Source organism: Tachypleus tridentatus, chromosome 13 (assembly GCF_004210375.1).
Source record: "Tachypleus tridentatus isolate NWPU-2018 chromosome 13, ASM421037v1, whole genome shotgun sequence".
Taxonomy (NCBI): Eukaryota; Metazoa; Arthropoda; class Merostomata; order Xiphosura; family Limulidae; genus Tachypleus; species Tachypleus tridentatus.
This window is the reverse complement of record NC_134837.1, coordinates 57742068-57886246: the sequence shown is the minus strand read 5'-3', so window position 1 is coordinate 57886246 and position 144179 is coordinate 57742068. Positions and strand designations below refer to the sequence as shown.

The 144179-nt window shown below is 33.5% G+C and overlaps 1 protein-coding gene, 1 non-coding gene and 1 pseudogene across 8 annotated transcripts; 2 read left to right on the top strand and 1 right to left on the bottom strand.

Moving 5' to 3' along the window:
• Nucleotides 1-29904: 29904 nt before the first annotated feature.
• TRNAT-UGU (transfer RNA threonine (anticodon UGU)) lies at nucleotides 29905-29977 on the bottom strand. Its single transcript has one exon. It is a non-coding gene; the product is annotated as a tRNA-Thr (tRNA).
• Nucleotides 29978-60763: 30786 nt separating this feature from the next.
• Nucleotides 60764-118897, top strand: LOC143240530 (phosphorylase b kinase gamma catalytic chain, skeletal muscle/heart isoform-like). 6 transcript variants are annotated; one of them, XM_076483110.1, is made up of 14 exons: nucleotides 60764-60838; nucleotides 66306-66478; nucleotides 68595-68773; nucleotides 80010-80064; nucleotides 81124-81189; nucleotides 82542-82614; nucleotides 83157-83247; nucleotides 88615-88705; nucleotides 91830-91859; nucleotides 102734-102857; nucleotides 112114-112194; nucleotides 112789-112830; nucleotides 113408-113524; nucleotides 114262-118897. In XM_076483110.1, exons 2-14 carry the CDS (start codon nucleotides 66381-66383, stop codon nucleotides 114403-114405), a joined length of 1191 nt encoding a protein of 396 aa, XP_076339225.1. In that variant the 5' UTR covers nucleotides 60764-60838; nucleotides 66306-66380; the 3' UTR covers nucleotides 114406-118897. The 6 variants fall into 6 exon arrangements, with proteins under 6 accessions (XP_076339225.1, XP_076339228.1, XP_076339229.1 ...); XM_076483113.1 differs by having other exon boundaries at nucleotides 60789-60834; XM_076483114.1 differs by lacking the exon at nucleotides 60764-60838 and adding an exon at nucleotides 60868-61159.
• Nucleotides 118898-131232: 12335 nt separating this feature from the next.
• On the top strand, nucleotides 131233-132909 carry LOC143237507 (adult-specific rigid cuticular protein 15.7-like; annotated as a pseudogene). The gene is made up of 3 exons (XR_013020116.1): nucleotides 131233-131300; nucleotides 131737-131829; nucleotides 132085-132909. The product of XR_013020116.1 is annotated as an adult-specific rigid cuticular protein 15.7-like (transcript).
• The last annotated feature ends 11270 nt before the right edge of the window (nucleotides 132910-144179 follow it).

Here is a 144179-nt window from a genome sequence, read left to right as displayed (position 1 = left end):
CAATAATATCTTTTAACGATTTTGCTCTGGAGTCTATTTTTTTTCTCTTTTACCACTTATTTTATATATTCGAGGATCTAACACACAGTTAAAATTCTCTATTAGAATAATTTCATTTGTTGTATATAAGTATTGTTTAAGGTTCTTATAGAAAATTACTCTAATTGTATGGTCTGCTAGTGCATATACCTTGATTAGTTTTATTTTCTGTCTATTGTGTTCTATGTCTATATATATATTATTCTACCATAGTGATCATATCTTACTGCTTTAACTTTACCTGTGTAGTTTTTATTTATTATAATGCCTGCACCTGCTTCTTTAGGTTTTCCCAATGACCAGTACGATAAGACATTATGTTTCTTATTGAATTGTCGAATCTGTTGTATGTTATTGAAATGACATTCTTGTACCACAAGAATGTCAGCTCTATTTTTATTCATCATATCTATTACGAACTGTTGTTTTGTGGTTTTTAGAAAACCTTGAGTGTTTATAGTGATTATTTTAAGTTGCATTGTACGTATATATATAATTTATAATGAAACATGGAGTGAGCAGTAGATTAAAGAGAGTAGGATATTAGAGATACTTACAATTAAAACTTTGACAATGAGGCTCTTACGACTACATAAGGAATTATCTCCTTACGTTTCTCCTGCATTTCTTAGTGCTCTTCTTGGTCGATGTTGCTAACCTTGATCTTTTTGTCCTATTTTCTTCTTCCATTCCGTCCTCGCTGTCCGAAGATGACTCTGACAGTAGAAGGTCTTTGTCCAGTAGTTCGATCCCTGGTCTGCATTGTTTGTACTTTTCCTTTGTGTTTTTTGGCTGTTGGTGTTCTTTGTTCTTCTTCTTGAGAATCAGCCATTGTTTCCCTGTGTACACTTCGGTTGCTGTTTTCTTCTCATTAGCTTTCTTTTTCCCGTTTGTAGTTTCTTGTTTCTGTTCAAAGATATTTCCGGTTTCTTTTCTACTTCAGTTGTTTCTTGTTTCTCTTCTACTTCAGTTGTTTCCTGTTTCTTTTCTACATTTTCTGTGCCTTCTTTGTTTTCTTCTGCTGTCTTTACAACATTTTCTGTCTCTTCATCCACCTCCATGTTAGGCCTGGCATGGCCAAGCGCGTAAGGCGTGCAACTCGTAATCCGAGGGTCGATTATTACCTTATAATCGGGTAATAAGCCAAAATGGTTTCAATTTGAAAGTATTAAGAGGAAAACTTGAAATAGCACTGTTTCCATGCGTGTGCAGGTCCTAAAAATCTGGGAAAAAAATAAAAACGTTTTTTAAAGGATGAGGCTATCCTGAATATACTAACATACTTAACGTGAACATTATGACATTAATATAACTTTTATAAATACAAAGTAGTTTGTAATTTTAATTTTGCAAGATATAAAAAGTCAAAGTATGGACTCGTCTAAATCATAACATTGATTCCACCATAATATGAAAATATTCATTATGTTGTTCTACCATATAAATTAAATGTAAAACATTAGAAATAATGCAGGACTGTCTGAAGCCAAAACTTGTAGACTGTCAAGATGATCAGCTTTAATGAGAGGGAAAAAAGTACTAAGATCCAATAGCGACGACGTATCATATAACATCAGTTCTGCCATTTTGATATTTTATTCAGCAATACTCTAATATTTAGTATAAAAGACAGCTTCATGGTCCACCAGTTGCGACATTATATTCTCCCACTCAACAATCTATGACTGACGTATTTAAACATGGATTGGGCAAAATAATGGAAACACCTACTATCTTCTATATTTTATTATATGAATTTGGTCTTCTTTGGATAGAGAGTACAACATTTATTTATGCGACGTGAAGTAGACAAAACAAGGAGTTGGGCATCAGACACCAGTATTATTGACTGTTGAAGTGATGTTCGTGTTGAAAATACATTTTGAAGCTTGGTTAAGAACTGACCATAAGGCCAACAACAATTAAACCTGGTGACTGAGGTGGTTAAATTAGGTACAGAAATTCTTCCTTATGTTTCTTAAACGAAATATTACCCACTTCAGTACTATGCAAAATATACTGTCTTACTAAAAGCTGGCCCGGCATGGCCAGGTAGGTTCAGGTGTGCGCGGGTTCGCATCCCCGTCGCACCAAACATGCTCGCTCTTTCAGCCGTGGGGGCGTTATAAAGTAACGGTCAATCCCACTGTTCTTTGGTAAAAGAGTAGCCCAAGAGTTAGCGGTGGGTGGTGATGACTAGCTGCCTTCCCTCTAGTCTTACACTGCTAAGTTAGGGACGGCTAGCCCAGATAGCCCTCGAGTAGCTTTGCGTGAAATTAAAAAAACAAACTTACCAAAAGCATCTCTGTTTCAGAATAAAGTGTTTATGGTAAGGTTTATGCAATAATTTGTTGCCACTTTAACTTTCAGTGAGATCATAGATCTTAAAATATTCCAACCAAAAACTATACATACCATGGAACAGAAAGCACTGAATCCGTTTATTTTACATTATTAAGCAGATGTGTTTCTGGGCAACAAAAGCATATAGCATAATTGGACTATAGCTCTATTTTGAAATAACTTATTTTATTTAAGCATAAAGGGTTATCTGCGCTGTGACTATTTTAAACGTCAAACTTTAGTTGTTGTTGTTTTTTTGCGTTATAAGCTTAAGTTCACTGTTAAACCGTCGGAGGCCACTTAGAAAAAGTGAAACTTGTCTGAAACTTAACAATCACAATATGTAAGATCAAAAGAGACACGGCTCGGCATGGCCAAGCGTGTTAAGGCGTGCGACTCGTAATCTGAGGGTGGCGGGTTCGCATCACCGTCGCGCCAAACATACTCGCTCTTTCAGTAGTGGGGGCGTTATATGTTACGGTCAATCCCAGTATTCGTTGGTAAAAGAGTAGCCCAAGAGTTGGCGGTGGGTGGTGATCACTAGCTGCCTTTCCTCTAGTCTTACACTACTAAATTAGGAACGGCTAATACAGATAGCCCTCGAGTAGCTTTGTGCGAAATTCCAAAAAAGAAAACAAACAATTTATTAAACGTAATGGAGCTTATTTATTTTTTCTTAGTATAAAAAGTTTCAGATTGTTATGGTATTATTTAATGGCGTCACATAGATATCTACATATCTTTCACACTTTTATTACATATTTTTTCCATACAATACCTTTCTAACAACTGTATTGTATGGCATAAATTGTTGAAATACACAGTTCTGTTTTCAGCATCTACAGGCATGAGATGTTCTTACAACATTTATTGTAAGAAGCTTCAACAATGTGTAATAAGGACTAAGTAGAACATTCGTTTAGAACCCATTACTCTCTTTCCAAGTTGTCTTGCAATAATTATGAAAGCGAACCTTTACTGTTTAATTCATTTCCTGAGAACATGCACTGGGCATTTTAACGACACGTATGATTTACTTGGAATTCAGGACATCTGTTTTAAAGCATTGCCAGTATTTTAGTTTAGGTAACAAGCGACAAAAGCTAAGGTTGTCAAAATTACCAGTATACAGTCATGCAGTTACACGTGTAGTAATTTTGAGTTTAAAATAAGTTATGGGCTAGCAGAAAGTGTATCTTGAGTTGTTGATCTGTATGCCAAATCTATTTTGTTACTAACAAACCATGCTTGTTTTAATATGACAATTTGAATGTGATATTTCACCAGGAAAACAACTAATGGTGTTTTAAAATACTACAAGAGCTTTAAATAAACCGGATTTCTGCCCTTTCATTAATTTTGTATTTGTTTTCCACCTGTTTGTAAACTATGACTGCTTTACGTAGGTCTTGCGTTGTACTTGTAGGTGTGACGAACTCCTGCCTTGTGTTAACAGGGTGATTCTTCGTTTTCTTTTGTAATTCTTTCCCTAAACCAGTATTTCAAATACTCCATTATTTTTTGTTGGGAAAGGTAAAAGGTATTAACATATTGAATGTGAAAAATAGATGGCATATTCAGAATAGTCGTGTTCTTTACTTTTTTGATGTGTAGAAATCCGTTTTAGCGTAGATCAAGTCACGAAATCTCCTTGCAATTCAACACTGCACTAAAGGCAATATCCTTTAAACCTGGTACATTATAACCCTTTTATTATTCATGATTTACGAAGCTCAATTAATTATTTATCTACGATGTTTACACAGAACCACATAAGCACTTGATATATACACAACAAACCGTTTAACTTCTGGATTTGGTTTTCAACTTTTTCTCTGATGATTATTTAATCTGGACGTTGGTTTTCCAGCTATCTGTCAATAGAACTTTCTCATTAAACTATATCTTTGAAGAAAGACCCTCATTAACTTTTTAACTGAAGTAAGTGAAAATCTAATTTGCCGATTATATAAATAGATATTTATTAATCTTCTTTTGTCTTTTCTAGCTCACAGGTATATTAGAAGTAGTTACTTTAGCTCTCCTTTATTTCAGCACTTTTAAACGCACTGTAATCTATATTGTCTATATTAATATTTATACATACTGAATTTTAATATAGATCAACTAACTCCATAAATTTCATCATTCTGGCTGAAGATCGTGAGAAAAAAAAACGACAACAAACAATAGGCGTCTCTTCTTACTATGCCATCCGATCGAAATAACAGCAGTGCTGCCAGAGGTAGCGGAAGAACCAACCCAAACGTTAGTACTATCGCTATAACAAGAAGTGTAAGTTCTAGTGATTCTCAAGAACTGGTAAGAATAGTATTACATTAACCCTTAAACAGCGGAAATATTGTAGGAGGCAAAATCGACTGATGATGGCCGCCGTTTAAGAGTTAATAAAAATATCTTATTTTAGGTTTGATGTGAATAAAAAATAACGTTTTGCATAATAACTATATATTCATAAAATAATCGATAAGATATTTCACGAAGTAAGGGACTGATAAAATAGACAGGTAGATACTAAACAATAATATTGAATAAAAATATATAACCGTTTGTTAAAATCTCGTATGTTAAAAAAAAAATGTTACAAAGGAAAAAGAAAGAAAAGGCAGTTCACAACAATACCAATTCGAGGCCAAGGATTACATTATTTTATGATTGTATTACCATTTTGTTTCTCGAAAGTGTTGTTTGTTTGTAAATATAAACGAATATGTTCTTTGGGAATATGTTAAAATTTGTGAAATACATGTCGAAGCCAAATTATTTCGGTCTTTTATCTTTTGTAGTTTTCTTGTAGAAAACAAGAAAGTAAGCAATGTTAGACCGTCTTCGAACAAATAGCTTAATATAACTGCGAAATAATAAGACAAATTTATAAGCATAACAAAGCTAGAAATGTTTTTAACCGACTAACCTTCATCATCGGTTTATCTTGTACTGTAAGCAGTTTTAGTGTGTCAAATTTTTTTATATGTGAAGTTTCTAGAACACTGTTAAAGAATCTGACTTTTGTTTCATACTCGCTTGAAACATTTGGATTTATTCAGTGTAGTCTTATTTCTTTACAAGGTCTTTTAAAACATATATATATATGTGGGGAATATCAGTGTCGGTATCGAACTGTGTTAGATACGAGATACATGTTAATTAATTCGTGTACGTATAATTAAATAAATTAAGAACATTCTGCCCGAATTTAGGAAGTATTCTGGGAAATAATATTTTCATCAACGAGAATGTGCCATAATCATTAAATGCTAGTTTTAACATACACTTATGTTTGACCGTAGACTAGCTCAAAAAGTGTGTTTCATTAAGTTCTAACTCCACAAACCCCTGTTTCAGTATATTTTAACAACACAAAACCGCGTTTCATTATAGTCATCCACGAGTCTATTTCCTATATTGGTGCCCCACAGATCTGTGTTTCCTTAGTGTCTGTTTTTATAGATATATGCTTCATAACGTCTGTCTTCAAAGCCTTGCGTTTTGTTACTGTACTTATAAAGCCCTTTGTTTCACAAGAGTTCAATTATACGGACCTGCAATTCTTTAGACCTATCTCTATAGACTTGTGTTTGACAACCCAGAATTTAACTATACAGACCAATCTATTAAATCACGTTTCATGTCTGTCAAAATAGACTATCAAACGCTATGTTTCACTACTTTATCCCCAATGACTTGCATTATGCTTGAATCTACCTCCACAGACCAGTGTTTCACTAGTGTAGCTTCACAAACGTGTTTCATTTGAGTGTAGCTTTACAGCATGGGTTCCACCACAATCTAGTTCCTTAGATCTTTATTTTACTTGAATCTACCTCCACAGACCAGTGTTTCACTACTGTAGCTGTTACTGAAGAGTAACATTCCTATTGATTCGAGTGTGGCGTCATAATTTATGAGTATTATTTCTTGGCACTTGTGTATAATGTTAAAATAATAAATAACACACACAATGTAAGAATAGGTATGCAATGAAAAACGTATTAAAATCAATATATAACCACTAAAAAGTCGTCTCGACATGTTTCGATGTTGTAACATCATTTTCAGAAATGTGTTGCAAGACGTAATGTATCTTATTGAATTTTTTTTTTCCTTTTGTTAAATAGATCATTTGACCTACATTGAAGTTTACAATATTATGTGAATATTTCAGAAAAGGCCACTTCACATTTTTACGTAAATATTCACCGGACCTTTTTCTGTAGTTAATAATACGTGATCTTCTTTGTGTTTAATTATTTCCAACATTCTCGAATATTATTGGCTATAATATCTTTTGGCTAAGTCAATATAATAGCCTCCCACACACAATACCGTATGTTATGTTTCATGCACATGTATTACTATGGTTGAATTATTTTTTTTTGCCTTTTTACATATGATATTTTAAATTACGTTTAGTCTATTCCATATAGATATTACCACATTCACATTATATTTTATAGATTCCTGTTTTTTTTTTCTATTAAGTGTATGTTATATTTTGTATTACCTAAAGTTTGCATTATCTTATTAATCGGTTTAAATATAGGATGTAAATTTTGTCGTTTTCTAAACACCTTAAATAAATTGTTAGTTAAACCTGGAATATATAACAACATTAAAGCTTCCTTTCTCATTTTTTCATAACTAAGTTTTAAAGTATGTGTGTGTTTTTTATAGCAAAGCTACATCGGACTATCTGCTGCGTCCACCGAGGGGAATCGAACACCTGATTCTAGCCTTGTAAATCCGAAGATTTATCGCTGTACTAGAGGGGGACAGTTTTAAAATAATAGTTCGATCAGTCGTACCACATTAGTGACTCTACTAATAGCTCTATCTATAATATTGTGTTAATTCCTATTTGAGTTACTGCAAATTTCATTATCAAGAACTTATTAGATAAAATGTTCTTGTTTAAGTTTAAAACGCAGATGTCTTTTGTGATCAACTATGACATGATTCTCGGTGTAGAAGCATAATAACAGAAAAGGGTTTTCAAAAATAGATGTTTCTAGATTACCTTTAAATTCCTTTTTACCAATAGATCTAAGAAAGACAAGCTATTATTTTTACCAGTTTCAAAAGTAAATTGTATGGATGGTTCTATACTATTAAAATAGCATGTAAACTCAATTAATGCCTTATTACCATATTTCCACACCAATAATGTGTTATCTATATATTTTATCTAAATATCAGGTTTACATTTTACACCATTTGTGGTTTTAGTTTCAAATACACCCATGTAAAAGTTACACAACAACGGTGAAAGTGGCGATCCCATAGCTAACCATTAATTTTGTTTATAACCATTAGTGTTAACTTGAGAAATATATCTTTCATACATACCATTGTTAAATTAAGTGTAATTTCAGCTGCTGGAATTTTATTTCATAATAATTTATTCTCAGACCACTTGGAACTTTTGTAAACAGCGATATCACATCAAAAGCTACAAATCGTCTTTATTTAATTTTACATTTTTAATTTTCTCTAGAAACTCTAAAACATTGTTTAATGTATAGTTGGTTTCACTTCTCCAAAACGAATTGTTTTGAGAAATATGTTTGTTATTAATTTTACGTATATTTGGTAGTGCATAAAATCTGGTAGTAATAAATCTAGCTGGAATTAACCTTCTCTTCTCTCTCAACATCTGTTGAAGTCAAACATTTTTAACACTTGTTTTTACTAATTCATAATACTTATTTAAAGGGTAATGCTTAAGTTGTTCGCATGTACCCTTCTCCAATAGGTTTTCAACTCCTTTAACATAGCCATATTTGAGTTTTGCAATTTGACCTCCTTTATCTGTTTTACAAATAACACTATGTTTATTTTCTCTTACTGACTTTGTGGCCTACAAGTTGATGAAATTCAGTTCTAATTATGTTTTTTTTGTAAAGTTATTACTTACTTTATCCAAGTGAGTTTCTATATGTGTTATAAATTCTTCCTTTTGAATACTCGATAGCTTACAAGCAAACCCTAAACCTCTAACTGATTATTAATAAGAAGTACATCTGACGTATTCGCAATCTTAAGATTCTAAAAAAAAACGTTTATGAAATATAGGTAAGTTATCTAATTTATTTAGCTTCTTTCTTTTTATTTATCAAACTTTTATATTTGATTTAATTCAAACTTATACTTATCGATGTATCTCATTGTCTAGTTCAAAGTACAAATTTTCCCATTCCATCCAGAGTTCTTCATATATTTTTTTGTGCTTTTAAAATGTAGTTGGTATATTTTAATTATTGCTCGACTGTAAGACATCGTTTGTTTCGAATGGTAACGTGCAATATCCGTTTTAATTTTTTCACACAATAGTCCATTTTTTTACCTTTTACATTACATTTCACTTATGTAAATTATAGAATAACTTTCTTCCTTTACATCTCATCAGAAATTTTAATTGAAATGTCCACTTTTTAATACACTCCTTTGTCTTGCAAACGTCTTTGCTGTAGTTCCAGTTTATAATCCAATGAGTATTATTTCTTAGCACTTGAGTATAATGTTAAAATAATAAATAACACACAATGTTAAAATAGGTACAACTTAAACATATTTTAATTAAGGTCATTATATGACCACTAAAAAGTTGACTCATGTTTACAAGTTGCAACGTCATCTTCAGGAGTGAGTTGCAAGACATATTGTCTTATTGATACTTGGTATTATAATCAATAATATTCAAGAATCCTTGAAAATAATTAAAATATCACGTATTATTCAATAAAGGTTAAGGTCCGGCGAATATGTATATAAAAATGTGGAGTGACCTTCTCTAAATGCCCCCCAGTGGCTCAGCGGTATGTCTGCTGACTTACACGCTAAAATCCAGGTTTCGATGGCCGTGGTGGGCAGAGCACAGATAGCCCATTGTGTAGCTTTGTGCTTAATTCAAAACAACAACAAACTTCTGTAAATATTCACGTAGGATTGTGAACCTGCACATAAGTCATACATATGACCTATTCAACTACATAAAAAGAAGTATGAATAAGACACGATCATGTCTTGCAACTCACTCCTGAAGATAATGTCGAAACACACAAGACAACGTTTTAGGGGTTATATACTGACTTAAATAAAACGTTTTTCATTGTGTACCTGTTTGAACGTTCTGTGTTACATTTTGTTATTATAATTTACATGCTAAGTTTGGACTAAGAATATAATGAATTATATTAATTCTATGTATTTTGTGTGACAGAAGAAATAACCATCTGTCGCAAATGTAGTAAACCACAAAATTAAACAGGTAAGTTTAAAATTACCCAATATATTTAATTTTTTGATAGTGCAAGTTCTGTCCTGTCATCTAACTGGTAAATATTATGACGCGCCACCTGATTTACGAAGCTACGAAATAGCAGAGTTTAGATAATAAACTGCTTAAAGAAAAAAAGAAGTCTCTGAGAGCAGTACTTCATTGTTAAAATTAATTTACAAACAAATGATTATCGATATCTTTGTTAAAGCTTTATGTATCGGTATGTGCATATATAAATAATTTTAATCAGTAAATATAAATTAAGAATACTGTCATTGCTTCGGTGACATGTTCCATATTCTATTCATCATGTTGTGTGATTAATTTGTACCATAGAAATGAATTTGTGTTTCAGATGATGTTAATTTTGTGTCTACATCACAGGTATAAACGAGCTTAGCGCCAACTGGTGTACGAAGATGGAAACATTATTGTAGATAGTGGACCGCAAATTACAACAAAACCAACAGAAGACATATATATACAAAAACAACGGCTCTTTCGGGTTGACAAATTTTTTTATGTAGAGGATCGAACAACGTTTCGACCTTCTTCGGTCATTTTTACATATATATTTTTCTCTACATGTGGGTTTTTTCGTTATCACCAACAGAAGACAGTTGCACGGAGAAATTTGAAAACGCAAACGTGAGTAATTCCGCCTTAAATGTTAACGGTTATACTATTCACAGGTTTTAAAATTATAGGAAATGTAAATTTGGGGGAATACGTTTTACATTACTACGAGAATTATTACATATACATATAATAAAAATAAATTATTGAAATTAAGCTTCCGTTGGGTCAATTGCATGAAATAAAATACATTGTTTTTATTTTCAATAAAATATTTAGTATTATTACTTGTATAACGCCTGCAGGTTAGACGTTTTAGTGTCACGTGTTTGTAGTGTCGTAAGGGGAGATAGACAATTACATTGATGAGAATCTTTTACCTCGATGCTATTTATAATATAAAAGGCGAGGCTAAACCGTAATAAATTGTTAGGCAATGGAGCGACACTTCCCCCCCCCCCCCGCAGCAGGTCTGCAGGTTTGCAACGCTAAAAATCGGATTTCGATATCCAAAGTAGGTAGAGCACAGATATCCTACTGTGTAGCTTTGAGATTAACAAAAACCAACCTAAACTGAGGACACTAGAAAATGATATTTTTTTCTATTGACGTTTCAATAAAATATTTAATAATTTATATTCGTTGATCTTAAGGTTTAACTTCCTGTTTATTGTTGTTTGTTTTTCACCGATTGTTTCATGAAAATTATTTAAATAGTTAGCTGTATCAATACCTTTCGTGAAAATCTTAAGGGTTGATTTGATAATTGTTTTTTTAAATTTTTGTCCCAGTTTCGCGAGGAGAGCTGAATAATTCATATTAATCACTTTAAACGTGTCTGCCACAACTCGATAAAAACGTTTAGTTTGTTTGTTCTTTGTCCCCACAATATCCCAGCTGTTTACTTATAATGTCAAAGTTCAAAGTCAATCAATGCATGATAACTAAGTAATCATTCGCTCCTTCTTTGTGGGTATTTGGGTATGTTAAATTTTAAATACCCAGGAGGGTCAAATGCATAAGACCTCTTCCTCCGTCCTTATCTTTCATGTCGGCTACTACTATGTTGTTGTAGTTCTTTTGGGACAGAGTAACTCGCAGTACCAGGCCCTTTTCAGTGCAACGTCCATGTATTGTTTTTATTTGCCCTTTTTTATTTTTTTTATTTTTTCATTTTATTTTACTTTATTTTATGTATATATATTTAACGGACAAAGAGAAAGAAGGAAAAAGGAAAAAAAAAACTTTAATAATAATACGCACAAAGAAAAAAACTATGAATATTATACTAGTTTTAAGCGTCTAGTGCATGGTGGCCAGCTTGATTTATATTTCTTAACTATATATTCATTGGAAAGAGGTACTTAGGACTGTGTTCATCACGTACGTAGATCACACAATAAATCATTTTTATGCCAATTTTTATTAAAATAATTTAGTGCATTATGCAAGAGTTTTTCAGATACTGTCTCTATGTTTTCATGCTTGTGCATGAATGTGGATGAAGTACTATAAGCTGAAGTTAAGATTGAATTTTATATTTTTTGTATTTTGTGTAATTGTTTTTGTGTTATGTTTATCAAGGCTGGACATGCGTATTCTATTATAGGTCTAATGTATGTTTTGTAAATTTTTATTATATTATCAGGTGATGTGCCTTGATTTTTACCTGACAGACTTCTTGCATAATTTGCTCTTTTCCAGATTCTAGTCAGGATATTGTTAGTAAGCTGTATCTACGTTAATTTGGTATCGTAAGTTAATCCTAAAAATTTAGCCGAGGTAGCAGTCTGTAAAAGTGATCCGTTAATGTATAACTTTGGTGGATCTTTTTTTCAGTTTATTTAATCTGGTGAATAGTATTACTTGGGTTTTCGGAATATTTATTTTTATTCTATATTTCTGATAGTATTCTTCTAAGTTATTCAGGACTAACTGGTTGAAGGTTTCTTGCTGCTATTGAAGGAGTGGAGGCACTTTTCCAGACCACTACATCGTTAGCAAATTGTGATGCTAAACCTAAATTTAGATCCGACAGTGGCATATTATTCACATACATGATAAATAAGACAGAGGTAACTACCCCTCCCTGTGGGACTCCTGCCTCAGGTGAAAAGGACCCTTTGTGGGCCCCATTCACATCTACTTTACACGTTCTATTGTCCAGAAAGTTAGATAGCCAGCGAATAATTCCTTGGGGTAAATCCATTTCCGTTAACCGGTGGCGTAATCCGTTATGCCACACCGTGTCAAATGCTTTCTCAATGTCGAGAAAGCAAGCTGCAGTGCATTTGTTTTTGTTAAAGCTGTCTGTAATTGTTTCTGTTAATCAGAGTAGGTGGTCTGTAGTTTGTCTTTATTTTCTATATCCGTTTTGAATTTGATTCTAAGTATATAGATAGTCGATTACTAATTATTCTTTCTAAAATTTTGCTGTTGAAACTAGTTAAGCTAATCGGACGATAATTGTTTGGTTTATTTGCTGGCTTTCCTTCTTTCTGGAACATTAAAATTACTGCTTCCTTCCAAGAAACAGGGATATATCCAGTTGTAAATGATAAGTTAAATAAAGTTGTTAGGTGTTCATATAATTTCTGAGTACCATTTTTTAGGAGGATGGCTTGTATACCATCTTCTCCAGGAGCTTTGTTTTGGTGCTTTTGATGGCTATTAATACTTCTATTACTGTTATATCTTTTATCAGTTAATGAGTGCTCCAGTCTATTGTTTTATCTGATTCTATTAATGTGTTTACTGGAAATATTGGCATGTATATGGTTTTGTTATGTTCAATGAAGTTATTGACTTTATTGTAGAAGTATCTGTTCATGTTTGGTTCATGATGTGTTTTGTAGGTGGTCTTTAAATATCTCTGCTTTTTCAGGGTAAGCTGTTTTGCCATGTGATTCGAGTGGTTGTTACTCTTTGTCTGTTTTTCCTGTGTTGGTGTATCATTTCAAGTGTGTCAAGAATTGTTTTGGATCTGTTTTATGATTTAATTATGAGCAGAAATTGTCCCAACTGTCTTGTTTTTGTTGTTGAATTTGATGTCTTATTTTATTTTTTATAGTGTTTATTTGTGTTTTTAATGTCGGATTTCGATTTTGTATGTACTGTTTGCGTAGTTTTCTTCTTTCTTTTACTAGTTGTATCATTTCTTGATGTGGTTGCCACGTGTGTTGTTGTAGAGTGTTTTTGTTTCGGTATTGAGCTGTTGGCTGCATGTTTTAGGCACTCAGAGATTATATGACTATATGCATCTACAGTAATGTGAAAAAGTTAGGACACCCTACGAAAGCCTGTGTATTTTTGTAACATTTTTGTTATATATATTTATTTAATCTCAATTTTAACAATACTGAGAGATTATAGGAATATAACTAAACAATTAAAACTGAAGAAAAGACTTTTCAAGATCTTCTGTAAATGTAATTCTACAAAAATGCATATTTTAACTGAGGAAAAAGTTAGGACACCCCCACATTTATTCCCACTTAAAATGGCTCAACTCACACACAGGTGTATCATACCAGGTGCACATGATTAGAAGATCGTTACTCAGCATTTTGAATGAGGCTTGCCCTATTTAAACCTCAGACATTTAGTTTGGTGTGCTCCTGACTGTTGAAGTGAAAGTGAGCACCATGGTGAGAGCAAAAGAGCTGTCTGAGGCCTTCAGAAAGAAAATTGAAGCAGCTTATGAGTCTGGTAAGGGATTTAAAAAGATCTCAAAAGAGTTTGAAATTAGCCATTCCACTGTCCGGAAAATAGTCAACAAGTGGAGGGCTTTCAAAACAACTGCCAACATGCCCAGGTCTGGTCGTCCAAGCAAGTTCACCCTGAGAGCAGACCGCAAGATTCTAAAAGAGGTCTTCAAAAACCCTAACATGTCATCACGGGACCTACAACAGACTCTGGCTACTGTTGATGTGAAAGTGCATGCCTCTACAATCAGAAAGAGACTGCGCACGTTTAACTTGCATGGGAGGTGTGCAAGGAGGAAACCTTTGCTCTCTTAGAGAAACATCAAGGCCAGACTGAAGTGTGCCAGATAGAATGTAGACAAAGACCAGGACTTCTGGAATAATGTTCTTTGGACAGATGAGTCCAAAATTGAACACCAGAACAGAGGACATGTTTGGCGTAAACCAAATACAGCATTCCAGGAAAAGAAGCTCATACCAACTGTGAAGTATGGAAATGGAAGTGTCATGGATTAGGACTGCTTTGCTGCAGCAGGACCTGGATAGCTCACAATCATAGAATCCACCATGAATTCTACTGTGTATCACGTGAGACCATCTGTACGAAAATTAAAACTGAAGCGGAACTGGACCCTGCAACACGGCAATGACCCAAAACATACCAGTAAATCCACCAAGGACTGGCTGAAAACTAAGAAATGGAGAGTCCTGGAATGGCCGAGTCAAAGCCCAGATCTTAATCCCATTAAGATGCTGTGAGGTGACCTGAAACGGACTGTACATGCAAGAAACCCCTCAAACATCTCACAGATGAAAGAATTCTGCATTGAAGAGTGGGACAAACTTTCTTCAGACCGATGTCAGAGACTGGTAAATGGCTACAAAAAGCATCTCACTGCAGTTATTTCAGCCAAAGGGGGTAACACTAGCTATTACGGGGTAGGATGTCCTAACTTTTTCCTCAGTGATCAAGCATAGAGAAAAACAGTTATGTGTAGTCATCATCTGGATACTAGTCATAAATCTGGTAGTCACTGGGTTTGTACTTGTTTTGGTCGAAATGAAAAAGGAACATATTTTGATTCATTAGGACTACCTCTGTATAATTTCACGTTAGAACATTCATCAAGATGAATAGTCGAACATGTACTGCAAGGACCATATTCGTCTGTGTGAGGACAATATTGTATATATTATACTTATTATCGTTGTTGACATGTGTCGAAACGAAAACTCCTATCTGAATTTAGATTCCGCAAAGAATATAATGATATGTTTGTTTATGGTTTTGATGTGAAACGTTTTCACAATTAGCTAATATCCAGAAATAACACCATATTGCCTGGCTATCCGGATAGTTGTGTTAAAGAAGTGTGGATGGATGCATAATTCATTTAAGGGCTCATAAACAATAGTAAAATCTGCACATCACACAGGAAATTGACATCACACTATGACACATAAAGACAACAGTTGGGAGAAAGAGATATATTATTAAACATAGGTCATAGTTCCAAACATTGTCACCAGGGATGCGTTGTTAGGCTGTTGTGACAGCTGGATATGATGAACAAAGTAGAGACGTGTTTTTAAGACTAATACAACACATGTATCATCATGTCGATAATTAATCAATTAAATTGTCCTAAAAAGGACGCTAAACATTAGTTTATAATAAGTTTGTTATAAAAATTATGCTTAACACTAATTTATATATAATTAATTTATTTATTTATAATTAAATCATCATGAAAACAGTGAATGCCGATTCATTAGTTAAGTAATAAATAAATCACTCTATCATGAAGTAGAGAATGGGAGTATAGGTCGCCATGACTCATACAATACATGTCTCATCATCTCGATAATTAATCATTAATTCAGTTATATTAAAAATTATCATAAAAAGGACGCTTATTAACTAATCCATTAGTTAATTACATTTCTTGTCTTAAAAAGACTATATCTTAATCAAATGATTCAAGATTTTCAGTGACATAATAAAATGTCAAAAACAATATTTAACGTATCACAATTATAAACATTTACCACGCACACAATACATGATGTATGTTTAAATCGCCCTAAAATGAGCGATATCATACAATAATTGAAACATATACTTTATACAGCAATTTACATCGCCAATAAAATGTTTATTATGAAATAACACTTAACTTGTAAAAAGAGTAATTTACACGTGTTACTTGATCTTTTGTTTTAGAAAGTCTTAAAAGAAACATTAAATTTTCTTACCATTTACATGTCCTAAAAGGACGGTATCTTAATTAAAACTTATTATTTTAATTATCAATCAATGTTTAGAGATTTTCAGTATTACGATAAAATGTGAAAAATAGTATTTAACGTAGCATGATCAAAATTATAGTTGTTTTAACATGCCCATAATTCACATCTGTAGGTTTAAATCGCCCTAAAAAGAGCAATATCATGCAATAATTAAGCCTTTTACTTTTTACAAGTTACATTGTCAATGAAATGTTTATTATGCAATAACACTTTTACTAATTTGTGACAAAATAATTTATTCGTGTTTTACAAAGGTTCACTTTCACATATAGTTAATCACTTATCATCGTAGAATTTCGACAAGTATACAGTACGTGTTATCAACATATACATTTCATTATGCTAAAATTAATTATCTCTAATAAATATAATAAGTGATTGACTTACTGTATTCGTTCGTTTTCTCTCTAGTCATCAATTACCAGTAAATGTACACAAACTTATGAAAGTATGGAATGTATTTCTAAGCTGTCTATATATTATTCCAGACAATGTTCTGTAGGACACTGTAGAATCAATAATCATTCCTACAGCTAAATGAAGGAGTTACTGATTACTAATATTTAAGATACTTCAGCTTTCATCAAACTGTCTGTCATGAAACACACAAATTTCTACATATAATTTCTAAGTTCATAAAATAGTTATTTGCGACAACATGTGATCAAATGTAAAGCTTGGATGTCTTGGAAGGTGGTCACACATACACTGTAGGGCTGCGAGATATTTCAATCAATGACATTTACTCATTTGTTACATTTAAAAGAAAATTATTTGTTCCTTTCTCCATTTTTCAAAATTTTATGTATTTTCAAACTTAGTTAGTCTGAGACTATGTAAGTACTGTATTGTAATGTAATAGTTGAGAAGAATAAAGAATGACAGTGTTTAATATTCTAGGCCACAGATTATTATATACTATAGTGGAAAACAATGAAAAAACACAATGAAGATTATACTTAAACGTGCGCCAATTATATTTATGGAAACTTTTAAAATAAAATAAAAGTTGTTGTTTTCTACGTATTTATAATATATTTAATGTTTTTTTTACTTGAAAACTTTTATTAATATAAAAATCAGTTATAATACATTATTGCTATCTATGTATTTACAATATATTTGAAATAGATGGTTCACCGTAAATATATAATGACAAATATAAGTTAAATACAATTTTTGTATTTAATTAAACTGTACGTTTCTAAAATACAATTAGCAATGATGAGACATTATTGCCATCTATGTAAGTTCGTTTCATAGTCATACAAAATTCTAACTATGTATTCTCAATATCTGAGAGATTTGTGTACAGTTATATTTTATTGTGGCCAACATACTATTAGGCTGTACCACTAATACTATTAGTCAGCTTAGAACAAAATGAAAGAATGATTCTACTTCAATATGGAGATTTTGTTATCATTTTAATTATTTCATGTTTAAAAATATGTATCTTAGAGGAAGATTTCAAATCATCGACAGTGGCCGGTTTTAGTTTATCTTACAACATCGTTAAGTTTATTTTATGTCACGTTTTAAATCAAAAACAAGACAAAAAGTTTGCTTGTGTAAACAATTCAATCAGGATTTATTACACATAAAATACGCTAATTGTCTAAAATATCATGGTGAAGATTAATCACCATGTTAATTATACAAATAAAACACTCTTTCACCTTTATGTCATTTCTCTATTAATTTAATTTTGATGGAATTAAAAAAATAAAGGTTTGACTTACTATTTCTGTTAAAATTGCACGAAACACCGAAACAAATGCGCATCGTGTGGGTGTTTTGTTATAGCAAAGCCACATTGGGCTATTTGCTGAGACCACTGAAAGGAATCGAACCCGCTGACTGTTGCGTTGTAAATCCGTAGTCTTTCTGTTGTACCAGTGAGGGATACGAATATGTTGATCCATACAATATTGAACTTATGGCAAACATGATCACGTGGTCACTAATCCTAGGAGCAAAGTTTAAAGATATCACTGTCTCAATAATGTAATCAATAGTTAAAAAGAATAGGCTGTCACTATATTAGGAGATTGCCACACATTATTCTTTAAAAAAAATAGTTTATTAATACTTAAAATAGCAAAACTTACCACTTTCTTTAGATTCCTCACTTTAAATTATACAATACAAATAAAACACACGAAACTTTGCAGCCATAATTCTATGTTATTGAAAACCATTAAACATACTCTCACTTTCAGCCGTGGGGGCGTTCTAATATGACGGTGATTCGAACTCGCAACTCTCGGATTACGAGTCGAGTGCCTTAATAACTTGGCCATGCCGGGCCTGCGCAAGTGGGAACGAGCAGTTTAGTTTTTAAATGTTTTGTATAGTTTACAAAATTGATTATTTTCCTTTTATGTTTAATTTATGGTTAACTACTTGAACAAGTATATACGATAGGTATTATTACATTGATGTGTATATATATTATATAAACTAAGGAATTTTCTTAAATAGCATATTAGTATATCTTGAATATTTGTTCATGAATGTTTCAGTAAGCTTGTTAAATATGTGATTTCAAAAACATATAATAGCCATTGTACATTGGGTTATGATGAAACATGAGATTTCTGTACCAAATAGAGATTTGTTAGAAACCAATATTCGTGTGTAATTTGACTCCAAACTACTAAGCTTGACAGTTATTTATAAACTAAGAAATTTTCGTTAATATTATCATGGTATATTTTTAAGATTTGTTAACAAATGTTTCATTATGTGTGTCCGAGATTTTACTTACATATACTAAAGATATTATATTAGTCTATGATGAGAAGTAAGTTTCAAAAAAGATAAGTAAGAGAGCTCTAGGAATTTTTATACATTTGATAAAATTAAAATAATAGAGATAAAAGAAACGCTTAAAGACCAGAAATCCATACACTCGTCTCGATACAACTGTAATTAATATTTGAACAGGATCTGGCCCACATCACGGTGACTATGCATTGTAACAGATTTACTAATGTATATTTATTTTATTATCAATGTTTGTTTCAGTTAAATATATATATTTAGAAAGGTACGTAAGTTATATTGCGAAATTCCCACCTATTCTCAAAATTTTTAGAAGATCCTCGAGTGTAAGAAGCAACAATGTAAGTTCTACGAAAGCAAAAGCGCATCTTCAAATAATGTTGACAACTGAACTTCCGAGAACGTCGCCTTAAAGTTCATAAATCGATGCGCGTAGAGGCAGTTTTATGTTGCTGGTTTCTAACAGTTAGTATACTATAAACCTCGGAAGCTATAACTGCGATAAACGCTTATCAGTCGGGGAATTATAGATATATGACCAGGAACGTTTGTAAATTTCAAACATTAAGAGACGTTTAAATTCAGAGAATTAATTTCATACGTTAGTATTTCTACGAGGAGAGTAGATATCTTTATTGGTGAAAAGTCAGTTTGTAAATGGCGTGAAGCCAGCCAATAGTTGTATGTCGAGAGTTATGGGACTATTTAGGTTATACCGGAAACTCATCATCCCACTGTTTAGGAGCATTGTTTAAACTGTCTGAATCTATAAAATCTTTCCCTTCAGACACTGGATCCACCTCTTTCTTTATTCCAGTAGCAGTTGCTTTAGAAGAATAAATAATTATTACACTTTGCACAACAGCTGGTAATTCATCCGTGATCCGTTCACGTGCGGTAGCTGGTAGTTTAGATACGTTTCTACAAAACGGAACCACGTGATCTTGTGCATGGCAAATACAATATTGCAGTAGTGTGCTATCTTGATACAGATGATCCTCATTAAGACAAAGGTTGTGGATACAACGTAGTTGACCGTGCTTCACACGCACAAACACAGACCTACCTAATTGTTTAAGAGCTTCAACACAATGGGCCTAGCGCATTAAGGCGTGCGCTTCGTAATCTGAGGGTCGCGGGTTCGCGCCCGAGTCGCTCCAAACATGCTCGCCCTCCCAGCCGTGGGGTCGTTATTATGTGACGGTCAATCCCACTTTTCGTTGGTAAAAGAGTAGCCCAAGAGTTGGCGGTGGGTGGTGATGACTAGCTGCCTTCCCTCTAGTCTTACACTGCTAAATTAGGGACGGCTAGCACAGATAGCCTTCGAGTAACTTTGTGCGAAATTCCAAAACAAACAAGTTTCAACACAAAAAGCGAAGAAGTAGGGGTGCCTGTAAACACAACCCAAACATGTTTTGTACCAATATAAACGCCATCAACATATGGATGTCACCATTATCAAGAACTAAACCTGCATCCGGTGTTAAAACAAACGTCACTTCACATACACCTGGACGACACACTACAGATGGAATAGAAGTCTCTCCATATTATGCATATACAGCCTGTAACACGACTGCATCACTTATATTGTCTGTATCCATAAATATCGTACCCTTCATGATATCAGTTACTTTGTCTTCTTTCGATGACCCTACTCGTAGAGGGCAAGACATTGTGAAACACCAAATGTTGTTCAAAAAAAAAAAGTTCAAAGATTAATATGAAGCAAGCGTAAAACAACTTTAAAAAAAGAGAGAAAGAAAGACTATGGCTAAATCCAATCAAAATCTGTGACAGTAATATTGGTTTAAAAGTTGTTAAAGCCATAAAACAAAAGATACATTAGTGTTTAAACAACTGACTAAGGGCGCTTATAAACTAAGGTTTATTTTCACCCAGAAGTACGTGTTAACAAGAAATTGAAAAGTAAAAGAAAAAAAAAGAAGGCCACCATTACTGAAGACAAGCAGAAACCAAATCACGGGGTATTGTTATGAATGGGACGCAAGTATGTGTTCTTGATTTGAAACATGCATAGATGTGTGAATCAAAGGAGGTTAATCACGTGAAAACGCAAAGAATCACATGTATGGCTTTAGGCATTCGTTGTTTAATCGATGAGGTGAATTAAAGTATGTTTGTTTTTGAAATTTTGCGCAAAGCTACTCGAGGGCTATCTGCGCTAGCCGTCCCTAATTTAGCAGTGTAAGACTAGAGGGAAGGCAGCTAGTCATCACCACCCGCCGCCAACTCTTGGGCTACTATTTTACTAACGAAATGTGGGATTGATCGTCACATTATAACACCCCCACGGCTGAAAGGGCGAACATGTTTAGTGCGACCGTGATTCGAACCCGCGACCCTCGGATTACGAGTCGAACGCCTTAACACACTTGGCTATGTCGGGCCGAATTAAAGTAGCATAGTCAAGATCCGAGGTAACAGCAACCGCGGTAAAATTTCAAAATTTATGTTTTATAAAACGTTTGACCATGTGACAAACTTTAAATCAAACGGCCCTTTTCAGGGTGAGCCAAGCTCAGTTGATTTCGTGCCCAGTTGGAAATAGATTATTATAGCCAAATTCTACCAGTTCGTGTTTTTTTTAACTCACAACATTGATTCATGTAGATGAGTTCGAGCGATTCGTGTTATTCATTTGGTTTTTCAACAAAAAATAGTTCCTAATTCTAATGATAAATTTACGGATCGCTGTGGGTTATATTTGCTGATAAATACTGCACAATAAAGCATGACTCTTGTTTGTTTTGTCAAGACATATTCACCAATGAATTGTAGAGTGCATTACACACCTCCGTTAAGGAACGGGAGCTATGTGAACGAGCCCCGTGAACATTATTATATTTTAAATACAAACCTGAAAACATTACAGTAAAGTGAAACGCACATTAAGAAAAAGGCATATTTGATCATTTGCAAAATTAATCTAGAAAATATTGCATTTTAGTTGCTTTTATAATTTTACATAAAAAATAAACATGAAAAACAAGAAATAAAATACTTATATAATTTTATTTTTACTTGCGTTCGGTTTTGAAAGAGGGTAAGCCCTAATTTTGTATACTTTTCATACCGCTATAAATTAATAATTTTTATTTAATTAAATAATGCCCCAAACAATATAGAGTAATAACAAGCAAAACGTTGATCAATTGCATTACCTTTCAAAAAATTTCTGGCTTTCTAATTTTGCGATAAGAGTCGTTACAAATTCAATCAAGCTGGACGTTGGTTTCCTCCAACACAATGTTGATACTGTGAATGAAACTGACATTTAACTTTTCAGAACATAATGTTATACAATACTTCATATGATAGATGAAGGCCTTGAGTTTCTGTTGGTTAGAGGTAATATATAATTAAACAAAAGATCGAACTATTATCGAATTATGATGGAGAGGCTGTAATAGGTGGGTGTAATAGTAGGGGTGTGATTTTCTATTCGATAATTCTGTAACCAAACAAAGCTGAAGACTATAATAAATATAGTGTTTCTGAGTAATGACGATTTTATATAGAATAATTTACTTTTAATTTTGTACTTTTCTGAGGGTTGGTAAATAAAGTAGGGATGATTACATGCTAAGAACAAAATATGTCACGTTAGGGAACTTTCTGGATTTTGTTTTAATTTTGCCTTGTAGAATTACGAACTTACAAATTATATATTATTAAACTATGGTTTTTTAGTTAATATGTTATGCTATTGTAACTGTTATAACATAAACAAAAGGTAGTTTAATAAAATTGTGAATGTAAGACACTAAATCTTTGTGTCATATGTAGTAAACGACACCCAAGACAATATGATTAATTCATTTACAATTAAATTGTTATAAAAAGACCACTTAACGCCAATTCATTAATTAATTATTTCATATTTAAAAGAACGCTTAACATTAATTCATCAGTTAATAAAGTTTCCTGTTCTAAAGGGGCTATATTACAATCAAGTTATTAAAGATTCAAAAGTAATATTTAGCATAACACAATTATATAGACTAGCCGATTACCCGTGGTGCAATTGTTCACTAATGGTGCCAACAATTAGTAGCGACGACAGTTCATGGTGGCTGTAAATGATTTACAACCTTGTATAGTAATCTCTGTTATATTATTTATTTATTGTCCAAAGATAAAGACATATCAAAGACAAGTGACATTATTCAGCTATTAATGAACAACGTGCTACTTTATGGTAATACCTACAGCTTCAAGAGCTTGGACCTTACCTCACACCTATCATTTGGTGGTGTTCACGTTTTGTTTTCTTGTTTTTGAAGTCCTGGAATATACTTTGTCCAGAATATGATTTTTCTCAAGGAAGGATATAAGTTGGAAGGGTATAGTAAACCGCATAAAGATGAAGACAATATAAACTCAATAAATAAAGTAAAGAATATCCAAAATGCTAATTTTCTTACATTGTTTGTTTTACCTTCCATTTTATGTTACTTAACAATGATTTGAGGGGCAAGTGTATTGATGACATTATCTGGACTTGCAACAGGCTATGGCCAATTTCCGTCCTTCCCTGCCACACTTGTAGGTAAATTAACCTTTATGTTTTATCAACAATTACACTGATCATATGTTTTGTACGATACAAAACGAAACTACAAAATAAATAAATGTGAATAAATAGGCCGGGTCGAGTATTCTGAGAAACATCGTATTCAGTAGAATGTAAAACTCAGTCGTTTTTCGAACCTCAAAACGCATCACCAAAGAATCGGAAATGGCGTTTCTTGACGTCATAGGTAATACAAAACTGTTTCTGACGCTGTTCATCGCTTTGTAGTTCTGTAACTCGTGAAAAACAAGTAGATCAGTATTTGACTTATTCATATCTCCACTCTCAGTGTTTGTAAACAAATAGCATCGCTTCAAGAACATTTTTCCAAGTTGTTTTCAATTTCTGGCCACAAATGACAGTTTTTCGCTTGAATACTCGGTAGATACTTCAAAACTGATAATACAGAACTGTTTCTGACGCTATTCATCGCTTTATAACTCAAACGTCAAATCTGCGTGTAAGCTCTTCACCTTTGATTTGCTCCACCACGCACAGCAAATCAGGCTGTCCGATTTTTTTTTAATGTACTTTCCAAATGGAGAAAAGTAAAGTTTTCCGTGACTGAAAATAGAGACGAAACGGTAAAATCATGAATGACCCTTATTTCTACAAATCTACAAGCACACAGGAAAAAAAAAATTCCAGAAGTTGAAGTTGCACATCGCGTGATAAAAAATATCCAGTATCAAACATATCGGCAAGAGTTTAATTGTTGTATGATTTACCACGCTCACAATACATGTCTGTATGTTTAAATCGCCCTAAAAAGAGCGATATAATAAAATAATTAAAAGTTGTACTTTTTACAACAGTTTACATTGTTAATAAAACCTTTATTATGCTAAACCTTCTTCAGCTCCAGCGTTGTAAAATTTCGGGATTTGGTGAGAAAAATATACGTTCAAATACCTTCTTTGCTTTGGGTTTTTTTTACTTGGTATCACGCTATCTAAATATTATATGGTATCTGAATGTTGTAATGACATGTTCAATAGCACATGACGACGACAATAAAGCAGATGTGTGACAAACTTAAAGTATCAGGTACTCATGATTAATACTTGGTCTTGTAGAGACACCTAAAGTTTAAAAATACAATTCATTTTTGGAACTTTATAATTACTCATGAAATACAAATACATAATTTTTATTAGTAAGTAACACTCTTTAAAATGTTTAGTTGTACTATTAGATAAAATTCGGAACAGCAACAAGAATGGAGCTTTCTCCTGAGGCATCTAATGGGAGTTTGATCATAAGTAAATAGTTGTCAAAATTTCCCTTTTTCTTAATTGTGACATATTCATCAAAACAAATTGTGGTGTCACTATAGTTTGCAATCTTATTTTGTAATTCTACATTGGTGACATTTTTCGCTAGCAAAATGAAGATGCTGATTCAAAATTATATTATTGTGTAAACAGGGTGTAGTATGGCCTTGTGGTTAGAGAGGTTCGATTTGCAACTTGTAGATCGTGAGTTTGTATCCCATTATCGAAGGTACTCGCCTTTTCAGCCATGAGAGCATTATAATGTGAAAGCAAATCCAACTTTTTGTTGGTAAAAGAATAGCCCAAGATTCTGCGATGAGTGGTGTTGGATATCTACGTTCCGTCTAGTCTATAACTTTTAAATCAGGGACGGCAGATAACCAGAACAAACAGGCGAATTAACGATTACATGAAACAAATTATGCTTCCCTGTTTAAAGAATAGATCTCTGTGAATCAGACTAATGACTAACAGATGGAGAAAAAAAAATTTCTAGCGTAACATATTTAGGTTTGATTTTTCCCGAAAAAAAATGTTACATTTCTTATATTAAAATTAATAAATTCTAGGTATACTGATTGATTTTTTGTTGTTTTTAATTTGGCTTCGGCGTGACTTATAGTTAACACGTTGGACTGCAAATGAAAACGGTTTTGGTTCAAGACGTGAATACATATCGCACTTTGAAGTGTGGCACGTTATAAAAATGACAGTCAAAGCCCTTATTCAATACAGAAAGCCTGACATAACCCTTATGATAATTATTTCTAAATGACGGATGGCTATATCTTAACTCTATGGATCTCTGATATGGCCATTTAGACACTTAGCCTTGTGGTTAGGGATCTCGATCCACAAGTGGCAGGTTGTAAAATCGAAATCCAGCTCAAAAAATCCTGGTCCTGTTAACCTAGAAGCCTTATAACGTGACACTCAATGTCACTATTATATTATAGAGTGTTGTCTAGGTGTTAGGCTGGTTTGTTTTCATGTGGTCTGCAGTTCAAAATTCGGTCGGCGTTAGTTAGTCTTAGTAGCCATATCATAAAGAAATAAACTTTTTAGCCCAAGTGTGCATAAGGCGTTGTTCAAATTGAAAATTCCAATTTTAATAAATCTTATATCAACACATGATTTTATAACTCTGAAATGAGAATAATCATTTCTTAGCTATTGTATGGACTGACCATTTATAATACTTACATCAACTGCTAGTTGTATAACTCTTATTTTGATTTTAACGGTTTACAAGTAATCAACTATTTATATTTTTTGTGAAAATCATTGAATATATATGTAATGCGTAGGTGCTTAGGCTGTTCATCACATTTTTATACTTTTGGACAAGAAGGAAAACAGCCAGACAACAGCATTATACAACACATCATTCATGATTAGGAATTGACTGTCACTCTCATAGCGCACACAAAACTTAAAATGATAGAAATATTTTGTGGTATTCCATAGCCCAAAATAACCTCTTATATCATCTTTACAGTATTATATTGTCTCATAAGTTTATTGACCCCATATTTCAACAGTCTTTAACTTGTACTCCTTAAATTATTTTTCATCTTGTAAGGAAATGTTTTTATGTTAAAAACTGTATTTGACTTATGGTAAATTGTGAGAAAATTCCGGCGTTTTTGTATTTTTTCAGCAATTGATTCATTTTCTCAGTATTAAAGCTGTTACAATTCAAAATACTCAAATAGAATCATAACGGGCAATTTATTCTCATATAGTTAGTAGTCTAACATGATAAAATGAAGTTATACATTTATTTCAATTTCTACATCCATCGAATTTTTCTTTTAGCTTCAGTTAAATCGAGTGATGTTGGATGTTAGTGTATTGTTTGGATGTCTTGATATACTCGAGTAACTAGGTGGAGATACATTTTGATTTGTTATCGTTTGAATTGTAAAATACAGAATTAAATTCCTAGAAAAATGAAGTAATTCCCCTATGGATGTCAAAATATGATTTTTTTGACTTACATGTTTCCGGGAGACAGATAAATAAAACACCTGATCAAACATCACCACTCGCGATAAGGGGACCTGAGTATGTCCAACGAATGAGTCATCATCATCATCTGATCAAACATCACCACTCATGATAAAGGGACCCGAGTATGTCCAACGAGTGAGGTATCATCATCACCTGATCAAACATCACCACTCATGATATGGGAACCTGAGTGTGTCCAACGTGTGAGTTATCATAAATGCTACAACACTCGAGGACCTGCGAAATTCGCTTAGCATCTAATTGATATTCAGGAGGCCCAATGATTATAAGGAAGATAAAAACCCGAGATTAGCTATAAAAATCAAACAACATATCTCAGGTGTACACGCAAGAGGTGATTATTTTTAAAGCATAAAATTCTTTAATTGTTATATAATAACTGGGAATGAATGATTATTTAAAATACACTCTATTCTGTCTCATTCTTACATTGATTTAGATCGATCTTGTTATCATCTTTGACGAAATACTACACACGCAGATCAATTTTTGTTTATCCAACCTCACAACTTTTCAAGTAAAAGTGGAAAAAACTGGGTTACTTTATGGAAATAGGAGGGTAAATTTATTTGGTTCGATAGCTTGGTAATATAAAGCAACAATTATCCTATATATCAGGCATATTCTCACCACATATTAAAATTTGATGGAAACCTGAGGAATGTGATGAAATATTCTTTGTAAAGTTTTTCACTACATAATTTATTAGCATCTGAATGATCAGGAAAGTTGAATCAGTTACTCAAGTGACTTTCAAATACTCTTTTTTCGTTTAGCTAAGCATCTGTGTCTACCTTATATGGTAGTTTAGTCTTTAACCTGTTCAGTGCCGTAGACGAGATAACTCGTCCAAGTCGATCGGTAACACAGTGCCACGGACGAGTTAATTCGTTCTCAATAATACCTAACTTCAAAGCTAGATGTCAGCACCATACATGCATTTGACCTACTTACAAATTGTTTCACTTTCGATCCAAAATTGCGTCACGAAAACGTTATAAAATGAAGAAGCATTAGAGTTGTATTGTAGCAGCTGAAATACTTGGCAGTCAACAGATTAAACACTTCTTAAGTAATATAAACTGCTCAAAAAATTAAAGGAACAAGTACGTTTTCTTATAAAATTTATCTCAGTGTTCCAAATGTGATAATATTTTTTTATTTTTTAGGTAATTCGCCTCATTTTAGTTTCATCTGTATCCATTTTAAATGTGTGATGAACGGTAAAACAGGGATAAATAAAAGTTGAAAAAATGACTAGTATCACCGAAACTGATATCCCATATGAAACAATACTTTAAACAGTTTACGTGCACTTATTCAAGAAATGTTTGAAACATTCAATATTTAGTGTGACCTCCACGGGTTGTCACACACTCCTGACACCGATTTGGCGCACTTTGAATCAGTCTATCGATGCTATCTTGGGGTATAGCAGCCCACTAGACCACCAAGGCTTATCCGAGCTCCTGTACATTCTGAGGAAGGTTCTGGCGTTCACTAATAAGACTCGAAAACATATCACAGCAATGTATCATCGGATTTAAATCTGGACATCTGGCGGGTCACTCAAAAGTCTCTATTCTTTCTTCGTCAAAGAAATCCATATACAGTCTGGCGACATGTGGTCTGGCGTTAACCTGCATAAGAATGAACCCATCGTTGAGGAATGTGTAGTTTCACGTAACAGTCTTTTATAGGGTACCTATAGTTGTATTCTCCTTGAGTTAGGTGAGTTCCGTTTGAGCTGCTTCAAACTTCACTCGCAAGCTTAAAAAATACACTTGTAGACGAACGGAAATGTTTTTCATAATTAAATTTAGTTATGACAAAAATATACTGAAATATGTACTTGTTCCTTTTTGGAGCAGTATATCATGTATCAGGATTTTAGTTGTCTAAAATGTCAGATCACTTGGTATTGTGACATCTTAAGAATTTTCGGTAAAGAAGAGAAGTTCACGTTCGTAAAAAATAGGTTCTCAGATCTTGTATGCGGTTATGTTTATCAGAGTGCGAACAGCTTTCGTGTGGGAAAATTAACAACTAGTTTGGATAAATTGCAGCGTTAGAAGGCAAGAAACTTTATGAGTTTGTTTGTTTTGAATTTCGCGCAAAGCTACACAAGGACTCTCTACGCTAGCTGTCCCTAATTTAGCAGTTTAAGACGAAAGGAAAAGTAGCTAGTCATCCCCACCCACCGCCAACTCTTGGGCTACTCTTTTACCAAAGAATAGTAGGATTGACAGCCACATTATAACGTTCCCACGGCTGAAATGGCGAGCATGTTCGGTGCGACGGGGACTTGAACGCCTTAACCCACTTAAGAGGTAAGGGGATTTTTGTCTATTTTCCGGATACTTGTAGTCTTTATTTTTTTAGCATTGTTTAATTAAATAAAAATTGTCAATTGTAGTGCTATAAGTAGTATAAAAAATTAGAGTTCACTTTTTCTGACTGCAAAAAGCGTAAAAAAAAGAATATTTTTCTCGTTTTTCATGTTTATTCTTTATGTATAATTATAATAAAATCATCTAAAAGTAAGGATATTTTGAAGATAGTTAAGATTAGATTACGAAAAAAAAATGTTTCACTAGTTTTGGTAACTCATGGGCAATGTAATTCGATAGCGTAAAATGAGTTGTATATTCCAAGAGTGTTTTACAACTTTATAATCACATTGGACAGTGGTTAGTCACGGTTCAAAGGGCAATTTAAAAAATATATAAGTAGATACATTATTACGAATTTAGAAGAGATAATTAGAATAAATGAACCTGGTTTTGTATTACAATATAAAGTAATTACAGAAAGTAACAGGGTAATTTAGATTTGTGTGTGTGGTTATAAGGCAGGTCAGATTTGCAATTTCCGTTTTGAGTCAGAGAAAAAAAATTGTAAGCTATAATTATACCATTCTTGCTACAATATTTCTATCATAGCCCCCAGTGAGGATTGAACTCACGACCCCTGGTTTACAAGACCAGTGCTCTAACCACTGAGCTATGGAGGCAACTGATAATAAAAACAAAAAAATTAAAACACAAATTAACAACATTAGAAATAAAATTAGAGCAGAAATTAAACAGCTAAAACAAGAAAAATGGGACAACTTCTGCTCTCAACTAAACCAATAAGCCGACCCTAGTAAGTTCTGACTACACTTAGAAAGATTCACAAATGAACTCACGACAAGAAAATACCCAACACTGGAATATAACAATACCTTAGCACAAACCAACAAAGAAAAAGCAGAAGCCTTCAAACATCAATTACAAAACACATTTAAAACACGTAATGACACGGACATGAACAACTATTACTACAATAAAATAAACTACCACGTAACAAATAACATAGAATTATATAAACCACACTTTCCACTCAGCATCACGAACAGCAACACCAATATTACAAATGACTACATTACACAACTACTCACCAGAAAAATCAAACTTAATGAACTTGAACAAGCAATCAAAAATTAAAAAAAACCAAGCGCCGGGAAATGATTGAATACAAACAATACTACTCAAAAAAAAGGCACTCCAAAATTATTTGACCACCTGATAGCCATATTTAAATTATCTCTATACTCTAGATACATCCCAGTTTCTTGGAAGCTAGCTAACATTTTAATGTTCCACAAAGACGGAAAACTAGCCAATAAACCAAACAGTTATCGGCCAATCAGCCTGACCAGCTGTGTAGGCAAAATTTTGAAAGAACAATAAGCAACAGACTCTTCACATTTTTGGAGATTAATTCAAAATTACCAGAAGAGCAAAACGGATTTAGAAAATATAGACAAACAACAGATTACTTAATTAGATTAACTGAAACAATAATAAACAGCTTTAATAGAAAAGAATGCACTGTCGCCTGCTTCCTTGATTTCGAGAAAGCATTCGACACTGTATGGCACAATGGTCTTCGGTTCCGTATGTATGAAATGGGACTACCGCGAAGAATTATTCGCTGGTTATCTAACTTTTTTGGAGAATAGAAAATGTAGAATAAACGTAGAGGGAACTTTCTCGGAGTTCTTCACTCCAGAAGCTGGCGTCCCTCAAGGAGGGGCGGTAAGTCCTATTCTCTTCATGATGTATGTAAATAACATGCCACTCAATGACCCAAACCTAGGATACGTGTCACAGTTCGCTGATGATGTAGCAATTTGGAAAAGTTCTCCTACACCAGAAATAGCAGTCTCTAACTTATAACCACAACTAAATAGATTATGTGAATACTGTGAAAAATATAGAATTAAAATAAACACAGCGAAGACATAATTAGTAGTATTTTCAAAATCAACGAAACATCAAAAAGTTCAACTTCAGATCCACATGAACGGAAAGCTTCTCTAAACTGCTACATCAGCAAAATTTTTAGGGTTAACATATCATTCGAAACATACATGGATAAATCATGTAAATAACATAAAAACAAAAATTTAGCGAAGAATAAACTATGCTAGGAGTCTAACTAGTAAAAACTACGGAACAACACCAGAAAACATCATTAAATTATACAAGACATACATTAGACCTGTAATTGACTATGCAGCTCCTGCATGGGTCAATGTAAGTGGAAAACAAATACAAACCAAACTCCAAACATTACAGAATACACTAACTACATCAGCATACAGATTACCTAAAACCACTTCCTCAAAGTTCATGCGCAATAATCAAATACACAAACAATACCAGATAGACTTCTACATAGTACAATAAAATATTTTGATAAAAATTGGCGAAAAAATGAGTTGTTATGCGAACTAGACAGATATTGCACATATGATGAAGAGAGACCCAAACACTTCTCCCCGTTTAACTTGTACATCAGATCTTTAAGATAAAATTATTTAAAATAAAATTTTTAAAATAATAATAACAACAGTAATAATTAAATAGAACTAAAATAAAACAGGCCACCTACGTTCTAGACTTATTAAAAAATATGAAAAAACAGTATAAATGGACATTGCCCTAAAAAGGACCAGACAAAAGTTATCATATTATTCGAGCCATTCAGTATTTACTCGTAAGATATTAATCAGATTAATTAGAGATTAGAGAAGTACAACCAAATGAAGGACCAAAAATGTAGTGGGGCAGAAAAGCTTAATGAGGAAACAAAAACAAGATCGTAAAACAGTGGCAGGACTAGGTCAGAGCATCTTTAGTAAAAAACTTGACCTGACTATCTCTTATTTAAAGCAGTCTGGTTCACCTCATAGCTTTACCATGTGCCTTCAACCAAATACCCACATTACTTTGTGCACCACTTTGCATCTGACCTTACTTCTGGTATTGCTATATTTCAATTATTGGAATGGCCCTTGCTGTAACCATCAAGAAACTTTCCAAATATCTTCACAATCTCTAAAAAGATTCGTGCAGTGGGAACCGCGAGAGCAACGAAATTGATTAAATTTGGCGAAAGCACAAAAAAAGAGCTGTTCTTTTCAACAACAACTGAATTCACCTGATACCAAGACTATACACAACACCTACCGCTAGGACAGCGAAATCAACGAAGTACACGAGTATACCTACCTTACCCAAAAATCTAGGAGAGCAATGGGTGGTCAATAACCCAACTCTACAAATTTCTGGGCTCTGGGGTGTTATAATGTGACGGTCAATCCCACTTTCCGTTGGTAAAAGAGTAGCCCAAGAGTTGGCGGTGGGTGGTGATGACTAGCTGCCTTCCCTCTAATCTTACACTGCTAAATTAGGGACGGCTAGCACAGATAGCCTTCGAGTAACTTTGTGCGAAATTCCAAAACAAACAAGATTCAACACAAAAAGCAAAGAAGTAGGGGTGCCTGTAAACACAACCCAAACATGTTTTGTACCAATATAAACGCCAACAACATATGTATGTCACCATTATCAAGAACAAAACCTGCATCCGGTGTTAAAACAAACGTCACTTCACATACACCTGGACGACACACTACAGATGGAATAGAAGTCTCTCCATATTATGCATATACAGCCTGTAACACGACTGCATCACTTATATTGTCTGTATCCATAAATATCGTACCCTTCATGATATCAGTTACTTTGTCTTTTTTCGATGACCCTACTCGTAGAGGGCAAGACATTGTGAAACACCAAATGTTGTTCAAAAAAAAAAAGTTCAAAGATTAATATGAAACAAGCGCAAAACAACTTTAAAAAAGAGAGAGAAAGAAAGACTATGGCTAAATCCAATCAAAATCTGTGACAGTAATATTGGTTTAAAAGTTATTAAAGTCATAAAACAAAAGATACATTAGTGTTTAAACAACTGACTAAGGGCGCTTATAAACTAAGGTTTATTTTCACCCAGAAGTACGTGTTAACAAGAAATTGAAAAGTGAAAAGAAAAAAAAAGAAGGCCACCATTACTGAAGACAAGCAGAAACCAAATCACGGGGTATTGTTATGAATGGGACGCAAGTATGTGTTGTTGATTTGAAACATGCATAGATGTGTGAATCAAAGGAGGTTAATCACGTGAAAACGCAAAGAATCACATGTATGGCTTTAGGCATTCGTTGTTTAATCCCCCTTCCTCAAACAACTAGAAAGATATAACAAATGCTTTATAATTAGAGGTTAAAATATCAATGAGTTTTTTTTTTTTAATTTCGCACAAAGCTACTCGAGGGCTATCTGTGCTAGCCGTCCCTAATTTGGCTGTGTAAGACTAGAGAGAAAGCAGCTAGTCATCACCACTCACCGCCAACTATTCGGCTACTCTTTTACCAACGAATAGTGGGATTGACCGTCACATTATAACGCCCCCACGGCTGAAAGAGCTGTTTCGCGCGACGGGGATGTGAACCCACGACCCTCGGATTACGAGTCGCACGCCTTAACACGCTTGGCCATGCCGGGCCTAAATCAATGAGAAAAAATGAACTAAAGAAGTATGCTATTAAAATACTAGTTGATCGATTATGATAAAAACGTTAGGATGAAAGAAATGAAAACTTATCTCAACTTCGATTAACCAAGGCAAAATGACAACTCAATCGATATATTAAGGTACCACCAATTAATGAAAGTGTAGTTGATAAATACTTTCAAGATTTTGAGAAGGTTGCCCAAATCATGAAATAGTTCAACGAAAAATTGTAATAATAATGACAAAGTGTTTTAAATGGAGACACGAAAGAAGCTTATGCTTCTCTCTCTAAAAGGTTCTTACAGATTATAAGGTTAAAGCAGCTATATTCGAAGCATACTTGAGGCTTGTCGCCAAACGTTTGAAGGTTATCACAAGCAAGAAAGTCAAATTTATTTGAAATTTGCCTAAGAAAAAGAGGTTTGTTTTGACAAATATCGTAATTCGATGCATTTTGGTAACAGTTTCGGCAAACTAAGACAATTATATCTAATTGAGGAATTTAAATGTTGTACAAGTGACAACCTCACAACTTACTTCGATGAAAAGAAAGTTGAAACACGACAGGAAGCAACTGCTCTCTATGTATGATTGCTGACATTTGAAAAAGAAGGGGAGGCAACATCTATTGCATTTTTTTTCACATATGGATGTAATTTTACCAGATTACCAGATGTTGATTTGGCCACTGATAAAATAGGTGATGTACTTAGAAAGGACTTTAGACCATTTATTTCCATCTGTTGGTTCTGTGTTTCTGACAAATGACACTGCTAATTCCATGGTCATACTATTATGTTATTTCAACGTGATACCGGGGTGGCTCATTGTTGTTAGAAGGTATATTGCCTTGAGATTCGAATTCTGTCGTCTGTTATTGCTCAGGGTATTCAGGATGGTTTTCTTAATGTTCCTCTTCATAACGCGTATTTATCGTAAGACCTGGTTTCAAGACCAGTTGTGGTTGGAGTAAGACTTACTCTGCCAAGTGTATCATTATTACTGTGAAAGGATTTGACTGTGTGAAAAGCTGTTGGAAAACCAAAAATGGTTTACAACCTAATCACTGTTTCATCTAACAATGATGTTGCTGTTGAGGAGAATCCAGATGTGTTTCCCTCGTTTGCTGTAACTCGAGACAAATGATAGACATGTATTCAGAAAAAGATATTATACATTTCTCGGAGAGATGTTTTGGATTCTACAGTTATATTATGAATAATTGTGCTGATGGCAGTTCTTTGATGAGTGATAAAAAATGGACGTGATGGATTTGGTTCACTGGGTGAAGTTCTGTTGCTAGAAGTAAAGTGATCACCGAGCAAGAAAAGGATACTCAGATCTCTTCACTATTTTCATATGTCGTCCCAAAATATGAACTAGAAAGTTCTAAATGGTTCCTTTTTTTCAAAAATTGTGTTCTCATGAGATAAATGGAGACTACCAGTTGTACCAGCTTAAGAAGACTGGGCTGTAATTTATCAACTCGCTGTTCCCAAAGCATGTGTTGTGCAAGTAACAACCTCAAAACTAACTTGGGTGAAAAGAACATTAAAACGCTGCAGGAAACAGCTTATCTTTACAATGATTACATTTTAAGACATTGCTCGTATATATTAATTTCCAATTGTCTAACGCCACTTTTTATTTCTCTAAAAATGGATGTGTAATGGATTACTATTATATATTTATTTTAATATCTAAGTTTATTTCAGTTTAATATATATTTAGAAATCCACGTAACTTGTTAAATGTGTATTGCGAAATTCTCGCCTATTTACTGAATTTGTAGAAGTTTCTTGAATATAAGAATCAGCAATGTATTTATGTATGTAAAATACTAGTGATTCACTGAATTTGTAGAAGTTTCTTGAATATAAGAATCAGCAATGTACGTATGTATGTAAAATAATGGTGATTTGCTGAATTTGTCGAAGTTTCTTAAATTTAATAATCAGCAATGTATATATGTATGTAAAATACTAGTGACTGCAAGTAATGTTGACAGCTGAAATTTCTAGAAATTATTTTCTCATGCTTATAAAAGGTAACCAACGTAACGCGAAGAGACGTTTTGATATTGTTGGTTTGATACTATTAGTATAGTATACTATAATGCCTTTACAGTTGAAAGAACAAGCATGCTTAGAGTGACAAAGTTCCAATCTGCAACCCTCGGATAGGGGGTCGAGTGCCCTAACCACCTGGCCATGCCAGACCTCAGACATTAGTATTTCTGAAATGACATTAGATATATTCATCGGTAAAAAGTCAGCTTGTAAATAGCACGAGGCGATCCAAGAATAGAGCTAGTTAGCCTTCTTGTCAAGTGAAGTATATCTGTGTATCAACATAAAATCAATTCACTCATGATGAACTGTCGATAAAATATTTGGTTTCAGATGTTTGTTTGTTTTTGGAATTTTGCGCAAAGCTACACGAGGGCTATCTGTGCTAGCCGTCCGTAATTTTGCAGTGTAAGACTAGAGGGAAGGCAGCTATTCATCACAACTCACTGCCAAATCTTGGGCTACTCTTTTACCAACGAATAGTGGAATTGACCGCTTCATTATAACGTCCCCACGGCTGAAAGGGCGAGCATGTTTGGTGTGACGGGGATTCGACCCTCAGATTACGAGTCAAACGTTTTAACTCACCTGACCATGCTTGGCAGGTTTCTGATGAGATAATTTTTTAATATTATTGGTAAGTTTATAAAACTTTTGTATGTAAATTATTTGTAATAACCGTTGTTATAGATTGCATTATGTTTGTATGCTAAAATATATCTTTGGTAAGAAGGAAATTGTGTGTATCAATCTTGTTGGCAAATACAATAAATTTAATATATATTGGTATTTAATTAACTTCTAATCTAAAGTTAAAATTTTCGGCTAATTGAAATTATAATACGTAACAATAAATCGAATATTCGTACGAAGTTATTTATAGTATGTAACACTAAATAAAGTAGATCCCGAGTCGGCTAGGGGTGGGCCATCCTTAGGACTCTACGTAGTATTTAATTTCTGTCTGGATATTTGGGAAATGGAGCTGGAAACCACAGCAAGGCATAGATCACTATTATCTACTGTTCGAATTCCTTGTAATGCTTGGGAGGGGGCTGAAGTTAAGATGGAAGGTTCTTCTTCAGAGCCCCGCATTCGCCCCTCCTTATCCCTCTTTATTAATATACTTGCGTCTTTTGGTTCTTGTATATTTGTCCACGTTTCTTGTAACTAGGATTATATTAATACTTCCGTGAATGATTTACTGATCTCTTCATATACTTGTTTTATAAATTAAACATATTTCTACCTTTGTCCGTTGTTACTGATTCAGCACTTTTTATTGTATGTAATTCAGCAGAAATGATAAAATGTCAGTGATGATAAGATATTTCTTTCACTTTTTCGATACTGTTTTACTTGTAATACTTATTTATCAATCAACGTTAAATCCGTTCGTTCAACATCCTTAATAACTTGTTCACTCCAATTCTAGTTTGAACTCAGTCTTCATGTTCAGAAGATAATATACGACACTACTGGTTTTATTTTCCTCCACATCTATCAAAAATCAACACTAGCAGTAAATTTTCCTCCGTTCTATGAAATGTGATCTTCGCTGTAACTCGTCTTTAATACTTTCATAAAAGCTCTACCGTTTTCTCATGCATGTATTGTTTACAGTAAAAACTTGAATATTATCTGTTTTCTTGCAAACAACAACAGCATTCAGAAGTTATTCCCACTCAGCATTCAATTTTTGTCATTGAACTGAATTTCATCGACGTTTATGCTCAGTTCCCTGCCCGCTACACCTTAACCCCAAGAAAAATTGCGCTCTTTCAGATAAAGGAAACATGTTTCAGAAGTACTTGGACAAACTAAGGGAAAATATAATAAGAACACAACCTATAAAAATTCCTATTGTGAGACTTATCATTTTATATATTTTTAAGACACTAGAGCATTATGGATGTAACGACAAATTATCAATTCTCATGCTTTTCTATTTCTTAGGCAAATCAAGTTTTGAATGTCCCACGACCTACCTCGTCACCAATCACAAGCCAATTAAGTGCTACAAATTAGCCCCTCAGCTACTAGTATTTGACATTTTCTTACAGCTTAAACTTCAAAGCAGCCGTCACATACCATACAAATGCAACAGGTTTAGCCCTAAAAGTTATTAGTAAAACGCTTTCTTACAACATAAACTGCATGGTAGCCGTCATAAGTCAAGCGAATTCTAAATGTTTTAGCTTCACCTAATAAAACTATATTTTAACAACTTAAACTTTATGGTAAACATCACAAGCTCCATACTGGTAATACGTTAGCTTATAGTTACTGCTAGTAAGACACTTTCTTCCAGTAAACTACATGATAGCTGTCTCAAGTGAAACGAGTAATAAAATGTTAGTCCCTAGCTTCCATTAATAAGAATCTTTCTTAACATCTCAAACTTCATGGTAGTCATATTTCTGCTTACCTTGAAATCCGACAGGGAAGCCATCAATTCGTCCTGTTCTTCGGTAGCAGCAGAAGCTACTAGTGTGAAGAAGTGTGTGGGTACTTGTTTAGTATGGGTTATAGTGGTAACAACCTCTCGCTTAATATTGTTCTGGAGCTTGTGGCGCTGGAAGTAACACAAGTACAAAATTAAAGACTAAATTATACCAAATAGTATTAACAAGAGATGGTTTCAAAACATTCTACTCGGGATTTATGTAAATAGCATTAACTTGTCACTTTCTGTGATTAAGCATACTTTCAAATTTAATCAGAAAGACTGTTTTTTGAGTGGTTGCTGAACACACATTGTTTCTCACTATTAAAAACAATTTATTTGTATCTTTCAGTAAACTGTTTCAACTAGATTACAGTGAACAAAGTAAATGCTGCAATTATTAACCGAAAAATAAATAAATAACATTTACTCATTTATTTGGCGTTAGGGTCATAACACTTTGTAGATCATTTAAGCTTTCCACTGACGGGGGCTTTGTTATTCGACGAACTGACCCATACCTCGGGCTAGTAACATCCTTGAGTGTTAGTGAATGACTGGACACCCCATTTACATGGAATACTGATTGAGAGAGCAAATATATCGTAAGACATGTGATTAATGCTTTGTAAATATTTAAATTATTCGAAAGCTTATACGATCAAATGATCAACTATTTCTATAGTATCCTAATCTCATTTTTTTCTGTATTATTGAAATCACACGTTTCCTTTATTCAAATTACATCTCGTCATGACAAGAAACCTTCTTGAAGTAAAAATGTATCTCAAGACGGCTGGTATGGGTATTAAAACTTTTATTAGAATAAAGTATAAAAAAACGTTCGACCTTCTTAAATCGTCTTCATAAAACGTTATTCACTACTTTATTTTAATAAAAGTTTTAATATCCATACCAGCCGTATTGAGATACATTTCTAATTACATTTGTTTTCTTTTATTAATTTAATCATGACCTAGTGGTTAGGACGCTAGACTAACAATCTGTGGGTCGTAGGTTCGAATTCTCGTCACACCGAACATTCTCATTTTTTCAGATTTAAGGGCGTTATATGTGATAGTGAATTCCACTGTTAGTAACCCAAGAGTTGGCAGTGAGTAGTAATGACTAGCTGCCTTTCTTCTAGTCTTACACTGCTAAATTAGGGATGGCTAGCAGAGACAACTCTCGTGTAGCTTTGTGCAAAATTCAAAAAGAGCCAAACAAACTTTAATTCCACCTTTTACGTTATTATTCCAATCGCATAATTTTCTGTACTATTCAACCACACCTCTCTTCTTTAATATTTTAACTGAAGTTGCTTTCTGTACTGTTCAAACCGCAGCTGTTTCATTTATTATTCTAATAGCACCAATTATTTGAAGTTTTCAAGTCTTCCTTTTTTATTCAAATCGCACCTATTTCTTTTATTATTCTAATCGCGTTTGTTTCCTTTCCTATTATAACCGCGCTGGTTTTCTGTGCTATTTAAATCGAATTGGTTTCTTATATTTTTCTAATTGCACCTGTTTTATGTTTTATCATTAAAACTATTTGCTTATTGTTAAGAGCAAAACTACGCAATGTAATCTCCCTTCGATGCGAGTTGAAATCGCATAAAAATATGCGACCTAGTGGTTAGTAACTACTATCAAAATCATATTTTGATATCTCAAAATATCAACTTCCAGAGCAAGTGGTTTGATGAGCTCTCACGGCTGCACTTCGACAATCAGACTCAAAAGACAGTTTTAGGATTGTTGATGGCTCAGCAATGTATTTGATTATTGTTAAGAGCAAAACTACGCAATGTAATCTCCCTTCGATGTGAGTTGAAATCCGATTTGTAGCATCATGACCCCTCTGACTTTCCTCTGAGCTACCAGGGAAGTATTCTAGTTTCACGGTTTTTTATTGCTCTTTAAATTCCTGAATTTAATTAAGCTATATAAAAAGATACACATTAAAATTTCGTTCTTTCCTATTATTTTTAGCAAAAACTGCACAATGTACTGTCTGCTTCATGTCTATACAGAGACTGAGCTTCGAATTTCCAGCGTTAAGATAGTAGAAAAATATAATCGATTTTTTTTTCAACCACAATGGTATCTTGTGTGACGCAATGGCCAAACAGTCACATCACATAACATTAGAATTCAGCTGTATTTCTCACTAGTTTAGCATTAAACTGTTCTGATTATGAATTTATATTGCGCAACTTCGTAAACGCTAGTTAATATGTATGTTTATTTTAGAGCAAAACTATGTTGGGTCATATGCTGCGTCCAGGGGCGTAGATTCTGGGGCAATGGGGGGATACATCCCTCCCTTCGTTTTAGGTGGGGGTATTGTGCATACAATCATTCCCCATACAGTTTGGTCTGTTGAATTGTTTTATTGCATCACAGGCCTACAAATCGTGTGTTGGTTCTTGTGATTCTCGTGTTCTTACCAATCGAATTACATAATTAGGCTCAAATGTCGGCTTTTCTAGCAGCCAAAATGTACATCTTTAATATAGGCGTGCTTCTGAGCTTTTCGATCTAAGCGATAATTCGTAAGTATCAGTCAGTAGGCCTAAGTATACAAGCAAGGCTTGCAAGCACCATCACAGAATCTACCTGAAATTTGAAAATATTACTCCCAAGCATAAACTCCTGTGATCTAGATCTGGCAGGCCATTTGTAGCTTGCAGCTGCATCAATCTTATGTGTATATTGTGCGGTTTTCCTACGCCATTTGTTCTTATGCATATCTAGCCGTTTTTATTGTCGAACGCCTTACTCTTCTTAGCTGTCGAAGTCGCTAACCGTAGTGTACGTTTAATGTACAGTTAACGACAGATTCAGGCCGCTCGGATCCAGACGTGCCCTACATCGCCCCCCTCCGCTCCCTTTAGTCTGAGCCTCGATTTTACAACAGGGCTCATTAGACCTGTCTTTGTGGCCCTCATTAATCCATGAAATTTCAGATTAACACCGCCCTCTAATAAAGTGCTGGTGCTTTATGGTAAAAGAACAATATATTTTCTTATCATAGATAGTAAATATATTGTAGTTTCTTGTATAATTAGAACACAAAAGGAGCGATTTCAACTGCCTGAAGCCTCTACTCGAATTGTATTGCTAGTATTTATTTAGGTGTTTTTATTTAATAGACGTGCTTATAGCCATTATATCACGACGTGTTTGCTTTTTGATGAGCTTTAACAGGAATATAATATATATGTGATTGTTTAAGTATTTTTAGAGAAACTTGCAATTATTTGTGCTGTTGCTGGCACACATTATTGTCCCAGCGATGCCCAGGCGGTCAGTTGGCTCGGTAGTCACTGTGAGGTTCGCGCGTTCGACTTAAATACATTGTACAGTTCAGTCCTACTTCCATTCTGTTCTATCTTCGTTCGTTGTACGTTAGCGTTTTTCAATGAAGACTGTATTTTAGACTGTTGAGTCATCTGGGAAACAGATTCCAATTATGACAAGCAAGCGTCTGAAACTTTCCGATATTAGACAGTTCTGCAAGCCAGTTACTAATACCACAAGTGACAATGCAGATGCAGATAATCCAACAACCTCAAGCAAAGGAATAGAAACTTGCCATACAGAGGAAATACCATGTTTATCAGAGGACGAGACTGAAAATGCTTGTGCAACTATTGCACATTATGAACCATCAAATAGTTGTGAAACAAGTTTGTGCAGTAATGAAAAATCTGACACTCCACAGATACAGTGTGAAAAGCCATATCATCCAGACGCACAACTAATACCACGACAGAAAGCAAAATCTCAAAATATCAACTTCCAGAGCAAGTGGTTTGATGAGCTCCCACGGCTGCACTTCGACAATCAGACTCAAAAATTCATATGTTTTCATTGTGCCAAAACGGAAAATAGAGGCCTTTTTACAGGGAAATTGGAGAGGCCAGTGGAGTATACCTTCATATCCACCGGTTTTGCAACTGAATAAAGGCAAAACAGAAATTCAACGAACACCAATCCTCCTCTCAGCACAGATTCGCTATATCTCCAGAAGGTTACTTGATGTAACTCCAGTGACTGTCCAGCTACATGATGCAAAAAGGAAGCAGCAGGAAGAAAGCAAAAGAAGTCTAGCAAAAATATTCAGAAGTTTACCTTTCTTACTGCGTCAAGGTTTAGCATTACGTGGACATACTGATACGGAGGGGAACTTCCTGCAGTTAATAAAGCTCCTGGAAGAAGAAGATCCTGAGTTGACGGCCTACTTGTTAAAGAAAACCACATTCACATCACCCCAGGCTCAGAATGAAATAATGGAGATGTTCAGCCATCAAATACTGAGGAACATAGCACACGAAGTGCAGCAAAGTAAAATCTTTGCATTAATGGTTGATGCCACTCAAGATGTTACAGGTGCCGAACAGGAAGCAATATGTGTACGATACGTAGATGAGATCCTTGACGTCCATGAGACATTTCTTGGTTTGTACAGTGTTTCCAATACAACTGGTGAAATAATATCTTCGACTATACTTGATGTTCTGACTAGACTCAACTTACCATTGTCAGGATTAAGAACACAAACTTATGATGGAGTTGCTAACATGAGTGGTGCGTACAGTGGATGGCAGGCAAAAATAAAAGAGAAGCAACCGTCAGCTTTGTTTTTTCAAGGCTAATTTAATAATGCAACATGCAGTTGAAGCTTATGAATGTGTTCAAGATTCTATCCAGTGGGTCCGTGAACTTGGTGTCTTGCTTCAGAGGTCAGGCAAATACAAGACAATCTTTGAAAATATTGTATCGTCAGACAGCCACAATGGTCCAGTTAAATACATCCGCCCACTGTGTCCAACACGCTGGTTGTGCCGCCTATCTGCAATTACATGTGCTAATGATCACTGCAGTGACATTGTTGATTCTTTGTCTGAATTAGCAAATTAAAAATCAGATATAGCAGTAAAAGCACGAGGTCTGCTGGACAGATTTGACAAAGGAAAGACAGTTTTAGGATTGTTGATGGCTCAGCATCCATTAGCTGCATTAGAGGAACTAAACCGTGCATTCCAACCAAAATCAGCGGCAGTATCTGGCATGACTGAAGCATCTGCAATGACAGTTGAGCAATTGCAGGTATTTCAAACAGAAGAAAATTACAACAAGATATTTGATGAAACTGAGAAAAATGTAACTTCCCTAGACCTGGTGCCTATTGAACTACTACGCATTCGCAGACCCCCCCCCCCTAGAAGGATCACAGATGATTGCTCAGCACACCATTCTGTAACAGCTAGAGATTAGTACAGAAGCCAATATTTTGAATTTGTGGACACAGTCATAGAACATCTGACCACTAGATTCAATGTAGACAACAATGACTTGAGGCAATATCTGGCACTTGAGAAGATGATCACATATGGCAAGATTGACAACTCGGTTATAAACTTCTATCCAGAAATCTCTGCACAACGGCTCGAGTTTCAGTTGCCCATGTTCAAAGGAACAGCAAAAGCAGTATCTCTGAAAGGTGCAAAGGATGTGTACTGTAAAATGCATGAAACAAGCCAGCAGATGTTTAATGAAGTGTTTCTTCTCATGAAAATTTTGCTTGTATGTCCAGTATCTAGCTGTGAATGTGAACGCAGCTTTTCTGCATTGAGACGGTTGAAGACGTGGTTAAGGTCAACTGTGTCTCAGTGCCGCCTCAACCATGTGGCAGTTTGTTACACTCACAAAGATGAGGTCGACAAGATAAATATAGAAGAGCTTATGAAAAAATTCATAAACAGATCATCACAATCATCTACGTTTGAGAACATGTGGACTAGACGACTAAATGATTCTTACTTCAATAAAAAGTATAAATAATTATGTGCTACATTATATTGATGTGTAATTTTTAAGAGTTTGCATTTTAATTATTTTTATCAAACAACATGAACAGTTTTTCAGTAGATATAAACTTATCAAGGGTAATTACTAATTTTATTAATATTTGAAAACGTAATTCATGCAATGAAAGTTATTAGTAACCTTGTCAAGTATAATAGCCATATTTTATACTGTGCAGTTTGCAGGAATAAATTCATGTGGCAGTTAATTTGTAACACATTTGTCTTTATTCTATTAACATTTTGAAAACTGTTCACAACACCTCACTTATACAAACCTACATGAAAACCTTGACTGCATGTTTACAGCTTTCAGGTTCACGTAATCAGAGATTACAAGTTTGCAAATTGAACAGTCCACATAAGTGGTTGCAAAAATCATCCCCCCCCATCGGGTGTAAAAAATCTACGCCCCTGGCTGCGTCTATCTCGAGAGATCGATCAGTTATTTTAGTGCTATAAGCTTACAGCTGACCCACCGAGGGACAGCTAAGAATCAATAAAAATCACTATTTCCTGAAAACACTTCGAAAACAAAGTTAGTTTTGTTTTCTTACAGAAAAATGATTTCATTTATCTGATTAAATAATAAAGATCCATATAAATAAAACTGCTAAAGTTAAGTTGCCGAGATTTAAGTACATGATACAGTAACTTCGAGAAGAAGAATCTATGTGGAACTCGACATCAGCATGGCCATCAGTAAAGCTCATTATATTTTACTTGTGTTTCAACCTATAAAGATTATAATGTGTTTTAATTAAGATTAAGACGAAACTTGTGTAAATTTTCACGTAAAGCTAACGTTTATTAGCAAATGATGTACTTTTAACAACAAGAATGCCCCCAATCTCAAAATGCAATTAAAAAAATATAAAAAAACTGTTTTACTAATAGTTTTTCTATATAAAGGTAAATACATGTTGTTGTAATAGTTGTATTACTGTGTAAAGGTAAAGTAAAATACTGCGAAACTGGAAACAATTTCATACACTACATGTTTTGACGTCTTACTGCATCAACATAGAGACGCCAATATCTGGCAAGAGTTAAGAAGTATATACATTTTCAAAAATCACGTAATCAAATTTAACTTATTTAATACTTTAAAATTATATTCGTTTCATTTTATTATCGCAATATATTCATGAATGCTATTACCACTGATGTTGCAGTTTGTGCTAAAATAACAATTTTCTCATTGAATCAAGTGTGTATAATTTCATTTCTACATTGAGCTGAAGGCGAGAAATTTATATGATTATTACTTTTAATATTAGTAGTAACTGCAGGTGTTCATTATCGAAAGAAGTAAAATGAATTACGTCAGTGTCATGAAGTGTCATCAGAGGGCGATACTGTCTGAAGGTGGAGGTGACGTCATAGTGCCAGAAGTTCTATCAGAAAACGATCTTGTTTTCGGGTAGAGGCGAGATATTTCGACAGCAGATCTCTTGTTACTATATTACGAACATGTAGCTACGTTCTGTACGTGGGTTATGTTACTAAAGCTAGTGCTTTTATGGACAGACTGTGTTTACTAAGGTGCTACAGGTAGATGATCTTGCTAGGCATACCGTATGTGTTTTATAAAGATGAGCGGTAATTCTATAGGTTCTAAGTGTCATTATAGTTCCATAAGATTGCCTACAGATCTCAACTTATGTTTCTAGTTTTCATTTTTTTTATATCTAACTGTGTTACATGTCTTTAAGAGACGCGGGTGGTGTTACTTGGCAAATTGTGTTAGTAATATTAGTGCTGCTAGGGTGGACGGTATAAACCGACAGGTTGTTTCAACAGATGAATACGTCATCGGCATTGTAGTTTTTATCCGTATGTTTAAATATATGCCATAGAAAGTTATGAGTAAAACGAGACAAATATTATGGCATAAGGTGTTACGTATACCAGTTTTTATTACACACACTATCTTAATTTATCCAGTATTTGAATAAAGCAAATATAGCATGCTCAACAATATACTTTACAAACGCTTACAAATATCTATTCTGCATTGATTTTATTACGTTTAATATTTCGTTCCATAACTATTGAACGAGACGGTTACACGATATTTTCTACAGCCGATTGTTTTGTTTTAAGTATCAATTTATTACATATTTAACGTACTATAGTATGTTTAATTTTCATATTTTCTTTACAGTTACCATGGATGGTAATGTTGTTTTTTTCATGATAACATAATGATTTAAATATCTAAATAATATATAATAATTTAATATAGAAGCTTATTCAGCTGGTCATGTAACAAAGTCTCAGTCAAAACACTATCATCCATCAGTGTTATACTATATATTTAAGGTGTTTAACTTCAGGTGGTGTATTCCCAAGTAACAATATGAGCTCCAGTATTGAGTAAGAGGTTTCATCAGCAATGGCATGCAACATCAAGTGCATACAGTCCGGATATTCTTTTACTTCTCCTCGTTGGAAACCCGTAGTAAAGTGTTTGTGACGAAAGCTTTTTAAGGAAATACTACCAGTCATATTGCTATGCGATAAGACGTTCCTGTAACTTAAAACGTCATCGTAGATTGAACACAAATTTTATCAAACTCTGTAGACTCTACAAGCGACACTACATCATCCAGTATCAGAGAGCTTGTCTACATTTGATAGGCCTTTGGTCGTGTACACTGATGATCTCAGCGTGAGACCACAGGGCTGCTGTCAAACATCGGTCTTTGAAAAACAACAAACATTTTTTGAAGCAAACTGTGTTACCATCAACATAATGTTTTTATTGATGATCACGAGAGTGGATGGCATTTATCTCATCCTTCCCAGACACTACTGGCTCAATAATGTATGAACATAAACTTTATTATTGTAACTTAAGAAAAAACCATGGTAATTAGTTATGACCATACCATATTTCTATTATTACCGTGAACTTTACTAATTTTCATAAATCTTAGAAGAACTTAATGTTTAGGATGTGAAAACAAAAAAACTCTGCCATTATGTTATATGGTTTGAATAATACTAATTTAACTGTAATAACCATGGTCTAGACAGGTCCTACACCTTTATCTGTTTCTGGAAATAAATCTAATCACGTTAGCGAGTGTTTTACAATTTTTTTTGTGAAAATTTATGCGAAAGTTTGTTTTCTAAACTGATTTCATATGAAAAGATAAATATAACTTTTTCTTGTACTTTTTGTTGTAATATCAAAGAACTTACAAGTATATCATCATACTGAAATCATCCCCTATGATATTCACAGTACTTACTGTTCCAACGATAGTGATGTAAGTTCATGTAACATTACAGTATTTAACACATTCATCATTTTTTATATTGTACAGGAGCGTGATATTGTTAAATATACCTAATCAACAATACTAACACATCACATTTTTCGTTCAGCACTACAGCTACCAGAGACTGATGTGTTATAACACACAAATGAATGATAATGCATAATATTAATAATATTGGTGTTATCACTGTGAATATCTAATTTCCATAAATATGATAATGTTTATAACATTTTCAATATCTATGTGAGAATAATCTATATTTTACTGTTACAATCATAATACTGTGTTGCTATATATCGGATGAAATGCACTACATGGCCAAAAGTATGTGGATACCCGACAATCACACCCATATGTGCTTGTTGAACATCTCATTCTAAAGCCATGGGCATTAATATGGAGTTGGTCCCCTCGTTGCTGCTATAACAGCCTCCACTCTTATGGCAAGGTTTGTCAATATATTTTGCGGGGATTCGCTCCTATTCAGCCACAAGAGCACTAGTGAGGTCAGGCACTGATGTCGAGCGAGAAGACCTGACTCGCAGTTGGCGCTCCAATTCATCCCAAAGTTGTTCGATGGGGTTGAGGTCAGGGATCTGTGCAGGCCAGTCATGTTCTTCCAAATCAACCTCGGCAAACTATGTGTTTATGGACCTCGCTTTGTGTACAGCGGCATTTTCATGCTGAAAGAAATAAAAGGTATTTCCCAAACTGTTGCCAAAAAGTTGAATGTAGTTAAGATTTCCCCTCACTGGAACTTTACAGTATTCATTCAGAAAGACAGCGTTCTCCTGGCATCTACCAAACCCAGATTCATCCGTCAGATTGTCAGATAGTGAAGCGTTATTCATTACTCCAGAGAAAGCGTTTCAACTGCTCCAGAGTTCAATGGCGGTGTGCATTACGCCACTTCAGCCGATGCTTGGCATTCAGCATGGTGATCTTAGGTTTGTGTGCGGCTGCTCGGCCAAGGAAACCCATTTCGTGAAGCTCCAGACGAACAGTTCTTGTGCTGACGGTGCTTCCAGAGTCAGTTTGGAACGCGGTAGTGAGTGTTGCAACTGTGGATAGAAGATTTTTACGTGCTTTAGCACTCGGCGGTCCCGTTCTGTGAGCTTGTGTGGCCTACTGCTTCGTGGATGAGCTGTCGCTGCTCTTAGACTTTTCCACTTCACAATAACAGCATTTACAGTTGACCAGAGCAGCTCTAGCAGGGCAGAAATTTGACGAATTGACTTATTGGAAAGGTGGTATCCTATGACAGTGCCACATTGAAAGTCACTGAGCTCTTTAATTTTGAATTTATTTACAACAATGAAAACATTACAAGAAATCATGACAAGTTAAAAATAAAACAGGCTACATGTAAACACTCTGAAAAAAAAAACACGTTACATATATATATATATATATATATATATATATATATATATACCGCGTATAAAAAAACAATAAGGATACTAAAGGAAAGGAAAAAAAGGAATAATGTGAAATTTAAGAAAAAAACAAATGTTTTTGAATTAAGCACAAAGCTACACAATGCGCTATCTTTGTTCTGCCCACCACGAGTATCAAAACTCGATTTTAGCGTTGTAAGTACGCAGACGTACCGCTGTGGGGCAAAAACAAATGAAAATTAAAAAAAAGGAAAAATGACACCTAACAATGAAATGAAATGTGTAAAATATATATGTACATTTAAATAGATATATACAAAGTTAACAAATTAAAAGGCCCGTCATGGCCAGGTGGGTTAAGGCGTTCGGCTCGTAATCTGAGAGTCATGGATTCGAATCCCCGTCGAACCAAACATACTCGCTCTTTCAGCCATGTTGGGGTTATAATGGGACAGTCACTCCCACTATTCGTTGGTAAAATAGTAGTCGACGAGTTGGCGGTGGGTGGTGATGACTAGCTGCCTTCCCTCTGGTCTTACACTGCTAACTTAGTGATAGCTAGCGAAGAGAGACCTCGAGTAGCTCTGCGCGAAATTCATAAAGAAATTAAACACATGTACAATATACAAAATTAACAAGACACAATAATGAGAATAAAAAAGGAGTGTGTGTGTCTCGTCAATAACTTAAAAAAGAAACACAGAAAGGAACAAAATTCTAAGAATTAATATTTACATATATATACAAAACGATTACAAAAAACAGTACAACTAAAAGCGAAAGTGGAGATAGGGCGGCTTAGGACCCGAGCTCTACCCGACACCCCACTAGCACAGAGAGAGGCGAAATGTCCGACCGCCACCAATGGTAAAAGACCCTGAGGCTGAGCATTATGTAGTCCGCCTCAAGACGGAGTAACAGCCTACACCTGGCCTTACCCAGAATCTTAAAGTACGACACCGCTGCCTGCTCGAAAACAAATTAGTTTCGAAAAAGCCAGATGACGTACTTAAAGACAGTCAGTGTATACTAGAAGAAAAAGACCAAGTGATTTCGAACAGGCATGTGATGTAATATGGTTCTTGCTGAGATCGGCGGACACGGAAAAGACGGGCCACCTTCTACCAACTCGGTACCCACGTCGGCCAAAGGACCAACATGTGCAAAACAGTCCATCTGAGTGACGCAAGAGACACGCCTCAGTTGTATATTGATCTCACAAGAATATACGCTTCTTTACCGGAAGGATGTTATATACAACGCGTCAGGAGGTAGCTATAAACACGGCGCAGCATAACGCGGCCCCAAATAACGACAGCGCTGAATCGTCCCAGCAGCATCTACGTATCAGGAAGGAGGATCGAAACACATCAGCGTTTACAGGCTTAGTGAAACACCAAAAAGCTTGAGCCCTTTGCCAACCAATAATCTGATGTGGTGACAACAGGGATGACACTCCAAAGACAAACAGCAAAAGGTGGTTGACAGGAAAAGAGAAAGACACTGGGTACGGACACATTGGATGCCCAGACCTCCCCTGCGAAGTAGCAGGATCAATGAAAGCTGAGATGCAGCTTCAGGCTTGCCACCTCACAGGAAGGCAAAGACATGCTGCTCGACAGCCCCTGCAGTGTGGAAGAATAGTTCCAGGGTACCAGACCAAGGGGAGTATCCTCGCCCTCACCACATCTGATCTGCCGAACCAACACACTGCACCACCTACCCAGGCATCTTCAGGGCTCAAAATGGAAAAGAACCCCAAAGTGAGTGACTGAGGAATAGGCTCAATCCAGTCCAAATGGGAAGTCAGCAGACAAGGTTCATTTGCCCAACCACCAAGCCTGAGACTTGACATAGTTGAGTTAGGCAGCACTGGCCTGAGAGTAATGATAAACAATGGCCAGCGCCAAACTCAGGGATGTTGAGTTTGCAAGGAACAGGTTCACATCGACTGCATGGAAACATATCTAAAAACCACATCCCCAGGCAACTAGAGGCCACGCACCAAAACCGAGTGATACATATAAGAGAGCAGACACTCAATCACCAATGCATTGATAGCATTCAGCGAAGGAGACAATGAGCAGCTCTGATGAACCCCCTGTAAGATGGGAAAGGAAGACGTTAGATATCTGATAATCAAGAGGCTCCTTGAAGTGGTCACATACAAGGCTTGCACACGCCAGACAAAAACAAGAGGAAGACCACACCTCTCCAAATCAAACCACAAAAAGTTGTGGTGAACTTGATCAAAGGCTGTAGGGATATTCCTTTCCATGATGTAATGGAACAGGTCCTTGAGAAGCACCAAATTTTGTTGGATGCTTCTACTTCACACGCCACACGTCTGAGTGCAGTGAACCAAATGAGGCATAATTGCATCCAAACAGGCACACAGGACTTTTAAAATAATCTTTGCATCCACATTCAAGAGATATATGGGATGTCAGGAGGGAAGTTCGTCAAGCTGACTGGGATCCTCATATAAATGTAATAAGCCCATCCAGCATACTTGGTAGCATAGACCCTCTAGTCAGACAGTTGTTAAAAAGTCTGACAAAGAAGGGTCTGACAACATGCCATACGTGGTGATAAATTTCCACTGGCAGTCCATCCAGCCCAGGACACTTACCAAGTTGCATGGACTGAATGGCCCGCAACATTCACCCAAGCTGATGGATTTCACCAGCTGATCATGAAAAGAAGGATCGAGGGAGGGCAAAAACTGAGTGATATAAACAATTATAAAAGCCGATGCACGCGTCTAGAATGTCAGATGATGACTGACCATTCTCCAACAACAGACTAGAGATTTGTCTCGTCTTGGCCATCTCCTGTGCCTTACACTGTAGAACTTTAGTAACATTTTTGGATTCGAGGAATTCCATCAGACTGGAAACGCTCACTCTATGAAATGGTTTGGAACACTCAAGTCAAAATCCTTGCAAATATTCTCAGTATCCAAGAGGACTCAGTGATCCATCTGCCCGCCACAAAGCAAGGCAGCTCAAATGTCCTGCTTGCCTTGCAAGGCCAGATAGCGAGCTTGCGAATGCAGCATGCCAGTTTGTCTCAACAAGGAGGCTCAGGTTTCCTTGAAAACCTGCCCACCAGGACCCGTCGATAGACTTGACAGAACAAAGTCCCTGGACTAAGGCAATCAATTCGTCTCTAACCTCATCCTTGGCAAGGAGGAAGACGTTGAGCATCCACACTCCAAACCCCCGGAAAACCTGGACAAAGTCCTGGAATGTGGTGAGAAGTGCCCGATGGTTTGACATATAAAATGAGACATCACCAACCCGATGAACTGCAGCCATGCCAAGGCTCTGCTTAAGGCCAGATGTAACATAGAACTTATCTAGGCGACAAGAAACGCCCTGACCAAGTGGTCACAAAAGCAGACCCATAGAGTGCACACCAGACATAAAAAATTCGAAGTCCGCTAGCACCGCATGCAGAGTCCGTGTCTACTAATCACCAGAAAGAGGATTGTCCTCAATCTTGTCTAGGTGGGGATCCAGTATGCACTTGAAGTCACAACCATGGACGATATCAGCCTGCATTATCAAGAACCTGTTCAAGCCTGAGAAGAAGGAATTCACCTCCCTGGATTCAACAAGCACATAGACATTAACAAGCCGAACCTTACAACTCCTGCGACAACATCAATGCATACGACCCGCCCCTCAGCATCACTGTGGAAATCGAAAAATGGTTTCTCCTAGAGGCAAAATGGGTTCTTACTATCAAACAAATGGCATTAACCGCAAAGTGGTTGAAGAGGGAAACTGTGTAGAATTGCTTTACAATGCAACACATTCCCTGCATGTTTAAAGTTAGGCAAGAAAAAACGATCAACCAGTGAGAATGGGGGAAATCAGTGACGTTGCTGTTTCGGATGAACGGACTGTGCAGGGTGCCGAATGGCCTCTTGAGGCTGCTCACCCCACATCACAGCGATGTTTGTCAGAATCCAACAATCACTGCTGCACCAAAGAATCACCAAAACTGAAGGCTCGAGAGACTGGGAAAGCCGACGAGGTAATCGAGCGAGTCTGGTGAGGGCAGTTCGTCCACCGTCGGGGTGGGGTCACCATCGTTGATGGAGGATGGGGCCAGATCTCTCACAACACCAAAGGCCATGTGAGTGGTCTCCTCAAAGCCTCGAACCTCAGCCTCACTGGTCAAGGGAGCGTGGATCACCATCTCCTACAGCTAGCCCACCCATGAACAAAGGGGGCCTGATCTTCCACAGAGGATCCCATTCCAACATCTACACAGGTGGCGAGAATGTTGGCGCAGACGCAGACCCCAATCCTCTCCCCACCAGATACAGAAAAAATATGCATTTTGCGTTGTTAGACTCAACCACTTATTTGGGTAGAGCTTCGAAAGATGAAAATAAGAAAAGGGAAAATAAAAATAAAAACTTTTTAGCATTTAATAGGAAAAATGTGAACACTGTGAAATTAGTCTAAATACTAGCTGGTCAAAAGATTAAGATCATACCAAAAAGAAGTCCTAAACATGGTAGGAAAAGCCCAAGAAGAGGTCTCAATAGTGAGTTGCACGGCCGTCATTGCGAATAACTTCATAAATTCGCTTTGATATGGTCGATATAAGCGTTTGCAGAAGGCTGGCTTGAATGTTATTTAAAGTGGTGAAAATGGCTTCACGAAGATCATGCACTGTTTGGAATTGACGTCCGATTCTCTAGACTTCCCTTGCCATCCACCCCCAAACATTTTCAATGGGGTTTAGTTTGGGCAAACACGCTGAATGTTCCAAAATAATCACGTTATTCGCCATGAAAAAATCCTTTGTCCTGCGGGCATTGTGGATTGCAGCGTTGTCCTGCTGAAAGATCTAGTTATGTTCACACAAGCGAGGGCCTTCAGTCAATAAGAATGCTCTCTCCAGCATGCCAATGTAGCCAGTTGCTGTTTGACACCCCTGTATAACCTGAAGCTCCATTATTCCATGGAAGGAGAAAGCACCCCAGATCACGATAAAATTTCCTCCATTGTATCGTGTAGAAAATGTCTCCAGTGAGATATCCTTTTCGTGCCAGTAACGTTGGAAGCCATCTGGACCATCCAGGTTACATTTTTTCTCATCAGAGAACAAAACCTTCGTCCACTTTTCTGCAACCCATGTTTAGTGTTTCTCAGCAAAGTTTAACCGAGTTCTTTCGTGGTGTGGAAGGAGGCGTGGCCTTTGAAGACGTTTACAGTTTTATAGCCTCTCTCTCGTAGATGCCGTCTTATTGTTCTTGAGCTGCATTCTGCGTTCGAAAGAGCTTTAATCTGGTTTGACGATCGGCTGGCGTTTTGCCGGACAAACCGTCGAATCCTCCTGTTCAACGCCGGCGAAATTATCTTGGGCCAAACACTTGAAATTCTCGTTTCGTACCCCTTAGGATCTTTTAATACATTTGCAACAGCAGTTTTACTACGCCCAATCTCAACAGTGATGGCACGTTGAGAGAGATCTTGCTTTTGCAGCACGACAATTTTGCCTCATTCAAACTCTGTCAACGTTTTAGCCTTTGCCATGTTTTTACCCAATGTTACACAGGAGATTTCAGTGGGAAATGTTGACAACGCTAATGCTTGAACACAAATGACAAAATTTCGTTACGTGTTTACCGATTAACTCTTCGTATCGGTATGATCTTAATCTTTTGACCAGCTAGTATTTTGGTTAATTTCATAGTGTTCACATTTTCCCTATTAAATGCTAAAATTTTTTTATTTTTATTTTCCCTTTTGTCATTTTCATCTCTCGAAGCTCTACTCAAAGAAGTGGTTGAGTCTAACAACGCAAAATACTTATTTTTTCTTTATGTTTATTAGCCTTAAGATTTTGGCCGGCAGTGTATAAGAGTAGGAAAGTTCTGGGAATAACTCCCACCACCAACCCAACCCTATTAATGTTACTTTTAAGTTTAATAATACACTGAGTGTTGTATTTTAGGTTTCGTGTAATAACACAGCGGGGTGTAGGTAGTTTATGGGGACTGACTCCTTTATATATGGGCTTTTAAAAGTTCTAACTATGTGTAAAGTAGATCACTGGGTCCCAAGAATGTTCATTTTGTGTGTCTTGCAAGTAAGCTGATACGTGTTCAGTTGGGACTCTGCTCACTGTTGCGTATTATAACTCGAACGAGTTTCCGATTTGTTATGTTACGTATTACGTTTTCAAGTATCTGGATATTTTAATTTTAATTTAGAATGTCGATATGTATGAAATTTATAATATTTGCCAACAAGATTGGAACAAACAATTTTCTTTTTTAGCACAAATATATTTTAATATAATAACAGTGGTTACAAATAATGATTTATTTACAAATTGACAAACAACACAGAGTCTTATATCTGGTCTGGAATTGTGTCTTTTATTGACACTCAGATACACTTCACTTGACAAGAATGCTAGCTAGCTCTTTCTCTTCTGGCCTCACACGGTTTAAAAGCTGACTTTTCACCGACGAAGATATTTAATGTCATCATAGAAATACTAACATCCAAAGTTAATTCTCCAAAATTTAAAGGTTTGAAATTTTCGAAATCTATAAAATTTCCTGGCCAATTATCTGTAGTTTTCGAGATGAATAAGTATTTTTCACAATTATAGCTTTCTGGGTTTATAGTATACTGATTGTAGCAATATAAACCTGTTTCTCTGCATTGTTACATATTACAAGCTTGAGAGGAGATTTTTTAGCTAAGGCAACAATTCTGATATTTTACATATACACGTATTACATTGTTAATTGTTACGCTCGAAAATCTTCTACTAATTTAGAGAAATGGCCGGATTGGCGCAATACACATTTAACAGTATAAGTTACACGCATTTCTGAATATATATACTGAACTAAGCAATCTGCATAGCATACCGGCTATTTAGACTCCCTAAATATTCTACCTAAAGTTAGTGAAATAATCCAAAACTTAGCTGAAAAATACTACCATACAGCCAAAATAAGAAACACACTTACGAGACAATTCCCAACACTGGCCGAAACACCTGACACAAGGCGTACTCTCCAGTCTCCTTATTACATATGTGATGTTTAGTATCATAATAATATTTGCTCTTTTTACTTTTTTCAGGCAAAGAAACTCTAACAACCATCTTCACTTCCAGCACACAACTCGGGCACTCCCTGGAATAATCAGGACCCAGGAAGTGAAAGTGATTTTTTCGGGGTCCTTCCATTTTCCTCACATCAAAATCTTGGCATAGGATCTACGGATCCCCCGCCGCCCTGAAGGGCCCTAAGTCTCATATCGGTAGATGATCTTTGTGATACTCACTGGTCGCTGCTTGTCGTCGGTTTTTTCTGTTGCTGCTTGCTTGACTGCTAATTTAATGTAATTTAACCAAATCAGATATTGAAAATGTTTTGTTGGGTTGTTTTTTCGCGAGTTCGAAATATTCAGATTGCTAGAAAATCATCACCAATTGCTGGGCGAAGAGAAAGGAAATTACTGAGCGCCCCCGCTCAGGATCAGATAATTTTAAACCGAAACTCCTGCCACGTTCTATATCTTTCTCTTTCTTAACCTAAAGATGACCTATAAATGTCGAAACGTTTTTCTCTGCTTTATTAGTAGAAATGTTAATACCCACACCAGCCACACCACTGAGATACATTTTTACTTCAAGTGGGTTTCTCGTTATCAGGAAAGAAGAAGAATATTTAAGGAAATGAGAACGATATTTTAGTCTATAAGGAAGCTGAACAGAAACAAAAAATCCAGTGGTCTTAACAAAGAGTTGATCGTGACAGGAATGGTATAGCAAGTCTTAAATTCCAAAAGAAGAAAAGATGTTTTACGAGATAAGTAAGTGTAGGGAAAGAAGACGAGAGATCTTGAAGTAAATGTAACACAAAACATAAATTGGTAAATAGCTGTTAAGGACGAAGACAAAGAAAAAGTGGAAACAATATTATGAAGAAAATTTGATTGTATAAGATGAAAGAAATGATAAGAAGAAAGTATGTAGAATGTAATGGTCAATGGAACAGATCAGAATAAAACAAGGTAAGGCGAGTGATGACAGTTGAGATTATTAGAGTTATGGGTAAAGGAGTTGTTTGTTATTAAGTACAAAGCTGCACAAAGGGCTATCTGAGCTTTGCCCACCATAGATATTGAAACTCGGTTTCTAGTAGCAAAAGTTCGAAGACATATCGCTGTGCTATAGGTGTGGATTTGATGTGAAATTTTTGCACTTAGCATGGTATGAAAAGTGGGAAAAATTTTAGAAATCTAAGGAAAGAGCACAATGTTACCTATATATAAAAACAGAATGATGTTGTAGTGGAATGTGATAATTACGAAGCATTAAGAATTGAGCATATATTCAAAATCTTCGAGGGAACAGTTGAAGAGTGGTTAAAGATTACATTAATAGATGAGAAGATTTGGTGTTATTCCAGGAATAGGTAAAGGTGATGCAATATTAATTGTAAATCAGTTGTAGAAAATCCTAAAGGGAAGTGAAACATTATACAACTATTTTATGGACTTAGAGAAGGTGTAGAACAAGGAAGATTGTTTCTTGGTGTTTAAAAAATAAAAGGGTTTTGGAAAAAAATATCTCCGAATGATCAAAGAAATGTATGAAGTTGCAAAAAAACCCAAAATGAATCAGAACAAAGAAAGAACATACCAGTGAATTTGAAATAAAGATGTGACTGCATCATTGATAGGCCTTTAACCTGTTCCTTTTTTATAACGGTGATAGATGTCCTTCAGAAAATATCAGAAGAGGAGAGTTGTGGGACTTGTTATTTGCTGACGATTCAGTGATTAAGGTTAGAAACAAGGAAGGACTACGGGCTAAATATAGATTGTGGCAGGAACAAGTAATTCGTGATGACGAGAAACTCACTTGAAGTAAAAATGTATTCTCCAGTTGGCTGCTATGAGTACTAAAACTTTTATCAAAATAAAGCAGAGAATAACATTTCGACCTTCTTAAGTCATTTTCATGACTTTGAGATGTGTACTGTTATTCCTTAGCAATCCAAAATTATAGTAGTATTTTTCGGTATTCCAAGAAAAATGGCTTTCATTCCACTTTTAATTTTCATAACAACTCTACTTTAAGTTGTGGCACAAAGAGTTTTAAGATATTTGTTAGGGTATTAAAAGTATGAGTTGTTAATCCTTATAAATCTATTTTTTCCTGGATTTACAGCAATCTAGTTATGTCGTTCTATGGAAAGCAGTTATCATTCCATTTTAATTTCTTGTAATAGTTTATTTGTCAGAAATGGTAGTACAGATAAAGTTCTGATGGACTTGTCAAGATACAAGTAATCTTTCCTTGTTTAGCTATGATTTCACTGTTTTTCTAGTTATTACTGGCCTACCATTTCACTTTAATTATGTACTAGTTTATTTGTAAGACACAGTGTTAGGTTGGCGTTTTAATATTTTTCTTGGTGATTTCAAGTTATAAGCTATCATTATGTTTCTCTTATTTTATTAAATGGGCATTCCGTTTGTCCCCTGTGATTACTTACTATAGATTCAGCAATAATTGTGGAGGACATTTGTTTAAAAACTTCACTTTGTTTATATTCATTTCTTTGTTTTAGTTTGAGACTTTTCAATCAACATTCACACATTGAGTTCGGAGACTCAAGCATTTAAGTCAACATGAGACTCACGCATCTAGGACAGAATGAATTTCACATGTCTAAGCTTATTCGCACGCTTAAATACATTAGTGAAAAGGCCCAGCATGGCCAGGTGGTTAAGGCATTCGACCCGTAATTAATCTGAGGGTCGCGGTTCAAATCCTCGTCACACTAAACTTGCTCGCCCTTTCAGCCGTGGGGGCGTTATAATGTTACGATCAATCCATTATTCGTTTTTTAAAGAGTAGCCCAAGTGTTTGCAGTGGGTGGTGATGACTAGCTGCGTTCCCTCTAGTCTTACACTGCTAAATTGGGGACGGCTAGCGCAGATAGCCCTCGTGTAGCTTTGCGCAAAATTCAAAAGCAAGCATTAGTAAAAAAACAAACAAACTGAAGTTTCGGTGAAATTAGCAGCTTTCTTTAACGCATTATTGTTTGTTAAACGTCTGGATTAAGGTCAAGCTCAGCATCACATTAATCTAGAAAATCCACCAGATTGAAACCTTTTGATTCATTGACTAAAAAATAAAATTCCCTCATCCAAAAATGCAACCACCTCTGGGGCTCGTAGCACTTTTTAAGAATCTTACTCATATTTTTATGAAAGGTAATAGCTCTATTCGTGTTGAGTATTGCCATAGAAATAATGTCTGACTACATACAGTTTGGTGTTACTATCTAGTGAAGGTTTTTCAATGGATGACTTTTGCACCAATACTATTTCATTATATAAGAGTTAAAAGTACATAAAATTTCAAAGAATTTCCTACACCACAAATATATTGTCACTTATGGGTTTTATACAAAGGAAAGTTTACTGATACATTACAAATTTCGGAAATTTCACGATGGTCGAAAAACGGAAAGAAACTTAATAATTGGCTTTTCCATCTGGTAGAATATATTTTAATAAAGTATGTGTGTGTTTTGTTATGGAAAAGCCACATCGGGCTATCTGCTAAGTCCACCGAGGGAAATTGAACCCCTGATTTTAGCGTTGTAAAACCGTAGATTTACCGCTGTACCAGCGGGAGACAAAATTTAAACTTAACTGGTTAAAATTCTGTATTTTCGCCATTTAAACAAAGAAAACCAAATGTGATTAAAATGTCTGTTATAAAATTAAAATTTTAATTTACAGAATGAGAATATTTCTATGTTCGGAAAATCACTATAGCTGGTGATTAGTTAGTTATCACCATTAGATTCCATCTAAGAACATAGGGCCGCAATCGCTTGCGGATTCATCAACGGCACTTTTTTAGTTCTACGTGATATTACAAGAACAAAAATTAGGAAACCAAGTAAACTTGTTTTTTTTTTATCATATCACCAACTTAACGTGAGCCATGTATGATTAATGAAAAAAATAATGTTGTTGTTGTTTTTAATTAACTGACACTATGCATCGAAAATTTTGTGCGAATTAACTAAGTTCATATTTATATAAGATTATTTTAGCTTTCAGTATAATGTCTGTCCCAGTGGATCACTAGAAAGTCTGAAACTTATAACACTAAAAATTGGGTTTCGATACTAGAAAGCATGCACAAATAGCCGATTGTGCAGCTTTGCGCTTATCAACAAACAAATAAAATCGTTTTAATGGTTTGGTTTGTTTTGAATTTCGCGCACAGCTACTACAGGGCTATCTGCGCTAGCCATTCCTAATTTAGCAGTGTAAGACTAGAAGGAAGGCAGCTAGTCATCACCACACACCACCAACTCTTGGGCTACTCTTTTATCAACGAATAGTGGAATTGACTGTAAAATTTTAACACCCATATGGCTGAAAGGGCGAGCATATTTTGTGTGATGAGGATTCGAACCCGTGACTCTCAGATTACGAGTCGAGCTCCTTTATCACTTAGCCATGCCGGGCCTATACTTGAGAGCTAACAATGCTAAAATTTGGACATGGCGAATTTAATTAAAACATTATGTTCAAACAAAATCAGTCATAAGAGCATAATTTGTTCCTTCATGCTGTAACCGGTAGCTTAGCTGTAAATTTGAATGTTTATAGAACTAAAATTCGGGTTCGATTGTGTAATTTTACAATTAATAACAAACAACCGAACAAACATTTAGTTGACGCTAGTACAATAGTATTTTACTAGTAATAATAGAGGACGCTGTTTAATTTGTGAAGCAGCCCCCAAACAAAAAACAACAACACAACGAAAAACACTATTAGTGCTGCAACAAATCTGCATTGTAGGTAATGGAACGTTGAGTAATTGTGTTGAGATTGAATATATTGTGGTGTTAATTTTCATTTCACTAATACGCTATTATATATTTTGTGTGCGATTTTATTTAGTAGTGTTATACATTTTAAAAAAGGGGTTGGTGTTTTTATTATAATTATATATATAATTTTATTATTAACCATAAATGCATAAACTGCAGTTTGTTGGGATTGAAGTCTGACATTAAAAGATGTAAGGAGTTGAATCTATCTGGGTAGAGACAGGAGTTTCAAGGTTTATAAAGCTTGTAAAAGCAGTTGTAAAAGGCCCTCTGATGTTGTTAAAAATGTGTAAGATAAGATCATTGTTGTAAGTAATAGGAATAAAGGCGCAATAATTACGAGAGACTAATTTTACTTTTTAGATTGGATGTATGTGAAATCAAATAGTAAAGGAGAGAGGTTTTTTGAAATGATTTGTAGTGAATAAAGAAGAGTTGCTAACATACTCGTACTGAGCCTCAGAATTGTTCTCTGGACCTTTTCTCATATGTAGAAATATTAGTAAACAAACATCATGCTTTGTTCCAGTTAACAGTTTCCTACAGTATATTGTGATTGGCAAACTGGCTGGATCCAGGTCAAATTCAGCATCACATTAAGCCAGGAAATACACACTTTTGCTTCACTGAACTCCCAATAGAAGGCCACATTCTTCAGCATTTTACCACAAACTTCAATTTTACTTTTTCAAAAATTTCACTCAAACAGATTCATAAAAAGTGATATTCCTGGTAAAAGAGATAATATTACAAAAAATACAAAATTACAATTAATTATAGATTACATCATACAGTTATATCTTTACAGAAATGGACGTTTGGCATTTGTTAACAAAATATAAAGGTCTCATTAGATGTGAAATTAAAAATAAAAAAATTAATTCTTATAATTAAACATAAAATTTAAAGACAATGCGGGATTTGTTGTTTCATCTAGGCTATCCCATGCACTAAACAGTAAAGTAAATTTAATTTATAAAAACTGGTTTGTCTGATAATATAGCCTTTGTTGTTAATTTAACATTTTTGAAATGGCTTTATACTGAGCTGGGCAGTTAGTGATATTTGCTAATCAATTAATCATTATCCATTTAATTAGTATTAATGTTTATAAAGCTGTGATGCTTTCAAGTAAAAGAAAAAGTTGTTGTCAGACACTCAGCCAGTTGCTGTCCTCTGTTCAGTAGGTCTAAAAGAAAAAAACAAAGGTGACAATGGGCAACTTAATAGTTGTCTTCTCTCTAGTCAGCATTTCGCTATGGTTAACAATAACAGAACAGAGTGGTAAGATGAGGAGAGAAAAATATAAATTTTGGAAGATTGGGAGTCACCTCAATTTAAACAGTCTTACTTTTCTTATTTTGTGGTTTACCTTTGTAATGGAGTACTTTCAGATGCCATGAATTTTGTAGATGGATTCAGTTTTCTAACAGGATGGCTGGCTTTTGGAATGGATTGCTTTAACATGTAATGGATGTGATAAATTTAAAGAAGTTCAAGTAAAGGCTTGATAAATTTGTAAATGGTCAGTGCCAGATTTGTGATTTTTGTTGTTTATTTAATATGGATGAAACAACTTTGACTAAATGGGCTTTTGCAGTCCTGAAATTTTATGTATCAGACTTTTAATCAAGTTTTATACTGTACATACAATACAAAAATAGAGAGTAAAGCATCCCTGGTATTTCATAAATAATGATAAACAGTGTTTACAACATTGCAAGCAATAGTTCAGAGTAGGTTTTAAACATTATTCTATGACTGTTACATATATATGGATGCAAGCCAAAACATACAGTATGCAAACGTAACCAATTACCGTCATACTCATAGTTAGGTATGAGCTGCAGCTCAGTTTGGTTAGCTAGTGTTACATAAAATATAAAACCTATATGGCACATTTTGAATGCAATACAAGTGCTTCTATGCCACATGCTTTATTAACCCTTTCTAACAGATCATGGATCAAAGGTCATGTCATTACATTTATTGATTCACATCCAAAATTTTATTGAACTACTGTTAATGCCATTAAGTCTGGTATAAGTCATTACATTATAATTCAGATTTCAGTATTATACATTATTAAATTTCTTAATTTAAAAATAAGTAGTAAAAACTTAACACATCAATATTTGAGTGTCAAAAGGATATTTTGATTGCTGCACTGGTTCAAATTAGATGCCTATGATGTCCGAATACTAAGTATGTAGTTTCTTATAAATTATAAATTACTGATATTCAATGTAAAATATAAAATAAGGACCTTCTGTCTTTTTATTTGCTGAGATACAACTCATATCATCAAATGTATGACCCTGCTCATTTCATTTTATTTTTGGAAATAATCTCATATACATTTACTTGGGTATGTGACTTGTGAATAACCAATTGAAAGCAGCTCAGAATGACCCGCTTGTGGCTTTCTCAATCATTTTCATGTTAAGATGCCATCTCATTCTTCGAAAACAATTTCAAGAAGTTAGGTTCTGTTTTTAGTCTGCTTGAAATTTTGTACTATTTTTTTATTAGATTGAAATACAACTTAGTTACTATACTTGATAAATTATAATGGAATTTTGTGGTATCAGTGTACTAAGTTGTATTTATTGGTTGTTCAAATACATATGTAAAATCTAAAAAAAAACGTATTTGGTGTCATTTTCTCCATGTGCAAAATTTAAGTCTTATCAAACTACAAGAAACAGCAGCTGAATGCAAAGATCATAACTAGAAGAGATAATTGTTTGATTCACTTCAATATTTACCATTCTGTGTTTTAAGAAAAATTTGTAAATAGTAGTAATGTATATATGTTGTATTATAACTGAAATAATACCTTATTTTACAAAATACCAGTCCACTTAAACACAGTCAAGACAGGTCACTTTGTAAAATGTAGTTTTTATATTCTTGTATATCATAGCATGCATGTACCAGGTCATTGTAACTTCTGTGATGTTAGCCATCGATGGCTTAAAGATCAATATTATCAAACTAATAAATATATATAAATCTATAATGTTAGGACATTTAAGCTATTAAAAGTAAACATTTGTGTTTTCAAGTTGTAATCTGTAGTCATTCTAGAAAGAAAATGTATAATTTGTATTTATTTCTTAATTTTAATGATGGTTACAAGATCAGTCAAATCTACCAAACATATCCAGAGATTTTGATTCAATAGTGAGAATAACAGTTAAAATATAAAAGTTTTTATTTAAAAACATTTGATAATGACATGATGGTTACAACATTTTTATGCGTGGAATTTTCTGATACATAAAAGTATTTTTAATCTTAAAATTAAAATTACTCTGCATGTTGGATAGTCAACACTCCACAAGAAAGTAATTTCTGAGAAAATTTTTAATTCAAAAATCTTGATACTTAATGCCAAACCTGATATTTTGTGTACAAAAGCCTTATAATGTTTATCAGTAAAATTCAAAACTTTGTAAACATGTGTACATTATAAAAAATCATAGTATAGCTACTCTTATGGATACTTTCTTGGTTACAAGCTGAAGGGGTTCCACCTCGTCCATAATGGAATAGTTAACAATACGATTATATTCCTCAAGATTTGTTTTAAATGCATTTTAAATAATTTTATGCTTGTTTTCTCTACATATATGACATATCAGGTAGAAACAAATGTGCTAATTAGGACATCTGTTGTTTTATGTTAAGGAAAATGAAAGTTTAAAAAGTAGCACACATTTTTCATTTTGATGTCTTGCCTATAATTGTCACAAATAGCTCTTAACATTTTGTATAAAATTATTTGTGTACTACAATATTTTATTAAAGCACTGGTTGTGTGTATGCCTGTGCTTGTACATGTTAATTATATATATCCTTGGGTTTTTAAAGAAATATTATTTAGTTTCTTTTTTAAAATGTAAATTGATTGTTCCCTTTAAATCTAAATCTGTTTTCAAGTTCCTGCAGCTAAATTAAGTAGTTTAGAGGAAAAGTAGTTTCTAGATATAGTTCATGCTACTGTAAGTTAACTGCATCTTGAAAATGTTTTTTGTGCACAGGAAGCTTTAGTAATTTTTATATTTAATGTATATGCACATTTGAGTGGATCTGATGACTACATCTAGTTTACAGGTGCCTTGTAGATGTAACCTGGAAATGAGAAACTTACAACAAGAATCACTAGAAACTCAGTTTGCTAAGCCACAATGTTGGCAGCAGACTTGTCTAGTGATTTCATATTGGTATACTCATGATAAAAATCACAATGATATTTTAATATGTCAATAGTTTCAGATAAGTTTTGATTTAGTGATAATCAAATGAAGTTTTGACATAACAGCAAAGATCAAATTCTGCTCTGGTACATTATAATAGTGAAGATTAAATATGAATAGAGTAACATTCACAATAATTATATTTTTGATAATTTTGTAAAAAAAATATCAGAAGGGAGCTATTACTAATTTCCTTTGCAAATTTTTTATATATATATTGTAGTGCTATTGTGTGCAGTAGTAAGTAAGGATTTATCAGTTCTGTTGAGTGATCTTGTTTTCAATCAGAAAAAAATTTAGTTATGTTTAAACTTTTTATTTTATTTAAGGAAAAGAAAATTACATGTTAATAAATATACAAGCACTTTTTTTTCTAAGCCATGCAATGTCTGGTTAATGTGAATATCAATAGGTGGCAGCATAATTCTAAATACTGTTTTACTTTTTGAATTTTGGGAAGTTTCCAAGAAAAGCTATGCATTACTGAGTGAGAAGAAAACAAAAGGTTGTTTAAGGTGAAAATCTCTGTTTTAGAGATTATACTATTTTTATACTGGATCTTCTAACAAGGGCCAACACTATTGTCTAGATGTACATGTAAAAACTGACAATATAGGGTTTTGTGTGTGTTGTGTAAAGGTGCTGTAAAATCATACATTTTGTTACATGCACATCAGCAGTTGAATTCAGGTCATGGAACAGAAGATTAGTAAAGATAAAAGGATTAGCAAGACTAGAATATTCTTTTAATAAACTTCTATATCAAAAGGGTTTGTATAGTTTCCTTGAGAGTTACTTTAGTCATAATTTTTTAATTAGTGGTTTATTTTGAAAAATGTTTTGTATTTTGTTTATTTCACAAGAAGCAGTAATAGTAAAAAGTGTGAAATGTTTTTCTCTTGAATTCATAATATACAGCATGGACTAGTGTATGCTAGACATTTTTACAAGAACATTTTCTTTCAAAATAAAAAAAAAAATTTTTTTCCCAAACTTTTGATATTGCATTTTTTCAAGACATTGATGCTATTTTAGATTATTATGTAAACCAAAAAACTGTTTTTGAACTTAAAATATGTAAATTTTTTTCATACTTATTACTTAAGTAAAAATGAACAAGTTACTCAAGTTTTACAAATTGGTCTTTTTATTTCCTTTTTCATGTAATGAAAGGTATTTATCACCAGCCATAGACTTTAGGAATGATAGCCCTTTATAATTAAAGAAGCTGCTAGTATAGTCTGTGAAATGGTGTCTCCATCTAAAGAGGAAGCAGATGATCTCCCAGATAAAGATGTGGCTAAGGATTTTTATGCCAAATATGAACCGAAAGAGATTCTTGGCAGGTGAGTTTTGATATTAATACTAGGAAACTATAAGCTTTGTTGCCCTGTAAATCTTTTTGTGAAATTGATTTTATTTGCTTTTAATTTTTTGCAGTCCACTCATCTACAAAAAATATTTTTTATTATTCTAAAATACTTTTTAAGACATTTTACAGGATAGTGAAATAATGCTCCATGAAGTGTGAGTATATTTATAATTGGCTACAAATGTAAACTTCTTTAGTAACTCTATCAAATGAATAGACACCACCGAATGAAAATACTTACACACTTTAATCTGATATCAGTACATTTTAAAGTTTAAGGCTTATTAAGAGGAGGAACAAAGGCAGAAAGGTGTGTTCTAGTAATGGACATGGTTTCTTACACAAGTTTAACCAAAAACTCTGATAATTGTTAAAGGGGTAATACAGACTAAATTTGGGAACTTCTTTTGAGCACAAAATTTTCAATGCCCAACTTTGAAAAAACATGTTATGATAAAGTTACTTTGAATATTTTGCCTAAATGTTTTTTCTCTGTATCACATCTTTTGGTATTTTGACTTACCCCAAAACTAATCTGAGTAGATGCATATATAATATTTAAAAGTATCTATTAGCTTTTTCACTTCAAGCATCCTCTAAACTTTTCAGCTCAAATTTTTGTCAAGTTTCTTCTATGTTGGAAACTTGTCTCATTTACAGTCCATTACCAGCACTCAAATTAATTTTCAGTATTACTCTCTGACACTGTCTCGCTGTGTCATGAAGAGATGCAACCATATTAAATTCTATGAAAGTCTTTATCGTTTCACTGTATTTTTAAATAGTTACAATTTTTTGTCCAATTTCTGTTTTTGTGATGTTTTAATAATAATATTTCATGCTGTTTTACAGTTTGTACATTTGAAGTTTCGTAATTCTTGTCCACTTGATCTTCATGTTTTAACTTTAAAATTCTCTTTTAGCTATCTTAAGTTACCATTTGTCTCTAGGGGCACTATGATTGTTTTAAACTGGAGATATTTAAGCTTGTAACTTTTTGCTAAACCATTGTAGTTGTTGTTTAACCTCTAATGATACTACTAAAACTGCACTGAAATGATGCTGTAATGTTATTAACTCAGCAAAGGAAGAGTATTGTCTGTTTTAACTAGTAAGAATTTACCATGAAGAAGCATGTAGAAAGAGATCATAATGAAGTTTTTTCCAGTTGGCAAACTTGCTAGACAATTTACAAACAAATTAAGCTTACAATGTAATGGCACTTAGCTGAAAAGTATTATTTTTTTCTGAAGTGTATTGGTATGCTTGAAGTTCTTAACTGCTCTTTGTAAGAGGAGTTAAAGAATTTATATTTCTTTGTGACCAACAGCTAATTTTGGACGAGAATGTTTGCTGAATTTGCATATCTAACATGCAAATAAAATAACCTTTAGACCTGATTATTTTGGTGGAAACTTGTTTATTCAGTGAACTTTTTTTTAAATAGCCTTATTAAAGGGCATTAAACAGGAAAAAATATTTAAAAAAAGATTATTTTGATGAAAACATTTTCATCATTACTAAAACCTAACCTTGAATGTATATTTAAAGTAGTCAGTTTATAAACAGAATTTAAGGTTATCTTGGGATTACTCTTCCAAGAGAAATCTAGTTTATGAATGTTAAATCTTATATATATATATATACACACACACACACTGACACACACATATATAATGTAAATTCACATTGGACAAATTATTTCCATATAAATTATTTTTATAATTTTAAACTCACGCTGTTATTATATTTATGTTGTGTCCCTTTTCAGTTAGTAGAAGTGTAATGAATTATAATAAAATTGTAGGTCATGTGATCAACCTCTAACCTATGTTCAATACCAGATTTACTCATTGCATAGCTTGTTTAATATTTCTTATTATTTCATGAGAATCTTAGATTATGTTTAGCTAATTATTTCTCATTTTCTGAAAATATTTTAGTATTTAGATCTAGTAATTATAGAAGAAACTAAACTAATGGTTATAATAAGAAAGTCTTTCTTGGGTGATTATTTGTCTATACTTCTCTCTGTCAGTTTATTATGTTGTTTTTTTGTGCAAATCACAACAGCCATATTCTTCTTCTAGAGGAGTGAGCAGTACAGTACGGCGATGTGTAGAAAAGGAAACAGGAAATCAATATGCAGCAAAAATCATTGACATCAGTGGAGATTTGGATGATTCACAAGGAATTGGAATTTCTGTAAGAGATGCCACCTTGAGAGAAATTCACATACTGAAACTAGTAGCAGGTCATCCATACATCAGTTGGTATCATTATTGTATCCATTCTTTCCTTTCTTAATGATTTATGCTACATTTTGAGCATGGGACTGAATTATTCTTTCAATCTTAATTATTACTTGTATAATACAGAGTGTCTCTAGTTATCTTTTCATCAACTTCTTTTTCACAATATATTTTATAAGTTATTTTTGACAAGGTGTTTTATACATATAAGCAAATATTAAATGCAAACCAGCCTTTACTTCATGTATGAGTCTTGTCCTTGTGTCTAATGAAGAAACTGTAAGATCTCTCGAAGACAGAGAGATGTATCAAACTTGTGATGGTAGGATTAGATATGATTCTCAATCCTGTGACCTTTATTTTTCTTAGTGTCATAATAAACATACGTTGCCTATTCCTAGTATGTCTGAAATTGTATATCAAGGTAAAAATCACCCTAGTTATAAAGTTACAACAGCAGAAAAGATTGAAATCAGAAACTCCAGCCCCTACTTTAGAAATATACCTTGGTTTTAGTGTTTGGTCCTTTAATTTAAAGTATTATTATATTTTTAACAGTTTGTGTTGTTATATTTACTATGTACCAAGCTGTTTGCAGAGTTTTGTTTTCAAGATAATTATTTCTATGTTTTGTAACTTTTATTTTAACATTTATTTTTCAGTTGTTTTATTTTTGTTATCTGTAATACTTGTGTATTGTGTTATTGTTGATTTTTAATGGAGTTCTCTTGTGTTTTGATAGTACATAGACATTAAGTGATAGAAAAATAAGAATGGAAACACTTTAGCAACAACAAAGTTATGATTTAACTTGGATTCATCTCTATTTCTTTAAGACATTCATTTATTTCATAGTTAACATGATTAATCTTCAAGTAATTATTCAATACATTTTGTATATTACGTAAGTTTTTATTATTTATCTTGCATTGGTTATTCAGTTCAAGCTGTATCTTAACTCCTATTTGGAATTATTTTTCTCTTATTGAATTCTTTACTATTACACTATGTAACACAGATTTTGTTCCTGAATAGTATGCATTATTTCTTAATTGCTCATGTTGTAAAAGTACAGAAAGTAGCCATTATTCCCTTCAAACTTTGCTTTTGTGACCTGGATAATGAAATTTAGAAATTAACCTATTTTGTATGTGAAAACGGGCAAATTTTCACATTTTCATTTACGTAATGTCTGAATGAAACAAGATATGAATCAAGATTTACGTGTATTTATTCTAAAGTTATACAAAAATGATCAAAAATGTTTAGAAGTGAGTAGTTTTTCAGGATTTGCGACTGTTACATAAATTACTTTCATGTATCAGCCTCCAAATATAGTCTCCCATCATGTTTTTGTTACATGCTCCCAGGTCAAAAAAGCAAAGTTTGAAGAGAAAAATAAGTCTTTTCCATTTAGTTTGGGCATAAGCAATTGGGAAATAACACTTTCTGCCCAGGAACAAGAAGAAGTAAAAATTTTGTTACATAGTGTTTTTTAATTGCTCAATAATACCATGTGACAAAATTGTTTAGATAATAAAGTTATTTCTTATTTATATGTGTTCTGTGTTTCAGTTATCTGCTAAAAACAATGAGAATGTTTTTGTAATGTTTGCTAATTAATCTTAATATTTTATTTATGAATTTAGCATCATTTATAAAAAAAAAGCATTATTTAATTGTGATGAATATTCCATTTGTAACAAATGATTCTTGTATTTTTTAAAAGGGTGGCATAATTTATTGCTAGATTCAAAATCTAATGATTCAGATATTACATTGTGTAGGAAGTTATTTTGCACTAGAATAATTAAGTGTAAACTGTGTATTTTGTGCATGTGGCTTAGAAGTTAGTATGCCAGATTGTAGGTTGAAGGGAGCTAGATTCATGTGTTTAACCAGTGATTTCTTCTTCTTTTCAATGTAACATGTTTTCTGAGGAAAAATACAATGTTTGAGAAGACAGTTTGGACAGCTTTTCTGGCACCTCTTTCTTTGGTCTGTCATGCTCTACACTTTTTCAAGATTTTTCACCTTTCACCAGCTGCTGTGCATCTAGATTATTCACTTTGGCAGTAAATTTTTCTTTTGTTCCCTTATTTTTATTTCTTTGTTAACTAGGTCAGTTTAGATAGCTTGTACAATAAATATCATTATTACTAGTAACATATATTTCATTATGTGATCTGAATTTTTTTTTTTTTTTTTTGCAGTTGTTCACCATATGCCTTGTTATCCTAATGTTTGCTATCATAGAACTTCAATTTTTTCTTTGATCCATCAAAAACATGTTTTTTCTTTGCAATTCATAGGGCTAAGCTTCACTTTTGCTCCTTTTCCTACTTTTGTGATGCTCAAAACTTAATTTTCTCTTCATAAGATACAATTTGAAGTTCTTCTTCCCATATTTCCATATTCCCATTCTTGAGCCATTGGCAGTTCATTGAACTTTGTCTGACTTCCTTCCTCTCCTGTGGAAGGGGAAGGAAGAGGAGGAGGAAGTGATAATGATACATTGTGATGTCTCTACTGTGAACACTTATGTCACAAAACCAGAAGGCACCAGTTCCATGGCTCTGTGCCTTTAGATCCAGGACATCCTTTCTGAGACTACAGGCAGCAAACTGTGGTCTTCCCTTGTCGTTTTCCCTGAATTTGGTGGTGGATCAGTTGTCTCCTCCCAACAAGCTTCTCCTCACAGAGTGGTCCCACAGTGCACAGGTTTGTAGGTGGGTGTGTTCTCACTTGGGGACATCTCATATGTGTCTTCTATCCATTGGCTCACTAAAGTTCCTTCCCTTTTGTCTCCCATTTTTCACTAACTCTATGGGTGGCCATGTTCAGTCAAGATTGGAAAGGTATTCACTTCTGTGCTTACCCTCCTATTCAACTCCTCTTAAGCATTCTATCTCTATTCCAAACAACTCCATGTCTAATCCTACTGGTGCTTCCATCCAATACACAGTCAAGAATATACATCATATGCAAAAAATAAAACTATAATGAAACAAGCACAGGCATTAATATAAACATATATCAGTAAATCCAGTACATTCAACAGCATTAAAAAACATTGGTGTATTTTTGTAAAACAAATATTGTTGAAACTTCAAGAAACTTGTGTGGTTCCTATATAAAACTGACATGCCAGAAGAATATTATTATTGGTCAATTACAGAGAGTATGTTATAGGCCTTGGAAGTTTTAATTGTGATCAACGTCTATTAATCAGAAAACTACAGAATTTGACCCTAAATGTTTATAGATTTTGATCATTACAAACCATTCAGCTTCAGTGAATTAACTTTGTTTCTAGATATCAGTACATTTTTCTCAATGGTGAACCATCACTCATAAACTTCATAAGAAAAACAGGAAATTTTTGTCCTTTTGTCATTCCCATGAAGATGGCTAGATAGCACACAGACATATTTCTATCCAACTGGACCAAACTCTTGTCTTTCCTCTTTTATTTAAATTCACCATAATGGTCAATCAGTCAGTTATCACCCCTTACCTTTGAGTTGGCAATGATACCTAACATTTTTATTGAATCCTACAAAACTCTTGCTTACAGTTAACATTCTTAAGGCCTGTTGTTCCACTACTCCTTGGACATTTGTTCCTTTTGACATGGATTCCTCTGTTGTGATCTTCATTCTTCTTTGGGGGTCATCTTATTTAAGGTGACTGGTTTGGTTCTTCAATTCAATCTCAACTGCCACCTTATATCATTTTTTATGCAGGGCAGGTTTACCCTACTTTTATATATCTTTGAAACATGATACTCAGACTTTCATGTTTCCTTCAATTCTTGTATGAGAGGAAGCAGTTAACAGATAAAATTATAAAAATAATTAGTTTGAAACATTTTAAATTGAAAGAAGAAGAAAATGTGTTATTAATATTATTTGAAATATTTTCCACTTTTCCTTTAGTTGTGCATTCGTGATTTCAGTAGAGTTAGAATACAGAAAATAAAAGATGTCAAGTTTTACCGAAAAAACTTTTGATATTATATTGGGAGTTACAGAGGTTAAGCAAATTAAATATAAAAATTGTAAGATGAATTAAGTCTTTTCATTCTTGATATCAAAATCACCTTTCATTCAGAATGACTCAGTAAAGTCTTCATAAGTTCAAAATCAAATCTTTTGAAACATACTGTATTAAAAGATCTGATTTTGTTTTGTATACAGTAGATGTATAACGTTTAATAAAAGCTTGCTTTGGCAAAAATGTGATGTGAGTTATAGCTGCTTTTACTTTGTAGTTCTCTCTTTTTTCTTTTTTTTTTCCCCCCTTTTGGCTCTACAACTTGAACTGTATAACTTTTATTTTCAAAACATACTAACCATCCACTGATGCTCTAGCTGTTTCTCTATCTCTATAGTTTCAACTCTTTTCTCATGTAAGCATTAAACTTGCTTGACACAGTCTTTTATATCCCACTCAAATACCTATGGCAAATTCTAATTTGGAAAATTCTCCATCAAACTCAATGCATCCTCTATCTAGGTACTGTATATAAGCACCTCATTCAGATAATGTAATCACTTTCTCTTGAAAAAGCATTTGGCGTAAGTTTCTATTCACAATTTACATTGTGACTTTAAAAGTGACTGGAATTTACATGGCTATATTTATGAATTCTTATATTCTATGTTTATATTTATAAATTAACAACAACAACATACACACACATACAAAAAGTACATGTGGGTATGAATTCCCAAGTTAATATTTTTACTAAGGAGGCCAATCAGACCTCATCTCTTCCACCTCTGATATCTGTCAACAGCCAGGGGAGGAGTCACTCTTGGTTGAAGCTGTCTCTGATATGATCCATTGTGAAATGGAAGGTTCTGAGGTGACTTTTGCAATTAATCTTGGACCAGCTTGGGAGTAATTAGACTCACTTTTTTCAGCTCTTTCTTTTACTAGGTCAACCTCAACAGAGGATCATTTTGATCAACCACCTTCAGCTCCTTTTCTTCAGTTGGTTATTTGGGCTCACATGACTTTGGGGAGCCTCTCTGATTGCATTTGACTGTACTCCTTCCTTGTTGGCAAAAACAACAGGAAGTAACTACTTGGTTTTTTCTCCTTCTCCTGTTATTGCTGTTCATGTTGTGATATTTGCTCCTCAGTTACAAGACAGGATAGCTATGTCTTGTCCCCCACATTTATTGGAATAGCATACTTTGGCTTACCACCACCAGGAGGAGGTATATTTAGATTATCAATGACTTCAGACCTGTAGGGTTCTAGATTGGAACCTGCGATCACTTTAAATGCATCACAATTTTCTCTGACTTATCTGACTCTCACAATTACCTTGAGGTATTTTTCCTTGGTCTAACTTTTATCTGAAGCATATCAACCCTCAGCAATTTGAGGATGTCTACTTCAGTCAGATTGTTTTCATAAGTTCTTCCTTTGGTTTCCTGGTTGGTTTGTTGCAGGGATTTATTGGATAGAGATGCTTTTTAGAAATTTTTTTTATCATTTTCTGCCCCCAGGGAGTTACAGAAAACTTCTTTTCTCCATCCTATGCTATTTGCTGAAGTTCCAGAGAATTAGAATCATGAATTGATACAGCCCATTTACATTCTTCATCATCATTGTTGATTTCTCACCTTTCTTCAGCATCTGGCACTAAATTTGGAGTGCTGCCCCATAGTGTTTCCCTGATCCTCTCTTTCAGTTCCCATAATAGAATCCATCTGTATTCTTGAGGATCTTCAGCTTGGGCATACCAATGACAATGACATTGATGACTCTCCTGTGGGAAGAGGAGTAGTGGTAACATGATACATCACTTTCTGTAAACTGGAGATCATTTACCAGGGATCCATGGGTACTCCATGTTCTGGCTTCAGGTTTGGGCATTCAGTTCATATCAAAAATACCATTATCTGCATAACCTGTTGTCTCTTCACCTCTAACAGATCAATAGTGAATGGAGCTTTGTTCCAAGGCCATAAGGGAAAAGGGCAGAAGAAAAGGTCAATCCCATTCTTCTGGGATTCCCATTTATTTGTTGTACCCAAAATGATAGGAGATTGGCATTTAAACATTGATCTGTCTCAGCTTAACCAATTTTTATATCTTTCTCACTCTACAATGGGATCTTTTAACACTTTTGTTGATAAGGAGATAACAACATTTTGACCTTCCCAGGTCATCTTCAGGTTAAGAAAGAGAGAGTTTGCAAGTAACTGTTGCCAGACACGTATTAGGGACAAGAGTATAAACAGGTATGGAATTGTAGGGGGTGTTGCAGGTGGATGTTAGGTTATTAATTAGTATAGGTATAAAGGTGTTCCTTTACACTGGTTTAAGTTGCTGTATAAGTAGTGTTTCTTTGATTTAGTATTTGTTTATATTTGTTTCCCTACTTAGTATCTGGGTGTTTTCTATGTTGCATTTATTTGACTTGAAGTGTTCAGAAATGTGTGACGGTATTTTTTTGTGTTCTTTGAATCTAGTTTCCATTTTTCTGTTTGTTTCTCCATTATAGAAGTCATGGTAGTTGGTGCATTGTATTTTATAAATTATGTTGGTGTTGTGTTGTCAGTGTAGTTTTTACAAAGTATGGACTTAAGTTTTGTACCCAGTTTTTGAATAAATTTGATGTTTATGGGAATGTTGTGTTTTGTTATAAGTTTTTTCTAAATATTAATTATTTTTTTGCTGATGTCAGGAACATATGGTATGCAGCAGTATAAGCTTTTGCAGTTTGTTGCATCTTGGGATTTATTGTTGTTTGTTGTGTACTCATTTATACTCTCGTCTCTAACACATGTCTGGCAATGGTCACTTGCAAACTCTCTCTGTTAATGTGAAGATAACCTAGGAAGGTCAAAACATTGTTCTCTCCTTATCACTGAAAGTGTTAATACCCATACCAGCCATTCTGAGATACATTTTTATTTCAGGTGGTTTTCTCGTGATCAAAAAATGGGATCTTCTCTCAACCTATGATAATACTTTGCACCAAGGTCCTCTGGATTACTAAGTTCTCTGTTTTAGACACTTATCTCCATATTTCCATAGCAGAAACTATCATAGGTTTCTTAAATGTGTGCACAAGGGTCAGATGTTGCAGTTCAGAGCTCTACGTTTTGGTCTTGCAACAGTACCTTATGTCTTTTTCTCTTCACTTGCATTCAAAGGGCTCATGCACATGTTATATGCACAACTGGCTCCTTCTCACCTCATCCTATTGATTAACAGAATAACACTCTCAGATTCTCCTTTCAGAAGTCACAAAAGCAGACTTTCATATCAAACTAGAGAATTCCATTCTGTGACCAATGCAATATCTCGTCCATGTTGATATGTTTTTCAATTCTCACTTGAGTCACACTCAACCAACTTCTATCAGGATTCAAGCTGTGGAAAAAACTGTCAGGCTTTTACTTATGTCTCCTTTTCCTACTGCATGGATGATTATCTCTGTCTTTTGGGGATGTGAGCATCATTCAAGCCTCTCATTCCTTTGGCATGAGCATATATGAGGTCCCTTTAGTGGCAACTGCATGATGAACAGATCATAGATTCTGATCCTTTGGATCATCCTGTCTCATTACTCAGGAGCAACATCCTTGATTATGAATGGTGGTTTGATCAGAACAGTACTATTATTAGGGTACCCATTCCACCATATTGTTCCAAGAACTATCTGTTCACAGACACTTATCCTCAAGCTCAGGAGTTCCAAGGTAGTTGGACAGAAGATGAGGCTACCCTCCCTACCAATCAAACTCTTTGCTGTACACTGGGCAATGATTCAAGGTGTTCTCTTTTAAAGGGAAAAGGTATCGTGATACATTCTGACAATTCAACAGTGGTATCTCAGATTTCTCATCAAGAAGACACACATTCTCAAGACTTTTGTTTTAGACCTTGGATGTTCTTCGTTGGGCTCATCCCCATAGTACCAGTCTTTTAGCATGTCACATTCTAGGAGTGATTAATTTAATTGCAGATCACTTGTCTTGATCTAACTAGATTCTTCAAACAGAATGAATGGTACATCATGAAGTGTTTTAGTGTATTTGCTCTCATTTCAGGTCTCCAGTGATTGATGCATTTACAGCTTATTGTAATCCTCAATTGCAGTTGATTTTGTCTCCAATACCTCATCTGAAGCATTGGCAGTAGATGCATTGAGTCAGGAATGAACTTTATCCCTTTCCCCTAATTTGGCTATTGCCCCAAGTTCTGACTGTTTTATCTCCAATACCTCATTCTGAAACATTGATGACAGATGCATTTAGTCAGGACTGAATTTTATGTCTTTCCCCTGATTTGGCTATTGCCCCAAGTTCTGACTGTTTTATCTCCAATACCTCATTCTGAAACATTGATGATAGATGCATTTAGTCAGGACTGAATTTTATGTCTTTCCCCTGATTTGGCTATTGCTCCAAGTTCTGACTGTTTTATCTCCAGTACCTCATCCTGAAACATTGATGATAGATGCATTCAGTCAGGACTGAATTTTATGTCTTTCCCCTGATTTGGCTATTGCTCCAAGTTCTGACTGTTTTATCTCCAGTACCTCATCCTGAAACATTGATGATAGATGCATTCAGTCAGGACTGAATTTTATGTCTTTTCCCTGATTTGGCTATTGCCCCAAGTTCTGACTGTTTTATTTCACTTTCTGTCAATTTTTCTTAGTTGCATCTTATTGGCTAGCTTAAATGTGGTTTCCATTTCTTCAGGATCTGCAAGAATGTCCACCTCTACCACATTAGTAATATCTGTTGATAAAAGTCATCGAGACATTTTCCATCCAGATGTACAGAAATTTAATCTTCATGTTTGGAAGTTATTCAGTCATTTCCCTACATAAATGTTTAACTTCTAAGGTTTCTCTGTATTGAATTAAATTTCTTCTTAGGTGAATCATGACCATTTGTCAATGAAAATGGAATATTTATCATCAGTGGTGTATTAAAAGGAATTTAAACCCTCTTCATCCTAAAGTAATAGCCATATCCTGTTTTATGACTTGTATATCTAAGAGGGGTCTTGTTTCATCTATAGCTCTGTATAAAGCATCCTTATTCTTAATTTTTCAGTATTACAAATATTGGAAGGTTTTTGAATCCTCAAATTCCCAGTATTATCAAGTTTACTCAAATCTTTCATATTATTCAACCCAAACAACCTTTTCTATTGCCAAATTGGAATTTTACAGCTGTTTTATTCTGATGGCTTTGTAAATTGATTAAAATGGTCTACTGTGGGTTAGTGTTACAGGAGAGGAATATTTTGCATGTCATATCTCACTAGATTTATCATGTCTTTATATCATTAACAATCCAGTTGAATTGCTCTCTGGAACACATTGTGGAGACTGGTATGTAGACTAATATTAATACTTTCCTGCCTCATTACTTACATGATCTGGCAGTATCCTCTTCTGAAGATTTTTGACTACTCCCTGTAGCTAATTTAACTACATCTGTTAGACGTTAACCAGACATTAGTATCTTCCACAATCATATACTCTTCTTTTTTTCCCAAGATCCTTTTATTTTTTGTGACAAGTGTTGCCCAAGCAGGTATGCTTTCTCTTTTCAATTCCACACTAGCAACCACTTTCCCTTTAATTACTACAGGTTACAACAGACTCTGTCTAAATGGAATGTTTCATAAGACCATATAAGCACCTATTGGATAGTATTATCTTATTATTATGAACTGCCACTCATGGATTATCATGATTAAAGCTGAAGTAGATCCTGCCAATCATCAGTTTGAATAAATCAGAGTTGATTTGCTTTTAAAAATGTAGGAAACTTGGTTCACCTATTGCACGATTTCCTGAGCACTGTTCCTCAGGACTCTACAATATATGTTACTTCCACATACTCTACTAGAGGAGCTCAGGAGTCTTTACCACCCCTAATTTCCAGTTACTGTGGTGGTGGATGAAAGCTTTGACTACAGAGTGTGTTCCTCCACTTTTGGAGAAGAGAGCAAAGTTGAGGGCTCTCCTACTTGGGTCCTTGGATGTTTATTCCCAGATCTCAGTAGGGGTGGTACCAACCTCAGCAGGAGCTTACTCATAATTGCTGTTCAAGTTTGACACTACACTATCTGGTTGGGATGTACATGGCTCTTCTCTTTAATCAATGTCAGATTTTTATATTGTTCATGGAAGGATAATTCTAAACATGAAGTGGTCCCATCCTAGATCCATCATTGAACCCAGGTTACACATCTTCTCCATAATTACAAAGACAAATGGAATACTCCTTGCCAGCTTGGTTGAAGAGTGAGGATGAATATTCATAATTCCAGACCAGATGAGTTTTGTTCCTTTGGTTGAGGGCAGCATACATGGCCCCATCATTCTGAGCTGGGGGTGTTGCCTTTTGGACTTCTTCAGGTGGAGGAGAAAGTATGTCTACATCAGTGTTGCTTAGTTTCTCATCATGATTCCGGTGGTGCAAAATGGATCACTATATGGCTACTAGCTGGGATCCAATCAAAAGTATGTAAAACATTCTGGGTCAATAGTCCTAGCTACCAAAGTTGGCTATAGGTACTATGACCCCTTAATTCTAACCTGAAATTTTGTAACCTCAGTTATCTGGTTAAGGTTGGCTTCTACTAACAAATACTCATTCTGTTCTAACTTTGATATTGGAACTAAAATTTGGGTGAAGAACATACCTGTTTTGAATGTAATGTATTTCCCTCACTCTTATACTATCTTTAGCTTGTTACCCTCCTTTTCTATATAGATGCTTACTGTATGGATAATGCTTGCACTGGTCCCCTCAGTGTAGGATTCTGGTTATAGTGTCAGTATAGTGTAAGTATGTTTTGAAATTTAATATTTTCTTGAACTAAAAATGTATTTCCAATAATACTTATCTCTGCTGACACTCTCCTGCCCTACCTCTTTACTAAGAGCCGGTTTATGTCTCGAAAAGTGAATACATAATCTAAATGAAGTGTTTATATACAGTACCTGAAGTTGAGAAAGTATTTTGCAAATAAGAATTTGGCAAGAGCATTCAAGTGGGGTTTAAAAGCTTGGAGCAAATGTGTTAAATGTTTAGATGAGCAAAGAGTGGAAACCCTGAAGATAGCTGTAGTGTCAGTAGAGGTAAATATTATTGGAAATACATTTTCAGTTTAGGAAAATATTAACTTTTGTGTTATATATTTTTTTGATTTTGCTGATTATGTGTACTTCTGATTACTGCTATTTTTTTTTTTCAGTTGAACTTCATGACGTGTTTGAATCTACAACTTTTATCTTCTTAGTTTTTGAATTGTAAGTAAAGGTATTTGCTAAATTTAAAACTAAGTATATTTAGCAATATGTCTGTCAAAAAAGGTATTATTTGATAAAAACATTTATTTTTATTACTTTTTTATCAACAGTACACTTTTAACTTTAATTTTATATAATTTTTAATAAATTATAAAGCACTTTGTGATTTTCTTATTCTATTGTTAGATCAGTTGTGTACTCTTTATATTAAGCCTCATTTATGTGTTATTGAGTATAAAAAATATGTTAAGTACAATAAAAACAGCAACTGTATTGGTAATCAAAATCTTTATATTCTCATTTAGGTCTAGGCATAGAGCAGTTTCAAGTATTGCCTCCAACCAGTATTTAGAATTGCAAAGTTTCTCTATATTGTTGATGACATCTGCTTGTTTCCCAAATGTTCCAAATTCATTTCCTAATACAGTATGAGCAGGTAAACCACCTGCTCAAGGGGTCATGGGTTTGAATCCCTTTTTAAGTAAACGTGCTTGCCCTTTCAGCTGTAGAGATGTTATAATGTCATGGTCAATCCCATTATTTGTTGGTAAAACAGTAACTCAGAAGTTTGTGGTGGGTGGTAATGACTAGCTACCTTTCCTCTAGTCTTTTAGTGCTAAATTATGAGAGTTGGCAGAGATAGTCCTCAAGTAGCTTTGAATTAAATTGTAAACAAACCAAATCATTTCCTAACATGAAAAAACTCCACTACATGTGTAACAAATAAAAGTCTGTTACAAAACATATGGTACTGCTATAAAAGAATAGCATGTATTTTATTATACTGGAATTCCCAGTTTGTCCCAGAAGAAGGAAGGTCAATCCTTTGAAAGTACTCAGGTTATATGGTTTTTATCATTTTGTATCAAGACCTGTTGAACCTACATGTTTTTTTGACATCATTTATTATGCTGTCAATAATCAGAAACCAGTTAACTTTTTTTTCAGGATTGTAGCATTTTTTTGTGTTTTAATTATTATATACTTATCTCTGAATATGTCTAAATGTACTGGTTTGTGTGAACAGATGTTAATGTTAATTTGATGTTCTCTTTACAGGTGTAAGAATGGGGAATTGTTTGATTACCTTACAAATGTAGTTGCTCTTTCTGAGAAAAAAACAAAGTAAGTGTAGTGATTTTGTTGGTGAGAATTTTAAAATAAGGTTATTATTTAACCTTTTTTTTATTCAGCTGAGAAATATGTTTCTTTAGCATCATAGTTGGTTTTCTACTTTTTGAAGTGTATTTAGTTTAATAAAATAAATAGATACACAAATACATGTAACTATTATTATGAACATTAGCAAAAACACTGCTCAACATGGGGCTGTGCAAGTAATTACTTATTGTAGTATTCATATTGCATTGAAAAATTTAGAAAAAGTGAAATAAAAAAATTCTGGGAAGAACTGCACATTCAAGTCATTGACTCAAAATGATTCTATGAACAGAGATCAAAATTTTCATAAAATTTTACTAGCATAAAATGTGGTGTTTTTTATATTTTAAAAGTGGTACCATTTGTTAAGAAAAATATTAGTTTTTTTTAAGAACTCCAGTTTCTCGGTACTACATTTACAAATAACAACAAAGATATGATCAAACCCTCACATACAGTGCTAGTGAAAGTCATGTTTCTGTTGTGAGGAGAGTACTTTTATTTAAAATTGTATTCTATTATAAAGAAATGGGTGTTGAAGGTATTATAGTTATGTTTCTTATTGTCTGAAGCTTGAATACCCAAAGTGTGAATTCTTGTATAGATTTTTATTCATGGTGCTATTTAACAGAGGGTACAGAAATTTTGGTTACATATATAGATAATAACATACATCCTACATCCAGTGTATTAAGCTTTTAACTTTAACAGTTTTTTTTCCTTGAGAGTTTGTATAGTCTATCTCAGAAATTTTGTTGTAATTGTTGTGGTGGGTTTGGAGTTTATGCTGTTTACTTACATTTAAGTAATATTTCAGTCAAGTATTTATTGTTTTTAAGTAAATATTTAAAGCTTTTAGTTACAAAAAAGAAAATATATAGTGTAAAGATAACATTTCTTTTAGCAAAAGGGTGACTAGAATTCTGGCCCGGCATGGCCAAGCGTGTTAAGGCGTGCAACTCGTAATCTGAGGGTCACGGGTTCGCATCCCAGTCGCGCCAAACATGCTTGCCCTCTCAGCCGTGGGGGCATTATAATGTGACAGTCAATTCCACTATTCGTTGGTAAAAGAGTAGCCCAAGAGTTGGTGGTGGGTGGTAATGACTAGCTGCCTTCCCTCTATTCTTACACTGCTAAATTAGGGACGGCTAGCACAGATAGCCCTTGAGTAGCTTTGTGCGAAATTCCAAAAAAGAAACAAACAAGGACTAGAATTCTACAAACAAAAGTGCATTTTTCTGACTTTTGGTGAAACATTATAGTCTACATATTTTAGGTGTTTTGTTAAAAGAAAAAAATTTTTTGTGTTCCTTCAGAACTATCATGAAACAACTTTTGGAAGCAGTAGAGTTTATACATTCCAAGAATGTAGTTCACCGTGATCTAAAGGTATGTGTAAAGATAGTTTATATCCAATCACTTGTGGAATGTAACCATAGTATAAAATATCAAACAGAATAATTAGGGCAAAAGTTAGAAAGGGAAAATTTTATTATATTTAAAATACAATAATTTGAATACAAACCCTCTTCATTGGCTCCCACTAGTTGTTTTCTTTTTATTCTTCTTGTTTTCAGTGTTATAAAATACAGATATTTTATTCATATTTTGAGGAACTGTTGAGGAAGTAATTGATGTATTTCTAAACAAATTTTGGATTTTGTTGGATTTCTAATTTTTTGATCTATCAGTTTATCATCAGTGATTGAAAATTTCAGTTTGGTTTCTTTCTGACCTACACATATCATTTTGTCAGTGGTTTTGCCTTCTTATAAGTATAATATTACAAATTCAAATTGTCCATTAATTGTTCTAAAGAGTATATTTGAAAATATATATCAAAGTTTGATTTACATCAATATTACATTGCACCTTGTAAAGTACTTTATGACTGTCTCAAAACAATGTTTCTATAATTTTTGCTTTATTAGCCAGAAAACATTCTTTTGGATGATGAGTTCAATGTCAAGATCACAGATTTTGGATTTGCCAAAATTGTTAAACAAGAAGAGCGTCTATTTGGTAAGGTAAACATAAGTGACTTAATAGTAAAATGCAACAGCTGTGACATTTAAAACATTTAGGATGTGCGTGTGTGTGTGTTTTGTAATGGCAAAGCCATGTTGGGCTATCTTGAAAGGAAAAAGTTTAGGTAAAAACTTTCAAAAATTAAGACTTTTTTTTTTTTTAATAAGATTCCTACATTGAAATGTTAAAATATTTTCTTGTTATTGTAAATCTACATCAGAAATATTTTATTGTTCTTTTCAAATCTAGGTGACTTGCATTTCACAAGTTCTGATGACATAATGATGAAATTAATTGAGTTGTGCTAAATAATCTAGAAAGCTACTCCCTAGAAGGTTAACTGGAAGCTTCAGCATCTAGAATGTTAAGATCTGGGGTTTCATTTTCTTTGGTGGACAGAGTGTAAATAGTCTATGGTGTATCTTTGTGCTAAAACAATAGTAACAACAACTACACAGCTGTATTACAATGTTTAGTTTTCTCTAGGAAAACTATGATATACAGCTTTACAATCCAAGATATTATGTTCGTAGTTTGATAATGCATTCCACATTCTTAAAACACATTACAATAAAGTTTTAATGGGAAATTTTCACCATGAAATTTACCCAAAACCATTTAATTGTTTAGAATATGTATTTATTTAAGTCTACACACCCAAGTATGTGCATCTTGCCTCAAGGACAAAACTAAATCATTGATTTAAAGAATTTTATAAAAAATTTAATCTTATAATAATTTTTTCAAATAATAAAAGAAACACTTGGATTTCAAATTTATTCAGTTAACTCTATTGATACCAGTCAGATGCCAAGTCGTTGTGTTTGTTGACTTTCATTCAAAATTTTATTTAACTACTATTTTATGAACCTGTATCAATACATTTGGTAGCAAATTGAAAAAAGTATAATTCAAATTTTGGTATTATACATTAGTGCATTTCTTAATTTAAAGGTAAATGTTTTAAAAGAAACACCTAAATGTCAAATTTTGTGTGTTACATGGAATTTTGAATATATCATTGGTTCAAATTAGATGCTTATGATGTCCAAATACAAAGTCTATAGATTCTTATGAATTAGAAAGTCAAATGACCTATATTGACAAGCTAGAGTATAAAATAAGAACCTCCTGTCTTTTTTATTTGCTGAAATATTACTAAAGTTACTGATTCAAATACAGTGGCCACATTTACCTCTTTTAATTTTTGGAAACAAACACTTATGTACATCTTCTTCCTATGATGTATGAATAACCAATCAAAAGCTTAGAATGCTCACCTAATGGCTCTCACAACCTTTTTCAAATATAAAGATAAGGAAATCTATTTGTACACAAGATTCAAAATGGTAAGGTTGTACTTTAATGATCCTAACATTTCGTATTTTTTAGACAGAATTACAGCATAGTTTCCAAGCTTGATAAGTTATAGAGGAATTCTATGGTATTAATACAGTAATTCATGATTTTGTGTTATTTCAAAATGTATATATATACAGGGTGTCCCAAAATAACGTTTACACTCTTTGGATCATTATAACTTGCCTTGTTTATTGATTTTAACAATGAAACAAGATACATATGATAGCCAAAGGATATATTTAAAGATTTAATACTGAAATCAAGAGAAAAAATAACAAATGAAATTCTTCTCAAGGAAAACTCTCCTTGGTTGAAATTGTAAAATGTCACAATTTGCTTGTTTCACTTCAGGTGTTGAAACTGAAATTCTTTCTGCTCCAGACACGTCTCATAACGGGAAGAAATGGAAGTGCACACATCAAACACCATCTCATCTGGTATTAAAGCACATTGTTCTTCAATTGCAACTCTCAATTCGTCAAATCTGGTGATCTCGCAGGAAATTCTACACTTCCTCTTCGTCCAATCCATCTGTCTGGCATAGATGCATCCAGATAAGCTCCCACATTGCGATGGAAGTGGGGAGGGGAGAAGCGCCATCCTACTGGAAGAAACACTCTTCTTCCCAAATTGTTCTTGGATGCATGGCATGGCAAACTCTTTTAGCATGTTGAGATAATTCAATCCTGTTACGATGTCTTGGAAAAAGAATGGTCCGATGAGTCCCCTAGCGGACAGACCACACCACACAGTCACTCCAGGCAAATTCAAGTGATGTTCCTCTGTAACATGTGGATTTTCTGTTGCCCAGTAGGTGCAGTTGTGTTGGTTTATTGAGCCATTCAGCTTAAACGTTGCTTCGTCACTCCAAACAATTTTGAGTGGAAATTCATCATCGCCTGCACATCTAGCAAGATATCATTCACAGAACTCAACCCTTCGATCAGGGTCATCTTCATTCAGAGCGTGAACAAGCAATGGGATGAAACTTTTAAATTGGGTACGCTTCAAAATGCGATGAACGCTGGATTTAGGGATACCTGTTTCACGAGACAGTTGGCGCACTGATTTTCTTGGAGAATTCAGAACATTATCAATGACCTCTTGCTCTCTTGTTGGGCTTGTTGATGATCTTTTTCAACCGGAGCGACCCTTTCTCATATGGTGGAGAGTTCCGTGTTCATCAAACTTGGCGATGATGCGTGAAGTGCTGGGGCGAGATGGCGTATCCATATGGAACTTTCTAGTAAAACGTCTTTGCACTTCAGCTTTGTTTTCGACTTTCCAAAAAGTTTTGAGAATGAATATTTCGTGCTCGATTGTGAGCTGATTATCTGCCATCCTTGGACACAAGTCAAATCTGAAACAAAAGAAACGGTTTATTAGTTATACAGATTCAAAGAGTGTAAACGTTATTTTGGGACACCCTGCATGTATAAAACCTTAAAAAGTCATTTCATTTAACACCTTCCATATGTGAAATTTTATAACACTTGGCAATCTACAAAAAGTACAAAGTTCATAACTAGAAGAGATAACTGTGTGCTCTACTTCTTTATTTACAGTATTATGTTGTAAGAAAATAAATTTAACTTTTTCCACAAGTAATAATGCATATAAGTATATAATGTATTATAACTGAAATATGACTGTAGTTTCCAAATATTAGTTCACTAACATACAGTCAAAATAGGTCACTCTGTAAATGCAGGTTTTTTATGTTTTAATATACTGAAGTGAGTGCATGTGTCCCTCATGTTGTAACTTCTGATGTCGATGAAAGGTCAGTATAATAAATAGATATAAATGTATAATGCAATGAGATTGACGCTGTTAAGATTAAATGTGTTTTTGTATCATAATTTGTAGTAATTCTAGATTGAAAAACATAACTTATTTTTATATGCTAATTTTCATGGTAGTTTCAAGGTAGTTTCTTCTCCACAGATTTTATATTTATTGCTCAGTTGTATGCTTGTCCTTTTACCCTGGGCCACATAGAAGCTATGAAGTATACCAATTGTGCTATTTACACTGAGTCTCTTAGCTCTTCTGGCCTTGGAATTGCAGTGTAAGTTCTCACTCTGTTCTCATTGATATTCAACAATGGCTGGCCCATTTTTATTTATCTTCTATTAATATTCAGTTTTTCCGGATAGCTGGCCACATCAGGAACAAGCTCGCTGAAACCACAGCTGTGCCTTTTCTCTTATATGGACTACGCTTCTGTATTGAAGTCACAGCTGAAATCAAACTGAAGTGAGCAACACTGTAACAAGCTTTTCCAGATCAAACCATCTGTTGTTCTTTGGCTATCTTGTTTCTGTAAGAATTGGAAGGAGAAGTTGTCCTAACTAGGCTATGCATTGGTCGCAGTTTTACTCATTGTCTTCTTTTACCTGGGACAGATCCTTCAGTGCGTGGCCTTTGTAACATTCAAGTTACAATAACACAAGTTTTACTGTTGTGCTGTTGTCACAATGAGTCAGAGTGGCAGAACCATTTTAGACGTCTTTTTTATGGGTTTATTCCTGGCATTGGACAGTGTCATTGGTGCTGGTGAGACTGTCCAACTTACTTGAGTTTATAACTTTTTATGAGCCATTGGCTTTTTTAATTCTATTTAGATATTTTATCTTAATTCTGAACATTGTTTCATTTTACCTCATTTTATTTTTATGCTTTATAAAAAAAAGTGTATTTTTACATTTTTTACTGGTTATTTGGTGAAAATAACCTAATTGATCAAAAAACATCAAACAACCAAAAAACCAGTTAGAATAAAGTGATAAAAGCTTAAGTGATATGCTATTGGAAGGAAAGATGTTTATGTACACCTTTTGCCACAGTTACAGCTCTGATATCTTTAACCTCACATAGAGCTTAATTTATTTATCATTTGGTACTTCACTTGAATATTATAACAGTATGATAGAAAAATAAATGTTTTTCATGAAACAAAATGAAATAGGCTTAACTAATTTTTCACCCAACTATATCAAATTTAATTTTGCCATTGAGACCATCATGTTAGACCATGTTTACATCAGACCTTATCAGTCTAAACTGCTACTTAAATAGGCATAGAAAATCACTAAAGAGAAATGTAAAAAATATATATATAAATTAATGTAAGAAATGCTTATTACATGTAACATGAAACTTTCAGCTAATAAAATTAGCTTATACTTTTGACGTGGTAAAAAATTGTTTTCATCCCAGTCGTTTAATCACTACTAAACTGTGTGTGATGTTTTTGAAGTCAAAATAAAGAAAACAATTCAGTGTTAGGAAGTAAAAATTTACAATGAAGTTTTAAAAGAATATAAGAAACAATTAAAATGTATAAGAAAGTTACCCTTCTCAGTGGCTCAGCATTAAGTCAGTGGACTTATCATACTGAAAATTGGGTTCTGAACTCCCATGGTGGGCAGAGTACAGAAAGCCCACTGTGTAGTTTTGTACTTTACAGCAAATAAACAAGAAAGGTTAGTATTTTAAATCGTTTCTTAAAATGCATAATCACAATAAAATGTTTTAAACTTTTCTAAACATATATATTTATACAGATATTCCATATAAAGTAATATATTTTATATGTGCAGGAGCTACATACATAATTTTTATACAGTTATTCTGAAGTTTAAAACTATTTCATATAGTACGTTTTTGTGAAGTGCAGTAAAACAATCCACATAACAGATGTGTTAATTTGATGTGCCCAAGTATCATAGAATGAATAGATAGTAATGACATATGTGAAAAGTAGTCTGAAAATGTATTGAAAGGAGTTAGAAAGTAATTTATGGTGAGGTTTAAAGCTGTTGGTCATTAGCAGAATTACAATGTGTTATTAAGGAAATTTCTTAAGATTTTCTTCAATATTAATGCACTTTAAAAATTTATTTATATATTTTGTGTGATGGTACTATTTTATGGGGTCAATTTGATAAATATATGTAGATTATAATAATGATGCTTTTAAAATTTATTTTTCAGAACTGTGTGGAACACCAGGATATTTGGCTCCAGAATTGCTTAAGGCCTCAATGTATGAGAATGCAGTAGGTTATAACCAGGAAGTTGATGTGTAAGTTGTTTCTAATGAGCCTTTGAGTTATTTTACAGCCTAATTGAATCCCCAAAAATTGGATCTGTTCAACTGATTCATGCTGGTCTTTTGTGGGGAACTAAAAACTTGACACATACTTTCTGCAGAAAGGTTTATATTTTTATGCCTTTTTAGCTTCTGAATTTTGTGAAAGTTCATTGTAAAATACTTTTAATAAGAAATAATAAAATTGCTCCATTTTGTCTTAGATTGTCAGAACAACGAAATCATTAACATAAACAATAAAAGAATTTTTAGGTCTAATTACCAGACTGCTATTGCTTCAGCACTTCTCTGATTTAAAATTCCCATTACAGATGGCTGGCAAGTTCTTGATGTTTTTAAGCTGAATATCTGACACTGACATTAGTCTTTAGCTAGAAGTGTGTGTATTTTCAAAACTGAAAAACATACCCATTTATTAAATCTTTCAGTAGAATGTACAAGTGCAAGTTAACCTAATAACATCACAAATGTACTTATAATACCTCAGGAAGCTTGAAAAATACATAAATTTCATTATATTTCTGCACAGTTTATTAATGCATTATAAGCTATGATGGCAATAATAAAAGTAGATAAATACATGTGCTACAAACTTGAAAGTTCAGATATTTTTCAACTTTTAGTTGTGACATTAATTAGATAATAATTATAAAATATTGTGACAGTTTTTCTATGGTTCAAAATTATTGAAACAGATGATAACTATATTTTAAATTAAATTTTCAATATGGATTTGTAATTTGCACTTAAGAGTTCCATAAGATTACCTTGATCCTCAAAGGGTTAATTTCAGCTTTCTCAGTTGTAATAGTTTTTATTAAAAAGCTTTTCCCTAAACACTAACTATTCAGTAAAATTCTACATCTTGTATACTATGATTATGTTTAATTTAAACTTAGGTTGTTTCTGTTTCTAAGTAATTGTCACCATGTGTATATACCATACATTTCTGCTGTTTATTTTTGCTCATGAAGACTTCATGCATACTGCATAATACACTATTGCTTGTTGAAACAGTGCATGTCAGTGATGATCTTATTGTTAAGGATATCCATATTTAGATTAAATGAGTTCTTTACAAGCATATAAGATCCCTGATTTGATCTATAAGTTAGATCAGTTGTGTCTCTCACATTTCAGTAACAACACATTTTCTATGTTGTACTTTCTTACTGATAAATATTCTTTAAACTTTAACTTAGGTGACTAATTCTTAGCTTTAATGGTGCCTACTCCATTCAGTTATAACTGTAACTGCTGAAAAATATCCAGTATTCATAACTTTAATCAACTTGCAAATGCACATAGCTACTTAAAATCACAAATTGTTTCAGTACAGAAAGTAAAGTGTGTGTATCTCATGCACAGCCCGGCATGGCCAAGTGTGTTAAGGCGTTCGACTCATAATCCGATGGTCTTGGGCTTGAATCCCGGTCGCACCAAACATGCTCGTCCTTTCAGCCGTGGGGGCATTATAATGTGACAGTCAATCCAATTATTCATTGGTAAAAGAGTAGCTCAAGAGTTGGTGATGGGTGGTGATGACAAGCTGCCTTCCCTCTAGTCTCACACTGCTAAATAAGGGACGGCTAGCACAGATAGTCCTCGTGTAGCTTTGTACGAAATTAAAAACAAAAAACAATGCTCATGCACATTTGTGCATGCATGTATAAAGTATTTGAAATACTTGTGGCAAAAATAAATAAAATGAGTACAAAATTTAAAAATTCCCTTATTTTGTGTGAAAATGAACTGCTTCAAAGTACAGTCATTTGTCAATAGTTTGTGATTGGTTGTCAGACAGTGCTATACCAACATAATATCAATAAAAGTATAGGCAATCATGCTATTCTCAGCAGTAATGTAATTAATGTGGTTATGTTTCCTACAACAAATCTGCTACATGTAAAATAAGTATAAAACAGTCTTGCAACAGATTGAAGCCAGATTTTAATATTTTAGTACAAGCCACGTTAAAACTCTGAAAAGAGTACATGAAATTATTACCGTTTACAATGGATGGATATGGCTGAAACAGATATCCCAAATTCTTAATAAGTGATGTTAAGTAATTCTGAGTATGTTCTTTATGTTTTATATCACAATTCAGTAGAAGTTTTACTAATAATCTGGCTCTAAGAACAGTGAGATACATATTAGCACAAAGAAATCTCATTGAATGTGGAGCTGCTCAAATACATCTCCTTAGGAGAGAAAATTCAAGCCAGAAGACTAGAATGGGCATCAGACTTTAAATAATGGGCTGAGTGAAGCTAAAGGAAAGCACTATTTATTAACAAGTGGAAACTATTTTACTATAATCAGCCATAGTTTTTATATGGCAAAGAGTAAAATAGGATCATGGTCAGTGAACAATATCTACAGTGAAGCATGGTAGAGGACCAGTGCAAGACTGGGTTTCATTTCAGTCAGTGATTTTGAAAATATAAACAAAATTTATGACAAATTAACTACTGACAGATATAACCATTTTCTTATCCACCATATCATACTCTTAGAAAAAAGACCTGTTGGACATGGATTTATCTATCAAGACAATGACGTCAAGTGTATAATAAATGCAGTGAAATAATACTTGAAAGAATACGAATGATGGAACACTCATAGGCATGGCCTAGCCTGCATGATTTCCTTATGTAAATATTGTTAAAGCTCTATATGGGATTTATTTTAAAGTTGAGAATCTCAGGTGGCACTTGAAAACCTTAGTTGAATTGTAGAGAGTAATACAGGACACTTGTAATAATATTTCACCATTATACCTTCGTACATTTATGGTACCATAAAAACAAGGTGTACTGGTCTGTCTAAAATACATACAAAATACTAATGCATTGTATAACATATTTGCCTTCTTTTATGTTTTTACCATGATAACATATTGCATTAATGATAAATTGACAATTCTGTTGCAATTACTCATTGTTTGGGATTCCTGTATTTATGTCACATGTTATTATTCCATAATTGTTTTTAATAATTTATATAGTTCTAACATTTGTAATAAAAGCATGATTAAACTGTCAATATGAAAATATTAAATAACTTTCATTATTGTTTTAATTCCTTTTGACAGATGGGCCTGTGGTGTGATCATGTATACTCTGTAAGTTGCTTTTTCAACTAAGTTTTATTTACCTAGTAGAAATACAAGTGAGTATTGTACAGTATTGATTATATTTGTTTAGTATCTCATGACATAACTTTATGCTTCTGCAAGAGTGAGAAGAATTTTTCTATAGAATTTCTTGCATTGTACATGAAATATTTTGTTATATTTGAGCACTCCATTGTAGTGTGTCAGTATTCATTTTTCATAAAAGAATTGGTTGTAACTAATATTTTGGTAGATTTGTGTGGATTAATGAAAAGTGTAATAACCATTTTCAGACTTGCATTCCTAATGATCAAATTCCTTTACAAAAGAAACTCTAACTAATAAAAAATTAAATTATTAGTGAAGTAAAATTTAACAGTTAATAAGTTTTAAACAAAATATTAGTTGTTATAATGAAGTGGAAAGGAAATGATTTGAGAAGGAAGTTAGTATACCATACAGTTCCTAGCAATAGTAGGGTACTGAATGACAGTACAGGGTGGAATATGGAGGGTTCTTTTTCCTCTGTACTTTATGTGCATTATTTAGCTTCTCCTACTTGCAGTAATGGTGGTGGCAGTATTGATACTATCACATTTATTTGTATAAAATACAAAAAGAAATTGAAATGACACTTGTCATTAAACAAGTTTATTTCAAACATTTTTGACTGCAAATCTTTACTGATAATAAAATAAACATGCTGTAATGTTAATTTTATCAACCATTAAAGCAAACTGGCTAGTTACAGATTAGTAACCTGCCAGTTTCTTTTACATTCAATAGAAATGCTTCTATACTTTAAGTTTCAATTAGGCCCAAACCTATAAGCTACTTTATGACGTGACTCTCAACAGACCAGAGTGCTATAATTAGATGGCCTAGCCTGCACTTGCTTAAGTTACAATAACTAATGTGAGCGATACTTGCCTGTGGATGCACCCGGTAGTGAAGTAGCCAAGATTTCTCTCAAGTGAGCAATACTGGCAGATTTATTTGCCTTGTTAGCCAAAACTTGCAGTCCAGAATAAGTGTTGTACAGGGTAGGAAAGCACCTGAAAATAATCGTTCAAGTTTATAAGACAAGTATTCAAAGGCTTTCACGTCATTGCCTCTCATGTTTTAGGCTCTATGAACCTCATTGCAAATTGACTCTTTTGCTGGACCATATTCTGATTGCTGAGTGATCTCTTCATCTTTAGATTTTCTTGTGTGTGTGCTCTTCCTGATGACTCTACTCATTTATGCCTTTGCCACATCTCTCAATTCTAAACTCTCCCTCTTTTGGTCTCCCATCCTTCAGCCCTGCCTGTTAGTGTTTTCAGGTAGGACAGGTCTCATCTTTTCCTATATGCTCACCCACTTTTCCAGCTCCTGGTGTTGATTTACAATGCTCATTTTGGTATCCTCTTGATGGCTGAACCCTGATTCCCTCTTCTTTATCTTCTGTCTACCCATCTTCCCTTTTCCACCTTCATTCTTTGCTTCAAACTCCAAGGTTACTATTTCATCCAAGGATCATATCCCTCCAACTTCATGTTTGGTACTTATTTGGTCCATCATCATCCTATAAAGTAGCCTTGTTTCTTTTTAATTCTTGTTGCCTGACTATCATTTACAACTACCAGAAAATGGCATGTTTTTCAAGGTTGATTCATCTGTAACTACCTTCCTCCTGAATGTCCTACTGTTGGCCATCTCTCTTCCATTTTTGCTTGGCTGATTGACAAAGAGCTGGCTGTTTCCATTGTTGCCTGTTATCAGGCAGCCTTGCCTACCACCATTTCTCTTTCCTGATATCACAAGGTGGCTTCTTACCCAATCCTCTCCATCTTTTTCTGATATTTCCTTCTTCATTGACTTCCTTACCCTGTTCCTGTGCCCAATTTGGACCTCAGTATCATCTTGCTTGCCTTTATTCAGGCCTCTTCCAATCTGATGGACACTAACTCCTTGTACCACCTTTTACTTAAGACCTGTTTTTTCATACTTCTTGCCTGTGGGAACCATTATTTGGAAATCTATGCTATTGTGTCTTCCACCATTCATACCTTCTTTTTTATTCTAACCAGTCTTTTCTCTGTAAGACTTTTGAAGGTTGAGAAAGTGATCACTCCTTTTCTCCTGTTTTTCATCTCTAGAATTGATCAGACCCAGACCATTTGTTATACCCTGCTCATTTTGTCTGGTGCTATCTTACCTGTAATTACCATTTTTGTGGTTCTCGATTTTGCTTCTTTCTTCTCAGGAATTTCTTTTCTTCCAGGAATTTGTTTCTATCTGCTCTTACAGACTAAGTCTGACAACTGTTCCATTTAGATTACTCTTCTTTAAGGGTCATTTTCCACAGACTTTTCCATATTTATTCACATCAAATCTGTCATCTCACCCATTTCCTTGTCTCTCATTTCTGATAGGTGCTTGATGAGAACCTCTGGGTTGGCATTTTGATTATGTCTTACACCTTTATTGCTCACTATCTTCACTATCTGACTCTCTCATCTCCTGCCTCTCTTTTTCTCTCCTCTAGTCCACTCACTGTCCTTAGTCAATCAAGTACATTCGTCTTTTTTTCTCCAGCTTTAATACAGGATTCCAATGCATGGCTGGGATTGCTACCTGTGGTACATTTAATGACTGAAATTAGGCATTGAGCCAGAACAATGGAAAGTACTTGCACCATCTGGCCTGCTCCTCTCTCTATATATATGTATGCTCACTGTTTGTATGGAATGTTTTGCAAGACCACATGAATTATCCTCGAGATATTCTGGTATCTGTGTACTTTCTAATCTAGACCATACCTCTTCCATGTAATATCATGGAAAATGCTGGAAGCACCAGGGGGTGCTTTATTCACTTCCTGTACTTCCTGACTTTTCAAAATGGGTTCACACATGGTTATTCATTGCACTGTCTACAGTAAAAGACCTATCTGGCAGGAGGCTTTTGGGGTCCGAGCATTTCTCCATGTCTCCCCACCATGACTTCTTTCCCTTTTCAGTAAAGTGTGGGAGACTTTATCACTTATCATTTCCTAAGCACTGGGGTGGTGGACCATGCAAAACCCTCACTGATTGGGGCAGGATAGATGGGGGCTGACTGAAATGTGCCATTTTAGTGGGAAGTGAGCATCCCACTGCCATTTAGGTGTTGGTTTCTAGATGCTCTGATCAGCCCACACAAGTCCTCATGTATGTGGTTGATTGGAATCCTCCCGTATTGAATACAAGACAAAAAACTCCAAATTCTGCTTGGTTTTGGACTAGAATTGACCCACCATCTGGCATTCCATTTTCTTATACTTACCCAAAGGTCAGGTTCCTGGGGTCCTGATGTTAATTGTGTACTTGGTCTACATACATGAACCCTGCCTTGTTTTTTGAAATGAAAGTTCTTTCCCCATCTGCTTCCTGGTGATGAGGTGGAGAATGTTGGGACCTTCATCATAAAGCAGACTGGAAGAAATTGATTTTGAACTCGAATTAACAGACCTATTACCTGCAGTTACTTTCTATTCTGTTTAGTGTGGATGACCATTTAAAAATAATTCATGTTCTTTTTCTGCACATACATTATGTTGTCTTACCATTCTCCTGCTATCAGTCCTGGTCCAAGAGTCTGATGGTAGAATTGTGACAAGACACTTGTGGCATATATTCTGTGCACTCATCCTTCAACTAATATAGGGCCAAGAGTTTGACAGCAGATTTAAGACTAGCATGCACTAATGATTCCTGTGCCCTTTTCTCACAGTCAGTGTTGGTCCAGTAAATCTGACGGTAGGGTTGAAGTGAGAACTAGATACAGTTTGAATGCTTTCCAACCATGCCACACATATTGTTTCTCTGATATCTTGTGCACAAGTCCTCAAATGACCATGTTTTTATTCTGCCCATACCTAAGACACACACGGTGTTTGCCTCTTCTTTCTTCCTTTCATCCAATCTGAGCAAAGAGTGTACTGAGAAGCATATGTGATGCACTCTCCCACAAATGTCCCCCTATGGAGCCTCTGCAATGGGTTTCCATTAGGTGCTTTCCTAAAGGAACTCTTCTTGGTAAATTTTGCACCAGCCCCTCTCCCATATGAATGTGGGATTCTAACTTTCTGTATGAAGAGGTGTGTATCACCTTAGAAGTTAATATTTTCCTTTCCTGAAAATGTATTTTTAACAGATATCTCTTCACATGCTTTCTCCCCACTTCCAGATCTACTTAGTATCTACTTGTCAAGGAATGAAAATCAAGAATGCAAGAGCATAGAGGGACAGGATAGGTGGGGGCTGAATGAAATGTGCAATTTCAGTGGGAAGTGAGCAAGAAGGTTGTGTCGCCATACTATTGGTGGAAGATTTTGCTGCATAATAATGTCTATGCAGTAGTGCAAATCACAGGAAATCTTGTGAGTTCAGGTGGCAATTGCCTAAAGGCTAGTGGCATGCAAGTCTCTGAGACAGATGCCCAAGAAAGACAGGTTTGTGTATGAAGAGGCAGTGTCTAGTAGAAATACATTTTCAGGTAAAGAAAATGTTTTTGTTTATTATGATATACGAGTTTCACAAATGTGATAGAATTTGAAGTCATTGCTATACATAGGAAAAACAGAACTTTTAAATCTACACATTTGTGTAAATATTATGAGTCTCAAAATTTAGTAAAATAAAATAAATTCCTATGGCAAGTATTTGTAGCTCTCAAAAAAGGCATGACAGGAAATGCAGGATACCCAATACTCTACCCATGAGTGGGACAAGAATTTGATATCAAATATGCCAGTTATCCACATGGATGCATCCAGTAGTGTACACTTCATATGTGTGGCATGGTTTTTATTGACTACTTTTCTTTACCATTGATATTAATGACATTCATGTAGTAAACCATTGCCACTAAGAGAGACATTTTTGGAGTTGCTTTATTGCAATTCTTAACTATTTTGAGTCTTAATGATTGATAAAAGGTAAAATTTGGATTTTTCAAACAGTATTTTTAATCAGTATTATTTACACATTCTTGTCCATATGATTTGAAAAAAATTATATTGTAGCTATGACAGAACACACCATCCTAAAGAAGGCCAATGGTTAGAGAAATTAATGGTATAATAATAAGAAACTGTGTCATACAATAAACAAGATAGAGTAACATTATATTTAAATTTTCTGCCTGTGACATGAATTTTGTTTTCTTTGAATTTTCATGAATTAGAATTATAATACACTTATAATGTTGATACTGGAGGGACTTGTTTTTAGCAATACATGGCTAAAAGTATTTTATTTTTTGTTTCTACAGTTTAACTAATATTCCAATATAATTGGTATAATTGAGAAAGTGTTTTAATGCATTGGACTTAAGGAAATTTGTCAACTTGTCTTTACATATAGTAGGTCAAATAGACGTGTGTAATAGGTAGACACTTTTATTTTTTTGGTTCTTAAACTTACTGCACTATAATTGCAAAAAAGTGATTGTATAATGTAACTTTAATGTATACAACAGTGTCTTCAAGATAATAAATGTTTTAATTTAATGCAAAACTTATGCTGCAGTAAATAATTTAACTGTATCAAATGTGTTTTGTGCTTTCTAATACACACTGTTGAAATTGTGTAATTGTTCTGACTCCTGGCTTAAGGGCAGCAGTGGTTGTGATATACATTTTGTAAGCTGTTTTTTTTAAAGACAGATAGGAAGTATGCTTGAAATTATTTTTATATATGAAGTGTAATCATCATGCTATGAATATTATGCTCATACACCAGCTATATGATAAAGTAGGTAATTTTGCATATATTTGCATAGGTCATAGGTTTTTATACATTTGTGAATCAGTTCCAGATGTGAATGATTTTTCTTTCTACCTAGTATGACATGCAAATATTTCCTTTCTCTTATGTGTTGTCTTTCAGACCTCCGACAGCACAGTGAAAGTGCTGGATATTTCAGTTTGATATATCAAATCCAAATCTGATGTTCATTTCTTAGAAATTCAGATCAAACAGCACACACATTATTTTCACACTTTGTCATGTACATATTGCATACAGTTTTTAATATTCTGTTCATGATGTTTGGAATGAGCCCAGTTGGCACCTGCAAACTAGCCAATTAATTTAGAGTAGGGTATGTGCATACAGTACTTGTAGTGCATATTTTGCAATGAGCTGGTACGAACTCTTATTATGTGCTTGGTGTCATGAGACAAGCAAATAACTGTTTTTACTTGTAAATTGTGTTGATACTATAACCTTTACTACAGTATGTGTATTTTTGTATATCTAATACATGTTACGTGTTGTTTGTAAGGAAAATCAGTTTTTAATGTAGTATTTTTAATAAAGATTTGTTTGTATGTATATCAAGTCTTTTATTTCTTTCACCATTCCTATGCAAGATCATTTTCATCTTTAGATAAAAAAATACTTTTCATCATCTGAAGAATCTCAAATCCTTTGTGTAACCTCTAAAATTTCCTAAGTATATTTCAGATGTCTTTATTTCAGTAACACTTTGTATTTTATGGTTTTTATTTTGTCTACACAAAATTTGTATATATATAGGTTTGGTCCATTTGACCATCCTCGTAACCATCGAAAGAAATTGAAATAACTTATTGTTATCTTATTTTCTTTCTAGAATGGCTTCAAATTGTAACATGAAATTACATTTGTTTATCCTAAGTAGCTTTAAACTTGTAACAATATACATCTATTTATACTTAAATTTTATTGTTTTATTGCCCTTTAAATCCTGGCCTGGCCAGGTGATTTGGGTGCTTTACTCATAATCCAAGGGTCACAGGTTTAAATCTCAGTCACATCAAACATGCTCATCTTTTCAATTATTGAGACATAATAATGTGATAGTTATTCCCACTATTCATTGGTAAGAGAGTAACCCAATCATTGGAGGTGGATGATGATAACTAGTCACCTTCCCTTTTAGTTTTACACTTCTAAATTATAAATGCATAGTGCACATAGCCCTTGTGTAGCTTTGCGTGAAATTCCAAGAAAGAGCAAACAAACCCTTCGAACCAAGTCTAACTATTTGTACTATTCTCACCATTATAAAGTGTATATCACTTTGGGATCATGTAGTTCATGTTATGCTATTGAATTGCTTAACCTATGAGCTACTCCATCCTGCTCACGTGCATGCGTCGTGAAAAATTTGTATTATTATTTATTTTACTTAATCTAGTTTCAACTAACCTAAAGAGTTTCCTATTTTTACATTTTAATTATATTTTTATAATAATAAATAAAGAATACACATAAAACACAAGAAATAAAGTACTTTCCTGGGCTTTTTTTAATTTGCTGTTGATGACACATAACACTACCTTTTTATACTAATAGTAGTAGTACACTAAATAATTTTCATTTAATTAAATAATACACAATAATTATCACAGTTTTCCTGGCTTTCTAACTATGTGACAAGAACCATTACAAATTCATTCAAGCTAATTGAAGTGTTTCTTGCAGGAATGATGCTTGTACTGAAAAATAAATTGGAGGCTATAAAAATTATGCTTTATCTGCACAATGATGATATTATAATAAGTATCTTATGTTAAATTTCATATGTCTTCAAGGGGTGATAAATAACTCGGGGAAGAAGGGATGCCTAGAGAAAATATGTTATATTTCTCCCACTAGAAGAATTTGAGGACATTTTTTTAATATTGCTTTATGAAATTTATTTAAGAACTTTAAACTTGTGCACTATTAAAATACTGATTATTAGGTAAGATGTTATGCTATGCTTATTTGGTATAACATGAACAAGCAAAAAGTAGTTTAATTAAATTTTGAATGTAGCTTACAAAAAATCTTTTGAAATATACAGTAAAGGATGCCTGTAGCAAGCAGGGTAATTAATATTGAAAAGACCCAAGACCTTTCCTTTTTTTCAAAGAATCATTTAAAAAATTATTTGTGGTAATGGATTGTTTAGGCAGAGTGTTCATGATGAAACTTTGTAGAATGGATGGTAACTGCCTGTTGTGGAGACACAAATGTAGAAGACGATGTTTCAAAAGTCTTCCGCTTTTTGTCTTCAAGTTGCTTCTTTCTCAGGTTAATTGTTTGTTTCATTATTTTATGACAGCTGGGGGTTTGGTATTTGTTGCAAGTTTGAAGTTCCACCTAATAGATCAAGAACTATTTTGTCTATGAAATACTATGTATGGTGCAATTACATATTAGGATTTGAAGCTGAATGATTATAAAAAAACTTAAAAATCAAGATAATTAAAAATTATTAATTTAAAATGGGGAATAGGGATAATAAAAAACAAATACAGAAACAAGTTGAATGAAAATGCAAGTATGATATTTTTAAGCCTACAACTAGGAACTCTGGAGAAGAAAAGGCACAAGAAATAGTGTCAACATTATTTTTTCAACCTACAAGTCCATATTTAGACTTCATGTCTATAGAACGTATCACTTTTAGTGAAGTCAAAATAGGAATTTGTAGTTTAGATGCTATTTCCAGCTTAGTTTGTTTACTTGTTTAACAATGTGTAGTTGTATGTTGATTCAACTTGTTTCTCTACATTTTTATGATCCCTATCCCCCTTTCTAAATTAACAGTTTTTAATTATCTTTTTGTTGTGTATATATATGTATATAGTATTTTCAAGTGAAATCAATGTCCCAGTAAATATCATATTGGTAAACTGATTCATAACAGCAGATTAGACCATGAAGTAATGGAAGCCTTCTGTATATGATAAATTGACTGAGTTTTTGAAGTGTTGAATAATTGTACTAAACAAATTAAATAAATGAACAAACCACTTATTGTAACAAAGAGAATTCAAAGTGTGCGTACTTGCTCAGGTAAAACCATAGTGAGTTATCTACAGAGATATTAATCATGACACAAGTAAGCCATGATTAATATCTCTCTAGAAGTAAAACAAAATGATATTCAAGTGTAATCTTTTCTCCATCATCTCTTAATACAACTGAAGAAAGAAAGTATACCTGAATTTAACATGTAAACTTGCTTTCTTTGCCTAATCAGCAGCATTGCCTCATAACCTTTGTGTTCTTATAGTATTTGTTGATTGTAATGTAAAATAACATGTAACCAACCAGCAGGAATATTAACTTTTACCAGATAGATCATAGGTCAAAGGTCATGTCATCATGTTTGTTGACTCACATTCAAAATTGTATTGAACTGCAACTTCATAAATTTATGTCCATAAGTTTGGTATCAACATGTAGATTATAATTCAAATAATAGTGTTTACATATATTAATTTCTTAATATAAAAGTAAACATTAAAAAAAAAAAAGCTAAACATCTATTATGATGTTTCACATGGTACACTGAATGCAGCACTGATTGAAATTAGATGTTTGTGATGTCAAAATACTAAATCTGTAGTTTTATGTTACCAATATTGGCAAGCTTGAATATAAAATGAGACCTTACATATTTACATTCTGGTGAGATATTGTGTATGCACTGAATTAAAAACAGTGGCTCCACTCATCTCTTTCCAGTTTTAGAAATGGTGCCTCATATACACATACTTTGATATGTAGCATGTGAATGACTAATCAAAAGCTTACAATGTTACTCTGGTTCTTCTCAGACATTTATTATGTTAGGAGGCTACCTCATTCTTTCAAACCATGATTTCAAGCGTGGAAGTTGTGTCTTTAGCCTGCTCAAACTTTCTTTTTTTTTTCAGACTCTAATACAGCTTAATTACTAAGCTTGATAAATTATGTAGAATTCCATGGTATCAATATAGTGATTTATAATTTTTTGGTTATTCAACTATATATATATGTATATAGAAATCTAAAAAAAAAAAATTTTCATATCCTCCAATTACAAAATTTTAAAATGCCATTGCCCCATATGAACCCACATGATGATCACTGATGTTTAAATGGAATTTATTGTGACGAACTACATTCATACCGTCCACACCGTGAAAATGTAACAATCAAGAATTAACAAGTTTAGTGATATCACCATAGTTCATATAAGTAAATCCACACACATACTCGAATTACAGGCCAATAGAAGACAATTGTACACAAAAGCCATATTGTTACTGGTATGAGCATGAAATTACAGCTTAACAGACATATAAATTCAACAGGTGAGTATGGCAGGATAGAAACAATGAATTAAGATCTGTACTAGATATCATATACATTCTGACTCATACATTATCAAAATTAAAACAATCTTTGAAAGTTTTCAAAAGATAAACAAATCAATACCTTGTTCGACCAGTAGGAACATGGGGAGTCCTTAATTCAAATTCCAAAGCCTCCAGTGTCTATTGTATAAAATCCCACATGGTTGTGACCATGCTAATTTCAGAGTGAATCTATTTATGGGTATTCTTACATGCTTGGTTGACAATGATGGCATAATTATGACACAACAAAATTGTAAAGACATAACATGTATGAAGGCAAATATAGCAAAACAGTCAAATATACATATGTATGCATTATCTCAAGGGTAAATATCAATTTTCATATATTCAAGTACTGTGCTTGAGAGAGCTAATTGTCTATGGGGATGAATATGTGTGATTGGGTTTCCAGATCAGTCAATTCTACCACACACTCATAGAGATTCATTAGTGAAAATAACAGATAAAGTATAAAGTTTTTTCTTTAGATATATTTTATAACTATCTGGATATTATAATGATTTTACATGTGAAATCTGAAAATTTTCTGATGCATAAAAATATTTTTTATCTTAAAATGAAAATTACTTTGCATATTGGACAAGAAATTTCTTTTTGTAAGATTTTTTTAAAGTTTGAATTCACACATTGAGGCTCTATCTCCTGAATCACCTTTTATGTCTTCACATTCTAGGTTAGTTGGCTTCCCCCCATTTTGGCATCGTAAACAGATGATTATGTTGAGAAATATTATGGAAGGAAAGTTTGAATTTTGTAGTCCAGAATGGGATGACATTACAGATCTTCCTAAGGAACTTGTAAGTATTTCTGTATAATTTGATTTACTGCCAGATGATCCATTGTAATTTAATTGTGTGAATTGTTTCTTATATTACATACTGACTTCTATTTCTTGTTTTTCATTATATGTGTTGTACAGTCTTATACTAAACTGTGGGAAGATTTTTTTTTTTTACATGTATGTGTATGGTAATGAAATACTCAATTTTTTACTTACTTTTTATCAATATCAATTTTTGTTGATAAAATGGTAAAATTTAACATTTATAAATGTATTTTGTTATAACAGGTTGTGTATTCACTTTCAATTATATGACAGTTATTAATTTCATTTTTGTGACTAGGGATATTTGAAATGTTTTGTTTTTGGTACTTTGACTATTTTGGTTTCATACTTTTGTGAGGGAGGTGTTTGAATAGGTTATTTTACAGTAGCCTGTCACATACTTTAAATTCATGTCAGAACCTAACTTTCTAATGTACAAATATTTGTAATCAAATCTACTAATATTGTTAAAGAAACATGGTATAGAATATTAATGTTTTGGTATAATTTGGTCTTTGTAAGTATGATTAGACTTGCAGAAGTTTTTGCCAATTTATAGCTATAAATATCTGAGGTTTGTTTCTACCAATAGCAACAGTTTTGAATGTTGTTTAATAAAATCTTATTTTTCAGGACTAAAGTAAAAGTTTCATTAAATGTGGAATTATTGAAAGCTCTCAAATATTATAAGAAATATTTGTAAATAACATTTTGTCTACATTTTCTACCCTTCATCACCATTTCAAATATCCAGTGAAAAATGCAAGATTGTGATAATGATTATATACAGCCCTTCCCTGGGAGAATCTGTAATGACTTAGCTTACTAAAATATTAATACTCTTGCTGTAAAAGTATTGTTTGGATATTATGATATTATGTTTGTGGAATTTTGCTTTTGATATCATTTGTTCAAATTTCGAAATTATTGAACAGAGGGAAGAAATAAATTTTTGTCATCATTAGAAATGCACACAAACTAAAATTGGAGTAAAGTATCAACCTTTAAGTTTTCAAGATAACTTAAAAAAAATGTGTAAATGTAGTTTGTAATATTTTTGGTACTACAGTGTCAGGCATAATGGTTTCATCTTAATACCTAACAAATTTGTGATGATGAGAAACCCACTTGAAGTAAAAATGTATTAACATGTTAATTGAAATAAAGTACAAAACAGCATTAACTGAAGATGACCTATGAAGGTTGAAACATTGTTCTGTACTTTATTAAAGGTTTAATACCCACACCAGCTGTCTTGAGAATACAGTACCTAATAAAGTTATATTGATGAGGCTGTTGTAGCTCCAAATAGCTAACCAGACATGGATTTGTCCATTTTGGGGGTTATAATTCATTATTTCCTTCTGATCTCTTCGCCTGGCATGGCCAAGTGGGTTAAGGCGTTGACTTGTAGTCTAAGGGTCATGGGTACAAATCATTATCACACCAAACATGCTCACCCTTTCAGCTGTGGGGACATTATAATGTGATGGTCAATCCTACTATTCATTGGTAAAAGAGTAGCTCAAGAGTTAGCAGTGGGTGGTGATGACTAGCTGCCTTCCCTCTAGTCTTACACTGCTAAATTAGGGACGGCTAGCACAGATAGACCGTGAGTAGCTTTGCATGAAATTTAAAACAAACTAAACCTTCTGATCTCCGTTGTACAATTTTCTGCTGTTGCTGTAGATTAATCAGCTTCACTTTCTCACACAAACATCCTGTCTTGATCATTGTCTGACCTCTTAGCATTGTTACACATTGTAATTAATCTTGGATGACTCTCAGATTTATTATGTTACATATGTTAATGTATTATGATATCAAATAGCTAAAAATTTATTTTGAATTTAGAAGTTAATTAAATGTTTATATGATCATATTTATATTTGCCAACATGATTGATACACATAATTTTCTGTCATAATACAAATATATTGAATATATAAATAATAATAATACAATTGATATTAATAGTTATTACAAATATTGGTTTATATACAAGAGTTTTACCAACTTACAAACTGTACTGAGGTTTCTATCTGATTTAGAACTGAATATTTTATTGATGGTCTATGTCCATGACAAGTAACTAGTTCTGAGTTGATATTGTTACCTCTCATCTAAACTACCTAGCTGTTTTTTTTGGTTGACCTCACGCTGCTCAAAAGCGAACTTTTTCTGGCAAAGATATTTAATGATCTTTTGGAATTAATAACATCCAAGGTAGTTCACTGAAGTTGAATGGTTTGTAATGTTCAAAATCTATACATCTTTCTGGTCAAATTTTGTAGTTTTTTGACTAATAAGTGTTAACCACAATTATAGCTTCCAAGGCTTATAATATATGACTGTAGATGACAAAATAGTAACTGTCTCTCAGCATCTTGTGATGGCTTCCCTTTGCATATTCAAGAGAGATTCTCAAACATTCAACAATGTTCAGAAACATATAAATCATATATTGTTGATTCTTGCCCTCCAGAATCTTCTACTTTTTAGGGAGCAGGTGGGACTTGTGCAATACACATCCAAAAATACACGTCACATGTATAAAAAAAAATATATTACAAGAAAGGTAAATATTAAACTAAATGTGTAATAGTAAATCTGTTACACTTGTTAGTATTCAGTACACTAGTCTTTACACCCCACCAGTTTGATTTCATTTCTGGACATGTGCATATCATGTGACTACTTTCCACCAGTACCACTGTGCCACCTGGATTAGTGCAGCTAGCTCCCTCTGCTATTCCCACACAATCCTCACTTTCTTAATTGACATGACACGGTTTAGACATGTTTGATTTTTCTGAGAGTAACTACAGTTTTTGATTGTGCTTTGTTGCCTTTTCCTGTTAATTTGATTTGACAATTTCTAATTTTTATGTTGTTGCCTTTTATTTCCATTCTTCCATTTTTGTTTCGACAGGTTCCTACATGTTTTCTCTCATTCTTAGACCAAAGTTAACTTTCTTCTGGTCCTAAAAGATGCAGAATGGGTTGGTTTCCTTATAACAAGGGGAATCTCACACCATCTCAATATCCCCTTCCCCTCTTCATTTCTGGGTTTGGAGCTTGCAGTTCACGCATCCAACCCTTTCTGTAGTATCTCTTTGGGAATATGGACTTCCTTGGAAGCCCTCACATTCCCATGGGCTGTACTCCTATGCTTTTCATTCTCTGAACACTCATTGATTTGTGAAACTTTTCCTCAAATCCCTGGTTTTATGATTGAAGAAAGTCCAGACCTCTATAGGGTTGCTACTATTTGCACCTCATCTAGATTTATATCTGTTCCTATACACCTGTTTGGGAGCTGAGGCTCTTATCTTGACTCTCAGGAAATTTTTAGTCTTTGGTTAATCAAGGAATGTTTCTGCAATAATATCCTTTGAGTCTTTGGTAGTTCATCCAGCATTGTCACACTTCCTTCCTCTTCTGTGGGGGGTGGTGGTTATGGCACACTCTCACCTTTCCACTGTGGTCACTTATATTACTGACTCCAGTATCATTACAATGTAATCTTCACATGATTTTTTTTAACTGACTCCTTCCATCTAGTGGTGGTTCGATTATCTTCCAGTAAATTTTGCATCGCAAAGTAGTTCCTCATTCCATAAGTGCTACCACTCTGTTTTATACAGGATTTTTTCTTCCTGTTCAATCTTAGGGTTTGACATCAGATCTTGCATCCACCCTACCTGATTTATGAAATCTTCCATTTCTTTTTTTCATTGATTGTAGTATACCTTCAGTTTTGGTCTCTTCACCATGGGTTCTGTTCTTCCCACCCTTTTGTCTTCCTTTGTCCTTTCCCTTCTTTCCATTCCTTTGCTTTGGGATCTCATTATGGTTCTTTATGCCCTTTCCTGTCTTACATTTCAGTCCTTGTCTTCTTGTTCCAATTACCTTCCCTTACTCATGACCTACTTCCTTATGATTGTCACCATTCAGATTTTTATACCATTTATATTATCCTCAAACTTACTGTACCTTCTTTGTCATCCTTTATCCTTAACTTGACCCTTCTTCCATCGGTCTTATGCTGCCAATGACTGTGTTTTGGATTTAACATCTATTTCCTTACCGACTGTTTTCTACTTGTACTTCCATTCTGATCCTTTTCTGATTCATTCCTACAGGTGTTGTGTAACAAATTCTGCCTCCTTTTGAGGTTTGTGTTACTTGGCTCCTTATTCTCTGTAACATTTCAGTTTCCAGTATTATATAACTTGTTATTCTTACTGGATCATTCTGCAGCTTATCTGGCTGGCTTATTCAAACTTGTCTCTGAAAGGATGCTATCCCTATAACATCACTTCCCATCAAATTTGTCATCTTACCATGTCTTTTGTTAGTTACCTTCAAAGGATGGTGAAGAAGACACAGCCTGAACCAACAGATAATGTTTTGCTCCCTTGACAAGTCCATATATATATCTGTTCTTTTTTTCTTGGGGTAAATCTTATTGCTTCCTTTCATCTATGTTTTCTTTTCAACCTCACTAATATTAGCATCTTCTTTACTGATCACATTTTTTGGTGGGTGTAGCCTAGATATGTGTGCTTTGTCTAAAACCTGCCTTAATTAAAATAACTATTTAATGTGCATGGTTGATATGGGGTATTTCTGTTACACCTAATGGTGTATATGTGTTAGAAATCATGTGAAATCTTTGTTGGACCATCACTCTAGGACTTCATGAGTAAAGCAGAAGGAGAATTTTTTTTACCATCTCTGCCAATACTTTGATTCCTTAATCTGGTTTGGTCTGCTTTTCAAAAGAGGTAAACACAGTCACACATTGCACTGTCTCCTGTTGATGTTCCTCCAGTCTTCATTATACTTTCTTACTCCCCTTTTTTTCATATAATGGATCATGGGCGTCCACACCATTTTCAGCTCCCATTTGCTAAGGTTTAGGTGATGGACCATGAAGGCTTTCTCCTGATTGTAATTCCATGTTAATATATTTATACTCATTTATCCACTCAGTGAGAAGAGAGCAAAAGCTTGTTCTCTACTGGCACTTCCCTCAGATGTTTTTTGACTGGTCATATTGCACTCAGTAAAACCAGTGATCAAATAATAAGTGAGGCAAGTCTTCATGAAGGTCTCCTTATTATTCCATTGTTCTTGCACCTTTGTGTAGTAGACACCTCTTTTCTCATTAATTCCAGTTACAGAAGGTGTTTTTCCTCTTTCTACAGTTGGGCTTGAGAGATTTCATTTGCCTCGGGAATACTAACAACTGGACATTTGTACTTTGTTCTTACAGTTGAGTGAATGCTGCTTGTCCTCTGTATAAAGGATGTCTCTGTCTTGCATTTACAGTTGAGTGAATTATGATTTTGCCCAAAATACCAGTTACACCTTTCCCTGTTCTTGCAGTTGAATCAGGGCAGTGCCAAGACCTCCAAAGGCTACGTTTGGTTTGTCATACTTCTCGCACCCATAGTGGTTTTGGGAGTTTGTCTGGTTACAGCCATTATGCACTTCCTTATCATAATTCTAATAGCTTAACATATGATACTCTGTTCACTTATGGTAAGGGTTGTTGGGTATCATTATCACAGTTCACATGTCCTAACCACTTGTTGTTATTACATACTTGTTTTTTCTTTGTTATATTATGCTTCAATATGCATCTTCTTAACCTTTACAATTTTGCAAGCACTACCTTTTCTATCCATTTTATGTTTCTTTCCTTATTCCCAGAGGAAAGAACACATCTGTTTATTCAGGGTAGTCACTTTCCACTTGGTTTGTTCTTTGTGTTCCTACACAGGCCTTCCGCCTTTTTATACAGTATGACATTCTAGTGTTTTGTGTGAGAGGAGGTATGTCTGCTTTGGAAGCTAACATTCTCTTACACAGAAATATATTTCAACTATTAAAACTGGTGTTTTTGTTCTAATACCTGTCAATTCTCAAAAGGTAGGATTGAGCAAAAATAGCAGAAGGAGATAGCTATGCTGTCATAGGTAATACAGTACTACAGGTGGAGAGTAACTGCATGATATGTACATGTTCAGAAATAGTGTGAAATTGGTAGGGTGTAAAGACTGGTGCAATGATTACTAAAAATTCTTTTAACAGTGCCTAAAGGGCAAAAAAAGATTGAGGCAACTTTTGTATGAGGGGAGATAAGTACCTATTGAGAATACATTTTCACTGTAAGAATATGTTAACCTTTCAACATTACTTTTTTAATTGATGTGAAAGAATGACAATTTTTCCCATCTGATTCTGTATGAGTATGTCTTTTCAAATATTGCAGCAAAATAAACTGAAATTCTACAAGCTACACCCTTTGAAACACAAAGTTTTTAGCAAATATACAATAGTTTTGTGGTACTTTCCATGGTTTATTTTAAATAACATTTTCTGTTTCATCCATCCAATCTCCTCAGTGAATCTGCAATAAGTCTAAAAAATTGGGTTTCAATACTCATGGTAAGCACAGTTTTAGATAGTCCATTAGGTGGATTTGTGTTTAACAACAAACATAAAAACTTTTTTAACTATGTTTAGATCTTTTTTTTATTACAGTTATTTCAGTTCAAAGAAAGTGTTAGTGATTAAAAACAGGTATGTGAGAACAAAATGTATTGTTATGAAATTGTATTGATGAAAGCACTCAATCCACATTTCATAGTGTTCAGTAGTTGATGTGCAGTGTTTCAATAAATATTTTTTGAAATGATCGATTTTTTGTGTTGTAGCAGTTCTTATACAAACGTTAATTCTCTTTTTTTGTGTGTGTTGTTGGGCTCAGGTTTGTGACCAGTATTGTAGGTAGGTAATTGTACTATAAGTATATGGATGTAACACACATTATAGCAACATCTAGCTCAATTTCATTTTTTGAATCTAAATCCTAACAATATCTGAGTTTTATGCCCTTCCAAATGAATCTGGTTTGATCCGGATTGGGGAACGATCTGGAAACCCAATCACACACGTTTATCTCCATAGACAATTAGTTCTCTCATGCACAGTACTTGAATATATGGAAATTGATATTTACCCTTGAGATAATGCATGCATTTGTATGTTTGAGTATTTTGTTATATTGCCTTCATACATGTTATGTCTTCACAATTTTGTTATGTTATAATTATGCCATCATTGTCAACCAAGCACGTAAGAATACCTGACTATGAATACCTATAAATAGATTCACTCTGAGGTTAGTATGGTCACAAACGTGGAATTTCTTAAAATAGACACTGGAGGCTTTGGAATTTGAATTAGGGATTCCCCATGTACCTGCTGGTCGAACGAGGTATTAATTTGTTTATCTTTTGGAAACTTTCAAAAATTGGCTTTATTTTGATAATGTAAGAGTCAGAATATGTAAGATATTTAGTATAGGTCTTAATTCATTGTTTCTATCTTGCCACAATCCTGTGTAGAACTGATATGTCTGTTAAGCTGTAATTTCATGCTCATACCAGTAACAATATGGCTTTTGTGTACAATTGTCTTCTATGGGCCTGTAATTCAAATATGTGAGCGAATTTACTTATATGAACTTAATTCTTGATTGTTACAGTTCCTCAGTGTACATGGTATAAATGTAGTTCATTTCATCACATTAAATTCCATTTAAACATCAGTGATCATTGTGTGGGTTCATATGGGACAACACACACATACTGAAAACTGAACTACAATAATGTAATTTTCTTGTACTGCATCCAGGAAGGAAGTCACTGCCAGTTTATGTCTGTTAACAGTAACTTTGATTATGAAAGTAAGAATGTATTCGGTTTTGCTTTGAATGTGTTTTGTCAGTCAAAAATGTATCTGTATGTGCTTTTTTCATATAGTCACATATTTGCTGGTTTTAGTCAGGTTATTTGTTTTATAAATTGAATCTTTTGTTCAGAAACTGGTAAATTTAACAGTGCAGTTACTCTAATTATTTATTACTGTTTGTGCAGTTACGTCTTGAAATCAAACAAAAATCAAAAATGCATTTTTCTTAGTCTTATACATGAAATACTGCTAAAAATAAGTGGGCTTACTTGTTGCATGCATACAAAATCACTAAAAACATGACATTTTTTTCAACAAAAAATAAATCTTAATACATTTTTTGTAAAGAAATATTTAGATTTTATTTTTATTCTGCTACATAAAATAAAAAAAATTCATGTGATATCATTTAGTGATTTTTTTAGACTTTATTCCATTTTACCAGTAGAGAGAGTTGAAACAGTTCTAACTTCTAAAAATAGACTTCTCCACTTTGTCAGCAGAGAGAGCAGATACAATTTTACCCACCAACAATAGACTTTACTCCACTGTGCCCACATAGAGAGCTGATGCAGTTTTACCCACTAACAATAGACTTTACTCCACTGTGCCAGCAGTGAGAGCTGATACAGTTTGACCCACCAACAATAGACCCCACTCCACTTTGGCATTGGAAAAATTGAGACAGTTGTACCTCCTTGTGAAGAAGCTCAAATGATTTTTCACAGTTTACCATGATATAAAAACTTGATTGAGTAGAACTTCTAAAAAGATCAATTAATATTTAATCTGCTTTTGGTTTAATTTCTTTATTTGTAGTAAAAGTACCGACTGTGAGAACTAAACATTGATTTGTTTTCTTCACTCTTCATTTTCAATTGTTTCTTGTTTTTGTCATTATTTCAATTATAATGAAACAAAAGGTAATTTGATTTTTGCACAAAAGCAAAACATATACACACATTTGTCCAGTATATTAGATAAAAACAGGAAACATTAAAATAAAATCATATATTATCCATAGGGAAGTTATCTACATGTACAGTTATTTTAGGAAACATAATAAGCAGTTACCTTTTTCTGGATGAAAGAAAATTAAGTGATTCTTTCAGTGTAAATTAGATTCTCCAAAAATCTTCCATAACAAATAGGCACAATATTAAGCCAAAAACATCAATTATTAATTATGTTTTTAATTAGTAAATGATGTAAGTATAAATTTGGTTAATAAATTTTTTATTTTATTGGAGTGTCATTTATTTTAGCTCAAAATACATTGATTTGTATGTTATCCTTGGATTATTCCTATACTAATGTTTACATGTATTTTTATATGTTTGTATCTGAACAACCTTAATGAGTTTTTTGTTGTTATTGAATTCATTTTTTTACAATAAACATCACTTGTTTATTTCATGATGGTAGTTTTTGTTTTGCTGACACTCATACTTCTTCTGCAGATACGACAGATGCTTGTTGTAGACCAAAAGAAAAGAATAACTGTTTCAGAAGCTTTAAAACATGAATTCTTTCAAATAATAGTAAGTAAGAATTTTTTTTTATCTTCATGAAAACTAATATGTTTGAAAAATAGCCATTATTATTACTTTTATTTTCATTAGTTACTAGCAAGCATTAAGGGTTTGAACCTTAGAAGGGCTTTAAATGTTCTTGAAATTTGGTAATACTGGCCTGTAATTTAGTCTTAAGTAATCATTTGTTCCTTATGAATCAAGAGTGCTCAGGAATTTACTCTTAAGTGATCCTTTCATGTGTAAAAAGTATAAATTCATATTTGTAGTAAGATACTAGCTTTATCAATTGATATTATCATATTAGTTTTGAATACTCAGAATTTTCAGAAACTAGGTTAAACTGACCTGAAAATTATGTAATCATTCTTTGCTGAGAATAAATACTGGCCTCAAAGAGAATAATAAGTTAGTGGAATTATTCCTACTCATTTATCCAATATGTGTATAAATCTAGATTGCTTGTAGCATGTAATATACAATTCAAATATGTAGCATGTAAAATACAATTCAAATATTGCACACAAAACATAGTTTTGTTTCAAAGTACTCATGTTACCTGCAATTTTGTATCAATCAAATAAAACTTCTGTTTTTTATTAGACAACAAAGGGAAGAAAATTTAATGCAAAGAAAACATTTCAGGTAGGTGAAGTATGGTTTCACAGAACCTCTTTTGTAGTAAATGAACATAAGATCAATAACACTTGTCTGAAATAATAAGAAATTAACACACAACTTTAAACAAAAACAAAAAGATTTCTACAGAATAAAAACAGTTTGTAAAATTTGGATTTCAGCTCATCCAATGCAAGTTTTACTTTCAAAACCTTCAGAATGAAATGATAAGGAATGTTTGTCCTATGTGCAACCTCTTGTTTTTAAAGCAGAAGAGTCTTCTGTCAAGTCATGCAAATGATACATGCATCTAAAAATGTAAATCAAACATTTATTCATGTGTTTATGTCTGTCGTTTTCATTAAGCTACTTTTCCATTAGCATTTCTTCATAAACTTAAAAATATAATTTCTTTGCAATATTTTAAAAGAGAACAAAACTGAAAAACTTCATTTGGCATGCATTATGTCTGTTATTGTAATTGTTTTCATTAGTTTTGTATTCTAGTGCTTAAGTGATTAATCTCCATATTGTATATATGCTTATTTTTTGTGTAATTTCTTGACGCTTATATTTTAAAAAGTTCCTATGTTAATTTTTCTAGTTTGGAATACTATGTGTACGGGCCTTGGTACGTCTCAAAAGATTGAAGCATACTCCTGAACCTTTATCTATTGATGTTGCATGTAGTGACCCCTATAGGATTAAAACTCTTAGAAAGGTATTTTTTTTTTCAAAATGTCCAGCAAACAGACTTATATTATAATCAAATATTTTTATAACTGATTATTAAACGTATCCAGTCTAAAATGGGTATAGTCGTATTGTATTTTGTAATATTCTTCATTTCAACTGTGTTGAGATTTATAAATACATTGACAAATATTATTGATGTTTCAGAAACCCTGATTCAATACTAAATAAAATTCATATAGATAAAATACACTTACTAAACTCATGAGTCAGGATTTCTATTTAAATTGTATTTTCTTTGTTTACTTTTGTCAATCACTCATATTTCCTTTTTTATGTGTGAACACATTCTGTCTTTTAACATTTTTCAAGTTACAAATTCTCAACATAAAATTATTTCTTAATCATCTTATTTGATTAAAATTAAAAAGAATTTTATGAAGAAAAAATCCACAAAGTGAATTTTGTTGCTGAATTGTTTTAATTTCCATTGTAAATGAGGTATTTTTCTCATTCTTTTATTCAAACTCCTTGAAGGATTTTTCACAAAATTATTGAACAAGATAACTTGAAATGAAAACAAGGAATAATTTGTCACTCTTCCTATCCTCAGTTCTTAAGAAACTGATGAAAAAAATATGTGTATATATTTTGATTTGTTCATGAAAGAAAGAAAAAATATTCTTCAAGGAGTGGTCATCCTTATTAAATTGCATCAGTAGGAATCAACCAAATACACTTACAGTTATGCTTCCATTGCTCCAGGTTATTGATGGCTGTGCTTTCCGTGTCTACTGTCACTGGGTGAAGAGAGGGGAAGCCCAAAATCGGGCTGCACTCTTTGAAAATCAACCAAAAGTAGAATTAAAACAAATATATATCAGTGCAATGAAGGCTGCAGCAACATAATGACATAGGTGAATTTAGAAAGAGATCTTTAAATTGGTGTCACTTGTTTTGATGTGTTTGTGTGTAGAATTTCTTCAGCCAGGAAAGTTTAAATCTCATGAATTTCCATATTCAATGTTTACTATTGTTTAGGAACATGCCTGAGAATTTACCTAAGACATAATATAGCATGACTAGCTACAATGCCATATCAGTTTTTTATTTGAAACTTATACTGTACTGAATTTTTATATCACAAATCTACAAGATTAAGCTTAAAGTTTCTGTGGTGTGGTTAAATACTTGATAAAATTGTAGTAGTTGTACTTATTAATAAATATTTTTTGTATGTGCATTACTTATTTATGTTAAGTTTTAACTCTTCCATTAACTTCATATTTTGCCAAATAATAGATTACATATTATTGCCTTTATGAAGGATATTTGAAGTGTTAAGGGTTAAAGATCACTTAAAATATAAGAACTTACTTTGTTAAAAAAATGAAAATAAATGGTTAAAATTTCACTTGAAAGAACAAAATGTTTGTGTGACATATAACTTATTGTGATATTTATTTTGTGTGTACATTTTGTTTTTATACAAATATAAACTATGGGGCCAAATTAGGGCTTTAGGAAATCTTGAGGTGAAAGCATGTTTTATGAACAATTCATCATTTGTTAAAATAACTTAAAGGTATAATATTTCTTCCCTGAATTATTCTAAGAAAAAAAGATCAATGTCTAGTCTAGTATTAAAAAATATCACTACAAACTATAAAATCAAGTTAAAAAGCAAACAAAAGGTTTTGAGTCATTAACAGAAATAATTTAATATGTTATTAAGATTTTCAGATTTTAACTTTGAGTTGTCACTTTTTCTTTGTGGTATTTGCATGTACTTAAAAATTATTAGTTTCCTTTTTCACATTCTGGTCTTTATATAAAAAATATATTGAATGCAGAGAGTGTTAAAAAAAGGAAGGAGTGCTTTGTTTAAGAAGAGAATATTAATGTTGTTTTTCTAAGGTGTGACAAATTGGTGGCTTTTCAAAAGTATAACAAAATATTATTAACTATTGTTTGATATAAAATTGAAGGGTTGCATCCAAAAAGGCAAAGCATTTGTAGTGATAAAAGTTATATAAAGTGCAATATGTAAAAACTCCATATAGTATAACAACTGTTAAAATCAGCTAATGCTAATGTAATATTTATTACTCTTGATAGAGTTAACATTTGAAATGTGCTGTTAATTTTTTTTTCTGTGCATATATAGATATTCTTGTCTAACCCAAATGTGCCTTAAATTTGTGATGTCATAACTTTAAGCAACTTGTTATAAATCAAAGGATTCAGCTTTTCATGGATGATTCTGTTTTACAAGAGATTTGTTCTTTTTGCATAAAAAATTAAATGTTTTCAGTCAGTATGTGAATCTTATTAATGTAACAAATGTGTAAGATTTCTAGATTTCCATATGAAAGTATTCATGTGTGAGGAAATTGGAAAGTCATTGTCACTGGTAATCAGGCAAATAGAAATAAATCCTTGAAGAGCCGCTAATATAAAGTTTTGTGTTTGTGTTTAAGAAATTCATTTGTTTATTTTTAGTAAATTTTTAACTTACAGTAATTATTATGTTTTCCTTAGTTTTTGCGTTACATCTTATTTCTTCATGTCTTTGAGAAAGTAGAAGTCTAAGCATACTGTAGCTATAAATCTAACAGAACAGTTTTCTTGTATATGGGTTAGTGCACTCTAAATTTTCTAAAAGTTCCAGTTACTTTTGGACATTTCAGTGGCTACAGCCTACTTCAGTCAGATTGAGCAACATATTTGAGTTTTCTTTACTTTTAGAAAGACTATAAACGTTATTATTTAGATTGAGTGATTAAAAACAGTTAACAGCATCAGATTTATTTTCTGGATTTACTGTTTTAATTGTTTTATTATTTATTATTTACATTATTATACATATGTAAAGTTATTTCAAAATTATAAATACATGTAATGAGTTAAACATTATTGTATTAAAAGCAAATGTGGCTGCAACCCACAGTCTCATACTAAAATTATCATGTATTATTTAGAACCACAATTTTAAAAAGGCAGATCTGTGAGAGTGATATGTGAAAGTATTCTTAAACTTCTAGGGTTGCTCAAAATTGACCTGGTAAGTTAAATAAGTATAATTTATATAATAAGGTAGTTAAAATTTGTTTATCATTTACATAAAAACCTTTTTCTTCCAGAAACCTTGAACAGCTGAAGTGTTAAATTGTAAATTATTGTTCATTTTAATATAATTGAAGTTCAAAATGATTGTTTAAATATGATTGTTCATCCGAAAAAAGAACTTTAAAGAGATAGAGTACTTTTTCAATTCTGTATGTATAGTGTTATAGAGATTATATTTTAAAAGCGTGTGGCATGCTTAATTTTGTGAGAAAAGGTTTAAGAATTCTAATGAACTGAGAATATTGGTACCACTAACACCATAGAGAAAGGACATAGATAATGTTATACATTGAAGCTTCAGCAAGCACACATGCATGTAAATGTATTTATGATAATACTTTGTTATATAAACTCTAATTGTGATGTGTTTGTCATAGGGATTGTGAAGATACATGGGTAAATATAGTTTTCTGTATTTAAATCTATTTCAATTAAAAGAAAAGTTGTACATTGCTTATCAACAGGAGGAGTTTCAAGTGTGCATGGAAGGGCAAGGAAGAGAATCAGTACAAACATAGTTTGTCTCATGTTTTTTTTTTTTCTTGCAGTGCAATTAAAAAGAAATTGATGTGCAAATTGGCATATTTACCTAGAACACAATGCCTCAAAAAATAAGTATCAACCAAAGTTAATTCACCATCCGAAACTGAGTTTTTACCAGTTTTTTTGTGGAAATGCACCCCTCATTAGTAACGTTAGAGAATGTTACATATTATTATTAAATATTTCTTTTCTCACCAAAATAAGTAATGATGAGTTAAATCCTACAAAGTGCTACATATTCTTCAAATTCTATACACATGTATGTTAACAATGGTGAGTAAATAATAACTAAAATGTCATGCATTATAATACAGTAGCTATCTTTGACACATATTTTACTTTTCTAGTGAGTTACTATTCTAATTTCTCAAAACCAGAATAGCTTTTTTATTGAAAATAAGCAAGTTTTATGCCAAAACTGATAAAATTAGCCACACAAGTAGCATATATTTTTGGATGTGAAATGCCTCTCAGGCTTCACAATTTTAGATATGTTTTGCAAGTTTCTGATATTGTGCATAACAGATTGAAAAGTTTCAATAGCATTGGACAGCAGTAGAAGATGAAGCAATTGTAGGAATGTATTGTTCTCATTATATTATTAACATAACTTATGTTAGAGGATACATTTCTCAAATACACAACTTCCAGAGCTAGTTTTTATACAGAATGAAAAATATACAAAACTTATGGGATGTTCTTATATACTGTATGAGAAGCTATGATGGTACTGACTTGTCTGTTTATCTATATCAGTATGAATTACAACAGTGTTAGGGAACAAAATAATATGGATACTGTGCTTAATGAAACATTTATTAACAGAGTAGAAATGTGCCTAATTAGTAATTTGTGTTTTTGTTTATTTAACAAGTCTTTAATTACAGTGTTATACTGTTCTCTAATCAACTAAACCATTTTGACAGTTTTTTTTTTAATCTGTATAGGCAGTTCTTAATAAAATATTATGTTTCCTAATTTATCAGTTCCTTATTAAATAATGAATGCTATTGTATATTTAGTTAGGCATTAATTTAAATAATTTATACTATTTTCTGCTTGACTAATCATAACTAAAGTAATATATTCTTTTTTCTAATTAGCCATTATTTACTGGATTACTGTTGGCTGACACATTGAGAGCTCGTTAATATCTGTTGTTGTGTGGCATTAATTAAGATAATTTATACTGTTATGTTTTCAAATAGTCTTAGCTGAAAATAAATATACTATTTTCTAATCAGTCAGTTCCTTAAGCTAGTAATTCGTTGAAATAAATATGATGTTACGTATTTAGCTGGGCTTCATTGATTTAGTTTATAACACCAACTCAGCTGTTTCTTTATTAACTAATAGTTAAACTCTAGTTATCTAAAGTCTAGTTTCTTGAATACTGTTATGAGATTTTTTTGTTTTCTTTATGTCTAGAAATTGTGAATTAATTTTTGTGAACCAGAAATACTTATAAAAAATAAAATAAAGCTGTTTGTTCCAATTTTGCAATATAATTGAGTCTTAAAGGCAGCTGTTATTGTGGAATGTTATTAAGGCCACAAGTACTGATATAAATACACAGTATGTTTTTGCTTTCAAAGAATGAGTACACCAGTTGAAGATGCTAATGTACATTTCTCTCTCTGTGTGACTTCGACAAAGGTTTTTAATGTTCACACACAGAGAAATTATTTGTAAATAAACCGTGTTTCAATTAAAAGCAAATTCGAATAAATAGTGTGATTGAGATGTTTTGCTCAGTTATTTTTAGGATACAATTGACTTTTGAATCAAATTTTTTGGCTGTATAGCACCAATGTTTACTAATTCATGTAACTGTTAAAAAACTTTAAGTTGCAAATCTAAATTGTTTGTTTCTTTTTTGAATTTCGCACAAAGCTACATGAGGGCTATCTGCGCTAGCCGTTCCTATTTTAGAGTGCAAGACTAGAGGGAAGGCAGTTAGTCATCACTACCCACTGTTAACTTTTGAGCTACTCTTTTATCAATGAATAGTTGAATTAACTGCACCACACATTATAACACTCCCATAGCTGAAAGGGCGAGCATGTTTGGTGCGACAGGAATTTGAACCCACGACTCTCGGATTAAGAGTCGAACGCCTTAACCCACCTGGAACATAAAAAGGAAACAAGAATATTAAAAAAAAAAAAAGAATTTTAAGATTCAGTGGAGATCCTGCTACAAAAGTAACGAAATAAGAATTAAAATCCGAATCAAAATTTATAAACCTTAATCCCTAACTTTGACAGTTTTATACACTTATCTACTGGCCAAAGTAAGTATTAAATTGTATATATTTATGATTGCGATTTTAATTATTGTAAAAGTTACAGCTATCGTGGCTATTTTGAAAGTGTATATATATAGTGTTTATATAAAAACTGAACAAATATACAGGGAAAAAATTAAAATTTTAACAGAAAATATGTATCATTGGTTATTGATTGAATTACTGTAGAAACTATTCAAAACAAAATAAATGCCATAATAAAAAGTACAGTAATAAGTAAAGTGATACGACTTGGATATATTTTAAAACGATATTCAGTCTATGCTTTGGATGGTGTCGTGATTTAGACTGCTTCATTTAGCTATATGACCCATAATGCCATTCAAAGTAAAGAATACCCAATAGTTCCTAATTTCATTTAAATTTTTTATTTAATTTTACTACTTATACAAGTATTTATCAATATGTTACATATTTTCATATAATAGCAATTATCAATACATCATATGATATTTATACAATGTTGATCAATATATCAATTATTTTTACGTGTTTATCGATGTGTTTTGATATTTACACAAGCCGATAATTTGATCTTTAACCAACCTGTCTAATATAAACTATTTAACACAAGTGAAACAGGGCTTATGATTTAGGGAGAGTGAAAGAAACATGCTGTGTGTGACACGCCCGGTTGCACGTGCACCTTCTGTCACACCGAACTCGTACAGATTGACGGGCAAGAGACATGACTTCCCCTGCATCACAAATTTTATATATATATTCTCAGTTTATATTCTGCTCAAGATGCACCATGTGATGGGCACTTTCGATAGTTTTCTTCTAATATTGTTAAGCAGGCTCTACTATACTGAAGTGAGCACTGTAGTTTTAAAATTATAACGCGTTCAAATTCACAGCTGTAAGGTCACTCTATGCTCCTTCAACTATGATATCTGTAAGTGCATCTCTCGAGTTCTCAGGTTTCTTGGGCACAGAACACAAAGGACGAGCAGCGAAAGGTTATCCGAGGTCACTACTCTCATCGGTGGACAAGTGAAATGACGTGTCTTTATCCTTTGCAATTGATGGACGTAAAGGCCAATGCTTAAATAACGAGCATTCATCATCACAGTATGGACAAAATTCTCTAAGTTATGGACGTTTAGTACTTGTGCGTCATTCTCGTGTTTGTTTCATAATTCTATGTAAAAATAGAAACAACTATCGGCACACAGACTTCCTCGATTTTAAGATAACAAACTAAAGGGAAGATAGCTAGTTAACAGCACTCAACGCCAAATATCGGACTCTTGTATGATCGTCAGATGGTATTCTCCGTTACCCTAGAATGTGGAATATGTTCATTAGAATTGGGATGTAAACTAGGAATCCTAACTAGTAGTTCGCGCACGCTAATTACTAGGACAACCTCGATTATTTTAGTGTGATGTTCACACCGTTGTACAGTTTGCATGTTGTTCTGACCGTTGTGTACGGTCTGGTGATTAGCGCTCTTAATTCTTAACATGCGAGTCGAAAATTTGAAAAAAAAGAAAAGAAAATTGTAGACTTTTGGGTGTAGTGCTGACTAGTTACTTTCCAATTAATGTATTTCTTGGCTTAGGTTTTAATATTTAACCATTTATTCATGGATTTTTCTTTCCCACTTTTCATATTTTTGACAAATAAGTATTCTCACAATAAATAATCTAGCTTTCATATAATTGTTTTTTATACAACACTATTTTTTCCCTTATACTTTGTTTTATAATATGGCGTACGTCGGTTATTAGGTTATAGAGTGTATTATAACGCTTTATAAATGTTGTATAGACTAATAATAAAATAGACATTTAAAGATTGTAAAGACCGTTCTGCTGTATCAGATGATGATGAAGTTATAGTTACTGCTAGACTGGGTCAGCGTTAGGCCTGTTAAAGAAAGATAATGATGAACGAAAATAAGAAATCTCGGTTTTCTTCTATTCGCCGGTTTTCGAATTCGAGACGCTCTAGATAGCTGAAAAGAGGCATATGAACAGGAGATAGATCGAATATTCTAGGTAGCACTTCATATCTAACTTCTGATGACCTGTATAGAATAAAATCCAGATGTCCTTTGTATTGCTTAAATATGAGCGTGTGTGTCATCCCTACACTTTATTGCCAGGCCCTGAAACGGGACGTTTGTGTTCATATTTACTTTGACATCTGCCTTTCGGGACGGGACCTGGCTGTTTTCTCCGGTGCTGCCTTTGCCTCGGTCATGGATAATACTAAGTATGACCAACTTCACTCCTTCACCCAAAAAGAGTTTACAAATTATAAAAAAAGGCTAAATTCAATAACCTTCCACGAAAGGGGACGAAGAGGAACCACAAAGTTCCTGAACACCCCAGTTGCAGAGAGAATTCTTACGATTTCTCTCTCTCTAAACTAAACCCCTGCCACGTTAGTTTGCGTTTGCGTATCCCCACACACAGAGATTTAGCGCACTCTCCAATAGAAGGAAATCATTTGTGATAATTTTAGGCATGGTATCTGTTAATCCAGCTCATATTGGAAATAATATCATATACTGTTCTTATTTCGTACAGTCAATTCCACTATTCCTTGGCAAAAAAGTAGCCCAAAATTGACGGTGGGTGGTGATGACTAGCTGTTTCCCTCCAATCTTACACTGCTAAATTACGGACGGTTAGAGTAGATAGTCCTTGTGTAGCTTTGCTCGAAATTCAAAGAATAAAACAAACAAGCGTCTTATGACTTAAATACCAAATATTATAAAAGGACAAAACCAGTAGAAACATTGAGAGTTCACAAGATTTAAAAATTTTTAGCCAACAAAATATTACCTATAACAAATGTTGACACAGATAGCGTTTCGTTGTATCAAAATTCCTTTTTTCTTCTTCTTATAACAAAGCCACATCAGGCTCTCTGTTGCTTCCACCGAAGGGGGGGGGGAAGCATGGTCAAGTGTGTTAAGACGTTCGACTCGTAATCCGAGGGTCGCGGGTTCGAATCCCGGTCGCACCAAACATGCTCGCCCTCCCAGCCGTGGGGGCGTTATAATGTCACGGTCAATCCTACTATTCATTTGTAAAAGAGTAGCTCAAGAGTTGGCGGTGGGTGATGAAGACTTGCTGCCTTCCCTCTAATCTTACACTGCTAAATTAGGAACAGCTAGTGCAGATAGCCCTCGTGTAGCTTTGCGCGAAATTCAAAACAAACAAATCACCGAAGGGAATAGTAACCGCTGTTCTAGTCGGATCCGAAACTTTCTGATAATTGAGTTCTTTTTTAGCAAGAAATCTGCCTCGACAATGGATATGACGAACAACAGATGGTTGAAATGCTATTAAACTCTTCATATTATTTGTTAGCTCTAGTGGACTAAATAAAGAATAAAGTATTATAAACTACAACAGGCCTAACTAATACCGATGACTAGAGTTTTCCAATCTATGCAGTTTAATGACAAGCGTAGATTATCTAATACACCAGATATAGCTTGCTCCTCAAAAATGCTGGATCGGTTTAACAAATTCGATATAAAGAATAATACATTTTGTGTCAGAGAAACTAACAGATGTTTTCCAATAATACTGAAAGAACATTTCGAAGCTCTTTCTCATAAGTTGAACACATGGTTAAGCATAATCACTTCTTTGATTTTTCAGAGTAGATGGAATCAAACACCTAAACAATTTGCGAAACTTTTTCCTCATATATTTCCCTATTTTTCCCATATTTAAATAAAATTAGTAAATTGCTCACAAGTAATCGCCTTTCACAAGATTTTTATTTTCAATTATAAAAGTAGAATTCTGTTGTCATAGTAATACCGAATTGTAATACTGTTACAACAATATCTTACAGTGACGCTTAAACAAACCCTTAACAATGTTGTTTATTTAGTAACGGATAATCGAATGTACATATTTAAAAACTTTAAACAATACTTTCTTCTCGGTGTACGTAGTATCTTCATCTGGGTAGATTTAAGTAAGAATTATATCTTTCACGTGCTACAATATCACAATGATGTAACTGAAATCAACAATATTTAAGTGAGAAGAGCAAAAATAAGAATAAATATAAACACACACTTGCATATTTGTAAATATGTAAGGTTTTTGAAAAAACCTCTGAAAAATACACTAAACAAGCTCCATACTGTGGGAGAGTGAATACAGTTATTATTTTCAAACACACATACAAAACACTGTTAGTAGCGGGCCCTGCTGACTAGATGGTAGTGTCTGTTTTTGTTTTGTTTTTAAGTACGTTCAGGTATTTAATTTCAATAACTTAAAACTCGCAAATGTTATTTTGCACGTTACATTGTGGTTAATCAGCAATCCAATTACAACTATTTGGTATAACTGAATATATTTCAAGAACGGCAATGTAATTGTGTAAAGTGAATTAGTATCGAACTGATCTATTATTTGGAGACAAAAAAGAATCCATTTAATTACTGTGATAATGGTTATTAACACTCGGGTGCTTGGTTAGCTTTGATGAAATGGAAATTATTACAGAATATTTTTAATCAAAGATAAGACATCTGTAACATTTTATTCAAAGATTTCGTTGTTTTGCTAAAACAGTTTCTGTTAATCTAGTTTTGTTTTTGTTTTCTCAGTATCTACATCATCAGTGCAACCGTACAGTTCTTTCCTTAATGTTAGCAGATTGAGTAATTGTTCTTCCTTGACAGTCCCAAATATTAGCAAAATTTTTATTTACAGCAGCATCATTTTCATTCTCTTCTATATTTTGGCTTCTTTCATAAATTATCTCATAGCATAAACTTTACTACTAGACTGGGGATCAGTTGCATGAGAATTTAGTACTGTACTGAATGCAGTATCTTACATTATTTTTCATTCCTTCCTGTACTACTTTATATGTTTTAGAAATTGTACATATTTGGTTTGTTTGTTTGTTTGTTTTGGAATTTCGCACAAAGCTACTCGAGGGCTATCTGTGCTAGCCGTCCCTAATTTAGTAGTGTAAGACTAGAGGGAAGGCAGCTAGTCACCACCACCCACCGCCAACTCTTGGGCCACTTTTTCACCAACAAATAGTGGGATTTACCGTCACATTATAACGCCCCCACGGCTGAAAGGGCGAGCATGTTTGGCGCGACCGGGATGCAAACCCGCGACCCTCAGATTATGAGTTAAACGCCCTAACCATCTGGTCATGAACAGTGAAACCTAAACCTTTACCTTTAAGTTAAATAAATGAACACAGGTAAATTACTTTCATGCACATAGTTTTGGCAAAATGGTGCTTCGTTGGTGATGAATATCTTGGAAACGAGTCAGTATTCAAATGAACTTTCAGATCCCCGTCAAACCAAACATTTTCGCTCTTTCAGCCGTAGAGGCGTTATAATGTGAGTGTCAATCTCACTATTTTGTAAAAGAGTAGCCCCAGAGTTGGTGGTGGGTGTGATGACTAGCTGCCTTCCCTCTAGTCTTACATTGCTAAATTGGGGACGGCTTGCGCAGATAACCCTCGTGTTGCTTTTAGCGAAATTCGAAAAACAAACAAATGAATTATTTGTACATTTTGCATTTATCCAAAAACGTTTGTGACTCGTGGTTTAAAAATGTACATTTTTAATAACCATTAATTAATATTCTCTAAATTGAAAGAAAAATTGACACAATAAGAGTGTATAACAATTACTAATAAAGTAAAAACTGAAATATATTCAATGTGTTGTTTGTATACTTGCTATATTCTTTATTAACAACTAGGTGGCGTACCTTTGTAGAATGGACGGCAATTGTCGTGGAGAAACGAGTGCAGAGGACAATGTTTCCAAAGCCTTCTGTCTTTCTAAATATCGTCCCCTATACTTATTTTTCTACAACAGGCAGTTGCCGTCCATTCTACAAAGTTTCATCATGAATACTTTGCCTAAACAATCTATCAAAGAACAGGTGGCGTACCGTTAAACTGGACGAAAGTTATGCAGATTTGTAATTCATGAAAGGTTATCTTAGGACATGAAAAGATGGTCCCCTTATATGTAATTGTGAAAAAAACAAACAACATGTAAACCGCAAATCTGAAAGTATCTTTGCATGAACACACCAAACCATTATGCCAAATTTGGAGACGATCTATCAACAGAGACAAAGTAATGATATTAAACGTAAAATCACCCATAAAAACTGCAAAACCCAAAAATGTGAAACGCAAATTTGCAGGTATATCTGCATGAATCCAACAGAACTCCGAAGTAGTGGTAAAAAAACGAAAAAACAGTAAAACGCAAAATTGAAAGTTTGTTTATACCTCCGCAGAGACTCAATAAACGTCCATAATAAATTTGAGGAATATCAATTCACATTGCGAATAGATTAATTAGACATACAACAAATAAGCACTATTACATTTATATAGATTCTTTAAAAATAATGTCACCTGCGTGTGTTTTCTTATAGCAAAGCCACGTTGGGCTATCCGCTGAGCCCACCGAGGGGGATCTAACCCCTACTTTTAGTGTTGTAAATCCGTAAACATACCGCTATACTAGCGGGGTGCTGTCACCCCCATTTTCTTAACATAAGTCTCGTAAAGCTTAACAATTAACATGTAATAGCTGGAGGAATTATAACACAGAAAATTGGAGTCCGATCCTTGCATCGGTCACAGCATACTGTCGTTGGGCAGTTTTGCACTTTAAAACACAAATGAAATGAAAACTTCATATTCTTAATAATTCCGCCCTATTTCTGCTGGTAAAGCAGTGAAGTTAATATTTAACGTTATATGGCAATGTGAATTTAAAACGATACTTTTCACACCTCAGTGTGATCACTCATTTAGTTTTTAAATTCAAAATAATTAGATTGAACGTGGCCCAATGGTTAGCCTGCCCGACTGCGAATCTGCGAGTTCACATTTCACGTCATTTTTACACAAAATATTTAATATAAATTTCACTACACATTCAATCAGATGAGAGTTGCCCAAGAGTTGCAGTGGATGCTGTTGATTAACTGCTTTTCTTTTATCCCATAATTTCAATTTAGGGACAGTAATTCGTGATAACGACAAACCCACTTGAAGTAGAAACGTATTCTCAAGACATCTGGTATGGGTATTAAAACTTTAATTAAAACAAACTACAGAATAAAGTTTCGGTCTTCTTAGATCATCTTCAGGTTATCTTTTACGCCATCTTTTTGTTAACCTGAAGATGATCTAAAAAGGTCGAAACGTTGTTCTGTATTTTATTTTAATTAAAATTTTAATACCTATACCAGCCATCTTGAGAAAACAAAGTTAGGGACAATTACTGCAGGCAACCCTTAGTTTTGCGCGAATATTCGAAAACAACCAACATGAAAACAAATTTTTTTTGGCTGTGTACAAATTTGTACAATAGGTTACCTGCACTCTGCCCGACACGAGAATTGGACCCTTCATTTTCAGTTTTGTAATTCCGTGAAGTTTTTCTTCACCCCACTGGGGAGCTTAATTACAAATTAAAATATGTAAGCTTATAGGTTTTATTTATCAATTTTCGCGTAAAACTTCTCAAAGGTGATGTTTAAAATTAAGTACAATGTCTGTGCTCTCTCCACCACGGGTTTCAAAACTTGATTTCTGGTGATGTGAGTCCGCACACCCCACTGTGTCACTGGAGGGACACTATTCGACTGCTATAAACGCTAGAAGTTGTTAAGTTTGAAGTAATACTCTAGAAAGCTAGTCAACACCATCCAGCATTTACCAACGAATAATTAGATTGCCCGTCACTCATAGCGACCTCACGGTTGAAAGAGAGAACATGTTTTGTTACAGTATTCAAACCCGCGATCCAAAGAATTAGTCGGGTGTCCTAGCCACCAGATCGTGGTTCTTACAGAACAAGGCAAAATAAACAAGACACATCGAGAAAGTATAGAAAATACCCAAATAAACACTTAACAACTAAAACTTCTCAACTTAATCAGGTGTTATTCTGAAAAAAAGATTCATGAATAAAAAAAGATGACTGGGAAAACCTCAGTTCTAACATTTAACAGAGTGAACTTCATTCTTTGTCTTTGGTCCCTTTTATCACTTCAAAATGAAATTGTACAAAAAAGTGTCGTTTATAAATTATTTCTGCTTCAAAAATACACTAGCATTACAGACGTGAATCAGAGATGCTAAAATAAGTACCACTTTGATTTTAAAACCTGAAATGCATTTATACTTTTGACTTAGATGTAAAGCGTGTTAAATGAACAGAAAACTGCGCTCGCAAAATACAGCCACGCAGTTATATATATATACGCAGTATCCCCTAAAGTGTTCTGTTTCAGAAATAAATAAAACCAAAATTAAAATAATAAATATTTTTATTTCTTGCTTTTAAAGTACATATATCATGCTGTGTTGCAGCATGCAGAGTGCATAATTCTTCTTGTGATTCGTGTCATGCGCAAGTTGTACTTCATGAGAGCGCAAATTGCAACGTTAAACGTCCCTTACGTGACGTTATTTTAGTGTCTACTGACTGACAGACAGACAACACACTATCTTATTGTTGTGAGAATGGTAAAAACAAATGACTTCTCTTGTCTACCAAGCATATTGTTTTTCCATTGATTTAAACATCAGAAAAATTAAAGTGACCGTTTTTAATCATCTGTGTCATCTGTTGGGACAAGGGTAACTCTTCGGATTTACAACCCTAAAATAAGGGGTTGGATTCCCCTCGGTGGACTCAGCAGATAGCCAGATGTAGCTTTGCTATAACAAAACACATATACTAAACAAATATTTGCCTTGTTGTCTATTTAAATATTACTAACTGCTTTTTTGTTTGACATTGTATAATAATTGTATTGTTATCTGTTTCAACGTAGTTATTTAAGTGTAAGAAGTCTAAACTATTTACTTTATCTAGAGCAAAAACTCCTACTAGCATGTTAAAGATTTAAATAAAATATTATTTTGTTTGATTTCAACTCTTAACAGTTCCGTTTTTGAACATTATAATATTGTAAATAATGCCAAAATTGAGACATCAAAATAAAAAAGACAAGTAACAACATTAAAAGAGATAATATGTAATATGTTTAAATGTTTATATTCACTCAAAATATGTGTGTATAACATATTTTGGAACATTGATATAGAATTTTTCAGCATTTCTAAACTGAATTGGAATGGATTTTCCATCACGGTTTTTTTTTTACAATGTCAGCAATAGATTTATTTTTAGGATAATTCAAACAAATTAACGATTCTAAGATTAGATGTACTAATAACGACAGTATATACCGTTAAGCGTTATTTTGAGATAGCAAGTAGATAACACATAGCACATTTCAATATAAAAAGTTACTCCTTAAGAAGAATTGTAGAGCATAAAGGATGGGTCACTACAATGCACAGCCCCGATCTGCTATAATCATAAAATACGAATTAGATTTTTTTAAAATAAATAAAACTAGTCACCTAACATTCAAATAATTGTATTTTATAAAGTTATAATTTTTACTGAATATTCAGAATAAATACTTCGTAATATATCAAGTAAAACTCAATACCCTAGACTTCTGGTCACACAATCTTCACATACTTGTAACAATGGTCGTTATAAATTAACAGTGACTGTAGATTAATCTTCATAGATTGTTGATACGACAGGCAAGTTACTAAACAAAAGTGAATTCCGTAGACAAGTGTAAAAATAACATTTTCTCTATATTATTGTTTCAACTATAGAACGATTATCTTATACAACTATTGTAACAATGTAATAATTTACGGGTTCGATTCCCCTCGTTGGACTCAGCAGATAGCCCGATGTGGCTTTGCTATAAGAAAAAACACACACTTGTAGACTGCTACTATATATGCTAACTCCCATAGAATGCTGTTATAATTTTCTACTAAACTCTGTTAAAGTCTTGTTATATTGATTGGTTATTAAATGTGATTGACAATATATTTGAAGTTATATATTAAAAAAAGAAAAACTTCCAAGAAAAGCAAGTTGGAAGAATCAGTCTCAGTCTCTTTCTTATTTGAAATTCCATTTGAAAGTCAGTACATATTTACATAAATCCTTGGCTACATGACGACCAGACCTCTTAAAAACAATATGGAAGCTGAGGTCACAGAATCGACGGATACGATACGAAAAACAAGAGTTAATTATCGTCTTTGCGAGAAACCTTGTGCAAAAACGGGCCCAACCCAACGTACACGAAACAGTAATATATCATTCATGGTTTTGTCATTTACTATAAGGTCGCCCCTACCGAATAGAACACGAAACATATGACCTCGTGACTGTTGTCTAACTGTTGAAAAAAAAACATCTGCCATACACTATTATTTCTAGGCTACGCTGTTGATGCACCACGTTCCATCTGTGGATTAAAATTCACTTGTTGATCAATGTTAACCATGTAGTTTAGCAGTGGCAAAATGTTTGTAAACAAAAAACAAAAAACGTGGAAGGAAACTTTTAATAATTTAAATTCAAAACATGTTTACTAGTGTTACTTCCTTCACGAGTGCAATAACAGATGTTTTTAATTGAAGCACTTCATATCTTAATAATTTTTTTTGTTAAAGCAAAATTATCTACCGGTCTCGTTGTCAAAATGTATATTTCTTTTCAACATAATTTATATTATTTTATGAATTGAAATATTATTATCAGTTGACACTAGTCATTATTTTCAGCTCAACCGCCTATTTATTTAGCGCTCGAAAAATCTGGAAATTATGTGAAGGTTTGAAATAATTTGACCTTTACTTTCTTTTGACCTCTATATTTTTTGACGTAACTTTTAATTTTATTTTGTAACTTATTTTAAATTTATATTGTTGTTGGAATTTCTTCTTATCACCATCAAAAAATATCTGGGATGCGAAACTTAACTGTTTCTATACGCATAATGAACATTGTGAAACGATTTGGTAAAACTCCCGGTGACATTTTTGATTGTCAGAATGTCGATAATGTAACTGCGCAGCACTTGAAATACAAGAAGGTCTTGAAATAAATACCAAAAATAGTAATTAAAAATTGTGTATAAACTGCAGTGAATTACCATAATTACATGAAGCTGACATGTAAAAATATTGTACGTTTTCATTGATAACAAAAATGTTGTTCATAGCTTATTTAAAGAATTGTCTCCCGATCTTGGTGGCTTGGCAGCACGTTTAAGAGCTTATGGCATTAAAAATCTAGTTTCGATGCCCACGGCGGACACAAAATAGATAGCCCAGTGTGTAGCTGTGTGTTTAATAGCAAGCAATTATTAAAAAGATTAAAGCATTTTTAGCACCTTGGAACCGTGGGTAGATTATAAGAGTGACAGTCAAATCCAGCTATTAAATCAGCAAATAATAATTCAAGAAATTACTTTAGATGGTGTTGAATGGCTGACTTCCTTTTGACTTCGAAACTCAGGACGGCTTTGTGCATATAATCGTATGTGATCACGTGTAACTTTGATACAGAAATCTTGAAAACAAGCTACTGTGAAATCCTATTTTCATTTCCACGTGGTTTTAAATCCTACAAGAATTCTACAGAAAATGAATAGTACACAGATGTCTTCAGAATACATGTTTACACCTTGCTATGCACACCAAGAAAGGAATAACCTTGATTTTTGTTATGAACAACACAGTGCTTCACATTCGACTTGTGTGTGTTGCTTTTTTTCTCAATGTTCTAGAATCTAGATTGACTTGATTTAAATTCTGAATGTCTCACGATCACTGATTTTACTGAGTCATGGTAACACCACCACATGGTATAAAAGTAGACAAAATTGAGCAACAGTCCAAGTTGTCCACAAAACACGACAGTAGCAATATGATCGTTAAGGTAAGGAACTGTATTTTCCCGTTGACAATTATTAGTATTTTTAATTATTAGCCCGTGAACTACAATATTAGCTGACTTTGGTGTATTATTAATATTGAATACTGGATATGCATAACATTATTGTTCACGTACTATCTCGAATAACTTTATTCTTGAAGGTTTTTTATACTTGGTATAGAATAAGAATAAAAATATAAATAGAATAAACATAATAAAACTTGGAACTCTGACTTTTTAGTTTTTAATAATATTGCTTGATTATCTTTCGATCATTTTCTTGTATTACCAGACAGTTGCTCCATTTTCAGAGCTTTTAAAGCAAACAAAACAGATGACAACAGTTTCTCATTATTGTATTTATTCATAAGATTACGTATGTAAATACATATAGCTTTCTACGTAATATTTTTTATGTTTTAATGGACTTATTTTTCAGATTGACACCTTTTTAGCCATGCTAGTTGTTGTCCGTGGTGGTCTGTACCACGGTTTGGCAGGCAGTTCTAGTGTCAGTTCTCGCCGCCAGGATGTAAGTAATATTTTATTATCCTATAAAGTGACGTATTTTTTGCCATAAGGAGTAATAAAAATATCTTTTACGAATGAAATTCAACTAAAGGTAATAAGCTGAATTACATAACATATTTACCCACCAATGTTTAGTATAAGCACACATGAAATTTTAGGATAGCTAATTGATTTAACTCGATTCGAATGAAAATTAATTAAGGCAAATGTTTATCGATTGCTTCTAAGTTTTTAAACACAATTTAAAATATTACAGGACTTTGGTAACTACGCCTTCAACTACGACATTGTTGTCCCACTCGGAGCCACCAATGGTCGTTGGGAGGCTGGAAACGGATACGGAAACAAACGTGGAGCTTACAGCCTGACTGACATCGACAGTCGTGCCCGCAGAGTTTAGTACGTTGCTGATGGTGCCGGTTTCCGTGCTGTGGTAAAGAACAATGAACCAGGAACAGCCGCTAGTGCTCCAGCTGCAGTCGTTGTGGCCTCCAGCCAACCTGGAGTTGTTGCTCACGGACCTGCTGTAGTGAATGCTCATGTTGCTGCTGCTCCAACATATTCTTTGTCTGATAAGTGCACCTACTGTGCAAGGCAGTAGTGCTCGCCACTATGTTCTAAGTCAAAGTGATCTCAACATAATCAAACTCGAATTTCAGAATTTTATTCAAGCTGTCTGAACAAAGCAATGTTTATTTGATGTTGTTAAGGCTAATGTATCGCCAAAGCAGTTTTTGAAACATTTCATTGTCACGATTATCGCAGTTTGGTGTAACTATAAACTTTCACAGTTATACCCTGTTGTAGTACTGTGCGCTTTGTGTCTGATTTACCTTTGTATTTATTATATTATGAATTTTAAACTCAGCCATATCTGAAATGCATATACAATATATTTGCATTGCCATGTGATCTAACTAGTTATGCCAATAAACTTGTTCAGAAATGAATTAATTCTTTCTTGTTTCTTACAACTTCATTATTTAACATTGTGAAAGGCTGGTTAGAATATTTCAGTGGGATTCATAAAATTCTGACAGGTATTTTTCAAAATTGTATGGATATATTTGCACACGTAACATACCTGAACTGAATGTTTTTAAAAATAAAAAACGTATGGTCAGAGGATACTTTAAAAATTAACTCAAAAAGTAGGTTATACACCATCCTGATTTTTTTTGTAGATCATATTCAGAGATATAAGAATATATGGTAAAAATCTGAAAAGGCTGAATAACTGGTGACATGGTCAAACTATGGCCTGAAGTAGGGCTATTTTTAGCTAAATCATAAAAAGTTGCATGCAGCTAAAGCTTTTTACAGGAGACCTAACAGACTTTTAATTACAACAATTGCTGATTTATCAACTGATATGTTATAGGAAATTTGAAAACAAAATTCAGCTTTGTATCATATTAAGCCATGGCTTATTAAATAAACCAATATTTTTTTATGATTTTGGGTGTTCAGGTGATTTTGCAGCCTCACTATGCAACTCCTAAGAGAGATAAACTTGATTCGAGATCATTTTTGAATTCTGTGAGATTAATTCAGTCAGTGATGTCGAGAAAACCCACTTGTAGAGAAATATATATGCAAAAACATACCAGGTTTGTGAACCTGACGATGACCGAAGAAGGTCGAAACGTTGTTCGCTCTTCTATGTAAAATATTTTCTCAACCCTAATGAGCCGTTTTTGCATATATAATTCAGTCAGTGTAGAAAATTTCAGCCTTCTACCACCATTACTCTCGCAGCTTTAAGCAGCCAAAGTTGCCCGAAAATGAATTCGCTAAAAATAAAAGTAAATTTTACAGGGCTATAAATCAGAAACTATTAGAGATATTGATCTAATATTTGGCAATTTTTCATTATATGGGTAGAAAAGCACATGTGAAATTTTCAACGCATTCTGATGGCGTCACCTGGAAAATTTTCCAAAATCTGGATGATTTGACATGGAGTAACCTACGTACAAATTATCTTAAACAAAACTCTGCTTCGACTACTAACTTTCTAATCTACATATTCTCGACAACCGCAAGACTGATCTCTGGCTGTCGATTGTTATCTTGTCATTACTTCCACAAATACCTGTCTTACCGCTGACTTCCCAAAATGTCTGGAACTGAAAGAGAACTTTGTCTCTGTACGCCATCTCTCAAGCTGAGCTTTATTTTAAGAACTTTTGCTGATGTTTAAATCCCAATGTACAGTTTGTATTTATGTAATAAAAATGACCTAATCATCAGAGAAACACTTGCTTTGATTACTTTCTCTTTCAACACTACGTCTTGTAGAGTCAAAGTAATGCTGTATAGAAAACGGAGTGACAAACTAATTATTTGTATGGATAATTACCATAATTAACTACTTGTTTTATTTAAGTGTGATAATTCACCACACTTTAGCACTGATAAAGTGTATTTTAGTTCTTCTTTCATGAAGTTCAAACTTTTTGTTTCTTCCTGCTTGTGTGTATCAACACATCAACCAGTTTCACAGATTTGCTATGAGCTCTGTATCAACATAAATCATTTTTATGTTCTTGATTTCAATTTCCACAGTTTACTTGTGTTGATATTTCTAATCAGATAAATGAATTGACGTTAGAAAATAGTGTGATAGTATATGAGTTATTGTTTTTAAGAATCAGGTATAACATCAAAATAATTAGAACAAAGATCTTACTGAAGGTCCTAAAGCAGCATCGTTACAGGATAAAGAATAGAGCAAGTAGATGCAATATCTCTAGCACCCTCTGCCTGGATCGAAGGGGTCACTTGCGTAAGAGTAAATACTATTAATCAAAATCAGGATGTGTTTCCAATTGTGTTATTATCAAATCAGCGACTTTAGTAATTTCACATAAATTTATAGTTTAACAGTTTTCAATGTTTTCTTGCATTTTGATTGACCATTTAACAAAAACAAAACGGTAATTTTAGAGAAAGACCTGGCTGACTCTTTGTCCAATGTATTCATTATCGTTTAAACCTGCGTATATTTAGTATCAAGAGATCACGCAGTAAAATGTGAACATCTAAAAACAAGCTAAGCCCAACAACGAAAAATGAATTGTTTTGGTTATCATAGCGATGGTTTCCATTGAAAGTGTCACATTAAGAATGACTGGTTTCGGATGGTTTGTTAGATATTTTACTGTTTACAAAACCAGAAAGTGAATTTAGATAGTCAGTTATATGTGTGTGTGTGTGTGTGTGTGTTACTCAGACTGTACATAGTATTAAACTGTAATTAGCTTATTTATGGGCCACACAAGTCCTTAATTTGGTTCTGTGTAGAATGTTGTCAAAGGATATGATAGTGTTATGCAGAATAATTTTAGAAAGTGCGATAATTCGACAAAACATTTTCCAGAAAATTTGACAGAGAAAAGTGTTGAGGGTACAATTTAAATTAATAAAAAATCAATCTATATATATACATTTTAATGGTTTTTGCATAGTTGAAACGTTTTGACTTATCTTGAAACTGTGGAAGAGACGGTAAGATGGCCTGGATAATGTGATAACTGTAGATGCAAGACAGCTTAAAATAGACTGAAACTATAAATAATACGTTTCATAACAGACTGAAACATTAGACAAGTCTGTCTTAAACAACCTGATGCTGTGGATAAGACGGTTAGAAACAGTTCAGCACTGTGGATATGACAGTTTTAAACAATATTAACCTATAGATAAGACTGTTTAAAACAACCTGAAGCTGTAGATAAGACGGTTAGAAACAGCTCAGCACTGTGGATATGGCAGTTTTAAACAATATTAATCTGTAGATATTTCTTTAATATTTACATACTTTGTTAAAAAGTTGCAACATCAGTAGAAAATTAGGAAAGTAAAAAACGTTTAGTTATGTAAAATGTAGCAATAACTAAAATGAAAAAAATTCAAATTTTGTAAGACGTTTGATAACATTAGAAATAACAAGTAAACATTGTCAGTGTTGTGTATAAAGAAATATTATGAAACACAATTGTGATTTTAAATGTGAATAAAATTTTGTTAATTTGTGGCAATCTTTACAGAGTTTTCTTAACATCCGCCATTTTTGACAGGCCATACACTAGTAATGTTATAATCGCACTTAGTATTGAAAAAGTAAACTTTCAGAGCGTTCCCAGTAATTCGGAAAGATCCTGAAGATATGATCGTAACTGCTCATTCAATTTTTTCATCAGAAATAGTTGACAATATTGAAAGCGAGTTTATTTCTTTTACCAATGTATTATCCCGGTGAATTGTTTTTGCCATTGAAAGATAATAAGGCATGTAATATCATTCAAAAAGGCCAATTTTGATCCTCAAAAAATTATGACTTTCGTATTAAAAGAGCTTTTCTATTTCATTTCATTATAAACGTATTTTATATAATTGTAAAAAGTATGGTTTACGTTCTTTGGTGTATTTTAAAAGTAAAGACTGGGTATTTTGCTTTGTTGTTTATTTTCAGAATAATAATAAAAGGACTGATCTTGGTTCTTAAGGTTGTGTACAGACTGGAAAATACTGAGTTTGATATTTAAACCACATGAAAATAATAGAGAATATGAAGAATGTGTGAATGGTGTTTGTGGTGATATTCGTACGGTGAGAGGTGTTTACCATCGTATTCGTGCAAGTTCGGTTTTGCAGGTGTCGGAATATATGAGTAAAAATGTGTTACTGAAGAAGTTAAGGGAATTTGGTTTCGTTTGTTAAGAATTTCGCGCAAACTTACACGGGATCTGTCTGAGTTAGCTGTTCATAATTGAGCAGTTAAAGACTAGAGGATAGGCATTTGGTCATCACCACCAACTGTTGGATCTTTCTTTTAACAACGAATAGTGAGATTGACCGTCACATTGTAATGCTTCCAAGGTTGAAATGACGAGCATGTTTGGTAGGTGGATGATTTGAGCGAGCGACCCTCAGTTTGCGAGTCGAGCTTCTTAACTATCTGGCCACGGTGGACCATACTAATTTGAAAGGAGTGGAAAGGGACTGATTGTGTGGAAATAAAACAATGGTGTTTATCTTGGTACAAGACATGTTCGGATTGTGTTTACAGGCACTCCTACTTCTTTGCCGTATGTGGTGAAACTCCTTGACCCCTGTGACCTGTGTCTGTGCATGTGAAACATGATTAACAACATTGTATTGCAAAATGTGTCTTGGTGAGGATCATTTGTATCAAGAATGCCCACTACTGCGATATTATAGATGTAATGTTCAAGATTATTTGGTTTGGTTTTGTATGAACGTACTTAAACAACCAGTCACCCCTCGTGAGGGTACTATAGATAATTTACTAGCTGTTATGCAGTAAGAAATAATGATTGATTCGTCTAAAGTAATTGCTACTGCAATTGTGGAAAAGACGGCGCCTGTGTATGAAGGGGAAGATTTAATAGTCTGATAGTCTAAACAACAGTGGTGATGAGTTTCTCATGTCATCTAAGTAGATTGATGGTGATGTTCATCATGTTCTACAACTCTCACATGGACACCTGATTTGTGTAGGGATAGAACGTTTTGTTAAAAATGCAATCATCCAGAAAGTGTAAGGTGAATCTGCAAGCATCGGGGGTTAAGAACAAATTTAATCTACAATATAAATTAAAGTTAGTGTTCTCAGTTGTAATGGCTTGAGATGTTTAACTAAATTGCATACATTTATTATTATTATTATATTATGCGCTGATTTTCTATAGCGTGTGTTCAGCAGATTGAATTCGTTTCTATCTAGCCAGGTTGGTGGTATGGTTCATTTTATTTATCTAATGCTTTGGGTAGACACAGGGTTCGTAATCTTGTTGGTAAAATTTCGTCTCTCTGCAATTCGTTTATTTCTCTGATAATGGTGGACGTATTATACCCATTAAATGTTGTAATTCTAATTATTTGGTAATTAATATCTATGTGCCTAGCAATGTTGCCGATAATCGGCATTTTTTTTTATTATTTACCAAGAGTACTACCTGTAGATTATAATATTATTCTTGTTAGTTATTTTAATTATATAACTGATGTTTATCTAGACAGATTTTGTGTTCGAGTTACTAATGATCTAAGTCATCAGGGTTTTTCTTCATTGGTTGGTTGCAATTTATTTACTATTGTATGTTTATTTGTATTTTATTTGTTTATCGTCAGCAGTTTACATGAAGTCAGTATTTTCTGGTGTACAAAGACCGTCCAGAATTGATAAAGTTCTTATTTCCAATTCCTTGTAATGTTATATTTCTGATTTTAATCAATTACGGGTTTTATCAGAAGGATCATAGTTTTCTTGAGGTACATTTTCAGTTGTGTGTGGCTGTATGTGGCCGTGGTTATTAGTATTTCAATAAAGTTTTGTTAGTTGATGATTTTGTAAACATTATTTACAGCTTACTTATTCGTAGTACGAGGTGAGAGGAATATAGTAGTGTTGATCGTTGTAGTTGGTATGCTAACTTAAAGGGTAGTTTGTAAGATTATATCGGATTTTTGGCGGGAGAGAAAGCGCTATCTTGGACGGTTTTTCTTAGAAAGAAAGAGGTATTTTGATTTTTGGGTGGAAGGGAGGTAAGAGTTAACAGTCGACTAAATGTTTGCGTTCTGAACATAATCGTCAAATTGCAAACTATCTGTTAACCTGAAAATGACCTAAGAAGGTCAAAACGTAGTTCTGTACTTTATTTTAATTAATGTTTTAATACTCATACCAGCCATCTTTAGAATAGATTTTTACTTCAAGTGGGTCTCTCATCATCATCATCATCATGGATAATCGTCAATGCAAGCTGAAAATTGGAAGTTTATTTAACGATAAGACAGGTATAGACAACATGATAATAGGCTACGTTCTATTATAGTATTATTTAAAGGTGTAACGAGACGAAAGGATGCGTGTTTCATCTTTACAATGTTATATCACGTATTGACAAGTTTCTTAGTGATGGTGATATTACTACTAAGGAGATTTTATTAAACGTATATGGTAAAACAATATCCAGGTTTGGATGGTTTTACTTCTAAATGCTTTCAATTGTTTTTGTTTCTTTTATTATTATTATTGCTGATTTTCTAGGAGAAAATACTTAACGAGATGTTACGTAATAAGTGTTTATTGCAAAATATGCTGGTAAGGTGTTATAATTTCTGTTCCTAAAGGTAGTGATAAACGTTTGGTTTTTGATGGTCATTCTATTACCTTCTTGAGTGTGAGCTGTAAAACTTTCGTGAGAGTCTTAGTGGAGCACCTTTCTAGAGTTATATGGTCTATTACTTTAATGGAGGCCCGGCATGGCCAAGCGTGTTAAGGCATGCGACTCGTAATCTGAGGGTCGAGGGTTCGCATCCCCATCGCGCCAAACATGCTCGCCCTTTCAGCCGTGGGGGCGTTATAATGTTAGGTCAATCCCACTATTTCGTTGGTAAAAGAGTAGTCCAAAAGTTGGCGGTGGGTGGTGATGACTAGCTGCCTTCCCTCTAGTCTTACACTGCTAAATTAGGGGTGGCTAGCACATATAGCCCTCGAGTAGCTTTGTGCGAAACTCAAAACAACAAACAAACAAACATTACTTTAATGGATCAAATTCAAGGTTCTGGTGTTTAAAATAATAGTCTTGATAATCAGCGAGTATGTTAGTGACGTCGATATCTCCAAACTATCAATTTATTGAATGTCAGAAATAACTGTCTATACCATAGACATCAGTACGCGTTTGTTAGTGCTGTGAACTGTTTGTTTGTTGAAGTTAAGCATAATGCTACACAACGGTCTATCTGTGCTCTGTTCACCACGGATATCGAAATCCGATTTCTAGTGATGTAAATCCACTGGAGAGAGCATTGTGAACTTAGAAATGACGACATGTTGAAATTTGTATGTTTCTTGATAGACAATCTGAAAGTTGTATTTTAAATATTAGTAATCAGTAACTCGTTCATATTACTCCACAGCTAAATAAGTTAGGTATGATTTGTGAAACAACGCTATAGGACATTGTCTGAGAGAGGCTATAACAGTTTAGAAGTGTATTCCATACTTTCATAGGTTTAGTGTGTATTTAAAGGTGAGCAGTGGATATTTAGAAAATGGACGAATGCAGTAAGTCAATCATTTGTTATTTTTATTACAGATAATGCATTTTGACGTAATTAAATCTAGACAGTGACGGCTTTTACTGTCACAGTATACTTGTTCAAGTCATTTGCTAATAATAGTGATTTAACTATATATGTGAAAGTCCGCCTTTATAAAATACGTATAAATTATTTTGTCAGCAATTAGTATGTTATTGTATAGTAAACGTTGTGTTGATGATGTAAAACGTTATATGAAGTTTAATTATTTCATGGTAGTGTCCTTTTTAGGGCGATTTAAACCTACAGACATTTACTTTGTGTATTGTAAAATGTGTATAATTCTGATCATGATGTGTTAAATATTGTTTGACATATTATTATGTCACTGAAAATCATTAAACACTTGGTTAATAATTAAGAGAGTAAGTTTGAATTAAGATGTTGTCATTTTAGGACATATAAATGGCAAAGAAATTTAATGCAATTTTTATGAAGTCCCTTTTTGTAAAATATGAGATAAGGTAACACGTGTAAATTATTTTTGAACAAAGTAGTAAAAATGTTATTGCATAATAAACATTTATTGATGCTGTAAATTGTTGTGTAGAGTATAAGTTTTCATTTTTGTGGTCATTTTTTGGGTCATTCCATGTCAAATCATCCAGGGGGCTGCAGGTGACCCCCACAGAACGCCTTGAAAAAATTCGCATCTGTTCATTTACCCATATAATGAAAAATTGCCAAAGATTAGTTCAATATCTCTAATAGTTTCTGATTTACAGCCCTGTAAAATTTAATTTTTTGTTATTTTTGGTGAATTCATTTTCGGGCAACTTTGGCTGCTTAAAGCTGCAAAAGTAATGGTGGTAGAAGGCTGAAATTTGCTACACTGACTAAATTAATCTCACGGAATTCCAAAATGGTCTCAAACAAAGTTTATCTTTCTTAGGATTTGCATAGTGAGGCTGTAAAATCACCTGAAAACCCAAAATCGTAAAAAAAACATTGATTTATTTAATAAGCCATAGCTCTACGACATAATATTAAAACAAAGCTGAATTTTGTTTTCAAATTTCCTATAACATATCAGTTGATAAATCAGCAATTGTGGTAAATAAACCTATTAGATCTCCTGTAATAAAAAAAAATTTAGTTGCATGCAACTTTTTATGATTTAGCTAAAAATAGCCCTACTTCAGGCCACAGTTTGTCCATGTCACCAGTTATTCAGCCTTTTCAGATTTTTACCATATATTCTTACATCTCTGAATATGATCTACAAAAAAAAATCAGGATGGTGTTCAACCTACGTTTTGAGTTATAATTTTTAATGTATCCTCTGACCATACGTTTTTTATTTTAAAAAGATTCAGTTCATGTGTGTTACGTGTGCAAATATATCCATACAATTTTGACAAATACCTGTCAGAATTTTATGAATCCCACTGAAATATTCTAACCAGCCTTTCACAATGTTAAATAATGAAGTTGTAAGAAACAAGAAAGAATTAATTAATTTCTGAACAAGTTTATTGACATAACTAGTTAGATCACATGGCAATGCAAATATATTGGAAATGCATAACAGTTATGCAGATATGGTTGAATTTAAGATTCATAATATAATGAATACAAAGGTAAATTAGACACAAAAAGCACAGTGCTACAACAGGGTATAACTGAGAAAGATTATAGTCACACCAAACTGCAATAATTGTAACAATGAAATGTTTGAAAAACTGCTTCGGCGATACATTAGCCTTAACAACATCAAATAAACATTACTTTGTTCAGACAGCTTGAATAAATTTCTGAAATTCGAGTTTGATTATGTTGAAATCACTTTGACTTAAAACATAGTGGCGAGCACTACTGCCTTGCACGGTAAGTGCACTTATCAGACAAAGAATATGTTGGAAAGGAATCCAACTTTCATCTTTACGGGACCTTGCAGGCCATGAGAACAGTTCGTTTCTTGATTTCTTCATAAATGACACCAACACATCAGAATGTTCATCTGATCTATCTTTTATGTTTCCCACATACTATCCATGATGGTATATGCATGCCACATATTTCCCTGGCTGATAATTGTCAGTGTTATCATTAGACCCTATTTGAGCTGCTGCTGCATCACTTTCACTGCTACTACCAACAGTTACAACTGTGTACACATCATCATCTGATAACCTTCTCATATAGAATGTGTTGGTAGAATAAAGCTATGATGTGACCTAATACCTGCCACAGTTTTGTATTTTTCATGGTGCTCAAGTAGATCAAACTTTACATAATTCTGCAGGACTGATTCCTGATTGACAAGAAAGAACTGAATGCCCTGAATGTGGTCTTTTGACCAACGGTACATATCAGAGACACTTAAAATTTGACAATTTATTTTTCACAACCTTGATTTTTTTTTAAGATCATGTTCAGTGATGTAAGAATATAAGATAAAGGCTGATTAGAATATTTCAATGGGATTTATAAATTATTTCAAAATTGTATGGATATATTTGCACACAGTAACACATCTGAATTGAAGTTTGTTTTTTCAAGTAAACAATGTATGGTCAGAGAATACTTTAAAAAATTATAACTCAAAAAGTAGGTTGAACACCATCCTGATTTTTATTTGTAGATCATATTCAGAGATGTAAGAATATATGGTAAAAATTTGAAAAGTTTGAATAGCTGGTGACATGGTCAAACTGTGACATGAAGTAGGGCTATTTTTAGCTAAATCATAAAAAGTTGCATGCAACTAAATTTTTTTACAGGGGATCTAATAGGCTTATTTACCACAATTGCTGATTTATCAACTGATATGTTATAGGAAATTTGAAAACAAAATTCAGCTTTGTTTTAATATTATGTCGTAGAGCTATGGCTTATTAAGTAAACCAATGTTTATTACGATTTTAGGTTTTCAGGTGATTTTACAGCCTCACTGTGCAACTCCTAAGAGAGATAAACTTGATTCGAGATCATTTTTGAATTCTGTGAGATTAATTCAGTCAGTGTAACAAATTTCAGTCTTCTACCGCCATTACTTTTGCAGCTTTAAGCAGCCAAAGTTGCCCGAAAAGGAATTCGCCAAAAATAAAATAAAATTTTACAGAGCTGTAAATCAGAAACTATTAGAGATATTGATCTAATATTTGGCAGTTTTTCATTATATGAGTAGATGAGCACATGTGAATTTTCTCAGAGCATTCTGAGGGGGTCACCTTGAAAATGTTCCAAAATCTGGATGAATTGACATGGAATGACCCTTTTGTTTAAAGCAATTTAAACAAAGTCAAATTGTATGTTTTATTGCATAATAAACGTTTTATTGACGATGTAAATTGTTGTATAAAGTCAAATTAATAAAATAATAATAAGTTTTAACTATTGTATTATATCGCCGTTTTTGGGGTGATTTAAACTTATTCATGCATTGCATGCATCGTAAAAATGTATATAATTAATCAATTACGTTAATAATACCGTATATCGTATTATTGAAAATTAAGAGAAAATCTTATTTAAAACTCTGTTATTTTAGGACAGAAAAATTAATTAACTGTTGAATTAGTGTTAAGTGTCCTTTTAAGAAAAAATGAAATGGTGTTAAGTATCCTTTTTAGGACATTTCATAATTTTTAATTAATTAATTATAAATTAACATTTAAGTGACTTAATTATGACAGTTATACATTATTTAATTAATTATTTATAAAGTAATGAGTGTTGAGCATCCTTTTTATGACAATTTAATTATTTGTATGACTCATAGCAGTCTAAAAACGCTCTCTACTCTGTAGTATAATGATCTATCGTGGCTTGCCTATCTGATCTCGAACTATACTTTCAGCCCTACATGAGTTAGTTGTGCTCTCTGGTGACGCTTTAACTCCTTTTGAGGCTAAAAATTGAAACTATGATCTCGTCATCTTTGACATCACTTCTCTCCTCTGAAACAGCGAATCAGCGTGCGCGTCCAGAGTTCCTGGCGTACTACTATCTCATTACTCATCCTTTTTATAAGGTTTTCTGAAGTTGTATTTCTTGCAGCTGTTCTTATTTGTTAAAAGAGTTTCAAAAATGTAGTGCAGTAGTCCCAACTACGCGGCTTGTGGCTCGTGTCCCGACCTAAAAAGCTTTATACGTAGCCAGCAATTTGTACAGATATTGCAAAAGTAAACAAATATATTCCTCAAGAAATTTAGGTCCCACCCTTGGTCTTATTGCCATCATCTGAAGTAGCCCTCTATGGAAAATAAATTT

Coding starts and splice junctions, on each gene's coding strand:
- LOC143240530 (XM_076483110.1), top strand. CDS start 66,381: ATGGTGTCTCCATCTAAAGAGGAAGCAGATGATCTCCCAGATAAAGAT. Junction 80,065..81,123: donor ATCTTCTTAGTTTTTGAATT/GTAAGTAAAGGT, acceptor TTCTCTTTACAG/GTGTAAGAATGGGGAATTGT. Junction 82,615..83,156: donor TAGTTCACCGTGATCTAAAG/GTATGTGTAAAG, acceptor TTGCTTTATTAG/CCAGAAAACATTCTTTTGGA.